Genomic DNA, 142,414 nt, shown 5'->3' on the forward strand with positions numbered 1-142,414 from the left:
GGCATGTTGAGGATTTTAGCCTTACGTGGCTTCTAAAAGAGGCCCCTCTGGCTCTTGTCGCCCTTGCCTCCCTGTCATGATGTCAACTCCCACTTTCTTCTATGACTCAGTTTTGTTCTGCTCACACATATGCAGGATTTCTCCACAAGCTGTGGCTCAACAGCAGAGCACTCGCTTTGCATACCGACGGCCCAGGTTCCATCCCCCATGTCTCCAGTGAAAAGACCGATGTAGTAGTGAATAGGAAGCCCATCAACTTGTTGGAATTTTGCAAGGGCTGCTGTCCAAGAACTCAGCACTTTAGATTGCCAGCCCCCTAGTGGCACCTGGAAATCTCCTGCTATTACAGTCGGGGCTGGCCCTAGACTGTCCGGCACCCCCCCCCCCCGCACTGATAACATCAAGAAGTAACATGGGGGAGGGGCAATTCGGCGCATCCAGAAGGCTGGTGCCCTAGGCAATCACCTAGTTTACCTAGTGGAAGAGCCAGCTGTGATTACAGCTGATCTCCAGACAATGAAGATCAGTTCCCCTGGAGAAAATGGCTGCTGTGGAGGGTGAACTTTAGGGTATTAGGGGAGGCTGCTGAGGTCCCTCCCCTCCCCAAGCCCTGCCCTACCCAGGCTTCTCTCCTCAGATCTTTAGGAATCTCCCTCCCCAGAGCTGGCAACCCTACCTGAGATGCTCAAGGGGGCAGTAAACACACATACAACAAGAAGAATAGCAGATTTATACCCCACCCTTCTCTCAAAGCGGCTTACAATCTCCTTTATCTTCTTCCCCCACAACAGTCACCCTGTGAAGTGGGTGGGGCTGAGAGGGCTCTCACAGCAGCTGCCCTTTCAACTGAAGATCCACCATGAACTTTCCACAAAATTTGATACAGTTTGTGGCAGTTCATGAAGAGCAGAACCCCCTGCTTTCTGCTCTTCGCACAAAAAATCTGAGTGGCGGGGAGCTCCCCGCTGCTCAACTGTTTAGTTTAAAGGCTTGAAAGGGAGCAAGAAAGTTGAGGTTGAAATAGTTCCAAGTCATTTAATCCCTTCCTTTCTGATTGCCACAGCTTTCAGCAGAGAGCAGAAAGCTGGGGGTGAAATGGCTGGGAGACATTTAACCCCCTGCTTTCTGCTTGCTGCCAAAAGTTGTGGCAAGCAGAAAGTAAGGGGTGAAATGGCTCAGAGCCATTTAAACCCTTGCTTTCTGCTCCCAAACACTTTTCACAGGGACCAGAAAGCAGGGGTTTAAACTTTAAATGGCTCACAAACCAATATGACCTGGTTTGGTTTGCAAACCGGCCTCTCAGTTTGTGGTTCTGCCATGATTGGATTAAACAATTGGATTTTTAAATTTAAATTGGATTTTTTAGTAAAATCTATGTAAATATAGTTTTCTATTCATCATGCAATAAGGATTAGTTTTTAATAATGTAGCATGAGGCCTTGTATTCATGCAATGTTCATTTTTTTTGGTACATGAATTGCATTAATCCATTCATAATGTCATGCTCTTCCAGAGGTTTCTGTAAAATTATTGGGCAATTATTTGACTAGAAGATATTACCACAGATGCTTGGTTTTACTTATCTCAAAACTGAATTTGTGTCTACAGAAATCACATGCCTCCTCTTTACAGCAAAAATGCTATAAGCAAACATACGGCGTTGAGGAAAAATCTCAATCCCATTGTTTCTCTACAAATCTATGTACAAAGACTCAACCCTTATCTTTTAAATGCTAAGTTTCAAGAAATTCAATGAATATAAGATTGTTTGGGGTAGAATAGGTCTGGATAAGGAGGAGATGTTAAAAGTTAAATATGAGGGCGGGGCAAGCTGTCCAAATGAAAATAAAAAGTCTTGAACAGAATATTCCAGAAATCTTGAGGTCTTTGTGAGTATATCCTTGTGGGTGTTTGAGCAAATTCAAGAATACATATGCTACATAATGGTTTAGTTATGAGACCCAGTTTGGTGTAATGGTTAAGTGCGTGTACTCTTACTTGGGAGAACCAGGTTTGATTCCTCACTCCTCGACCTGCACCTGCTGGAATGGTCTTGGGTTAGCCATAGCTATCGCAGAGGTTGTCCTTGAAAGGGCAGCTGCTGTGAGAGCCCTCTCAGCCCCACCCACCTCACAGGGTGTCTGTTGTGGGGGGAGAAGATGAAGGAGTTTGAAGCCGCTCTGAGTCTCTGATTCAAAGAGAAGGGCGGGGTATAAATTGGCAATTCTTCTTCTTAAATGAAATAATTTAAATGGTTATTGTCAGGGGTCGTTTTGTAGAAAAATAGGTGGTGGAGCTCATCCATGATTGTTACGTAGCTGCACCTGCTATTCAATGGACAAGGAGATGGAACTCTCAGAAGAAGAAGGTGGAACTCTCATAAAGGTTCAGGAGCTGTGCTCCTGTGAGCTTCTGCTGAATCTGAGGCCTGGTTATTGTTAATGATCATTTTTCTTCTTCCAATAAGGAGCAGCAGAAAAGTTTATGAATTATTAACCCTATGAATTATTAACCCATTAAACCAGAAATTGTTCACCTTACAACGATTCCATAATTATCTATTTCAAGTGATAAATAACCAAGCATTAATTTTCTATAACTAAAACGAACCTGAAAAGTTATGATGCTAAAATGAAACCTTCATCTGGATTGTAAATATTATAGCCAGGAAGAATAAACCTTTTATGTAGAAAACTATGATTTAAATTGAGTCTTACTGACTAGGGATTTAAATTGTGATTTAAATAACGATTTAAATCAATTTGATTTACATCAAATTCACCCTGCTACGAACCAAACCAAATCACAAAAATGTGGTTTGTGCCTATCCATAGACACAGGTCTGCATGGCAACCTAGAAGTTAAATGGTCAGTGATTGCATTAGGGTTCTCAACCTCCCACTGTGGTGGGTTTTCCCGATTTCAGGGCCTCCATCCCACTGGCACAGTGAGCTGAGTCTTTCTTGAAGCATAACTGATCTGTTTGGGTTTTTTACACATTTCAGTTGTGAGAAAGACCTCTCTGTTGTGCAGTTGGTGACCATTAATGTTAAAAATATTCTTAAGGCATTTCAACATTTGGAAAGGCACTCTCCAGTTTGTCTTCTGTAATTGTGTTGTAAAGTTCCATGTGAGTGAAAGATGTTTTCTTGGTTGTTTTAAACTTATGAAGAACATAAGAATGGAACTGCTGAAGCTCTGTAGACAAAGTGTTGTTCATGTCATCTGAATAAGCATCAATGAGTGTCTGACAAGTCAAGTTCAAGTTTAGTTTAATACGGTCAGAGACCTATCCAAAAAGAAAGAAAATAGGTAACAAGTGACATTAAAAAACAACAACCAAACCAAGGTATACAAACCAACAACCAAACCAAGGTATACAATTGAACTTGGGCACAATACAAAATATTATACATAAAAATTTCAGTTTCCATTTCTAGTTATAAAACATTTCTAGTCTGACAAGTCTTTGAGTACCTTTCACTTTCTGATAATTGGGAATTAGCACCTTGTTGGGTGGCATTAGGAACATCTGTCAGAAAAGAGAATCTGTCTGCTATTTCAGTGTACACCTTTCGTCTCCTCCTCATTTCCATTTCTAACTTTTCAACAATTACATAAAAAGTGAAGATATGGAATTTGTCTCTGGCACTGAAAATGACCTCTGGTGCATTTCCATCGTCGGGCATTATCTTCCTTATACACTTACATGTTTGAGTTGCTTTGTATTCTACATCAGGGAGCATGTCCTTTGCAAGTGATTCAAATCTCTCAGACTCATCTCTTGATGTATGCAACTAGTTTGCCAATGATGAATACAAATTTGCACATGTTTGCAAGATCACATTTTCACTTTGAAGAAGCTGACTTGTTCTATGAAACTTTCCTAAAGTTTCATTCCACAAATTCCAGTTCTTGCATCTTGTTTGCAATATTCTTTGCCTCCCTTCTAGTGTCACCTTTTTGCAACTGGTCATCTGATAAATCTTCCAAAGCTTCCAGAATCGTGAAGAAAGAGTTGATAATTTCTGCAGTTGCCACAGCATGTGCTTCCCATCTGGTGTCTGAAAGTGATTTCAACACTTTTTCGTTTCCAATGCGATCTTTGAGAATTCTCCACCGAGCAGTTGAGGCTGAAAAGAATGTGTAGAGCCTTTGTACAGTGGAAAAGAAATCTACTGCAACTTGACAGCAATCCATAGCACTTCGTCCAACTAAATTTAGTGAATGAACTGCACAGGGTACATAAATGGCAAACTGATTTGCATCCAAAAGTTTTTGCTGCATGCCATTGTAACGTCCAGACATGTTGGCAGCATTGTTGTATGACTGCCCTCTGCATTTAGCAAAATCCAATTTACAATCATCACATAAGTACTTCAACACATGCTGCGCCATAGCTTCACTAGTGTGGTTTTGTAATTCCAAAAATGTGATAAATCATTCAACTGGCTGTCCATCTTGCAAGTATCTGAGCACCCTGATCAGTTGGTCAACATGCATAAGATCAGGCGTTGAGTCCACAGACAGACTGAAGTACCCAGAAACATTAATTTCATCAATGATGACGGAGTGCACTTTCTTTGCCATTAACTCAATAAGTTCCTCACATATCGTTTTGGACACGTACAAAAGGTTGCCTTTTCCAGCATTGCCATACCGTGATATGTGAGCAGCCAAGAATGAGTCAAACCGACTTATCAATTTGAGTAGCCCCAAATAATTCCCATTATTGGGAGACCCAAATTTTTCCACTTTTCCTCGGAATGCCAATCCTCATTCAGCCAGTGTGCAAATGACTACTACAACATGCCGAAGCACATTCTCCCAGTAATTGTACTCCTCTTCAATTTGTTTTTCCAGTGGCTGTGTCAAGCATAAGCCTTGTTTCTGAGTTAAATATGTCAACATGGCATCTAGGTGAGTTGTACTTTTCCATGGTTGTCAATTACAGCAGTGTTTCGCCAGTCACTGAATCCCTAATTTCTAGCAAAATGTGTTGACCCTTAGGGCGCAAATAGTTTACAAACAAAACAGTAAACTGGTCCTTTTGAAGGAGAGTACAACAACCATTCTCTCTTGTAGTGTTCACCATTGGCTTTTATTCCAAACAATATCTTCTGTGAACAGTATCTCTTTGGCTTCCCACTGATGAAACTGCAACACGATTTGTCAAATGGCTCATTGCGGTGCTGACAGTCACTGGGTCTTCAAGCAACCCAATAAGTCACATCATCACCATAAAATTCATCCCACAACCCTGGGTCCTTAGCTTAGTTCATTTCATCCTTGGTCAGTTCTCTAAACTCCTTGGACAGTTCAAAAGCATTTACACATCTTGTTGTGGAAGTAGGTCCAGGTTGTGGCACTTCATCATGTGCAACATCGTCATGAATGAATGAATGAACTTTATTACAGTCATAGACCAATATAAAAACTATAACACATCATATAAAACCCTCCTAAAATACCTAAGATAGTATAAAATACCCTCCTAAAAAAACATAAAATACAATAAAATACATAAACATTTCCCCACCTATACAATCCAAGATAACTAAAATATAATTGAACCAATTTTAAAATTCAAGTCAGTTCCAATTTATATAAATCCTTTAAATCAGAATATATAAAAACATTTATAAACTAAAATTCCAAGAGATCATACAAGACATGCAGTTTCTTGTTTCTTAGTATGGAACTTCACAAGATAATGGCAAAATTTGGCTATCTGTCTAGAGATAGTTGGACTTGCATCCACCAAAAGTTTCTCCAAACATGCCTCGTCCGCGTCTGCCATTGGTTTAACTACAAACGGGGAAACAAACCTATCCCTCTGTACCTGGTGGAAAGGGCATCGAAAAAACATATGAGTCATCGACTCCACCTCTCCCATAGCACAAGGACAGCGTCGGTCTTCATACGGGACTTTTCTATATTTCCCTTCTAGCACCTTTGAGGGCATGGCTGCGCATCGAGCCAATGTAAAGGCTCTTCTGTGGGCTGGTACCTCCAAATAAAAAAAGTACTTGGCCGTCCTCATAACATATTTGGTCTCAGTAGCTGCTAAAAAAGAGGGGGCCTGTTCTAGATCTCTTTGTCTCTCTATATCGCAGATTCTTTGTTTGATAATACTTTTTGCTTTGGCATAGCTCTGCGCCAAGAGGTTTTCAAGTGAGAATCCTATACTTTCTAAGTTGCTTCTGACCAATTGCAGCCACCTTGGCCTATAGGGGTCTTGAGTTATTAAAGGGAAGAGGCCTTTTTTGTTTTTATGGATCCTTAGCCATTGACATGCCGAAGATAACATAATTCTGGCCTCAATTCTCATTTGCCCAGTTTCTAAACGCAAAAGGGCATTTGACACACCTGGCGGAAGCTGCAAAACGTTACGAAGAAATTTAGATTGCACTTTCTCGAGAGCCTTCAGTTTTTTAGCCGAAATGCCCAGGTTAATACCATAGAGCAATTGTGTTAACACTTTGTATTGGAACAGTTTCAGTGCTGCCGGAACATAGAAGGCCCCCTTAGAGCGAAAAAATCTCAGGATAGCGTACATTGTTTTCTCAGCTTTCTCCACCCTCATATTACAATGTTCAGTATAGGCACCTGTATTCTGAATTACCATTCCCAAATAAGTAAATTTTGTTACTTGTTCTATTTTCTTCCCTTTCATAGTCCAATACCTCTTCTTGGCTTTTTTGCCAAATGCCATCACTTTTGTTTTTTCAAAGTTTATTACCAACCGTTCATTTTCGCAGTACTTAACAAAGCTGTCTAATGCTCTCCGCAACCCAATAGGTGTTCTAGATAACAGTACCACATCGTCTGCATATAGCAGTACTGGAAGATGGCGAAGAGCCAGCTTTGGGGGGTGAAATTTAGTATCAGTCATATGTTCCACCATATCACTGATATAGTAGTTAAATAGGATGGGGGCCAAAAGGCAACCCTGTCTTACACCCTTCTGAGTTTTTATTGGTTCTGTAAGTAATCCCTGCATATTACATCTCACTCTAAGAAATGATTCTTCATGGAGTCCACGAATAAGAAATAGCAGCCTTTTATCAATATTAGAAGCCGCTAGTTTTTGCCACAATCGTTGCCTTGAAATGGAATCAAATGCTGCCTTTAAATCAATAAAAGCAGCATATAGAGCAGTTGTACCTCTGGCAGAGTACTTCCCAATTAGCTGTTGCAATATCAGGCAGTGCTCGATTGTCGACCTTTCTTTCCTAAATCCAGCCTGTTCCAGGGGAATAATTTCTTCTTGTTCCATCCATATTTCTAGTTTTTCTAAAAGATGTCTTGTATAGATCTTACTTATTATATTTAAAAGACTTATGGGCCTATAATTGGCGGGATTATTTCGATTGCCTTTTTTAAAAATAGGGACAACTATAGCTGTCCCCCACTGCTTTGGGATTCGGTCTGTTTGATTAACATAAGTGAAAAAAGATGCCAGAAATTGTGCCCACCAATTTACATTCTCTTTAAGCATCTCAGCTGGTATGCCATCTATACCTGGAGCCTTCCTATTTTCCAGTTGCATTATATGGGCTTTTATTTCTTGCGTACTAACTGGTGGCCACTGAGAGAAGTTCTCTATGTTACCTGGAAAAGAGGGTTGGACATTGTTATCATATAAATTCTGGAAGAAAACAGTCCATGTTTCCGCCGGAATAAACATGTCCAGGGGAGAGGCTATTTTAAACCCCCCAATCTTTGTTAATTTCCAAAAAAGCGCAGAATTTTTTAGTTTTACAGCCTGTAAAAACTACAACATGCTTTTTACAACATGCTTTCATTTTTGATGTTTACATGGGGCTGAAATTAAAAAGGGGAAGTGAGGGTCATTGAAATGACTGTCATGACTGAATTTGGCTCCATCATTTTACTTTTAAAAACACGCATTTTACTTTTAAGCATAGCCTATGACACTGCACCTCGCCAACAAAAAATGGAAGATAACCCTAGGGTGCACCATGATCAATTTGCACTAGTTTTATCAAGTTTTTTTTTTCTTTTCACCCTTTTCCCAACTTTGTGGTGCCCCCTTTGACTAAGCATGTGTTTAGTCTGCTTAATGGTTAATCCGCCCCTGGAGCCTCTTGGTATCCGTGCTTAAGTCAGGAAGTGTACGAACAAGGAAGTTGGAAACTAGATTGAAAATTGAAATCCAAGTCTTGACCATAGTCCAAAGGAGATTTAGTGATACTCATCTACGATCAGCCTTGATGGTCTGATAGCTCCTTCTCAAAAGCTTCCAGAAAAAGATTTGCCTATTTTTCCTTCTTTATATAGTTCTTTTTTTAAATATAGCCCAACAGCTGAGGAGTATTGTCCTATTAAAAACGGCTCTCATTTACCTTCTGTACCTCGTTAACAACAAGGGCTTTTTTTCCTGGCTGGGTGCCTGGGCCATAGCAGCTGCAAGACAAGGAGAAATTCACCTGGTGAAGGTTTTTCCAGCATCCTATTCCAGGAATGGGTTTATAGGCTGAATTTCTGCATACTGATAAAAGCAGTTTTTAAGACCACAAGCAGGGCCTGGTGGTAGAAGGGGAAACCATCTGAGAGTGTGAAGAGACACCTCATTTAGTTCACTTTACAAGGAAGGAGTTTGGGCGCAAAAGGCCTGAGCTTCTCCAGTTAAAAGGTCCCCAGTACTGGTTGAGTTGTCAGTTCTAAGCTGGAGAATTCCTGGAGGCTTTGGGGTGGAGCCTGAAGAGGCCAAAGTTTTTTTTGGGGGGGGGGGACGATCACATTGCAGGAGACTTCTGGAAACCCTGTAGGGCAGGAGTGGCCAACAGTAGCTCTCCAGATGTTTTTTGCCTACAACTCCCATCAGCCCCAGCCATTGGCCATGCTGGCTGGGGCTGATGGGAATTGTAGGCAAAAAAAACACCTGGAGAGCTACCGTTGGCCACCCCTGCTGTAGGGTTTTCAAGGCAAGTGACATTCAGAGGTGGTTGGTCATTGCCTGCCTCTGTATAGCGGCCCTGATATTCCAGCCTCGCTTAGCTTCTGAAATCTGATGAAAGGCTTTCTGGGTCAGGGAAGAAGTCAGCTGTTTGCTTCTATCCTAAACAGAATACAGGCACAACACAGAGTCCTATGGGATGCAGCCGACCCCAGTTCTGCCATAACCTGACTAGGTGGAGGGTTGCCAACTCCAGGTTAGGAAAATTGGGAGGTGGAGCCTGGGGAAGCCAGGGATTGGGGAGGGGAGGGGCCTCAGCAGGGTATAACAGCACACACTCCACCCCCCCCCCCCAAAGCAGGGGGAATTTATGTGTAATCTAGGGTTGTCAGGTCTGTGTTGGAAAATACCTGGAGACTTTGGGGGTGTATCCAGGAGGGGCAGGGTTTGTGGAGGAGAGGGCCTTCAGCGTGGTACAATGCCCTAGAGTCCACCCTCTAAAGCAGCCATTTCTCCAGGGGAGCTGATCTCTGCCAGCTGGAGATCAGCTGTAAAAGCGGGAGATCTCCAGTCCGTACCTGGAGGCTGGCAACCCTCTGTAGGTGGCCTCAAAGAAACCCACTTTCCCAACCTCAATGCCCCCTCTGCAATTAGGAGGAGGAAAATACTGTCCTGCCTCACGGGACTGTTGCAACGACTACCCCAGATAAAATGCACCCCAAAGCCCCATACAGCTGCCTAACCCGAACACATTGCTTCAGAAGCTGAGCAATCCAACAGGCAAGGCCCTGGATTCAAGCTCTGATTCTACCTTTGAGCTCCCTAGATCAGGGGTGTTGAACTCATTTGTTATGAGGGCCAGATCTGACATAAATTAGACCTTATTGGGCGGGACCATGTTGGGTTGGGCCCAGCCATGTGTGCACCTATTTAAGATTAGGTAGCAGAGATATAAATTTTATAAAGAACACAAACACACACATATATTTTAAAACTTAAAACATGCTGAAAATGTTAGCATTCATTAGTCATAAAGATGCTTTCTTTGTATTTCTCCCATGGGATCCAGGGAACTGGGCAAAGGAAGCTCTGTCTCTTTCCTTCCTTCTCCGGGGGAGGGGGGGGGAGAGGAGCCTCAGCCAACAGAAGGAAGAGAGGCTTGGCTCAGTAGCTCTGCTGTGCAACTGAGAGAGCCTGGCAAAGCAAGCTATTCCTCCCCAAGTGAGGAGCCTCAGCCAATGGAGAAAAGAGAGGTTTTGCTCTGTAGCTCCTGTGCAATTAAGCAAGCCTTGCAAAGCTAGCTGTGATGCAGAAGGAAGCAGGAGAGAGGGAGAAGGAAGCAGAGGACAGCCGGTTGTTCGCGGGCCTGATTCGGCTCCGGAACTGCATGTTCGACTCCACACCCCCTTGCCCGGCTAGATGGCCTTCGCCGAGCGCCACTCTCTCATCGCTCCAAGGGGCTGACTCCCTAAAGAAAGGCGCATACGCCCCCTGCCTAAGGAATAAGGGTGTCGTAAGCGCGCCCGGTTTAGCGGGGCCACCCCCTCCCAGGACCTGGTGGGGAAAGAGGCCCATTGCGCCAGAACAAAGAAGCTTTTCTTCCTTCCTCCCTTTTTCTCTCTCTCCCTCCTGCCTGCGCGGAGAGCACCGCTGGCGTGGCCAATGGCGAGGCGCCGCCCGCCCTTTGGATGGGGATTGGATCGATGGCGGGTGGGCGGAGGGCTCCTCCCGCGGCTTCTTCCGGGCTTGCGAGCGAACGAGCGGCTTCTCAGCTCGCCAGCAGCCCGGAGTCGGAGAGCAGGAGGCGGGGCGCACGGAGTGGATTCCCTCGCCTTTGCGCGCTCGCCTCTTTCGCGTTGCCCAGTTCGGCCACTTGCCTCAGCTGAGCAAGGAAGCCCCAGCCGGCCCGCTCCGCTCCCAGGATGGTCATCAAAGTCTACATCGCTTCTTCCTCCGGCTCGACGAAGGTAAAGAGCAGGCGGCAGAGGGGCGGCTTCCTCTCCCCTTTGTGCGCCAGCGGCAGCGCGGGGTCCTCGCCCAAGCGCCCGCGTTAGGGGCGGCGCTCAGAGTTTCCCCGGGAAAGTTCTGGCGAGGGGGCAGGGGGGTTGCCAGGTCCAGTTCAAAAACTAGCCGGGGACTTTGGGGGGTGGAGCCAGGAGACTTTGGGGGGTGGGGCCAGGAGCAAGGGTGTGGCAAGCATCATTGAACTCCAAAGGGAGGTCCGGCCATCACATTTCAAGGGACCTTCAAAGTGCCTTCCCTCCATTGGAAATAATGAAGGATAGGGGTGCCTTCTTTGGGGGCTCATAGAATTAGACTCCCCGGTCCCATCCTTTCGGAACTTGGGAAGTGTTTGGAGGAAAGGCACTGGATGCTAGGCTGAAAATTAGGTGCCTCTACCTCAAAAACCGGCCTTCCCTCCCGAGCCACAGATACCCATGGATCATTTTCTCCATCATGGGAATCGGTCTCCATAGGGAATAATGGAGTGCCCCGCAGACATTTCCTTCCCCTCCGCGCTTTCTGATGACCCTGAAGGTGGGGGGAGGGCCTCCAAACCGGGGGATCCCCTGCTCCCACCTGGGGATTGGCAACCCTAGCGGGATTGGCTGGGGTATCACTCACAGCGAAGACTTGGATGTGGGTCGCCGGGGTCTGTCTGTCTGCAGCAGCAGGAAAAAAAGTGCAAGAGTTCCAGGGGCGCCTGAAAGACGGACCCCAAGCTGGTGGCAGGGGAGGAGGTTTTCTGAGTCGCACCTCACAGCTAAAATTGGGACTGTTGCGTCTTTCAGATGCTACTGGACTCTTGTACTTTCTACTAATAAAGACTTGGGGGGTTGTGGAGGAAGGGAGGACGATGTCGTTTTGAGCCCCGGCTCAGCTCTGCAGTCTCTTTGCAAATGTTAATTGTGCATGTTGCGGGAGGGGGGAGAAGAGTATTGTTATTATTTTGCTCGCTAGGGGATTACACTGGTAAGTAAAATTTCCGCCCGCCTATGCATCAGCAGCTGCTGGTATTGGCTGCAGCCCTGTGTGCACTCACCTGTGAGACAAACCCATTAAATACCAATTGCATCACTCCAAAAGTTTTTACTGAGAGCTGGAAGGGGATTGAAAAAGGGGTTTGGGGCACTGGAGAAGCTGCCAAGCCTCAGCCGCTGACCCTCCTTTGCTGGAGCTCTGTGAATGGGACCTTGGTGGTATTGAGCATGTACAGAGTTCATTGCCTTACCTCTGAGTAATGTGGTTTTGGATTTAGGGGGAGAGGGCGTCTAGAGAAAAATGCAAATGCTGTATCATTCTCACTCTCTCAGAAAACGTGGTCAGTTTTAGTTATTTCAATTATCTTCTACCTTTCTCCTCCTTGGGGACCTAAAGCTGTTCAGTGTCAGAGGGCAGGTTTGTTGGTCTTTAGGGGAGCAGCTGGATTCGAATCCAGGGGAACCTTAAGAGACCAACAAGAGTTTGAGGGTCGAAACTTTTGAGAGTCAAAGCTCCCTTTGTCAGCTGCCAGCACCTCAGTTCATTCTCCTCTCCTCGGCTCCAATTCTCATAAGGGTGGAATTCTAGCAGGAGCTCCTGATGTAGCCAATCCTCCAAGAGCTTACAAGGTTCTTTTTTTGTAAACTCTTGGAGGATTGGCTACATCGGTGGGTGTGTGGCCTAATATGCAAAGGCTACCCTTTCTCATAACAATCCTGGGAGATAAGTCAGACTGAGGTAGGGACTGGCCCAAGATCACCCAGCGAACCTCCAGGGCAAAGTGGAGATTTGAACCTGTGTCTCCCCAGGTCCTAGTCCAGCACTCTGACCACTGTGCTACATGGGAATGCTCAGATTAAAAATACAGAAGTGCTTCTCCTTTTGAGAGCCAGTTTGGTGTAGTGGTTAAGTGCATGGACTCTTATCTGGGTGAACCCAGTTGGATTCCCTGCTCCTCCACTTACAGCTGTTGGAATGGCCAATTCCTCCTCCTCCTGGACTTTTGTCTTTCAGCTTCCAGATTCTTCCCCCTCCCGCCCCCTTTTTGCATATCTTTCTTAATGCTTGCTCATGCATCACCCCTCCTTCCAGTCCTGTGTTTGTGTGTGTATCTTAATGCTCGCTTGTGCATCACCCCTTCTTCCAGAGAGCTCAGAACTGCCTAGACTAAGTTCCCAGGCCATCTTCTGTTCTGGTGCTGCCTAGGCACAGGTCGGGGTAACTTCAGAAACAGAGTGATGTCATCTACGCCAGAGCATTGGCTGGCAGCCAGGTGTGGAATCAGTGAAAGCGCTGAAGTTTAGCTGGGGAGGAAATTGGACTGCTGGGAAGGGGAAGAAACCCGTTTTAGGGCCTGTTTGTAGCAGTCCTGTGCAAACTGGAGTAGGCAGCTTCTTGGAGTTGATAGGATGCCAGTTTTGATCCCGCTCAGAGTCCTGCTTGGACAGGAAGCCTAGAGGGCGGTCTTAGGAAAGGGGCGGGCTATTGCCTGGCCTCCCTTGCAGAGTTGTGTTAGGAGATTCAGAATGGACAAGAGGAAATGCTTCTTTACGTGGAGAGTGATTCAAATGTGAAATTCACTGGCACGATAGCCACAGGCGTAGACAGCCTGGCACGATAGCCACAGGCGTAGATTCATGGAGGATAGGTCTATCAGTGACTACTAGGCATGACAGCTAAAGGGAACCTCTTTGATCAGAACAAAGTTTGAGTCCAGTGGCACCGTTAAGACCCGCAAAGTTTAATGCTGGGTATAAGCTTTTGTGGAAGGTGCCACTGGACTCAAACTTTGTTCTGTTGCTTCAGAACAACAGAGCCCGTTTGGTGTAGTGGTTAAGTGTGCGGACTCTTAGCTGCGAGAACCGGATTTGATTCCATTTTTAGCTGCTGGAATGGCCTTGGGTCAGCCATAGCTCTGGCAGAGGCTGTCCTTGAAAGGGCAGCTGATGTGAGAGCCCTCTGAGCCCCACCTACCTCACAGGGTGTCTGTTGTGGGGGAGGAAGGTAAAGGAGATTGTGAGCCGCTCTGAGACTCTTGGGAGTGGAGGGTGGGATATAAATCCAATATCTTCATCTACCTCACAGGGTGTCTGTTGTGGGGGAGGAAGGTAAAGGAGATTGTGAGCCGCTCTGAGACTCTTCGGAGTGGAGGGCGGGATATAAATCCAATATCTTCTTCTTCAGACCAACATGGCTACTACTCACCTGAATCTGTCTCCACGTTCAGAGGCAGTCAGTGTCTGAATCGCAGTGCCAAGAGGCCACATAAGGGGGAAGGCCTCAGCTTTTATGCCATGTTGTTGGATCTCCAGGTTGGCTCCTGCATGAGACAGGAAGCTGAACCACTGGTCTGATCCAACAGGTCTGTTCTTTTGAGATCCCATGCAAGCCACCTTGCATGCCTTACAGGATGGCTGGAGTAGAAATGGAGCGATTCATAAAAACCCTTTAGGTCAGGGGTGTCAAACATGCAGCCCGGGGGCCGAACCAGGCCCCTGGAGAGCTCCTATCAGGCCCCCAAACAACTGGCTGTCATCTGCTTCCTTCTGCATAACAGCTTGCTTTGCTCAATCACATAGGAGCTACAGAACAAAACCTCTATTTTCTCCATTGGTTGAAGGTCCTCCCTTGGGAGGAAGGGGTGGGGGGGGGAGGGAGAGCGTGCATTGCCAGGCTCTCTCAGTCGCACAGCAGAGCTACCAAGCCAAGCCTCTCTTCCATTGGCTGAGGCTCCTCCCCCCCCTGGTCCCCTGGGGAAGGAAGGAAAGAGCCAGAGCTTTATTTGCCCAGTTCCGTGGATCCCATGGGAGAGATACAAAGAAAGTGCCTTTAAGACAAATGAGTGCTAATGTTTTAAGCGTTTTTTTTAAAACCTGATCTTAAAAAGGTACACATATGGCCCGGCTTGACTTGACAAGGTCTCATTTATGTCAGAGTTGGCCCTCATAGCAAATGAGTTTGACACCCCTGCTTTAGTCTTTTGCATATTTGCTTTTTTAATCTTCTCCTATAACTGTTTCACTGTAAGTGGGAACATGATTTTGCACGTCATCTGACACTCTTCATTGAAGCACAAGCAAGGATACATCAGTTGCCCTTTGCTTTTTTGGTTTCTTACGTTACCATTGGGAGTCTATTTTCATGCAGCCCTTTTACCTTTTTGATGTTCTTGAGGTGTTTGCTGTTCTCTCATCTGTTTTTAGGCTCCTGAGGTATTCCATGCCAATTTTTTGCAGTTGAGCAACCAGGTGTCTGTTTTAATAGTAATTTTCCTATCCAATGTTGCTTGTCGGGTGGGGAGGGAAACAAAGACAATAGCAGCTTCATCCTAAGTGGGGAGATATCCTGGCGCAGGCCAGAACTTTCCAATGGAAATGGTGTTGCACCAAACTTGAGGACAACCTTTATTGTATTAAAGAGACTCTAGCCTGCGGTGATCCAGAATCATAGAGGAACTTCCTAACTCTTGGGCCAGAGGCCTTTTAACTGGAAATGCTGAATATTTGTGATGGAGGAGGGGCTTAAACATGCAAAGCCTGGGCAGTATCACTGAGCTGGGGCCCAGTTCAGAAGCTGCGTTGAAGACTTAGCTGAATGTGGCAAATTTCAAGTTTTGAAAAGGGGGTGGGGCAAGTTCAGATTTCTTGCCCTCCCTGTTTGAAGGAAGTTCAGAGCAGTATGGGGAGGAGAGAGAATGTACAGAGATATGCAGACAGGTGCTTGCCTTTAGTATGGAAAAATGGGGAGCGGCACAGAGTGGTACAGCTGCAGTCGGAGCCCTCTGCTCACCACCTGAGCTCGATCCCAGCAGAAGCTGGTCCAGGTTGGCTCAGCCGTCCATCCTTCCGAGGTTTGTAAAATTAGTCCCCAGCTTGCTGGGGGGGAAGTGTAGATGACTGAGGAAGGCAATGGCAAACCACCCCATAAAAAGTCTGCCGTGAGAACGTTGTGAAAGCAACGTCACCCCCAGAGTCTAAAACGACTGGTGCTTGCACAGGGGACTATCTTTACCTTTTTTTACAGTTAAAAGATTTTTCTTCAGTTCTTCTTCCCCAGCTTGATATATTCTCTCTCTCTTTCTTTCCTTTGTTCTTTTTCTTTCACTCTTTCTGTCACTGCTTTGTGTGTTTTCTCTCTCTCTCTGCCCCCTCCCCCCCCCCTCTCTCTCTCTCACACACACACACACACACACACACACACACACACACACACACGGTCGCTTTCAATAAAGAGACAAAATCTGGATTTCAAATTGGCATTGAGTTAAAGTGTCTAATTTGAATCCAGACCACTGGATTTTGGATCTGGGCTGCTAAGACATACTCAGAGCCAATAAGGAGGAGTCATGCGTACAGTGGCTCTCAAGCAGCAGGAGTGGAGTCTGACTAGACTCTAGAGGAAGGCAACTTTCTGCAGTTGCTGCAGCCTTCCTTACCCCCTCCCCCATCATGCTCCCTTGGGCTGGTGGCCCCAAGGGGGCAGTGTTGTGAGGAAATGGAGCGGGTGGGGGGAAGCTGGCAAAAATGCCCACCACAGACAGGAAACGCCATTCCTGCAGAGAACCCACTGCCACACAGAAAGAAAGGCTTCATAAGTTCTTGCAAGACCTGCAGACATGGTCTGTGGTTTGCTTGGAGTATATTTTAAGTCCCTGCTTTTTTTAAAAAAAAAATGCACCTCCAAGCTGATCTGTGTGGTTTGTGGCATTTAAGCCAAACCAAACATGGATTAAATAGAAATGTACATCCTGGGTAAATGCTTGAGAAGTCCAAGTGAAGTCCTTGCTCCCCCCAAAAAAGACAGTGGGGTTGAAATGTGTTTCTTCCCTGGATGCTTTGCCCCTAGACTCAGGAAGCACAAATTTTGGGGTGGATACTCAAGGAGGAGGTATTCTGCACATGCTCAGAGGAGGAGGAAGATGATATTGTATTTATATCCCGCCCTCCACTCCGAATCTCAGAGCAGCTCACAATCTCCTTTCCCCTCCCCCCCCCCACAACAGGCACCCTGGGAGGTAGGTGGGGCTGAAAGAGCTCTCACAGAAGCTGCCCTTTCAAGGACAGCTCTGCGAGAGCTGTGACTGACCCAAGGCCATTCCAGCAGCTGAAAGTGAGGAGTGGGGAATCAAACCCGGTTCTCCCACATAAAAGTCTGCACACTTAACCACTGCCCCAAACTGCTACACTATCACACTGTCCCCCCCCCCCCCTTGTTTTTTTTGTTTCTTTCTCCTAAGCTAATAACAGTCTGTTTCAACTGGTGATACCATGTAAGGAGGGATAGAGAAAAATCAGGCCTCTGCTCTCCCCACACTGTACTCCTGATCCAAAATTGATCCCATGCAGCTGGTCTTACCCCTTTTTAAAAAAGGTGAACATTCTTCATGGCTCTCTCAACTGCTTTTCTGTAAAGGCTTTGGTTTTTCAACTGAAATGTGCCAGTGAATAAAAACCAAGATTTTTGGGGGGGCGAGGAGGGCAGAATAGGAGGACAGAATTGTGGCTCTTGGCGTTTCTGGTCAGTTATTTCGGGGGGGGGGGGGCAGAGGGTGTATTTTTCTCCTTGCCCCATGTAATTATCCCTGAGGAGCCCCTATATTTCACACTAGCTTACTGATTATACACAATGACTGGCTATTGTTAGTATAATTAAATGGACCTTATGTTTGGTATGTGTGCCAAAGGCATAAATTCCTTAGCTTAAGAAAAAAGAGAGAGAAAGAGTGACTGTTGTGTGGATAACCTTGCTGTAGTTTATAATGAGGTGCGAGAAAAGTAACCAAAGGGAAATGCTCTTAAATTGCACAGCCTTCTCTCTCTTTTGACAGAGCCAATTTATTCAAAAGCAGGCTGTTCGACTTTGCTCAGAATCTTCCTGTCTTTGCTGGTAGCCCTTTCTGAAAAAGCTGCATAGGAACTCCCATGTGTTTCAAAACTCTGCTGGGGTGTTCACTCACAGAGAGAAGTGGTTTCCGCTCATGCAATGAGCTGCCTTCTTCCCTTGCATAAATACACTTGCAGTTTTTGCAGTTTGAGCATCTTGCCAAAAGAGTGGTGATGTTGGAATACCATGTCTAAACTGATGTGTTTAAGATGATCCAGTTCCATGCGGATTGTGCTGCTTCGTAACCACAGAGAATATTGACCAATCCGTTTGGCAGGGAAGGATGTAAAGGAAACACCTCCGGGGGTGGGGAGAGAGCTGGGGTGGTTGTGTCTGTCATCCAAATAATTATGTGTGTGTGGGGGGTGGTGGTGGTATTCAAATGCTATATTATTCCACTGCAGCTGCCGAAATTTGCCAAATGGGCTGCACATCTCATTGTCTAAAAGAACTCATCCCACAGGCGCCTACTTGATGTTATTGAGAACCAGTTTGGTGTAGTGGTTAAGTGTGCAGACTCTTATCTGGGAGAACCAGGTTTGATTCCCCACTCCTCCACTTGCAGCTGCTGGAGTGGCCTTGGGTCAGCCATAGCTCTTGCAGAGTTGCCCTTAAAAGGTCAAAGGGAAGGGCGGGGTATAAATTTGCAGTCTTCTTTTTCTTCTTCTTCTTCTTCTCCTCCTCCTCTCAGCCCCACCCACCTCACAGGGTGTCTGTTGTGGGGAAGGAAGGTCAAGGAGATTGTGGGCCTCTCTGAGACTCCAAGAATCAGAGTAGAGGGAGGGATATAAATCCAATATCATCATCTTCTGCATCATCATCATCATCTTCATCCCAAATGCATGGGGCAACATGTGGGTGGAGCTCTGTCATAGAGGTCTCTTCTGTAGAATCGCCTTGGCAAAGGGGTGTGGATTCCAAACTATCTGCCTGCCACATGTAAAGTTGTGTGGGTGTGGAGGGATCATTTCAGCCAAGCAAACACTTTGTACAGATAGGACGCTCTGCTCACCCCACACACACTCATAGAACTGGGGTTGTGCATCTGAAGGGCTCCTGAATCTGTCACCTGACGGCTCTATTCAATAATGCATGCAGAAAACACGATAAAGCGGAAATCTGTGTCACGGTTGTTGCCGGAGGTGGTTGCTGGCAGGCTATTTTAACAGTTGGCTGCAGTGACAAACTTAGCCGGTGTCTGCGTTGAACAGAGGGTGCCACTTCAGGAGTGTCCTGAGGAAGTGACCTCCTCGGTCAAAATGTGGCTGTCTTTTCTCAGGACAAATAGCTCCTAATAAAAGGACAGGTAGAAATGGAGGAGGGAAAGGCTTCTTTCTGCACCTCTTCTTCCAAAAAAACGCACAAAACATCCACTCCAGCAAAGATTTTTGGCGAAAGGCCCTCAGTCCTGCCCCAGCTGAAACGAAGCTTAAGTGTGTGATTGCCCTTGCTGTAGCAGTCCCTCTCCTGTGCTTTCCTTGATGTCTTCATCTCCGCTTCCGTCACACCCAAATTGAGATGGATTTTCTCTGGGATCAGAATCCAGCTTTGCTTGGTTAATTCATAAAGTGTTGCCTGTATTGATGGCAACGCGTAAATAACTGTGAATGACCTCACCGAGGCTCGCACCGACTCAAAATCTTGGAGAGTTTCTTGCCGAATAAATAATGTTTTGGATGAATTCCCTGTTGTGTCATAAGATTACCCTTCTCCGTTTGGAAGTTCCCCAGGGAGGAGAGGCAGCCAGGTATCAAAAAACCCCAAAAATGTGCCACCTGAATTGTCTTCTCTTCTTTGGCTGTTGTCGTCCTTCTCTTGCTGCTCCTGACTTTCTGGAACAGGGGTGTCAAACGTGTGGCATGGGAGCCATATCAGGCCCCCGGAGAGTTCCTATCAGGCCCGCGAGCAAGTCTGCTTTCTTCTTCCTCTCTCTTGCTTCCTTCTATGTCACTGCTTGCTTTGCAGGCTTGCTCAATTGCACAGGAGCTACAGAGCAAAGCCTCTGTTTTTTCCCAATGACTGAGGCTCCTCCCTTGGGGAGGAGAGATCTTGTTTTGCCAGGTTCTCTCAGTCGTGCAGCAGAGCTACTGAGCCAAGCCTCTTTTCCTTCTGTTGGCTGAGGCTCTGCCCCCTCCCCATCCCCTGGGGAGGGAAAGAAAGAGCCAGAGCTTCCTTTGCCCAGTTCCCTCAATCACACAGGAGAGATACAAAATCTTTAATTGTGTATGTCTCTGTCCGTTTTAAAGTTTATATCCCTGCTTCCTGGCATTACGTTTTATGACACACATGGCCCAGCTTGTCAAGGTCTCATTTCTCTCAGATCTGGCCCTTATAACAAATGAGTTCTACACCCCTGCTTTGGAACATGTGACATGCAGTGTCGGAGTTCTACTGGAGCCTCTTTCCTTGTCCACTTCTGGTCAGGAAGTATTAGAAAGACCCTATCTCCCATCCCACCCACCTGCTGCAAACTTTTTGTATGTGTCAGCAGACTGTGGAATGGGTTTGGTGTCTGCAGTTAATCAGTGGCTGATTAGCTAAGTCAAAATTTGTAGACTGTCCCCCCACAAACCCCTCCTTCACAAGGGAATTGGTTTTTTAATAAATAAAATGTGTACCGTTCTGGTCACCATACCCCCAAAAGGGCATTTAAGAGCTGGAAAAAGTACCGAGGAGGGCAACCTAAGGGGAGAATATGATAGGGGTTTATAAAAACACAGATGGGGTGGAGTGGGTTGACAAGGAGAAATTTCTTTCCCTCTTCCAAATCCTGGAACTTGAGGTTGTCCAGTGAAGCTGATGGGCAGTAGGTTCAGGATGGACAAAAGAAAATACTATTTTACACTGACAGACTTATTCTCCATTAATCTGTCAGTAGCTACTAGCCACGGTGACTGAGGGGAAGTCTCCACGTGCAGAGGCACTAAGCCTCTGAATCCCAGAGCCAGGAGGCAACATCAGGGGCAGCCGGCCCTCCCATCAGTGTTGTTGGCCCTTTAGAGCAGAGGTTCCCAAACTTATTTGACCTAACGCCCCCTTTTCAGAAAAAAAATTACTCCGCGCCCCCTTGGAACTCTACCTTCAAGAAGTGGACTAAAAGATGCAGTGACATATTTGCACACAGGGTAAACAAAGATGTTGTAAAGAAGACACTTTGAAGCTTGAAATTCTAAAATTATTTTATAAAATCAACCATAGTAACATTTGCATACACAGAGAATTTTTGAAATTTCTTTATAATTATTATCCCACCATCCCTGCAAGTGGGCTCAGGGCAGGTAACAGCAATTGAAATGTAGTATACAATGCATCACTTACATTATATAGAACAATGCACAAAACCAATGAAGATAAAATATGCATGTAGCAGTAAACAGGAAAAGCAATAGGCAGTCTTGAGTTCAATTCACCAATTAGTTCTGGCTTGCAAAACGTTGTGGTCAGTTAAGTCCTGCTTCTCAGTCTTGCTCATCCACTTATCTTTCAAATAGATTCAGTTCCAACAAACTAGCAGCCCTGCAGTCTCTAACTTGAAAGAGAAACTGCAAGCAACCTTGAGAAGCTGCTAGCTGTAGCAAGTATTGGCTAGGATAGCTAGTAAGGTTTTTTGTTTCTGTGTTTCTTGTTTATCTGTACACCTCTATTTTTTTATTCTGTCTTGTAAATAAACTGCATCCTTCTTATATTTTAAGTGGAAGGAGTTCTGGTCCTCATTACCAGTCTAATTGGGTGAATTTGCATTAAGTAGCAGACAAAAAGGAACCCTCTATTTTTTTTAATGGGAATTTTCCTCTAAATTAGAAATTCTGGATACCTCCCAGAAACGTGATGTTTTGACACCTACCACCCTCTTCTCTTCTTCCTTTATGCTTCCACCGCCCCCTTATTTTTACTCACCACCCTCCAATTGCACCCAAGGATAATACCGCCCCCCTGGATTGTTCCAGCGCCCCCCCGGGGGGCAATATTGCCCACTTTGGGAAACACTGCTCTAGAGGAACTGGTTGGCTACTATGTGAGACAGGATGCCGGATTAGATATGCTCCAACAGGGTTCTTCTTATTTTCTTATGAGTAAAATTAATGGGACAGTTGGAACAGTGTGTGCCTTTAAAAATAGCTTTTGTTTTCCTGCTTCTCTGTTGATGTATTTATTAATGGTGAAATGAATTTCATACACAGATCACTTGGGCAGCTTAAGATTTTGTCCAGTCTGTTAGATAGCTGGGAAAAAGCAAAAAACCTCCATCATCTTTGGTTGCTTCAGATGCTGCCAACAAGTATGGCCAGCCACTTCCACGTTCAGCGAACAGGGCTTGTTTGAAATATCTGGAAAGGATCTTGCATGGGGCAGTTGCTCAGGCTGTGCTTTGCTGGCATTTAGAACAGATACCCTTTTCCTGCACTAGATACTTTTTTTTCCCTGACACTGCCCAACTAGAATGCTGCTGATGTTTGTATATAACCCTCAAAGTCTCTCTTTGAGCAGTGCAAAGTGCCATTCAGTGATTGAGCAAAGTGTACGGAAAACTACAGGGTGCAAACTAAACAACCCAGACTTAAAGCCATTGTGGCAACAAGTTTGTGTGCCCCTTTTCCCATGATTTTGCATTCTAATTCACTGCCCACTTTTCTCTCTGTTTAGGACTGTTGGCCATTCCATCCTATTGTCTGATGAAGTGTGCTTAGAGCACACGAAAGCTTACATTCTGAATAAAACTTTGTTGGTCTTAAAGGTGCAACTTGACTCCTGCTTTGCTCCCATTGCAGTTACGTTTAGGAATAGTCTTGGCCCATTTGAACTCTGCCCGCTACTAGCAATGTGCTTTTTAATTTTGATTTTTGTTCTTTGTGTTCCTGCGCAGTAGGCATGGACCTCTGGGGTATTTTGCTCTTTTTGGACGAGCATTCAGCACAATGAAATGGCATTAAAGGCTCCAAAATTCCAGCAAACAATGATTATATTAATATTGAATGTGCGGCTCAGGGAATTTGGCACACACTCTTGTCAATAAGCTTCTTGCCAAGGTCAGAATTTTTTCAGCGCTAAGGCTGCCTTTCTTTTTGACACTGGGTGGGGCATTGGTCACTTCTTGTTTTCGCAACACTTTTTAAGGCCAGACCTCATCCTGCCTGGAGCAGATTTCCTTTAAAGGTCAGACAGGTAAGGAGCTTTTGCTGTTTTAGAGAGTGCCTGTTACTGTACGAAGCATTCTTACTCCAAACCACAAGGCTGAGTCATCTCATTTGGTATTGTCTATTTGGATTAGTCTCAGGCAGAGAAAGATCTTTTCAGTGTTTTTTCAATAGATGTTGCTAAGAATTACATCCGCGGCCTTCTGTGTGTAACCTGCCATTGAGTTGTTGGCCCTCCCTTAACGATGGGCTCATTGTGAGGTTGTAGCGTTCCTCCATAATACTTCCTCTTCATCCTCTTCAGCTATTTCTGTAACTCAGTCATATAGCTAAACGTATGGGTTTGGTCAACACGGTACCATTATTACTGAAAGCATCCATTGCTCAGAAATTGGCAAACAACACGGAGAGGCGTAGCAACCAGCGTTGGGGGAGAAATCATTCTTTTCAGATGCCTGGTGGTTTTAAATTTGCCAAGAAATGAACTACTGCGGTGAAATCCAGTGTGCTTAAATGCCATCTCACAGATCTCTGTATCAATGCGATGGTAATTAAACTCAGGGCTGTGTAGAAACTGATACGGTTGCTCGCTGACCTGTGTAATGGATGTGGAGATTTTCAAAGGCTGATAATGTTTCTAGATCTCATGGTCAAAGTGTTATCTCTGCTTAAAACAAACAAAATCTTTAATAGGCCTCCTCTTAAAAGTCCTTCATCTTTCTCCCTTTGATAGCTGGTAGAACAGGTATAACCTGAACCTATTAAAGAGGAGGAAGAATCAGTCAAGGGTCCTAATAAGACCAGCTGTTATGAATCCAGCAAACAGTGGAAAGAAACAGAGAAAGAGAAAGCAACTTTCCCTACCTGCATCTTATGAAGATGCCCATGAAGATGCCCATCGGTCTACTAACTCCAAAACACCAGAGTACGGGCCTTTTCAGTTGCGGCACCTGCACTGTGGAACCAGCTTCCGGAGGAAGTGCGGGCCCTGCGGAACCTCGACCAGTTCCGCAGGGCCTGCAAGACCGCCCTTTTTAGACAAGCCTATAATGACACTGACTGCTGAGTTGCCTGGTACAAAGAACCGCCATCTATAAGATTATCTAAACTGGCAGAACCAGCGCCATAACAGTTTTATTGCTGCCAGATATATTTATATATATATAGTGTAACGTAAATTATGTATTTTAACTTAACTGACTGGTTTTTATATGTTTAATTTTAATTGTTAAATTCAAAGTTTTATTATTTATGTTAACATGTAAGTTGTTGTTAGCCGCCCTGAGCCGCCTAGGCGGGGAGGGCGAGATAGAAATAAAAGTTATTATTATTATTATTATTAACTGAGAGCAGTGTAGTGGTTAGAATTATGGAATCAGAATCATAGAGTTGGAAGGGACCTCCAGGGTCACTTAGTCCAACTCCCTGCACAATGCAGGAAACTCACAAATACCTCCCCCTAAATTCACAGGATCTGCATCATAGGATGGCCATCTAGCCTCTGTTTAAAAACCTCCAGGGAAGGAGAGCCCACCACAAGAGTGTTGGACTTGGGTGTGGGAGATTCAGGTTCAAATCACCGCTCTGCCATGGAAACTTGCTGGGTGACCTTGGACCAGTCACACGCTCTCAGCCTTATCTACCTCACAGGGTTGTTGTGAGGATAAGACGGAAGGCAGGGAAATGATGAATGCCACTCTGAGTTCCTTGGAAGGTGGATGGCATAAAATGTACCACATAATATTGTCAAATAGGCAAAGAAAGGCTCGCCTCACCAAGCCTGCTGCCAGAGATGCTACTGGTTGAACCTGGTGCTTTCTGCCATCAAGGCATAAAAAGGTAAAGGTAGTCCCCTGTGTAAGCACCAGTCATTTCTGACTCTGGGGTGACGTTGCTTTCACAATGTTTTCATGGCAAATTCTTTAAGGGGTGGTTTGCCATTGCCTAAGAGCCCCGTGCCACAGAGTGTTAAAGCTGCAGTACTGCAGTCCTAAGCTCTGCTTACGACTTGAGTTTGATCTCCGGCGGAAGCTGGGTTTTTAGGTAGCCGGCTTGAGATTGACTCAGCCTTCCATCCTTCCGAGGTCGGTAAAATGAGTACCCAGCTTGCTGGGGGGAAAGCGTAGATGACTGGGGAAGGCAATGGCAAACCACCCCGTAAAAAGTCTGCCATGAAAACGTTGTGAAAGCAACGTCACCCGAGTTGGAAACGTCTGATGCTTGCACAGGGGACCTTTCCTTTCCTTCCTATTGCCTTCCCCAGTCATCTACACTTACCCCCCCAGCAAGCTGGGTACTCATTTTACCAGGTCATGAGTAGAGCTTAGGACTGCAGTACTGCAGCTTTACCACTCTGCACCATGGGGCCCTTATGCCCTCAAGGCATAAGTTCTGCTCATTGAGATGCATCTCTCCCCATGGCTCAGCCCTTTAGTTGGACCAGGAAGTCAGAACTCCTTAGTTGTAGATTTTCTGGGCTGTATGGCCATGGTCTTGGCATAATAGTACCTGACGTTTCGCCAGCAGCTGTGACCGGCATCCTCAGAGGTATAACACAGAAAGGTAGAGTTCTCTCGGTGTCAAAGTGAGAACTCCATTGCTTTTTTTTTCTTACATCTGGAGGCAATAGAATTTCTCTTATCCTTTGGTTCGGCTAATATATAGTTCGAATACTTTTTCTGGCAACCTCCTCTTATTTGAATTCTCTCATGGGCATTTACGAGAACTGACTGGTTTTGCAGATGAGCGCACAGGGCTGGATACTGTGTGAGTGCGACAAAACATTTGGCCTGGATGAGGGAGATTCTTGACTTCCCGTTTGTCTTTGACAGCCTGCCAAGGTCTGGAAGCCATTGAATAATATTTCCCCTCCAAACAAGGTACGCTTGTTTTTCTGTCTCCTCCCCCCTCCCCCCAAACAATGCAGTCTGTGAGTTGCCGTCTCTCATTTGGATGGATTTGTGTAACTTTCTGTAGACAAAGAGGTGTGTGTATTGCACTTTTTAAAAATAGGGGAGGGGGACACAACTCGGTACCCTCCCCACAAATATGAATTCTGCTGTTTTATAAATTACGAACATTTGTTGGGATTTGTTCTGGCCGGTCATGGGCCAAGGTAGAATCAGCTTGCTTTAACAATAAATAAATACCCTCACCAGGGCTTTTTTTTTTGAGCAGGAATGCACAGGAATGGAGTTCCAGCTGGCTTGGCGCCAGGGGTGTGTGGCCTAATATGCAAATGAGCCCCCTGCTGGGCTTTTTCTACAAAAAAGCCCTGTGTGAAACAGAAGAAGACTTCAAGTTTATACCCTGCCCTTCTCTCTGAAACAGAGACTCAGAGCGGCTTACAATCTCCTATATCGCCCAACAACTTGTAAATTGGACCCATGCCCTTCCTGGCTTATTAAATCTTGCCAGGGGGATCTTAGATATCCTGTGCGGGATATCATAAATAGATCCCTAACGGAAGGGCACTTTCCAACGCCACTCAAAGAGGCTGTGGTCCGTCCCCTCCTAAAAAAACCATCTTTAGATCCGGCCCAATTGGCACATTATCGGCCGGTTTCTAATTTGCCCTTTTTGGGTAAACTTATTGAGAGGGCAGTGGCGATGCAATTACAGAATTTCCTGGAGGACGCTTCCATCCTTGACCCATTTCAGTCCGGCTTCCGCCCGGGACACGGGACGAAGACAGTGTTGGTCGCCCTAGTAGATGACCTTCAACGGCATCTGGATCGGGGTGGCTCGGCGGTGCTGATGTTGTTAGACCTGTCGGCGGCGTTCGACACGGTCGACCATCGGCTACTGACGTGCCGCCTCGCCGACGCGGGGATTCAGGGGTTGGCCTTACAGTGGCTTTCCTCTTTCCTGGAAGGTCGGGGACAAAAGGTCGCAGTAGGGGGGGAGCTATCCCAGAGGCGCACACTTGATTGTGGTGTGCCCCAGGGGGCGGTTCTCTCCCCGATGTTATTCAATATCTATATGCGGCCTCTTGCCCAGATAGCCCGAAGGTATGGGCTGGGGTGTCACCAGTATGCTGATGACACCCAGCTCTATCTGCTGATGGACGGCCGGCCGGTCTGCGCCCCGGAAAATCTGGACCGGGCATTACAGGCCGTGGCTGAGTGGCTCAGACTGAGTGGGCTGAAGCTAAATCCTACGAAGACAGAGGTCCTTTGCTTGGGTCGCCGCGGCCCGGGGGGGGGGATCCCCCTGCCAGCTTTTGACGGTGCGCCGCTGATGGCGGCGGACAGAGTCAGGAGCTTGGGGGTGCTGTTGGAGCCTTCCTTAAAGATGGAGGCTCAGATAGCAGCCGCTGCCAAGTCCGCATTTTTTCATCTTAGGCGGGCAAGGCAGCTGGCCCCCTTCCTGGAGCGCGACGACCTAGCAACAGTGATCCATGCTACGGTCACCTCGAGGTTGGACTACTGCAATGCCCTCTACATGGGGCTGCCCCTGTCCCGGACTCGAAAGCTGCAGCTGGTGCAGAATGCCGCGGCCCGGCTGTTATTGGGTCTCCCAAAGTGGGGACACATTCGGCCGGGTCTTCGGACTCTGCACTGGCTTCCAGTGATGTATCGAGTCCGGTACAAGGTGCTGGTTATTACCTTTAAAGCCCTATATGGCCTGGGACCTGCCTACCTGAGGGACCGTCTCTCCCCATACGTTCCCCAGAGAGCACTGAGGTCAGGAACACAAAATCTCCTCTCTATCCCCGGGCCAAAAGAAGCCCGCCTGAAAGTCACTCGAGATAGGGCTTTCTCCGTTATGGCCCCCACTTGGTGGAATCAGCTGCCGGAAGAGGTGAGGGCCCTGCGGGACTTGGCTCAATTCCGCAGGGCCTGTAAGACGACCCTCTTCCGGCTAGCTTACACCTAGCCGGGATGGAACTTGACGTAACTGGCCTGCCATCTGTTTATATAAAGTGATATGTTATTGGTTTTAAGCTGCACTGTTTTTATGAATTGAAATGTATTGGTTTTAATGTTTAAATGTGAAGTATTTAATTGTTTATATTTAAATTGTTAAATTGTTATTGTTGGAAGCCGCCCTGAGCCACTCCTGGGAAGGGCGGGATACAAATCCCGAATAAATAAATAAAATAAATATCGTCTCCCCTCACACCCTGTGAGGTGGGTGGGGCTGGAGAGGGCTCTCACAGCAGCTGCCCTTCCAAGGACAACCTCTGCCAGAGCTATGGCTGACCCAAGGCCACTCCAGCAGCTGCAAGTGGAGGAGTGGGGAATCAAACCCGGTTCTCCCAGATAAGAGTCCGCACACTTAACCACTACACCAAACTGTCTCTCAATGGTGATGTCAGGAGGTGTGGTCTGATATGCAAATGAGTCCCTGCTGGGCTTTTTCTACAATAAAAGCCCTGACCCTCACTATTCTCTTCCCATGTGTCTGGGAGCATCTGCTTAGAAGAATATTCCAGATCCATGAGAAAAAGCTGGGGGCCTTGAGGAGGAGAGTGTACCGAATGCATATGGCTGCCGAGAGTAAAGACACCGGGGGAGGGGGTGATTGTTGAGGTGGGCACACAAGCAATCGCACTTGTGGTCTGGAATCCTTGCCTGTTCTGAGGTTGATGTATCTGCTGGGGACAAAGCAGCTAGCGCATGAGTGGATGAGGTACAGACGGTACTGTGTGGTATTTTCTTTTTTCCCAATAATTTTTTATTGGACGTTTTGTTATGTAGCAATACAAACTTGTGCATTATTTAACAGTATTAACAAATAAATACTTTTCCAAGTCACTGGTGTCAGACTTATTTTTACAAGTAGATAACTGCATACATTTACCATAAACGAAGAGCTTCTATAACCGTAGGTGTCACAGATCTTTCTTGTAGGAATTCTAAAATTGGAAACCAGACAGCTGTGTTCTCTGGTCTAAAATTCAGTAGCTAAGCTTCTGGTGTCATAGGTACTGGGTAGTATTTTCATTGGGTTTTGCCATGTGGCCTACAATGAACATAAGAGAAGCCATGTTGGATCCAGCCAATGGCCCATCCAATCCAACACTCTGTCACACAGTGGCCAAAAAACCAAAGTGTCATCAGGAGGTTCACCACTGGGGCTAGAAGCCCTTCCACTGTGCCCCCCTACCTAAGCACAAGAATACAGAGCATCACTGCCCCAGACAGAGAGTTCCAACAATAAGCTGTGGCTAATAACCACTGATGGACCTCTGCTTATCCAATCCCCTCTTGAAGCTGTCTATGCTTGTAGCCGCCACCGCCTCCTGTGGCAGTGAATTCCACATGTTAATCACCCTTTGGGTGAAGAAATACTTCCTTTTATCAGTTGTAACCCGACTGCTCAGCAATTTCATTGAATGCCCCCGAGTTCTTGTATTGTGAGAAAGGGAGAAAAATACTTCTTTCTCTACCTTCTCTATCTCATGCATAATCTTGTAAACCTCTATCATGCCACCCCGCAGTCAACGTTTCTCCAAGCTAAAGATCCCCTAGAGTTTTAACCTTTCTTCATAGGGAAAGTGTTCCAACCCTTCAATCATTCTAGTTGCCCTTTTCTGTACTTTTTCCCAATGCTATAATATCTTTTTTGAGGTGTGGTGACCAGAATTGTACACAGTACACCAAATGAGGCTGCACCATCGATGAAACTTGGGGTTCTCAGGCTACTAAGGTCTGTGCTTACTCCAGGTTTTTGGACTCTTGTGTTACAGCCGCAGAATGGGTATAGTTTTGGACACTGCTGTGCATTTGGGCTTGAACATATGAAGCTGCCTTATACTGAATCAGACCCTTGGTCCATCAAAGTCAGTATTGTCTTCTCAGACTGGCAGCAGCTCTCCAGGGTCTCAAGCTGAGGTTTTACACACCTATTTGCCTGGACCCTTTTTTGGAGATGCCAGGGATTGAACCTGGGACCTTCTGCTTCCCAAGCAGATGCTCTACCACTGAGCCACTGTCCCTCCCTCCCTGGCTGCCTTCAAGCTTTAACCCCAGAGCTTTAGAGAGTGCCTTGGTTGCCATGACTGAGTGCTTTAAAAGCAAGAGGGAAATGAAGCATCTGGCAGGCAGAGTCCAAATTCCACGGTGGGGCTACCACTCAGCTAAGACAATATGTGGCTGTGTTCATCTCCCATTGCTGAACTGCAGCAGTTAATGGATAACCCCAGCTACAAGCCGGCCCTCCGGCCATTGGGGAGGCTTTGTCCATGTTTACTTTGGACCAGACAAATGCCGTTTTCATAGGCGTGTCAAAGTCAAACATTGTTTGCGCCTGATTTCAGAGGCTGCCAAGAGCTCTCTTTCTCCTGAAAGGCAGTAATTGGGGTTATGACTGTGATGATTTGGGTGGCGGTTTGTGCTTTAAAAAAAAAAAGCGTGGAAGGCCGCTGGAAGGCAGGGTTTTGAAATCTGATCGTGTTCCTGCACAGCAGACAGAAGCTGGTGGTTTGAGCCCAAGCGGATCTTCTTTGAGAGTCAGTTTCGTGTAGTGGTTAAATGCATGGACTCTTATCTGGGAGAACTGGGTTTGATTCCCCACTCCTTCACTTGCAGCTGCTGGAATGGCCTTGGGTCAGCCATGGCTATCGCAGGCATTGTCCTTGAAAGGGCAGCTGCTGTGAGAGCCCTCTCGGCCCCACCCACCTCACAGGGTGTCTGTTGTGGGGGAGGAAGATAACAGAGATTGTGAGCTGCTCTGAGACTCTGAGTGGAGAGCAGAATATAAATCCAATGTCCTCTTCTGTTTTGTAAAGGAAAGGAGAGGGCACCAATGCTGAGTTCCATTCATTTGAGATTAAAACCACTTGCTTTCCTCTCTCTGCACGGTACAATGATGTGCTTGATGCTAAATTTTGTAATCTCAGTTTACAAGCTACGAAATTTATATTTAGGCCTAGAATTCAGTGGGGTTTTTTGTTTTAATGGCCAGTTTCCCCCATTGAACTGAAGCTGCAGTTGGTTCTTGAAATTTCAGAATTACATGGAATTACATTGGGGCCAATGTTCCCTCTAAGCTGCAGAGTCTTGTGAGCAGAAATTCTGCTTTGTGAGCTACTGGCATGAAAGTTGTGAGCAATGTTCCCCAGTGTGAGCTAGCTCACAGATTTTTGGCCTTCGGCTCACACATTTTTGTCTTAAAAAGGTAAAGGTAGTCCCCTGTGCAAGCAGCAGTCATTTCCGACTCTGGAGTGACGTTGCTTTCACAACGTTTTCACGGCAGACTTTTTACGGGGTGGTTTCCCATTGCCTTCCCCAGTCCTCTACACTTTCTCCCCAGCAAGTTGAGTATTCATTTTACTGACCTCGGAAGGATGGAAGGCTGAGTCAACCTGGAGGTGGCCACCTGAACCAGCTTCAGCTGGGATCGAACTCAGGTCATGAGCAGAGGGCTCTGACTGCAGTACTGCAGCATTACCACTCTGTGCCACGGGGCTCTAGCTTGTCTTAGCTCAGGAAAAATAGCTCCAGAGCAACCTAATTTATGCAGTAGCTCACAACTTTAATCTCAGTAGCTCACAAAGTAGAATTTTTGCTCACAAGACTCCGTGCCTTAGAGGAAACATTGGTTGTGAGCTACTGCATAAATTAGTGTGCTCTGAGGTCATCCTTTCTGAGCCAAAACAGAAATGTGTGAGCTGGAGGCTAAAGATCAGTGAGCTAGCTCTCGCTAACTCAACTTAGAGGGAACACTGATTGGGGCATGTTCAAGTTTATTTATATCCCGCCCTTCCCACCGAAGTGGCATGATTTCCATTGGTCCCTTCAGCTCAATATTGTGTACTTGGGCAGCTCTCCCTCCTTGGGCAGGAGAGCCAGTTTGGTGTAGTGGTTAAGTGTGCAGACTCTTATCTGGGAGAACCGGGTTTGATTCCCCACTCCTCCACTTGCACCTGCTGGAATGGCCTTGGGTTAGCCATAGCTCTGGCAGAGGTTGTTCTTGAAAGGGCAGCTGCTGGGAGAGCCCTCTCCAGCCCCACCCACCTCACAGGGTGTCTGTTGTGGGGGAGGAAGGTAAAGGAGATTGTGAGCTGCTCTGAGACTTTTCGGAGTGGAGGGCGGGATATAAATCCAATATCTTCTATCTTCTTCTTCCTCCTAGGTTTTCTAGCAGAGAGTCTCCCTCCCACCTTGAACTTGCTACTTCAGATCTTTTAACTGGCGATGGCAAGGGTTGAACCTGGGACCTGTGCACGGAGCAGGTTCTATGTCCCTTACAGTTCCTGTGTTCTGGCAGTGGGTTAAAGGTGGGTTCTTGGTCTGGAAAGATTGCAGGCTGTTGCCTGGGAAGAAGCTGCAAATGCTCCTAGGGCAGCTGCAGTCAGCTTGCTTTGAGCATATGTCGCACTGGAAAGGGACCAGGAAGGATCTCTATTGGCTGCCACCACTCTGGTATGGGTTTTTCTGGGAGGTCCCAGAGCACTCACCCAAACCTGTCTTCCTTCTTAACAAAGCCTTTTCTTTCTGGGACTAAAGAGGCATGCAGACCCCAGGCACTTTAACAACAAGAAGGTCATTATAAATGCTCAAGAACAAACAAGTAAAACGTTTAGAGCACAGTGAATATAGAAAATAGTAAAGGTTAGTGTAAAGAAATAAAAGCCTTGACATGTTTAACTAGACCAGGGGTTGCCAAACTATGGCTCAGGAGCCACATATGGCTCTTTCAAACATATAATGCGGCTCTTGAAGAAGCCCCCACTGCCCCAGAGTGTCTGCTGGGCACTCTATTATTCCCTGTGGAGACCATTCCCATAGGGTAGAATGGAGAATTGGGTATCATGGGTATCTGGGGCTTTTGGGGGTGTGTGTTTTGTGAGGTAGACACACCAGATTTGCAGCATAGCATCCGGTGCCTCTCTCCAAAATACTCTCCAAGTTTCAAAAAATTTGGACCAGGGAGTCCAATTCTGTGAGCCCCCGAAAGAAGGTGCTCCTATCCTTCATTATTTCCAGTGGAGGGAAGGCCTTTAAAAAGTGTGTGGTTCCTTTAAATGTGATGGCCAGATCTCCCTTTGGAATTCAATCATGCTTGTCACAACTTTGTTCTTGGCTCCATCCCCCAAAGTCCCCAGATATATCTTGAATGGGACCTGGCAACCCTGTGGGGTGGTGGCGGCTGAGTGGTGTCTTGGCAGCAGCAGGGGGCAGTTTGACTTCGCTTGAGAGTTTGGGCGGGGGGTGGGGTGGTGGTGGTGGTGGTGGTGGCTCTGGTAGAATGCAAGAGCACCAAGGCAGCATGTGTTGATTTGCTGTGTCCCTTTAGAAATGGAAGCTGCCAGGCAGCTGGGTCAGGCGGTGGTAGAGTTGGCGAAAGGAGGGTGTGACGGCGACAAACTTCCTCCCATTTGGATCTGAGGCTATGGTGGGGGAAGGAAGCAGGAGGTGGGATGGTGGCTAAGACTGAGGAAAGCAGAGTGGGGAGAGTGACTCCCCCAACCCCTCGCAGTGATAATGGCAATGTAATTAGGGATCTCCATGGCTGCAGAAGCCACAGGTTAAACCTGCCAAAGCATGATGCTTATCGGGTTGACTAATGCGAGGGTTGTGTAATACAAAGCCATTTAAAAAAAAAAATCCTAATGAATTAAAACAGCTTGTCTATTTCCCTGGCATGCCTCGGTTCTTAGTCCTCTTAGATTTAAGCAAATGAGAGCTGTTGATTGTTCAGAAACCGTTTGGTTCATCCCCCTGGGAGAAGAGGAAGAAAAGCCAAAGTTGTTTTAGGAGCGCTTTTTAAATTGTTGTTGTTGTTGCGGTAGCGCTGGGATGTGGCGATGTCTGTGTGCTAGTTTCTAAAATAACGTGCATGGAAGTGTCTTGTGAGCGGTTTTGTCTCATGAATGATTTCCTCTTGGTTGGAGCGTTTTTAAAACAGAGCATAGCTGTCGGAACAGTACTGACAGCGTTGCCTTTACAATGGGCATTCCCAGTGTGGTACCCGCCAGCACCTTTCCTGGTGCCCACCAAGTGCTTTTAGAAAGTGGGAGGGGCTAGGTGGGTGTTTGCCCAGCAGGGCTTCTGATTGGATGGGCAGACTAAAAGGCATCCTGTTGAACTGAACTTCTGCTTGAAATGTTGAATTACTGTTAGTTAGATCCAGGTGGGCAGCATTTATTGTCTTTGCTGTTGTCCAATGCAGCAAATGGTATCTAAACCAAACTGGTTGTTCTTTCAATTTGTTAAGTATACTATTTTGGCATAGGTTCTGACTGGGTACTCTTTTGCACGCTTAATCACTGCCCACCAGCTATATGTAACTCAACTCACCGTACTCCATTTCATTGTCTGACGAAGTGTGCATGCGCATGAAAGCTTACATTCGGATTAAAACTTCGTTGATCTTAAAGGTGCTACCGGACTCCAACTTGGTTCAGTTACTATTAGAGTAATAGATAGCCTTGCTCCATGACGTTTTGGTGGACTCCACCTCCTGTGGCAGCCATTTTGTAATTGTGCCCACAGCCAGGTGTCAGAATTCCTAAGGTTCCCTTCAGGTTGAAAAATGTGGGGACTCCTGTTTTGTTATCAGGAAAGAAAAAGCTGGGGGCACTGCCCCAAGGAGCTTGCAGTAAAAATATTGTCAATACAGGGAGCTGGAAGAAGGCAAAGGGTAGCAAAGGCAGGGAGGAGAGTAGGAAGGAGATGGAGTGCGTATGAGCATTTGTCATTCTCTTCCATTTAACCCAAATGCTAAATTCTTTTGTTGGTTTTTAGCTTTTGGTAAGACATCAAGGTTTGTGTTTTTTTAAAAGCAGCCTTAAAAATGTTAATTAAATCAGGATGGTGCTGGAGGAAGCAGAGCTGCTTCATGGGACTCCGAGTTAGTTTTATTACAACGCATAGCAAGAGGCTGACGTAACTAGTGTAAAGGTCCCCGTGTGCTTCCTTGAGTTAGGATGAACAATTAGTCGAAAGATGCTAGTCATTGTTTCAATATATAGATGCCCTTTGCGATCAAGTATTTCGTAGCAAGCCAAAGTTTAGGATATTGAAATGCTGACCGAGGTAAACAACATGCCAAGTGCTCCCCCAAAAGATGCCTTGGCTATCTCCTTGCAATAGTCTTCAGAATGATCTCGAGTCCTCAGTGGTTGGTTCATTTTCTGAGGAGATGGGATAGTTTCTTCTCCCCCTTTTATATTCCACTTGGGCTTTTTCTTCTTTCTACACATCATAAATTCACCAGGATGCATGTTGCATGTTGCAGGATATGCTTTAGCCTGCCAAATTCCATTCTGGCTCCGACTCGTCCCAAGGAAAGCTGCCTTCTTTGTGTAAAACATACACGCAGTTTTGCAAGGATGTCACCTGGAGGACCTCTTTGACATTTCTGCCTCCCTGAAGAAAACCCAGCTGCCTTTCGTTTACCTTTCTGTCAAGTTATCGGAAGCAAAAGCCGTCTTGTGGGGTTTTCAGCCGAAGGAAAGCTGTGAGAAGCCAATGAAAAAGTTCTGCTTGGAATGTATTCAGCTCTTCCTTTTTTCTTTTTCTTTTTTTTTTTTAAAATTGCATTCAACAAATTATCTTAAATTGAAGAGCTCTCTGCTTTTCATCTAGTCTTCCAAACTTGTCTTGGAAACGTTAAACCGAGCGTGGCATTGAGCAAATGTAGGATTTAGAATAAAATAACAAGATTTTTCATAACTATTTGTTTATAGTATTAATGTGGCAGTTTCTTCCCGGTGCAGCAGGTTTTGGTGGGAAAATGTCTGACTCAGAAGGAAAGAATGAAATGGTTCTCTCTTCACCCCCTGCCTCCACCTCATGGATCTCCCCCTTCCAAACCACATTTCCCCTGACTGAAATCTTGTGAGAAATCGTTATGAAGCTCTAGATCAGGGGTCCCCAACCACTGGGCTGCAGACTGTGGCCTGCTAGCAACCGGGCTGCGGAGTGAGGCAGAGGCGACGCACCACCCCCACCTGCCCAGAACCCCGGGTGGACGAAAGAGGCAGTGCGGTCTTGCTCCAAGGCAGGGACACAGCCTCCGAGTGAGGCAGAACAGCCCCACTGCCCCTTCCATCTGCCCAGGAACCAATCAGCTGACTGATGGGGGTCTTTAAATGGGAGGGGGAGGCAGATTGGTCTCCTGGCCACCTAGCGAAGAGGCAGCAGAAACGGTCCCAGTCTCCCCTCCATTTAAAGACCCCCATGGGGGGCAGGGATGGGGCGCAGGCGGGGGGGGGGGCAGCCTGGGGTGGCAAAAACCCCAGCGCTGCCCCGCCCCCCATTGATCCATGGAAAAATTGTCTTCCATGAAACCAGTCCCTGGTGCTGAAAAGTTTGGAAGTCACTGCTCTCGATTATGTTTGGCGCTCCACCCTCGATTGTCTTTTGTGTACCTCGATGACATCAGGGTTGCAGGTTCGCTGGAGTCTTTTGCCTTAGTTGATGAAATTTGCAATCACTCTCCAGAGAACTATTGTGGGCCTTAATATCTTAAATGGGCCTGACTGTCTCCAGTTAGCTCAATATGGGTGGGTTTTATCACCTTCGTTTAATCCAAGAGCATCGTGGCTGGCTGGGTTGTACATTTTGAAGTTTATCCTGCCTTCGGGCTTTGGATTACTGACAGGGGAGCCTATTAAACAATGGACTAATCCAGACGAGTTGTTCTCTTTTTCTTCACCTCCTGACTCAGCTGTTCCTCTGTGAAGTTTTTCCCACACCTTTCGAAAACATTTCGTTAGCCTAGGAGAGAGCAGCAGCTTTGCCATGTTTGCACTCGTCGGTTCGGCTGTCAAGTTTTTGAAAAGCTTTACTTAACACGCATCCTCCTCCTCACGCCTTGATGTTCATTTTAATGCCAGTTTTATGGAACGAATGCTTGGTGGCAGGGTTAGGAAAGTCTGAACCACACAGGAGCTGCTAGGAGATGTAAAGTTCTCTGTACAGGGAATGGGGGGTGGGGGAGTTCCTCCCAAGATCTCTCCAAATGCTTTGTAAAAGAGTAAGGGTCAGTTTGGCCACACTAAATTATTGCATGTGAAAAGCAGGGGTCATTTTGTGGAAGAATAGGTGGCGGAGCTCATTAGCATAACTCATTAGCATATGCCATCACCATCCCCAGCCAAAAGCAACCCGATGCAAGAAAGGAGAGCCCCGGGGTGAGCGAGGCCTGATTGGACTGGCTAGAGATCCAGCCAGCCCAAGCAGACCTCACTCGCCAGGGGCTCTCCTGGGCCACCCCTCCTCCCAGTCAAAGGGCCAGCAAGCCACCCACCACCCAAAATTACATAAGTGGAGAAAGGGTGGCATGGTCTTCTCCAGTAGTTAATGAGGGCTGCTGGGGGTGTGGCAAAGCCCCTGGTGGCTGGCTGGCTGGTCTCCTAATCCAGGGATTGTTATGCAGCTGTACCTACTATTCAATGGACAAGGCAGATAGGTGGGGAGGAAGAGGGGGAACCTCAGAAAGGTTCAGGAGCTATGCTCCTGTGAGCTCCTGCTGAATCCGAGGTTAAATGTAAAATAATAATAACAATAATTTGACTTGGAAGCGCAGAAGGTTTTTGCAGTATCTCTGATCTAAATTGGGTTAACAGCTGTATGTAGGGGAAGTAAACTGAAACTTCCTACAATTACACAGGATTCTTTTACACATTTATCTCCTGTCTTGACATATTTATTACTTTAAGTATTGCTCTCCCTTAATTAAATCCATGCAGCTGTTGACCCTATACACTTAACTTTTTATTCCTGTTTTGTCTCCTCATGTCTTAAAATATCTTCTTCATCGTGTTATATGCCAATTTGTTGTTCAGCCTATATCTATAAGTTTGAACGGTTTTCTTCCACTTCATTTTATCCGAAGAAGTGTGCTTGCACATGAAAGCTCGTACCTGGAATAAACCATTGTTGGTCTTTGAGGTGCCACTGGACCCCAACTTTATTCTGTTGCTTCAAACCAATATGGCTGCCAACTCGGATCTACCTCACAGAGTTGTTATGAGGATAAAACAGAGGAGAAAATTGATGATGCAATTTACTTTGGGTCTCCATTTTGGAGACCAGCAGGATATCAAGCAAATGAAATAAAATGGTGCTCTTGACAGCATACTACAGACTAAAAAAAATTGCCAAGGGCAACTAGCATAATAAAACCAGCAGCAAAGAAGCACAGGGTAACAAAAGCGACCCTGAACAATTCAGGACAATCCAACCAGTCAAAACATTAGGAGAAAAGGAATCCCAAACCAGGCCAGCGATCAGTTGAAGACAATTCAAAAATTTGTTGGGAAATGCGTTTTAAAATTCAGAGGTGCGGAGGTTGCAATAACTGGAGATGAGACTTAAGACTTATCTAAACAAATAAAGTTTACTATAAAACATCAGGAAAAGGTACTTGGGATAAAAAGAAATCAACATTGCATTCTACATGCGGCATCTATGTCCTATCTGCTACATGGCTACTTTTACAACCCTTTGTTAGCTGGCTTTTTGTTCCCAGAGAACTTTGAGACAGGCGATTCACCTTGCTTATGAGATTCACACACAAGGCGCCAAGTGACCAATACAGGGTATACATTTTTCCCAGGCTTAGAAGAGACAGGACCTAATTGGGTTTAAGCTGCAATACATCCTCGTTTAGAGATCAACAACAACAGTTAACTCTGTAATGGCTGGAATAAATAATTTGTATCCCAACAGAATGTCAGCCTGGCACAGAACGGATATGGCCAAAAGCCTTCAGCAGCAGGAGAATCTTACCTGTGGCCCTGCCCCGTGTGGCTTACCCTGAAGCAGACATTGGTGAATGCATCAGTCAGGAGCCTTTCAGCTCCCTGCCACGAGAAATCCATGTTGTCCCCTCGCTCCTGGCTCCCCAGAGATCTGAGCTCTTCCAGTAATTCATATCCTCTGATGCATTGCTGGTCACATTAACATCCTTGCAGCATTCCAAAGTTTATATGTCAGGGGTAGATCCAAGTAGGCAGCCGTGTTGGTCTGAAGTAGTAGAACAAAATAGGAGTCAATAGCACCTTTAAGACCAACTTAGTTTTATTCAGAACGTAAGCACGCTTCCTCAGAGGCTAGGCAGTCTTTTTGGCCTAAGTGCCAAAAACAAACAACACCCCACTTTTACCTTTGAAGATATTGGTGTGCCAGTTGGTGCATGGTGGAGTGTATTCAGCCACGCACAAAATGGGAACTTTGGGGGCTCACTGTAGACCTGGCTAGCAGCTGTGCAGGCAGATCTGGGAGGCAGCAATGATGTGCATAAGTCATGCCTGACGCCCTCCTACACCAACTGCAGCCAACTAACTCACTGTAATTGCACTGTGCATGGAGAGAGAGTGTAGCTCCAAGCTACTTGATGCTGGTTTTGCCTTAAATGTGAACTGACAGTGAGCCATCTTCATCCACAAAGTCTTCTCCATTTTTCTTCCTCTTTGCATGCTGGCTAATGGAGGTGGGGGGGGGGGATGTCTCTGTCTTCAGATTTTGATATTCAGGGAAAGGCCTTTTTAGGTCTCCACCAAATGACTATGGGTGTCGATGCTCTTCTGGGTGGCTGAGCTTGTTGTGTTGCCAAGCTGGAGCTAGCCACAAAAGCTGCTGCAGGTGGCCTTGCTGAATTTTGTGTCTCTCTGTGTGTGCGTGTGGCCTTGCCTAAATGTGTGATTCTTGGCTCCAAAAAGCCACTGGCTGAGTACGAAGAAGAAGCTGTAAGAGCAGTAATTGCCCGTTTCTAAAAATAGCTGCCTTCTGCCCGACACTGTGCAATGCAGAGCAGCAAGGAAATGTCTGCAGCAAATATTTGGATGCTGCTGAACGCATGCACGCACCCCTCCGGGAAGGAAGCTCTCGGAAAATGTCAGCGCCTTTCAGAGGGGACTCAACACCCAATTAGCAGAATTGCTGGAAGTCCTTGAAAGATTAGGCGTGATCCATATGACTCCCCCCCCCCCCCCCCGCTCTTTAAAATGGTTAAGTTGGTATGGGCGTGTAGTTTTGCGGGCTTCCCACATAGGACAAATGCATCCTGGGAATGGAGGGAAAATCAGTTTTGTGCCAAATCTGGCTCCTCTATGGCCGGCAGCTGTCAGCTGTCATTTCTAAGCAGTTCATTTGACTGGCATCGGCCTTTAGCTTATTATACTGATTTTAATCTGTAGGTGGGGATACTTGTTCCATTTCTGAAATCTAGCTTGACTCTGGTTGTATTACTGAAATGTGGAATGCAGGTACCAAAGGTGATCTTTTGCTGGTTTCTCTTGCTCCCTCTTGCTTTGGAGGTTTGTGCAACCCGAGGCTCTGCAGAGATGGTGCAGGCAGAGAGAAAAGAATCGAGCTGGTCTTTCAGCATGCCTTTTTTTAGGAGGAAGAGGCAAGTTTGTTATGGGGTGTGGGGGGCATTATGGGGCTTTTAAGAAAGACAAGTGGACATCTTCAACAGGAGACGGGATAAACATATGGAGCAGAGGTTCATTAGTGGCTATTAGCTGCAACGCATAGATGGAACTCGCTCATTTGGGGCAAGTGATGTTCTGACTGTATTCCTGGCGCTGGGGGGGAGGCAACAGTGGGAGGGCTTCTAGTGTCCTGGCCCCACTGGTAGACCTCCTGATGGCACTTGGGTTTTTTGGCCACTGTGTGACACAGAGTGTTGAACTGGCTGGGCCATTGGCCTGATCCAACGTGGCATTTCTTATGTTCTTCAACTGCAAAGTCTTACAGCATTTGAGCTGTTGTATTTATATTGCGGCATAAGCACTGTTAAATTGCCAGGGGATGTTGGCTTTGACTTACAGAAGAATCTTTAAAATCAGTAGTTTAGATGTTTAAACATTAATTAGAAATAGGCTTGGGCATGAGGAGGAGGGAGGGTCAGCCCTCTTGGGGCTCTCAGTAACAGACTCTCCTGTTCATGGTTTGTCTTATTCTATAAGCATTTACAGAAGCAAAGGGATGGTAAGTGCATCCTTATTGTTTAATCATTTACTAATTTACTTCTCTGTAAGTTTCAGCCTGTTTTTGCAGCTGTATTACGGAACAGTAGTTAAGTGCTATCCCTCTTCCTGCAAAATGTGCATTGTGATCCTTTTTAGCATTACAGTGGGGTTAGTATGTCTCAGCAAGCAGGCCCCATGAGTTTGCACTTAAATTAAGCTGGGATTTTTTTGTTCTTTACACTTGCTGACAATGGATCCTCTGCCACTATGTTGCCTGCTTATGCACCCAGTTTGTGGAGCTCTTCTGGAGCTCTTCACAGCCAGCCTCGGTTTTCACCAGCTTGAATCATTTTGCAAACTTGGCCACTGTACTACCCCGCCCTTCTCTCTGAATCAGAGACTCAGAGCGGCTTACAATCTCCCATATCTTCTCCCCCCACAACAGACACCCTGTGAGGTGGGTGGGACTGAGAGGGCTCTCACAAAAGCTGCCCTTTCAAGGACAACCTCTGCCAGAGCTATGGCTGACCCAAGGCCATTCCAGCAGCTGCAAGTGGAGGAGTGGGGAATCAAACCCGATTCTCCCAGATAAGAGTCCACGCACTTAACCACTACACCAAACTGGCTCTCCAGTTCGTTGTTGTAGCACGGACTGCTTTGCATATTAGGTCACACACCCCTGATGTAGCCAATCCTCCAAGAGCTTACAGGACTCTTTGTACTGTAAACTCCAGGATGATTGGCTACATCAGGGGTGTGTGGCCTAATATGCAAAGGAGTTCCTGCTACAAAAAAAAGCCCTGCCTCCTCAATTGCAAGACGTAGCCATTGATTCCTACTCTTTGTAACAGACCAAGAGCCTGACTCAACATAAGGTAGTTTCATGTGTATTCAGCGTGCCATTACGTTGGATTTAAATGGTGGATTCCACACTGCGAATGCCTCCTGCCTGGGAAAAATGGAGCAGAAGTATAACCAATACATTGGAATCCATTCCAACCAAGGGTGTGTCCCGGGTCCTGTCTTTGTAAGGAGAACACGTCGGAGACCTGCACTGCTTTGCAGTATCTCTTTGCTAATCTGTATACTAGCAAGACTGGAGCGGCTGTGGGCAATCAGGCAAGCAACCAGACCACGTAGTTTTGAAATGGCGTCAGTTCCCCCACCCCCTTTCCCAGCTCCCCAAGGCTGCTTTTGGAAAAACCTCTTTCAAAACCTGATTTTTTTCTGGCCGCAGGTTCTTCCAGCCACACCCTCTGCCCAGGAAAACGGGATGCCTCCCAAATTCCAGTGGTTTGGAGTCATCCAAGGCTGTTTAGTAAGCACCCTGGCCTACCAAGGAATGTTATATAATGACATCTAAGTCATACTTTTGTGTTTTTTGCTTTGGATAAGGTTTGAAGGCCGGACTGTTGCTGGTGGGGATCAGGGTTTGCGTTTCTTGTGTTTAGGTGTGGTGTGGGCCATTTCAGGGCCATGGGATAGAGGGGCAAGGGGCATTAATATTGATAGAAACCTTCCATGAATTGCTGGTAGGGAAAAAATGGAGGTATGGATAGCCTAGGCTTGCCTGGTCTCATCAGATCTCAGAAGCTAAATCGGGTCAGGCCAGATTACTACTTGGATAGGAGCAGAGACCAATACGCCCTCTAAGCCAGGGGTGGCCAAACTTGCTTAATGTCAGAGCCACACAGAAGAAACGTCAGATGTTTGAGAGCCACAAGACATGAACATCAGATGTTTGAGGCAAGGAAGGAAGGAGAATAGATGGGGAGAGGTGGAAAGAAACCAACTTTAACTTTAAACATGTTCTCCAAACTGTTGGTTGGCTTGGCTCGGATAAGTGATTTAAAGAGACAAATGCCTTCTCCAAGCCAGCCGCTGGGGTGGTGGGGATCTTGAGAGCCACAAAGTATGTGTGAAAGAGCCACATGTGGCTCGTGAGCCACAGTTTTGGCCACCCCTGCTCTAAGCTATGGAGTCTTGTGAGCAAAAATTTTGCTTTGTGAGCTGCTGGCATTAAAGTTGTGAGCTACTGCATACATTAGCTTGCCCTGGGGCCATTTTCCCTGAGCTAAGACAAAAATGTGTGAGCCAGGGGCTAAAAAATTGTGAGCTAGCTCACGCTAACTGAGCTCAGAGGCAACACTGGCAGAGACTACTCAGAAAGCCTAGGGTTGCTATGTGGAGACAGGCGACAGGAAATCACCTCTGTTTGTCTCTTGGAAGTTGGTGTGACTTGATGGCACTTCCTACCACATGATGTAGAAATTACTCCCCCCCCCACCAGGGCTTTTTTTGTAGCAGGAATTCCTTTGCATATTTGGCCACACCCACCCGGTATAGCCAATCCTCCTGGAGCTTACAGTAGGCCCTGTACTAAGAGCCCTCTAAGCTCTTGGAGGATTGGCTACGTCAGGAGTGTGTGGCCTAATATGCAAAGGAGTTCCTGCTACAAAAAATAAAGCCCTGGGTTAACCCTTACATCATATCCTTGACCCAAATCCCCTTTCTCCATGGCTGCTCTTTAAAACTTAACTACATGTCCAGAACTCCAGTTGGGAGAGCTCCAAAATCATGAATGGTCTGGCATGGATTATTCATTATCCTCGAAATATTGCGGGAAGAGGGATAGAGCAACTCGAATGCAGAATCTCTGGATAGATTCAGGTTGTCTTTTAGGCCCCCTGGCTGTAGGGGATTTCTTTCTGCTTCAGAGAGAGCCAGATCTGCCGCACAGTTGCCAGGGCTGCTAGTAAAATCGGTGCCCTTTTGAAACAAAAAAGGCTTTAGAGTCTGTTTATCTGGGGCACGTTGGCTAGTTTCTTGGCTGGCTTAATAGGCCCTTTGTTTTAGCCTCCAAAGCACAACAGTCCTACTCAGCTGGGTGCTTTGCGGCCACGCTCTTTGAGACTTGGAACAGCAAGAGCATTCCGACTGTTCTCTGGAATGTCAGGCCCAGCAAAACACGCTGCCAGGACCTGGACTGGCTGTGTTCCCCGCAGAGAAATTAATTTGCCTTGGCGGCTGTCCGGCATTCCTCCTTATTGCCCGTTGAAATGGGGGCCTTTTCTGAGTGCTATCAACGGTAGTTCCATCCTTTCGGAATGAACAAATGCTGCGGGTGGTACCAAGGGTGCCCCCGTCTAACTGAGTAATGTGCCAGGAATTAAATACAGTCTTGTTTTTAAGAGCGGCTGGATGCACCCCATAGGGCACCCTGAGAGCCAGTTTGGTGTAGTGGTTAAGTGTGTGGACTCTTATCCGGCAGAACCCAGACACTGCCAGTCTGAGTAGACAATACTGACTTTGATGGACCAAGGGTCTGATTCAGTATAAGGCAGCTTCATATGTTCATATATATGTTCAACCGGGTTTGATTCTCCACTCCTCCACTTGCAGCTGCTGGAATGGCTTTGGGTCAGCCATAGCTCTCTCAGCATTGTCCTTGAAAGGGGAGCTGATGTAAGAGCTCTCTCAGTCCCACCTACCTCACAGGGTGTCTGTTGTGGGGGTGGGGGAGGTAAAGGAGATTGTGACTGCTCTGAGATTCAGAGAACTCTAAGGTTCAGAGTATAGAGAGGGATATAAATCCAATATCCAGTTTGGTGTAGTGGTTAAGTGTGCGGACTCTTATCTGGGAGAACTGAGTTTGACTCCCCACTCCTCCACTTACAGCTGCTGGAATGGCCTTTGATTAGCCATAGCTCTCTCAGGAGTTGTCCTTGAAAGAGCAGCTGCTGTGAGAGCCCTCTCAGCCCCACCCACATTACAGGGTGTCTGTTGTGGGGGGAGAAGATATAGGAGATTGTAAGCCGCTCTGAGTCTGATTCATAGAGGGGGGCGTGGTATAAATCTGCAGTCGTCGTCTTCTCCTCCTCTCCAGTTGTTTTTTACCTATTGAACTGCCAAGATCCTTCAAAGGAATCCTGGGAATTGGAGTTTTGCGAGGAACTCGTGGTGCTCATCATTTTCTTGTGTGGTTGAAGGCCTCTTCACCCATTATGTGTGTCCCTTATGGGTCTTGGGGAAGTCTGAGCTTGGGACCATGTTTCAACTGGGACCATGGCAGATGGGAAGACAGAGGTTTTCCCAACTGTTTTCCCAACATGGAACAGCTCTAAGGGCTCCATGGGAGTCTCAGATGTACTGTTTCAGAGGGCAGCCATGATGGTCTGCGGTAGAACAGCTGGATTTAAATCCAGTAGCACCTCAGAAACCAATGAAAGTCTCAGGGAAGCTTTCAAGATTCAGATCTCTTTTTGTCAGACACAGATGGTACAAGGGGTGGAATTCTAGTAGGAGCTTCTTTGGATATTACGCCACACACCCCTGATGTAGCCAATCCTCCAAGAGCTTAACAAGGCTCTTTTTTGTAAGCTCTTGGAGGATTGGCTACATCATGGGGGCGTGGCCTAATATGCAACGGAGCTCCTGCAAGATTTCCACCCCTGGATGGTACTGATGGGAATTGTAGGGCTGCACCATTATTTTAATGGCTATCAACTATTTCACTGACACAGTCCTCTGGACTTGAATTTAGGGGGCACCCACTTCCCCCTGACATGACTGCCCATTCCAGGAGAAGATGGGTGTTGGCAAGGAGATTTTCAGGGAAGCTTGTCTGTATTGTCTGATCTGGTCTCTAAGGAAGCCTTGATAAGTTTCCAAGGAACTCCAGAAGGGCTTTTCTGTAGCAGGAGCTCCTTTGCATATTAGGCCACACCTGACTGATGCAGCCAATCCTCCTAGAGCTTATAGTAGGCCATGTTCTAAGAGTCCTATAAGCTCTTGAAGGATTGGCTACATCAGGGGGTGTGGCCTAATATGCAAAGGAGTTCCTGCTAAAAAAAAAGCCCTGAACCCCAGTATTCTTCAGAACTCTGAAAAATGGGAACTGCATTTCACTAGGCTGGGGGACAATAATAGAATCATAGAGTTGGAAGGGAACTCCAGGGTCATCTAGTCCAACCCCCTGCACAATGTGGAATTTGGGTTCAGATCTCTGCTGAGCTGTAAAATTCACTGTGACACTTCAACCAGTCGACGACTTCTGCGGCTTAACCTATTGCACAAGGTTATTAAGTTTGAGTCTAGTGGCACTTTAAAAATCAACAAAGTTTTAGTCAAGATATAAGCTTTTGCGTGCACAATTCTCTAGATACAGTGAAACAGAATTTTCTCAGCCATTACATATAGAAAGGGAGTGGAGTTAGTTTCCAGGAAGGGTCAATTACAGTCAAGATGGAGCCAAACAAAATTGGAAGTTACCAGTCCATACGTATAGGCAGAGGGTGAGCAGTAAATTATCATGCAGCATAATGAAGATGTTAAATGGATTCAGGGATAATAAGCCATTTGTTTGGGTTCAGTTCTGGGGCAAAAGCAATGAAGGAAATAAATGTGTCAACATCAGAGATTGATGTATCCTTAATTGTAGAATGCAGAGAGCAACTGAGACCTCGCTATCCATTTCCTCTCAACTATAGTAGCATATTCTATAGTAGAAATTGGAATGTGGTCTGGTGAGAGGGGAGATCTGCACAACCAGTCACTCCACTTCAAAGAAGATATTGTAAACTCTCTCCTTTCTATATGTAATGGCTGAGGAAATTCTGTTTCGCTGTATCTGAAGAAGTGTGCTTGGACACGAAAGCTTATACCTTGAAGCAAACTTTATTGATCTTAAAGGTACCACTGGACTCAAACTTTGTCATGCTACTTGAGACCAACACAGCTACCCACCTGAATCTACCACAAGGTTGACAATCAGACAGCCCACATTATTGGCTTAGTTTGTGGTCTGTCTTCTTGGACTTGCAAGATGACAGGTGGGATGCAAGGATACAAAGATCCACACAGCCATCCCGCTTCTGAATTCTGTGTGGCTGTTTGCTTCCCCCTACCCAGCCTTTCTGAGCACAGAGCCAAGGCGTGCATCGTCTTGGTGGTTTACCGTCTCTCAAGATTCCAGCCTGTAACATTTAGGATTGCGGTTCAAATTCTGCTTATTTAATTACATCAGTTATCTATGATGAAGGGAGCAAATTTGTCTCTTGGCTTCTGAGGGTGTCCTGTGAAATGAGACGCCCAATATTAAGAGCAAAAAGTACGAGGGTGAAGCAAACTGAATCCTGCCATCGCATCTCTCACCAGGACTTTTTTTTTTGTAGAAAAAGCCCAGCAGGAGCTCATTTGCATATTAGGTCACACCCTCTGACATCGCCATGGTTTCACACAGGGTTTTTTTTTGTTGATAAAGCTCAGCAGGGACTCATTTGCATATTAGGCCACACCTTCTGATGCCAAGCCATCTGGAACGGCGTTCCTGCTCAAAAAAAGCCCTCCCTCTCACTCACCTCTCTGAACTGCATTGTTTAAACGCTTTCTTTTTCTGCTCATCTGGACTTCAATACCAGAAGTGAGCCTGGGAGGAAAATGCTGGCGGAGGCAGGAAGAGAAATCTGGGGAAAGATTCAGCACCCCTTTAGCTCTGCAAGTGAGATCTGGCCCACTACTAGAAATATACGGGCCCTTGTGTTCCCTTCCTTTTGTGACGGGGGACCCTTTGCTACCTTCTCTAGAATGGTATGAGGGACGTGTGATCTGCCAATAGCGCCATCATATTTTGAGCACGCCCCACAATCGCTGGGCAGGAGCAGGGTGGAACCCCTCACATTGGGCCTGAACCTGATGGGGAGGGGGGGAGGTTGATGTACATTCTAAAGCAGGGGTGGAATTCTAGCAGGAGTTCCTTTGCATATTAGGCCACACCCCCTGATGTAGCCAATCCTCCCAACAGCTTACAAAAAAGAGCCTTGTAAGCTCTTGGAGGATTGGCTATATCAGGGGTATGTGGCGTAATATGCAAAGGAGCTCCTGCTAGAATTCCATCCCTGTTCTAAAGTATGGTCTCAAAATCTGCTGAGCCGTAACATTCACCGTGAGACTCTCAGTTGTCTTCTGCAGTTTAACCTATCTCACAAGGTTATTGAATGAAGTTTGAGACCAAGGGTGGCCAAATTTGCTTAATGTAAGAGCCACATAGAATGAACATCAGATGTTTGAGAGCTTCAAGACAGAAAGGGAGGGAGGCAAATAGATAGGGGAGGGAGAAAGAAGGCAACTTTAACTTCAAATGCCATCTCCAAGCATTGGGGTGGTGGGGGCTTCAAGAACCACATGATATCGATGAAGAAGCCACATGTGGTTCCTGAGCTGCAGTTCAGCCACTTTTGTTTAAGATCAACCAAGTTTTATCCAAAGTAAAAGCTTTCGCGGTCTGAAAAAACACCACAGGATTTAGTAAGCAGAGGTATGAAATGCTTCCAACTGCACATCAGAATGTCTTCCTGTTTGCAGAGCTACACTATATATAATTCTTTAATCTTTTTTTTTTTCCTTTTTAAACCCTTCTGTTTATTTTTCAAATGCAGCCGGCTTTTTGGAAGGGGAGGAACAGTGCGGGGATGGGCTAGAGATATGTTTTTAAAAGCCCTTTTCTCCCCTGCTGTTTTCTTCCTGAAGAACGCCACACCAAAATGCTTTTACCCATCTTTTTTCCGGGGGTGGGGGGGACACACAGGCTCCTGTAAAATTCTCCCAGCTGGGGCAAAGAAGAGCTGGGAGGGTAACATTTCCATTAAGCAAAATGGCAGGCCAAGAAAAGGTTAAAGAGTCCCTTTCCCTAACCCCCCCTCCATCCCTCCCAAGAACTGAGCCGTTGCATTTGGCAGAGAAAAGAGAGCCTCTTAAAGTGACCACAGAAAGGTTGCTGTCCCTGAGATCCCCCAGGCTCCACTGCTAGCAGCCCAGACCCGAGAATCAGCTTGCCTGCGTGCGGCTCTGACTTCCTCTTCCTGCAACTCCTGCTTATTGGGGAACTCGCCTACCATATTTGGAGCTCTCTGTGCCAGTCTGCTGACCTCACATCTGTTTGGGGGAAGGATTTGGGGTGTTTTTGACTTGCCCATATAAGGGAAAGCTGCTCGAGGCCGGTTGGTTATCTGGCCCGCATCAGCGCCGGAAGCTCCGGAGAGCTGCTTTTCTGGCAGTGAACAGCAGCCTCCTCTTCGCCAGTCTCCTAGCGACCGGAGCGTGTTTGAGGAGGGCAGGTGTGCCGTCTGCATCCGGGAACCACCTGGGTCCTTTATTTATTTCTGCGGATTTATATTCTGCCCTTCCCGCTAGGGGGCTCAGGGCAGATTACAACATATAAAAATACGTGGCTGCGATCACACACGCACACTCAATAATGCACTTTCAATCCACTTTCTGTGCACTTTCCAACTGGATTTGACTGGGTGGACTGTGGAAAGTGCATTGAAAGTGCATTATTTGGTGTGTGTGATTGCAGCCCATAATTAGAACATACAATTAGTTATAATTAAAGGTAGTCCCCTGTGCAAGCACCAGTCATTTACGACTCTGGGGTGACGTCGCATCATGACATTTTCACGGCAGACTTTTTAACGGGGTGGTTTGCCATTGCTTTCCCCAGTCATCTACCACTCTGCACCACAGGGCTACTATATAATTAGAACGTATAAGAATTACAGCAGACAGCTGCCAGGTAGGAATACACAGAATCAGAGACCAGAGCCACTGAGTAACAGGAACTTCTAAAAAACGGGGCCAATGCAGAAAAGGCTGCAGCAGGGAGGCCAGCTTAATGGGACTGTCTGCGAAATGGGAGTAATACGTTTGTGGTTAACATGCCTTTTGCCTGGTTGTGGCTTTCAGGATAGTTATCTGAACGCAGGTTGAGTCCAGTGGCACCTTTAAGACCAGGGGTGGCCAAACTTGCTTAATGCAAGAGTCACACAGAGTCAGATGTTTGAGAGCCACAAGACTAGGAAAGAAGGAAGGAAAATAGATGGGGGAGGGAAAGGTGGAAAGAAAGCAACTTTAAATGCATAATCCAAACTGCCAGCTAACTTGGCTTGGAGAAGTAATTTAAAGAGTTAAATGCCTTCTCCAAGCTGGCCAATGGGGCAGTGGGGCCATTTCCGACTCTGAGAGCCACACATCATGCGCGAAAGAGCCACATGCGGCTCCTGAGCCACAGTTTGGCCACTTCTGTTTAAGACCAACAAAGTTTTATTCAAGGTATAAGCTTTTGTGTGCAAGCACACTTCTTCCAGATACAGTGAAACAATTTCCTCAGGAAAACAGTCCATGAAAACGCTTATATGGTTATTTTTTTCCCCACACAGCAAAAATAATAAATTAATATGTGAGTTTAGAAAAATGCAGAAAGGAGATTCTACTGTAAATTACCACCTTCCTTCTCAAGCTCCCCTACCACCGACAAACAAAAAAGGGATAATTATCTGTTATTTTCTGATAAAGAAAGGCAATGTATGTTGGATAGTCCTGTAGGGTAGAGCTGTGTAGTATTTGCTCTTAAACAGAAGAAGAAGAAATCCGCAGGAAAATCCTGTAACGCATGCCTCATGCATATAAAGATTAGATTATGCAAACCTACATAAGACATAAGGGGCCCTGTGGTGCAGAATAGTAAGCTGCGGTACTGCAGTCCGAACTCACGACCCGAGTTCAGTCCCGGCGGAAGCTGGGTTTAGGTAGCCGGCTCGAGGTTGACTCAGCCTTCCATCCTTCCGAGGTCAGTAAAAGGAGTACCCAAGTTGCTGGGGGGGGAAGTGTAGATGACTGGGGAAGGCAATGGCAAACCACTCCATTAAAAAAGGCTGCCGTGAAACATTGTGATGTGACGTCTCCCCAGAGTCGGAAATGACTGGTGCTTGCACAGGGGGCTGCCTTCACCTTTTTATATAAGACATAGTAGCTCCAAGTCTGAGCTTTGAAACGGAGTCTTCCCAATTCAATCTTTCTTCTGCCGTGAACTCATTTGGAGGTCTTAGGCATGATCTGCCCTTTATAATATAGGCACGAGCATGATTATACCATGATTATGGGCAAGGATTGCAACAAGGTAATATGGGACACTTTTCAACCATCATTATTTTTCCATTCAAGTGCTGTGGAGGGGGGAGAAAGAGGAATGCAGAATGCTGAACTTCCTCCTCTTGGCTAACAGCTGTGCACATCTGGCCTTTATCTTGGGTTTGGGGGTGCTGGCTTCTTTCTCAGCATAGGGTTTTTTTGTCTTGTTCTGTCGTGAAGGAGATGTTTACATAGTTAGAGGTCCTCTTCTGCCTGAAAATTTCCAGACGGTGTGCAGCTGTTGACTGAGTAAAGCGTGGAGAGCTGTGATTCTTCAGTGGAAGAGGAGAGTCTGAAAGTGTGAGTGTGCATACATCCTAAAGGAAAGCACAGTGCTGTGCTGCGGGGACATGCACCCCCAGGTGGGCACCCAAATGGGGAGCATGTGCTTAACATACAGTACATGCACCCCCGCACCCTCCCAAATGCAACAGCCACCGCTGGCGCAATTCTAAACTTAGGAGATCCCTCAGGCTTCTACCGCATCGGTGGCTTTGCAGATTTCATCGTGTCTCCGCTCATTTGCAAGTCTAGCTTCCCAGGCTTACGAAGAAGTGTGCACGCACACGAAAGCTTATACCTAGAATTAAACTTCGTTGGTCTTAAAGGTGCCACTGGACTCAAACTTTGTTATGAAGGGCCAAGCGGGCTCAAACGAAGGTACTTGGGGGTGCTGTTTTGGAATCCTTTCCCACATGCTCTGTTCTTTTTGCACATGCATGGCGTTGCTGAACACACATGACCCTGTTGTTGGGCTTGCGTGGAAGGGCCAGCCTGACCTTTCTGCTGTCCTTATAGAGACATGTGATGCAATAAAGGTGTGCTATTGCTTGCTATAGAGACACACGCTTTTCATCCCTTCCCTACAAATATTCCAAGAAGTTTTCTTCCAACCTAAGAGGCTCTTCCATTGGAGAAAGTCACCGAGGACTGAAGGGAAGCATCCAGCTTTACGCAGCGGAGTGGTAGGATACAGGTCTGTGTTAGTGAAATAGCAGCTTCTGTAGGGAAGGGCACCATCAGAAGACAGCCTGTGACCAATGCTCCCTCTAAGCCAGGGGCGTCAAACTCATTTGTTATGAGGGCCGGATCTGATATAAATGAGACTTTGTTGAGCTGAGCCATGTCAGGTTGGGCCAGGCTGAGCCATGTCGGGCCAAGCCGTGTTTTGTATTTTCTGATTAGATGGAAACATTTCTCTGTAGCACACGATGTATGGGTCGATAGCTCAAATGTGAGAGCATCAGAGCTGATTAAAAAATCCTATGCGACACATCCTCACAAACCCTGGAGAAAGCCTTGGGGGGGGGGGCAGTACGTCAAGCATGCATATTTCTAAGTGCCATGATGGTTTCTTAGACAGAGAGCAGGCCGCTAGTATCCACTGCCCCCCTCCTTTTTACAACATTTGGGCAAGCAGTAAATCTATCTAGCCCAAGGATGTTTACGCTGCAGCCTGGCCTCTCCTTCCTCTCTTCCAGATTCACACAGACAGTTCTTATCAGGTCTGGAAGAAGTGTGAGAAAGGGAGATGTTTTTAATAGCCAAAATTCCTTTGTAATAAAAGAGATACTATGTAGTAACCTTTGAACCTGTGACTCAAATTGCATCTGTATACTATCCTTTGAAGTAATCCTATATAGTAACTATGTACCCATGTATACCTCATTACTTCCAAGGATTCTGTCCTTGGTAAAGCTTCTGAGTTTCTACAATAAAGCAACTTTTGATTCAACAACAAAAGACTAATTATTGAGAAATATCGATGCTTGACATTGTGTATCTATTTAAGATTAGGTAGCAGAGATATAAACTTTATAAAGGACACAGACAAACACAATTATTTTTTAAAAAAACCCTTAAAACATGCTTAAAACATTAGCACTTGGTTTTAAAGGGGCTTTCTTTGTATATCTCCCATGAGATCCAGGGAACTAGGCAAAGGGAGCTCTGGCTCTTTCCTTCCTTCTCCAGGGGACCAGGAGGGGGAGGAGACTCAGCCAATGGAAGAAAGAGAGGTTTGGCTCAGTAGCTCTGCTATGTGATTGAGAGAGCCTGGAAAAACACGCTTTGCCTTCCCCCCTTCCTCCCCAAAGGAGAAGCCTTAGCCAATGAAGAAAACAGAGGTTTTGCTTTGTAGCTCCTGTGTGATTGGGCAAGCCTGGCAAAGCAAGCTGTGATACGGAAGGAAGCAAGAGAGAGGGAAAAGGAAGCAGATGACAGCCAGTTGCTCAGGGGCCTGACGGGAGCCCTCTGGGGGCTTGACTCAGCCCCCGGGTTGCATGTTTGACACCCCTGCTCTAAGCTTTGGGGGCTTGTGAGCAAAAATTCATGAGCTACTGGCGTTAAAGCTGTGAGCGAGCAGTTTGGCTACTGCACAAGTCAATGTGGTCTGGGGCCATCCTTTCTGAGCTAAGACCAAAATGTATGAACCGAAGGCTAAAAAAACACGTGAGCTAGCTCACACAAACTCCGCTTAGAGGGAACACTGCCTGTGACCCGGTCCTACTTGTGACCTTTCCAGAGGTTTATGGGAAATAGGGTGGTAGGTTAAGTGGGCCACTGATCTGATTCAGTAGGGAGTGTTCTCAAACTGAAGCGTAGCAAAGTTTCCTTCCTGAACAGAAGGGCGATATAGATGACCAACTAGTCCTCCTTTCCCCAGCAGACCGCTGGATAGTTTGCTCGTCCATGCAGGTGGGCTCTTCTGCATTTGCACATGTTCGCTTTTGGCTGTTTAAAAAAAACACTCTTGCATTCTCATTGTTTTAAATTGAGCATGTGTCCCCTTTCATACACTTGTCATTTGGCACAACACGCAGCAGGCTTAGCCTAGTTTGCTTTTCACTGCAGTCAAGAGACTGATACGTTGTGCTGCCACCTTTGACTTGTGCTTACACACCTTGGATCTCCCACTTCTGAAGGCCACCAAGGAGTGAGCTCTGGGATTGGTAGCAGTCCGGTAATCTTCCATCTTAGCTCATAGGCATACAGTGGATGGTATGAGCTTCTAGGCCAGAAGTCTCCACAAACTCACTTGTTACAAGGGGTGGATCTGACATAAAGGTTGCTTTGTCGGGCTGGGCTATAGGTGCCATAAAATGTAATGCCAAGTACCGGAAACATACACTTTATAAAGGATGTGGGCAACCCCCAATGAGCAGTATTATTTTACAAAATGCAGTTGATTCCGAGCAGTGAAAGCAACTGATTTACTGGGGAGCCCGCAAAAGCCCCAATAAATGTATTTAATCATTCGCAAGACTAGGTTTTATCAGGCTCCCCCCCCCGAGTACTCAATAAACAGTCTGTTCTATTTCATAAGGTTCCATTTATTAAGAATTTCCGGTAAGATGTGCCTCAGGCTGGGATCTGAGTCAGAACGGAATACATTCAACAGGTTAAACAACATTATAGGTTCAATGCATGGCATAGTAAGCTGAGGTAAGCCCTCCCCGCCTTTACTCTCCCCCATAGCATTGCTTTGAGAACTCTGGTTTCTATTCCCACCGTCCCCAAGGTTGTGCTTTTGATAGGATGTGTTACCAAGTGTTGGCCTTAGACATAACATCCTGGGCCACTAGCATTAAGCAGGTGTGCGCGAGAGCCTGGGAAAGGAACAGCAGATAACATTCATAGAGTTCAACGTAGTGCAAAAGCAAGTACAGTCAGACAGTAACCCTTTCACGGCAAGGTCCTTGACAGGCGTTTCCCAAGGGATATCATAAAAGGGGAGCGCCTTATATTTCCATATTGAGAGCCAGTTTGGTGTAGTGGCTAAGTTCGCGGACCCTTATCTGGGAGGACCGGGTTTCATTCCCCACTCCTCCACTTGCACCTGCTAGCATGGCCTTGGGTCAGCCAGGTTGTCCTTGAAAGGGCAGCTGCTGCTGTGAGAGCCCTCTCAGCCCCACCCAGCTCACAGGGTGTCTGTTGTGGGGGAGGAAGATAAAGGAGATTGTGAGCCATTCTGAGACTTTGAGTGGAGGGCAGGATACAAATCCAATATCATCATCATCATCTTCATATGTACCAGTTGCTTGAAGACTGGGTAAGAGCCCTGAATTGGCTGGTTCTGACCCCAGGCGTTATGTTTGGCACCCCTTTTCTAGGCAAACATCCATTTCCCCCCTTACTAATTGGGAGTTCTCTGTGTGGGTGGGGATTTGTTCTTCCTGGAAGCCACAGTGTGTGCCTGTTTTTTTGCACTGTTCAGATTTTTGTATTTCAATGCTTATTTCATTTGGGGTATGTATGCTGTCCATTTTTAACAGTGATCTGTGGTCTTGATGGCGGAAGGCATTTTGTTGCAAACTCAGGTGAATCCAGTTCTGGAAGATTTTCTTCCCAGTATTCCTGACCAATGTTCCCTCTAAGCTGCAGAGTCTTGTGAGCAAAAATTCTAAGTTGTGAGCTACTGGCATTAAAGTTGTGAGGTACTGCATCAATTAGTGTGCTCTGGGGTCATCCTTCTTGAGCTAAGACAAAAATGTTTCCGTAGCTGGAGGCTCAGGAACTGTGAGCTAGCTCATGCTAACTCAGCTTGGAGGGAACACTGTTCCTGATTATTACGTATGTTCTTCTGACTTTCTCTTGATTCCCTTGGATTGTGAAGGGGTTGGAGTAAAATCCTGCAGAAACAAGAACTGGGAATGAGCCTCATGCTGTGCCAACCCTGTTGCCTTGAACTTCATTCTGGGGTGGGATCATATACCATCCTTTGCGTTCACAAAGCAGTAGGTCATTTCTTCCATCACTGGAATTCCTGCTACAAAGAACCTAGAACTTGTAGCTGTTCACTCACATGGAGCCAAAGGCTGGAAATGGGTTGGAGCTCGTTTTTTGGAACACAGAGCCTGTGGGCTGTTGGCTGGGGCACAAAAATGACTTGTTGAGGATATTGGAGATCTTGGGATGTGGAGAACTGGGCTTGAGAATGAGGTGTCTGATGGGCAGAGCCCAGTAGTCACAGCTGGGAACCAAAGAGGACATCTGGTTCTTCAGAAGAGGAACCTGGCAATGTTTCTGGTATGTGGCTTTCAAGACAAGCAGAAAATTGCCGCCTCCTCTGGTTCTGATAATCCAGCCCCAGATTTTCCTCTTTTCATTGTGGAAATCGTGAGGTTTCCCTGGAAATTCTATGATCCGGTAGTCCCGGTTGCAAAGGAGAATCAGAAGTGTGTGTGTGTGTTTGAGGGTGGGAGAACACTAAATAACGCAGGGGTGTCACTCATTTGGTACGACAAAGGACACAAACAAACACAATTAAAGATTTTTTTCTTAAAAAACCCCTTAAAACATGCTTAAAACATTAGCACTCACTGGTCTTAAAGATGCTTTCTCCCATGTGATCCAGAGAACTGGGCAAAGGAAGCTCTGGCTCTTCCCTTCCTTCCCGGGGGGCCAGAATGGGGAGGAGCCTCAGCCAATAGAAGGAAGAGAGGCTTGGCTCAGTAGCTCTGCTGTGCAATTGAGAGAGCCCCACAAAGCAAGCTCTCCCTCCCCTTTTCGTCCCCAAGAGAGGAGCCTCAGCCAATGGAGAAAATAGAGACTTTGCTCTGTACCTCCTGTTCCATTGAGCAAGCCTTGCAAAGCAAGCTGTGATGCAGAAGGAAGCAAGAGAGAGGGAGAAGGAAGTAGATGACAGCCAGTTGCTTGGGGGCCTGATAGGAGCCCTCCAAGGGCCTGATTTGGCCCCCGGGCTTGACACCCTTGAAATAATGCTTTGCTTTGGAATTCTGCTGACAGCAAATAAGCCTTCTGGTATCTGATTCATCTTTCTCTTTTCCTCCTTTCCTTTCCGTGTTCTAGATTAAAAAGCAGCAGCAAGACGTGCTGGGCTTCTTGGAAGCCAACAAGATTGAATACGAGGAGAAGGATATTGCAGCCAATGAAGAGAACCGCAAGTGGATGAGGGAAAATGTCCCTGAAGAGAGCCGGCCGACCAGCGGGAATCCATTACCCCCTCGACTCTTTAACGACTGCCGATACCTCGGGGTGAGAGCCGGGCCTCCCATTTTGTCCCTTTTTGCCTCAATTACTGTGTGAATCTTGTAGATACAAGTCACAGAAACACCATCCTGTACAATGGCCCTGTTCATCTTAGTGCATAGATAGGGTGGCCAGCTCCAGTTTGGGGAAACACTTGGAGATTTAGGGGGTGGAGCCTGGGAAATACCTGGAGATTTGGGGGGGGGGGTGGAGCCTGAGGAGGATACGGCTAGGGGAGGGGAGGGACTTCAGTGGGGTAGGATGCCACAGAGTCCACCTAGAGAGCCAGTCTGGTGTAGTGGTTAAGTGCGGACTCTTATCTGAGAGAACTGGGTTTGATTCCCCACTCCTGCACTTGCAGCTGCTGGAATGGCCTTGGGTCAGCCTCGGCCTTTGTGTCCTGTTGTTGGCCCTCCAGCAGAAGTGGTTGGCCAACAATCAACTTCATACCTGCTGTAAGGATGAAGGGCTGCCTGGGGCAGAGATTTCCTACCTAAGGTAATGAATAGGGGTGGAGGGGTTCAATTCAGAATATCTTAATAGGCAAGTTGGGCCTATGGAACAGGCATCTATAATCCATCCTCACCCTCCCTTTCAGTGAAACCCAGGCCTCATTTTGTGCAGGAGCTCACAGGAGTGGAGCTCCGGAACCTCTAAATTTTATTGTGCTCTTTCTTTCTCTCCCACCCCCTGATACTTGCTTCTGGGCTCCATTGTTCAAACCCTCTGTGAGAATTTTGCTGAACTCTTAAGATCTGACAAACTTTCTAATATCCACCCCCCCCCCCCGCAAAAAATGGAAAAATAACCAAAACATATAAAGCAGACATCATGCCACTGTGGCCACATTGGAGAAAGTCATTAAAAAAGTATGATGGGAGTAAGGTTTTATTATGGCCATTCTAATTCAAGAAGCATTTTAATGGTAGATGCTGAGCTGATGTAATTTAGTACACCTTCCGGTGATGTCAGAGGTGTGTGGCATATGCAAAGGTAAAAAAAGGTAAAAGGCAACGGTGGAAGCACCAGTCGTTTCCAACTCTGGGGTGATGTTGCTTTCACAACATTTTCACAGCAGACTTTTTACGGGGTGGTTTGCCATTGCCTTCCCCAGTCATCTACACTTCCCCCCAGCAAGCTGGGTACTCATTTTACCGACCTTGGAAGAATGGAAAGCTGAGTCAACCTGAGCCGGCTGCCTGAAACCAGCTTCTGCCGGGATTGAACTCAGGTCGTGAGCAGAGAGTTCAGACTGCAGTACTACAGCTTTACCACTCTGCACTACGGGGCTCTATATGCAAAAGAGTTGTGCTAAGAGACCAACCTTTAAGACCAACAAGGTTTTATTGGTCTTAAGAGTGGTACTGGACTTTAACTTTATTCTTTTGCTTCAGACCAACACGGCTACCTGCCTGGATTGCAACTGAAACAGCAACCCATGTGATGTCTGACCTTAAGAAATTCCAGGGGTGACCTCCCCCCTCCCCACATTCCATTCTCCTCGGCCAGTCTTGCGACTTTGCAGAATGTCCCTCTTGCTGTTTTGTAAGGCAGGATTCTGCTTAGCTGCCTCCAGTGGGACGCAGGCGATCTGTGAAATTCTGTGCCCTTAATGGCTGCTCCCTCCCTGACTTCGCCTCCTGTCTCAGTAAGAGCCATGCAGTGAGCCTTGTGCTGTTGCCTGAGGTCTTTATCTTAAGATTGTCCCCGCCCCCCCTTCCCCCCCCCAGGGCCAATGGATTGCATCATGCAGAACTGCTGGGAAATTGGCTGGAGAAGGGGAAGTTAAAAAAAGAAACCTTTCTCACAGTTGGATTTGCGCAAAAAATAAAAATAAAATTCTGCTTCCTTGAGCTGCATTTAGAGGCCGTGTTGCAAATACAGAGTCTGGATTTAGCATGGAAATGTATGTGGTTAAAATGTACAGTGTGTATTTATTGGCAACAGGGTGTATGCACTGTGTGGTATCTTCTTGTCCTGCGTTTCCCTCCAGGATATCATTAGGTGTTTAGATTATCAGCTGTCTCTTATATTTCTTTTTTTCTGTGCCCCCAAATGCATTCTGTTTGCATTCACAGTGTACACGCTTGCGCTTTCTATGAGGCAGTTCAGAAGTGGGCATCCAGTGGAGACTAAACACACATTTACCTTTACGTTTGACATTCTTATTCAGTGAGCTCACTTTTTATCGGTTACGTAGAGAACTTTGTTATTTATATAGTCTTACATTTAAAAAAAGAGCCCCATGGCGCAGAGTGGTAAAGCTGCAGTACTGCAGTTGGAGCCCTCTGCTCACGACCTGAGTTCGATCCCAGCAGAGGCAACGTCACCCCAGAGTCGAAAACGACTGGTGCTTGCACAGGGGACTGCCTTTACCTTTACATTTTAAAAAGCTGCAGGATAATTAAGTCCAAAATACAGGACGCTTGCATATGCAGTGTGTGATCTTAAGCCAGGGGTGGCCAAACTGTGGCTTGGAAGCCACATGTGGCTCTTTTACACATTGTGTGGCACTTGAAGTCCCCACCACCCAGTCAGCTGGCTTAGAGAAGGCATTCATTCTTTAAATCACTTCTTTAAGTCAAACCAGGCCAACCAGCAGCTTGGAGAATGCATTTAAAGGTAAAGTTGCTTTCTTTCCACCTCTCCCTCCTTCCTCCATCTTTTTGCTTCCCTTGCTTCCTTGTCTTTTGGCTCTCAAACAGCTGACATTTATGTCTTGCAGCTCTCAAACATCTGACGTTTATTCTATGTGGCTCTTGCATTAAGCAAGTCTGGCCACCCCTGTCTTAAGCTTGAATGGCCTTCCTGCAGCTTCAAAATAAATTCAGGCATGCTACAGCCTTGGTGGCTGAGTGGGTGCTGTGCTGTTTCCAGAAGGCCAGTGCTGAAGTGCTCCTGGACTCCCTGAGGAAGAGCTCCACTCCAGATAGAGTTGCCGGGTCTTACCTTCTCAGCGGTGGGGGTGGAAGGGAGCTTCTCGAGGGTGTTGGGGTGACATCACCCCACGTGAACGCCCCATGATGATGACACGTGGAAGTGATGTGATCACACTGGGGATGCTGTAGGCCAGGGTGGCCAAACTTGCTTAACATAAGAGCCACATAGAATAAACGTCAGATGTTTGAGAGCCGCAAGACATGAACGGCAGAGGTTTGAGAGCAGGAAGGAAGGAAGGGAGGGAGGGAGGGAGGGAGGGAGGGAGGAAAATTGAGGAGGGAAGGAGAAATGGAAAGAAAGCAACTTTAAATGCATTCTCTAAGCCATTATCTGGCTTGGCTTGGAGAAATGATTTAAAGAGACAAATGCCTTCTCCAAGCTGGCTGATGGGATGGTGAGGGTTTCAAGAGCCACACAATATGTGTGAAAGAGCCACATGTGGCTCCTGAGCCACAGTTTGGCCATCCCTGCTGTAGGCTCTCCTTCCACTTCAGGGTTATCAGAAAGCAGGGTGGGGGTGGGATTGAATGTCTTCTTGTAACAGGACCAATGTATGACAGCAGGAGAGCTTGTGCAATAAACTAATAAGACATAGCAGTAACAGCGGCTCTAAGACCAACATAGCATAGGCCAGGGGTGTCGAACTCATTTGTTATTAGGGCCGGATTTGACATAAATGAGACCTTGTCAGGCCAGGCCATGTGGATCATAATATGTCCGCTCAGGTAGCGGACATATAAACTTTACAAAGGGCACAGACACACAAAGATTTTTTTTTTGCTTAAAATAAAACATGCTTAAAATATTAGCCTGCTTGCAATATTTTGTTTTACAGTCTCTGTTAAATGTCACCTCTTGCTATGAATTATTGCATCAAAAACTGCAGACAATGTCTGTGCTGTACCAGTCTTGAATATGTGCTGTTCAGGTGTGCACATCTGTAAGTTGCAAACCTGCTTTTGATTCATTGACATTCATTACAGACATCTCATGAACATATGAAGCTGCCTTATACTGAATCAGACCCTCAGTCCATCGACGTCTACTCAGACTGGCAGTGGCTCTCCAGGGTCTCAAGCTGAGGTTTTTCACGCCTATTTGCTTGGACCCCTTTTTTTTTTAGTGGAGATGCCAGGGATTGAACCTGGGACCTTCTGCTTCCCAAGCAGATGCTCTGCCACTGAGCCACTGTCCCTCCCTCATGGTCAATGCTTTGAGCCTAGGACCCAGAGGAACATGAAGCAGCTGGCCTTGTGAGCTTTTGTACAGAAGTTGCTTCAAGTACTAATCAAGAGCATGTGAAGGCACCATGGCACAGACTGAGGGCTATGTGCTTGTCTACAAAACTATCATTTCCCCCAGAAAATTGACTACAACTAAAAAAAAAATACAACTTCCCCCCCAAAAACAACTACAAGAACAGAGACAGCCATGTACAGTGGTCAGTGTCAGCCCACTATCTGGGAAGTCTAAATTAAAGATCCCCAATCAAAGGAAAATGTGAAAAAATAATAATGAAAATTTGCTGGGTAAACCTGGGGTGGAACACACTCTCAGCCTAATGCTGATATTTCTCTTCTAAATAGTTCACATGCTTTCCTGTTGCGAAAGACTGGAGGGCATGAGTACAGTGAAAAAGAGGTGGGGAACCCAGTGACTCCCATAACAAGCCCAACAAAACTCTCTCTCTGTAGCAAGGCAAAAAGCTCATACCTTCACTAAAATGCTAGTCTTAAAAGCACTCTTTGTAGCTCTCCTGATGGTGGGGACTGGGCAAAGGAAGCTCTGGCTCTTTCTTTCCTTCCCCAGGGCAGGAGGGGAGGAGCCTCAGCTATTCATTAGAAGGAAGAGAGGCTTGTCTCAGTAGCTCTGCAGAGTGATTAATTGAGCCTGGCAAACATAATCATCCAGCAGAGGTATAGAGTCAAGCTCCCTCATTGGTTAAGGCTGCTCCTGCATCCTCCTCCCTTTGGGAAAAGGGAGGAGAGAGAGGGAAAGGCTGCTTTGCTGCTCTGGCTTATCTGGGGAGAAACACAAAATGGCAACCGAAAAAAGCAGGCAAGGGAAAATGAAGCAGAGGACAGCCAGTTGCTGGAGGAGGGCCTGATTGGAGCCCTCTGCGGGCCTGATCCGGTCCACGGGCAACATGTTTGACACCCCTGGCATAGACAGATCCAGGTGGGCAGCCATGTTGGTCTGAAGCAGTTGAACAAAGCAGAAGTCCCGTAGCACCTTTAAGACCAACCAAGTTTTATTCAGAATGTAAGCTTTCGTGTGCTAACAGCACACTTCTTCATACGAGGGGATCAGGCACAGTGGGCTGAATTACCCTCTTAACCCACCAACTGCATGTATTTCAGCTCACTGTGCCTGATCCCCTCGTCTGAAGAAGTGTGCTTTTAGCACACGGAAGCTTACGTTCTGAATAAAACTTGGTTGGTCATAAAGGTGCCACTTGACTCCTGCTTTGTTCAATAGCGTAGACAATGCTTCTTGGTTCCTCCCCCCCCCCCCAAAAAAAAACACCCAGCTCCCTTCCCTCCCCCACTGACACTTTCCAGATTCCAGGACATTGCACTGGAGAGATTTATGTAAAGTTTTGTGCTTTCTGTCTGTCTCAAAGGATTACGAAGCCTTCTTTGAAGCTCGAGAAAACAATGCCGTCTACGCTTTCTTAGGCCTGACTGCCCCCCCTGGCTCAAAGGTACGTGCTGTTGTCATTGGGTATTTAGTTCTCATGACTCTTAGTCAGATGCTCATCGTCATTTGCTGGCAGTTGGGAGGTAGCCGAACTTTGCTGGCAGACCTCGATGACTGTAAGCGTACGGGATGGTAGGATGGTTCAAAAGGCGGAACCCCCACTGGCGTGCAGGGCTCAGAGTGATGGTTAAATTTGTATCAGGGAAAAAAATAGAAGAAGATGAAGATGAAGATATTGGATTTATATCCCGCCCTCCACTCCGAAGAGTCTCAGAGCGGCTCACAATCTCCTTTACCTTCCTCCCCCACAACAGACACCCTGTGAGGTAGAGGAAGATATTGGATTTATATCCCGCCCTCCACTCCGAAGAGTCTCAGAGCGGCTCACAATCTCCTTTACCTTCCTCCCCCACAACAGACACCCTGTGAGGTAGAGGAAGATATTGGATTTATATCCCGCCCTCCACTCCGAAGAGTCTCAGAGCGGCTCACAATCTCCTTTATCTTTCTCCCCCACAACAAACACCCTGTGAGGTGGGTGGGGCTGAGAGGACTCTCACAGCAGCTGCCCTTTCAAGGACAACCTCTGCCAGAGCTCTGGCTGACCCAAGGCCATTCCAGCAGGTGCAAGTGGAGGAGTGGGGAATCAAACCCGGTTCTCCCAGATAAGAGTTCGCACACTTAACCACTACACCAAACTGGCTCTCCAGTGGATAGGAGGCTCGAGGGTGGTTTTTTTTCCTTTTTGCAACTTGAAAGGGTTTATTTTATTTTAAAGATGTACCTTTTGCAAAGAAAATCTGTTCTTCCCCTTTGAAGGCAGAAGACTGTGCTTGTCTTTTGTGATAAACGCTGCCTTAGGTTAGACCTGTTCTATAGAACTGTCTAGGCCGGTTAAGTATTGGGTTGCTGGGGAAACTCTGATTTGATTTTGATTGGATGAGACAAGACTTGCTCTCTAGTCAGGCGTTCACCTAAAACAGACATGTTAGCATTTTGGAGTCACTGGATTCTCCCCCACATCACGCCAAATTCCAGAACCTGATAATTCTTTCTCTGTCATCGGACCTTCAGAGGAGAAATTCATCAGCCAAATATTTTTGGGTTTTTTTGTATTTTTTTGTGTGTGTGTGTCTGCACCTGTAAGTCATGTCAACCTCTGGTGACTGGCACCTACTGGGGGTCTGGAGGATATTCAGGGTGGTGGCTGAATAAGCCTGCCCTTGCCTTCCATCTGGGTATTTCAAGAACAGTTTCCCATCCAAGTACTAATCACAGTTGACCCTGCTCAGCTTTTGAGATCTGACAAGATCAGGCTTGCCTGGGCTATCCAGGTCAGGGTCACCAACCGAATTCTGAAATGTTCAGGATCCTAAAAGATTGGAATATAAGTCCTGAAGCAGTGCTGAATTATTTTTGAACGTGCTCATAATCAGCACTGAGGCATCTTCCCACCAGCCCGATGAGCTAGGAGATGTTTTTCACAAGACACATTCAAGGGAGATAGGTTTTTGTCCATGGCGATTTACAGTAATGGCGAAATAGGACCTCCATATTCTGAGGCAGTTCATTGAGTTTCTGCAGGACAACAATGGGGTGCTTAGACCCCTCTGCCCAAAGGTGGCTAGTTGGCCAACCTGGGGAACAGGAGTGCAAGGGCTGGAGCAGGGGTGTCAAACATGCAGCCTGGGGGCTGAATCAGGCCCCCAAAGGGCTCCTATCAAGCCCCCAAGCAACTGGTTGTCACCTGCTTCTGCATAACAGCTAGCTTGGCAAGGCTTGCTCAATTGCACAGGAGATAGAGCAAAATCTCTATTTTCTCCATTGGCTGAGGCTCCTCCCTTGGGGAGGAAGGGGAGGAAAGCAGAGCCTGTTTTTCCAGGCTTTCTCAGTCGCACAACAGAGCTACTGGAAGGTGCTTCCTTTGCCCAGTTCCCTGGATCCCAGGGGAGAAATATAAAGAAAACACCTTTAAGACCTCGTGTTCACGTTTTAAGCATGTTTTAATTTTTTTTTAAAAAAATATTTAATTGTGTTTGTCCGTGTCCTTTATAAAGTTTATATCTCTGCAACCTAATTTAAATAAGTACACACATGGCCCAGCCTGACCCAACATGGCCCGGCCCAACCAAGTCTCATTAATGTCAGATACGGCCCTCGTAACAAATGAGTTCGACACCCCTGGGCTAGAGGGATCTGTAATCTGTTCCTGCAAGGACTGCTTTATGTCAGCTACCTTTTTGAGTTCCCTTCCAAGCCTTCTGAGTCAAAGCTGCTTTTGTCAAGATACCTGGTATCTGGCGAAAGCAGCTTTGACTCTCTGAAGCAGGGGAGTCAAACTTTGGCCTGGATGAAACCGGCCCATCCAGGGTTCTTATCCAGCCCCCGAGTGACTGGTGTGAGTGAGGGAAGGCGAGAGGCTGCGGGGGGGCGGGGTTGGCATAGGCACACATGGTGAGGTTTGTGTGGTCAAAGCTGTCAAAAAATGAAAGGAAATGGCTAGGGCAGAGATGGGGAAGAGTGGCTCTCCAGATGTTTTTTTTCCCCCTACAACTCCCATCAGCCCCAGCCAGCATGGCCAATGCCTGGGACTGATGGGAGTTGTAGGCAAAAAAAAAATCTGAGAGCCACTGTTCCCCACCCCTGGGCTAGGGGGTGGGTATGGTATCTTTTGGGGAAAAAACTAGTTTTGCATATGATTAAATACATTTATCGGGTCTTTTGTGGATTCCCCAGTAAAACAGTTGTTGAGAGCCAGTTTGGTGTAGTGGTTAAGTTCACGGACTTTTATCTGGGAGAACCGGGTTTGATTCCCCACTCCCCCACTTACACCTGCTGGAAAGGCCTTGGGTCAGCGATAGCTCTCGCAGAGCTGTCCTTGAAAGGGGCAGCTTCTGGGAGAGGTCTCTCAGCCCACCTACCTCACAGGGTGCCTGTTGCGGGGGATGAAGGTAAAGGAGATTGTGAACCGCTCTGACACTCTGAAATTCAGAGTGAAGGGCGGGGTATAAATCCAATATCATCATCATCTCCTCCTCCTAGGAATCGAATTGCTTTTTGTTTGTATTTTGAGTAAAAAAACCAACAATATTGTTAACTGGATTTGCCTGTGTCATTTATGAAGTTTGTATCTTTGGTACCAGGCATTACATTTTCTGGCAGACATGGCCCGGCCTGAGAAAGTAACATTTATGTCAGATCTGGTCCTCGTAACATATGAATTTGACCCCTGCACTCTAAAGCTCATACTTTGGATGTTTAGCTTGTCTTTAAGGTCCTAATGGATGCAAATCTTGTATTCAGCCCAACTTTCCCCTTGTACACAATATCTCCAAGGGTCTTTTCATAATAATGGAGATTGCTAGAAGCTATATGAACATAGGAAGCTGCCTTATACTTAATCAGACCCTTGGTCAATCAAAGTCAGTGTTGTCTACTCAGACTGGCAGCGGCGCTCCAGGGTCTCAAGCTGAGGTTTTTCACGCCTCCGGCATCTTTTTAGTTGGAGATGCTGGGGATTGATTCTGGAACCTTCTGCTTACCAAGCAGATGCTCTACCACTGAGCCACCATCCCTCCCCAAACATGAACATATGAAGCTGCCTTCTACTGAATCAGACCCTCGGTCCATCAAAGTCAGTATTGTCTACTCAGACTGGCAGCGGCTCTCCAGGGTCTCAAGTGGAGGTTTTTCAGGCCTATTTGCCTGGACCTTTTTTAGTTGGAGATGCCGGGGATCGAACCTGGGACCTTGTGCTTACCAAGCAGATGCTCTACTACTGAGCCACCGTCCCTCCCCAAGTTCTGCCTGGGAGACTTTGTCGTTCGATTGGTTTTTGCCCCAGTTTTCCCCTTCTTCTCCAGCAGCAAGCGTCCAAGATGTTAACATTTTGCTCCAAGGATTTTATCGGTTGATGATGTTGATGATGTTGTTTTTTTCCAGGAGGCGGAAGCCCTTGCAAAGCAAGAAGCATGATTTCCCCGCTCCCTGCCCCCCTCCCTGCATAGAGCCTTAAATATTCTGCAAAGGGAAACTTCCACAGCTTTTTCTACAATGGCAAAATTGTCAGTGCTTCAAAAAAACAGGAAAGGTTTCCTTGGTTTTTCCTCAAATAGCGATTGCTGTGCACAGCATCAAATACAGCGCCAGGACAAAAATTGCAAGACAAAAATCACACGAGCTGAAGACGGTGGGACCAATAGTAAATCTTTTGATTTTTTTTTTCTAGCCCGTATAACATATTTTGGCAATTGCATTGTTTTTTGTAAACTCTTTGAAATACCACATTTTGCTATTAATAATGCCAATTTGTAACCAGAGATCCAGCTGTTTAAAGGGAGAGGGGAGGGAATTTCTGCGAAGAAGCCCCAGTGCCTGAATTGCCTCAGAGATGATTGGGGGTGGGGTGGGAAATAATGTTTATGTCTTTTAAAATTTTGACTTTTTCTGCGTAAGAAAACCCTTGTGTAACATAGTAATGATCATAACTGCTCACTGAAATTAGGGTGTTTCTGGGGGCTTTTTCCTGTATTGCAATTTTGTGGTTCACAGCATAGGTTTCCAAAAAACGAAAAGAAAAGAAATGTTATGAGATTTTCTCTGAATTGAACCATGTGGGGGAATGTCACAGACAACAGGTCCCTGCTTTAATTGACTGTCTTTGCAGGACCCAAACGCACCAATCTGCATAAGGTTTTACTGCTGAATTGATGAAATTGGCATCAGTGACGAGATGGTGGTATAACCAGTGCTTTTTTTGTAGCAGGAACTCCTTTGCATATTAGGCCGCACACCCCTGATGTGACCAATCTTCCTGCAGTTTACAGTAGACCCTGTACTAAGAGCTCTGTAAGCTCTTGGAGGATTGGCTGCATTAGGGGTGTGTGGCCTAATATGCAAAGGAGTTCCTGCTACAGAAAAAGCCCTGGGTATAACTCCCCCCCCCCCCAAATCCCCCCCCCCAGCGGTAGTCGTTATTTCTGCAAGTCGTAAAACTTTCCATGTAACAATATGCACACGTTCCATTCCATCGTACAAAGTCTTGTCTTTGCAAAGCAGGATGAAATCAGAGGTTGAGTCATTCCAAAGAACGAAACTTGTACAATTTGGCTGCTGTATGGGAACAGAGAGATTGAGAACAGGGGCCATGGTCTGAGAATCGTCGAGACAGATCCACGACACTGCGCTCAGCGCTTGATTATCTTGTAAAATATCGTATTGTTTCAGTACGTTAAGGCTTCTAATTAAAAAGCGATATCAAAGGCTGCAGTCCTCTTGAAATAGTGTCTTAATGTCATGTCGATTGGGGGTGGCAGCAAGAATGGGGCCGAACCCAAGGGGTGATGCCCTTCCAAACTATTTGTTTGCCTGCTGGCAAAAACCCTCACAACTGACTTTCTGCATATGGGCTAGAAAGGGTCTCTAATATCTATTATAGAGTGTATTTGATATTTGCTACCAGTTTATTAAATTTTCCTTTCTTTTTTTTTTAAAAAAGTGTATTTTGACTCAGATTAATTCCAGTTCATGGGACTCTGACCAGAATTTTTGAAAAAGCACTTTTGGGAGCTGGGCTTTCTTTCAGAAACTTATGTGATCTGTGGTCTTCTTAGCAGTGCTTTTTCTTAACTGATAAGTTTGAGCAAGTCATTACCTATACTTTAAAAAGAGGAAAAGCTAGAGGAGTAACTTTTCCAGTTGATCTGTGCTTTCTGCCAGAGATTTTGTATAATCATTTTCACTTTAAAAAAAAAAAAAAAACCCAGTAGTTGACTACCCTAGTTTACAAGTGCTTTAATCGACCAGAACTGGAAACAGAATGATCTCTGGGCCAGTTTGTGCTACACAGTTTCTGTATATATGGATCTTGAAATCTATGAAGACATGCTTAAGCGCACTCCGTTTGGATCCGATCACGTACTCCCTTGTCTTCTATTGGCTACATAAAATTCTTGTCCATTTCCTGTTTGCAACACCTTTCTGCAACATCTAAATTGGGCTACTGTGGCTACTGCTTGCCTCTCAACCAAAGCCTGGCAAACCAGATCAAAATAGAGGGTGGGGGAAGGGCCATGCTAAATTTTGAATGAAAACCCCTCTTTGTGTTTTTTGTATCTGCTGTGTAAGATTAAAATCTTAAATTAAGTGCACTGTCTAGACGTTCCTCCTGAGATAATATGGCTTCCCCCAAAATAATAAGTCAGAGGCAGGGGAACAAGTCAGAAGCCCAAAAATGCTCCCAGTTGACAGCCGTTCTGACACAGGCAGCTAACCGCCCCAAAGGAAGAAACTCAGAAAGGGAGTGATTTGGTAATTTCCAGGACAGCAACATGGAAGGAATTTGCTAATTTCTCTCCTCGCTGTCCCGCTTTATAACAAAAAAATAAGGTAAGACTGCCATATGCTAACTTTTGTTGTACTGTTAGAATAAAGCAGCTTAAATATTGTTGGCCAATATGATTCCTGCTTGCCTTTTCTATTTTTGTTTCCTTTCGTTTTGAAAATGGTTTTTAATTTCAAATAGAAGTGTTATCTTAACAACCCAAAGCAGCAGCCCTGTGTTGAGTAGAATTATTTTTGAAACCTTGAACCCCATTCCAGACGGGGTAGCTGCATTAGTCTGTATAATTTCCTCAGTGCCTGAATTGCCTCAGAAATGACTGAAAAAAATAAGCTGCATTAGTCGGTATAATTTCAGCTGTAAAACATGATTACATATGAACATACGAAGCTGCCTTCTACTGAATCAGACCCTCGGTCCATCAGAGTCAGTATTGTCTACTCAGGCAGCCGCTCTCCAGGGTCTCAAGCTGTGGTTTTTCATGCCTATTTGCCTGGACCCTTTTTAGTTGGAGATGCCAGGGATTGAACCTGGGACCTTCTGCTCACCAAGCAGATGCTCTACCACCGAGCCACCATCCCTGCTTAATTAATTAATCCCTGATTAGGATCTATAATATAGTGGGTTCTATGGATCGATGAGTCTTAGAGAGCACACGAAAGCTTTCTGAATAAAACTTGGCTGGTCTTAAAGGTGCCACTTGACTCCTGCTTTGTTCAACTACTTCAGACCAAGGCGGCTGCCTGCTTGGCTCTACCGTATAATATGTGTCACTCATTCCTGCCTCTGCTGGATTCTTAGTTGCCCGTGCCTGTCTATGTAGCAAATAGGGGCGATCCTAATGGGAAATGCACAAGGATCTTGATGGGACATTCTTTCAGTAGAGCAGGAAATGGATGCTTGAGCCGCTTGTTTATGTGCTTCTTGCTATGTCAAATAATGCATGAAGTTCTTTGCCGATTGGTTTCCCCAGGGAGTGCCCAATTCTCATCACCGGGGCCAGTCTATATATTCGGGTATGCCTCTGGTAAAACGCTGTCCCTATTTGGGGAGATCTTTTTTAAAAGATGCGATAGTATGCACAAGCTTCCAACCTGGATGCCGTGTAAACTCCCTCTCTCTATAATGCAAGTTGCTGAATATGTCTTGAATTGTAAATTACAAAGTGTCTACGAAGCCATTTTAAATTAGCCGGGATACTAAAAACACAACCTTCAGAAGCTGGTGCAGAACAGGCTAAGCTGTTTTAGGACAAATGTACAGCCGGCAGAGAAGAGGCTTCAGGACTGTGTAATAACAGGGAGGGAAGAAAATACATCCCTCTTCTGTTTGAGAACTAGCACGTTAGTGTATCTTTGACTCTTTTCATCCCCCACCCCAGCTGAAAGACCCTAATGCTTATAGAACTGCATTTTACAATTTTCTGTTGGAAACTCCCTCACAGAACAGCAGCTTCTTGGGCTGAGAGAATCATTAAGCTAGTTTGTTTAGTGGGATAAAGTATTCCCTCTGCTTTTTTGCGATTCATGGAAGGAAGCCAGATTTTCTTTTCCCAAGAGCTGAATTTGGATGTCAGCTGAAATCCAAATGGCGTGTAGATCCGAGTATGGAGTGATGATTCTGCTGCACCCTGAAAATCCTTGGGAAGTGATAAAATGGTAAAGTGGATCTGCCTGAGAACATAAGAGAAAATTTGTTGGATCAGGCCAATAACCCATCCATGCCAACACTCTGTGTGACTCTGTTTCACACGGTGGCCAAAACCCAGGGGCCGTCAGGAGGCGTGTTATTTTTGAGAGTTGCCAAATTAATTGTCTTCAGAGGCTTTGGGTGTCAAACCCCAAGGACAGAATTTGGCCTTTCTTTAAGTCCTGTTTCTGTTTTTAAGAACTGATATAAGTCTTCTAAAAGTCTTAAGTTGTTTCTATTTTTATAGCCTTAATTGTTGCTCTTAATGGTTGGCTGCCTATTTAAAAATAAATAAATAAATAAATTCCCAGTGATCCTTCTTGGTTCCGGATTGCTAAATCCCTAATCACAAGATGTTTGGTTTCCCCCATTTTTACATAAACATTTTGCTAGCATCTCAAGATTTATTTCAGGTTGTTGCTTTTGGTCTTTCTGTTTAAGTTAGACGGAATCTTGAAAATCAAACGAAACCACGCAACCCAAATTTTCATCCTTCTGTAACACAAGCTGCACATCTGCCTCTAATGTCCATTCTGTTCTTTCATGTGGTATGCAAATAAAAGTTTCCACTTGGCATGCACCCAAGCTTGATTTGTGTTCTGTTTCCTGTTTGCAACCTGCAGTGCTTCTGTGCTTTTCTAGGGCAGTGGTCATCAGTCTTTCCAAACTTTAGCCTGATAGCTTTATACCAAGTCAGACCGTTGGTTTTTCCTGATCAGTATTGCCTACTCTGATTGGCAGGAGGTCTCAAGAAGAGAAAGATCTTCCCAAACATCTGCTGAGATAGTTTAGAGATGGCCAGATGTTGAACCTGGGAACTTCTTCAGGCAAAGCTGGGTCACACCTCCAAAATAAGATACATGTGAGACTATAAGGAAGTGATATACTATGTGTGTCAAAGCAGGTCTAGTACTTTATTAGAATATCCCAGCTTTGTCATATGATATACCAGAGCTTTGCTCGCACTTACGGTGCATCTTTTACCCTGGCCCTTCTTTAATACTAAATGGTTTATTGACAAAATGAGCAGATGGCAAAGCCTAATTACTTCCTATCTGTTTAAGTCTTCCTAGATTGGTCTTCCCTGTAACCCAAGATGGCGGTGGAATTCCTTGACCCACTATATGTCTGCACCAATGTTCCCTTTAAGCTGCAGAGTCTTGTGAGCAAAAATTCTACTTCGTGAGCTACCGGCATTAAAGTTGCGAGCTACTGCAAAAATTAGTGTGCTCTGGGGTCATCCTTCCTGAGCTAAGACAAAAATGCGTGAGCTGGAGGTTAAAAATCTGTGAGTTAGCTCATGCTAACTCAGCTTAGAGGGAACACTGGTCCATGCATAGCCCAGTTGTAGGTTGTGACTGAAGAGTTGAAGAGCAATGATCCGGTTTTTTTCCAGTATGCAAAAAATCTGCAATATTGGCTACAGTTTCAACTTTAGGACTGGACCAGACGCCCCAGTCTGATGCATGCATGAAAGCCATTCCATTCACTTCACCGCACGTAACATCTACTCCTCCAGCACACATTTGGTTGGGGCAAATGCGTGTTGCCCAATCGTTAATTGTACATCCCATTAAAATATGAATCTTCTCCCATTTTCTGATCATGAGAGTTAACAAATAGAACTAATTTATACACAACTTCTGTTCCGAGTGAAAATACAAGCTGGGGTTGCTGGGAGTGGGCACACTTCATGAGATGGCGAAGGAGGTAGGTAGAATGCATGAATATATGTACATTTGCCACTCTTTGTAATGCATGAAGTCACTGATGCTTTTCTGTTTTTGCATACCCTCTGTTTTGGTCAGGCAAGATCGTATTTTCAAAATTGCTGTTCAGACTCTAAAGGAGAGGAAATACATTTCAGGTGAAAAACAAAGCCAAAGTTCACAACTCTCATGAGTTAGTCTCATTTTTTAAAAAACAAATAAACAACAGACTGGCTCAAGAAGAAAGCACTTTCTGCATAATCTTGTTGCCGATGGATCTGCTGGTTACATGAAAGAGAAAAAAGGGAAGGAAAAGTGTAGAAACCCTTTAATAGCTGCAGAATTTATTCCTTCTTGTATGTTTGTAATGTACTGGGAGACGAGCCGTGGTGAAGGCATAGGTCTTTATTGGCTAGTACATCACACGCAACTGAGAACACGCGGCCGGGTCCGCTAATATATACATGCCTCCCGGAACATCCCCTTCGCTGGCCAGCCCAATCCTGGCCAGTCAAACTTCCCGCCCTTGGTCAGGATTGGCAGTGGCTTTTCCCGCGCTGCGCACGGCGACCCGAGGGTGGCTCGGGTCGCGCGGCGCTTGCGCTGAGTCCGATACACTACACTCCTCCCCTCCTAGTTTAAACTACATAGTCCTGTAGGTACGCTGGCGTCCTGCGTTCCCGTGTTGATCTCCTCGGGGTTGCCGTTGGTGTGGGGCCCGATCCCAACGTGGGTGGCGCCGTTTCTGGCTGTTGCCGGCCCGGGTCGGGTGCTGGCTCCGGTTCTGGTCTCGCGGCTGCCGGGGCCTCGTACGTGGGTAGCTCCTGTATTGGCGGGGCCCCTTCTGGCGGTTCCGTTGCTGGCGGTTCCCTACTCTCTGCCTCTTCTGCCTCCTCGGGTAGGGTGCGGCGGCGCAGCTGGTCGATGTGCCGCCTCAGCACCTGGCCTCCGGCGGTGGTTACCTCGTATGACCGGGAGCCTGTTACCCTCAGAACCCTTCCCGCCAACCACTCGGGGCCGCTTGCGAAGTTTTTCGCATACACTGGGTCGCCCGGAAAGAATCCTCTCACTGCTTCCCGGACCTCGGGGGACCCGCGGACATCCGGCGCCCGGTCCGGGTGTAGCCTATCAAGACGAGTGGTCAGTTTCCTCCCCATGAGCAGTTCTGCGGGGCTGAAACCGGTTACAGGGTTTGGGGTGATCCTGTTGTGGAACAGGAATGCTGAGAGGCGGTGGTCCCAATCCCCATGTACTATACGGCCAAGGGCCTCTTTGGTGGTCCGCACCATGCGCTCCGCCTGGCCGTTGGTGGCTGGATGGAATGGGGCGGACCTTATGTGCCTTATGAGGTACCGGTCGGTGAACTCCCGGAATTCCCGGGAGGTGAATGCCGTGCCGTTGTCCGTCACCAGGGTGTCAGGGATCCCGTGTGTGCAGAGGACCCTTCTGAGCGCCCTGACTGCTGCTGCGGTGGAGGTCGAGGCCACCGGGATTACCTCTAGCCATTTTGTATATGCGTCCACAAGTATAAAGAAGATCTGGCCCTGATACGGCCCCGCGAAATCCACATGGAGGCGGGACCACGGCCGCCCGTTCGACTCCCACCTGTGGACCGGGGCGGACGGCGGATTGGGTCTGGACTCCTGGCATGGTTGGCACCTTCTTACCCACCCCTCTATTTCCTCATCCATGCCCGGCCACCACACGTAGCTCCGGGCCAGGGCTTTCATTCTCACGATGCCCGGGTGGGTCTCGTGGAGATCCTCCAATACCTGTCTGCGCAGGGGGGGGGGGCACCACCACCCGGCTCCCCCAGAGTATGCACCCCTTGTGTGTCGATAGCTCGTCCTTCCTGGACGCGAACGGCCGAAATGCTTCTTCCACCTTGCCCGAGGGCCACCCCCTTCCCACCCAGTCCCTGACCCGTGCGAGGATGCGGTCTCTCCCAGTCGCCCGAGCCACCTCGTCCGCGTGCAGTGGGCGCTCGGGGAGCGACTCAATGAGCATCACCCCGTGTGCCGGGGCGGGATCTGGGTCTGTTGTGGGTAGCGGCAGGCGGCTGAGGGCATCTGCGTGACCCATTGCTTTACCGGGGCGGTGTATCAGAGCGTAAGTGTATGAATTCAGGAACTGGTTCCACCTTAAAACCCTCTGAGACAGAATCTGGGGGGTCTGACGATCGGGGGCTAGGAGGCCGAGGAGCGGCTTGTGGTCAGTGGCGATGGTGAAACGCCTACCGTAGAGGTAGTCATTGAACTTTTGCACCCCCGCCACGATCGCCAGGGCCTCCTTATCGATCTGGGCGTAGTTCCGCTCGGCAGGGGACAGAGTCCGGGAGTAGTAAGCGATCGGCGCCTCTCTCCCGTCCGGGAGTTGGTGCCCTAAGACCGCTCCTACTCCGTAGGGGGAGGCGTCGCAAGCCAGGATCAGGGGTAGGTTTTCATCGTAGTGATGAAGTACCGCGTTAGAGACCAAGAGGTCTTTCACTGCCTGGAACGCCGCGGCTTGGCGTTTACCCCAGACCCACGGGGCCTGTTTATCTAACAAGCGGTGCAACGGTTCCGCCACGGCGGCTTTGTGTGGCAGGAATGCATGATAAAAGTTCAATAATCCTAAAAAACTCTGTAGTTCTGCCTTGCATTTGGGGGCAGGGGCCTGGACTATGGCCCTGGTCTTGTCCGCCGTCGGGTGAATTCCAGCCGCGTCCACGGCGAACCCCAGGAACTCCACTCGCGGAACACCCAACAAACATTTCTCCTTTTTGACTCGCAGCCCCGCCGCTTGGAACCGTCTGAGGACCTCTCGCAGGCGGCAGCTGAACTCTCCTTCGGTGGGGGCGGCGATTAAAACGTCGTCAAAGAAGGGTTGAACTCCGGGGATCCCTTTCAAGAGAGAGTCCATTATGCTCTGGAATATCCCCGGAGCTACACTGACCCCGAACTGCAGCCGTTTAACCCTGAACGCGCCCCTGTGGGTCACGATCGTCTGCGCCTCCGCTGTCTTAGCGTCGACCGGCAGTTGCTGGTATGCTTGTGCTAAGTCCAGCTTTCCAAAAACCCTCGCCCCGGCTAGTGCTGCTAGGACGTGGCTAACCACCGGGACTGGGTAGGGGTTGTCTTGCAGCGCCTTATTGATCGTGCACTTGTAGTCGGCGCAGATCCTAACCTCCCCGTTGGGTTTGACTGGCGTTACTATGGGGGTCTCCCATTCCGCATACGTTACAGGTTCTAGGACGCCCTGGGCTGTTAGGCGGTCCAGTTCTGCCTCTATTTTAGGCTTAAGGGCGAACGGGACGCGCCTCGCTTTAAGCCTTATGGGCCTGACCATTGGGTCTATCGGTAAGGTGATGGGCGGACCCTTGTAGCTCCCCAAGGACCCGTCGAAGACCTCGGGGAACTCCCGGCAGACCCCGTCGAAATTGCTGGCCTGCAATTGGTCCACCCCCACCAGCTGGATCCCCAGTGGGTTGAACCACGCCAACCCGAGAAGTGTGGTCAGTTGGCGCTTGACCACTAGGATGTCTAGGGGCCCCCTAAAACCCCCTCTTTCTACATGCACCCGGGCCCACCCCACGATGTGTACTGGGTTCTTCTGAAAGTCCCTCAGTACGAAGTCCGCTGGCCTCGTTTGGATGCGGCGGCGGGGACATAGTTTCTTGAGGGTTTCCTCCGAAATGATAGAGATGGAGGAACCCGAGTCTACTTCCATGATGCAGGGGGCGCCCTCGATTAGGACCGACATTTTGACCTTGTCTGGGGCCGAGAGGGGCAAGTTCAATACCTGCAGACTGGTGGATGCCGTCGTGTGTGTGTCCAGGGAGTCGTGATGCGCTGACGGTTGGCGGCGGCTGTTCTTGGCCCGGCAAGCCCGGGCGATGTGGCCTGTCTTTCCGCAGCTGCGGCAGTCCAGGTTGCGGTACGGGCAGTCCCGTCGCTCGTGGGGGTCGCCGCAGCTGGCGCACCTGGAACCGGTGGTGGCGGTGGCCCTCTCCGTCGCTCGTTGTCTCGCGGGGGCCCGTGTGTCCGTTCTCTGAGGCCTCCGGAGCTGAAACGCTTCTTCCTCTGCTCGGTCTTCCAGCTCTGTTTCCCCTTGGTGGACTGCTTCGCCGCGTGGCTGGCCGAACGCCTTGGTGGCCCTCTCGAACGCCGTCGCCTCGTTGAAGGCTTGTTGTAGCGTGAGCTCCTCCTTAGCGAAGAGCTTCTGCTGCAGTCGTTCGTCTCGGAGGCCCCAGACGAAACGGTCCCTCAGGGCTTCGTCCCTTTTGTCAAAATTGCAGTTCCCGGCGATCTGTCGCAGGGCCGCCAGGTAGACCGCCGCTGTCTCCCCCGACTTTTGGTCCCTCTTGTGGAAGAGGAATCGGCGGGCGACGATGGACGGTTGGGGCGAAAAGTGGCCCGTGAGGAGTCTCACGACTTCCCGGTAGGTCCTCTCGGTCAGCTTAGCTGGAGCGGAGAGGCCTCTTGCGATCTCGAACGTTTCTTCTCCACAGACGCTCAGCAGGACGTCTCTCTTCCTGTCGTCATCTTCGATCAGGTTCGCCCGCAGGTAGCACTCGACCCTTTCTGTGTAGGTCTCCCATCTCTCGGGGTGCTCCGGGTTGAATTCCGCAAGATGGCCCGTCGTTACTGTAGAGTTCGCCATGGTGGCGGCGGGCTGTGCGATCCTGCGGTCTCACGCCTTCCTCGTCTCCGGCCCGGTCAGGTTCCCCTCGGGGCGGCCGGACCTATCTAGATCCCATCCTCGTCGCCAGTGTAATGTACTGGGAGACGAGCCGTGGTGAAGGCATAGGTCTTTATTGGCTAGTACATCACACGCAACTGAGAACACGCGGCCGGGTCCGCTAATATATACATGCCTCCCGGAACATCCCCTTCGCTGGCCAGCCCAATCCTGGCCAGTCAAACTTCCCGCCCTTGGTCAGGATTGGCAGTGGCTTTTCCCGCGCTGCGCACGGCGACCCGAGGGTGGCTCGGGTCGCGCGGCGCTTGCGCTGAGTCCGATACACTACAATGTTCATGCCTCATCATTGAGCAACATGCAGGAGCCAGTTGGGCACAATTCAGGCGTCTTGCCAAACCATGCTCTGCTCTAGCCATAATTTCATTGGTTCAGAGCCGCTTGTCTGCTTTTGTTTTGGATCCACTGGGAATTCCTGTTTCTCTGGGGCAGGGACTTTGGGAGTGGCCATAACTATGATTCCTCAGTTCAAGCATCTCAAACAGCGGTTCACAAACTTTCTTCAAACCTTGGTCTTTGATTAGTGAGCCAGTTTCAGACTTTGGCTTGTCAGCACATAGTTTAAGCTAAGCTTCCTTAACCATGGTTTAGCATGAAGTCTGAACGGGAGCGAGGCTGCCTCTTGGTGTCCTGAAATAGGACCACCTAATATGAAATACTTGTGTATGTTGTGTATGAAGCTCAAATCCTTTGGCCACCAAATAAGGGAGCACTCACTGGAGAAGATCCTGATGCTGGGAAAGACAGAAGGCAAAAGAAGATGGGGACGGCAAAAGATGAGATGGCTGGACAGCATTACTGATGTGACTAACACAAATTTGAGCAGACTTCGGAGGATGGTGGAAAACAGGAGGGCCTGGCGTGACTTGGTCCATGGGGCTGCAAAGAGTTGGACTCGACTGTGCGACTGAACAACAACAATATGAAGTACCAAAGAAAACCCTTCTGTTTCATCTTTTGTGGCTGTTTGGTTGGTCCTCTATTAGACTATCTAGCATCCAAATTTTTTTTTTCTACAATTGAAGCCATTAATGCTATATATTGATTTTATTTTTGGTGTCATAGGTTTTTTTTCTTTTGCCTTTTTAGAGTCCATAGAGGAAGGAATATCTTTTCCTCCCTTTTTAAGTAGTCAACTAATTTGAGAGTTTAATATACTATACCAGGGTGGCCAAACTTGCTTAATGTAAGACCCACATAGAATAAACATCAGATGTTTGAGGGCCCCAAGACATGAGTGCAGATGTTTGAAAGCAGGAAGGAAGGAAGGAAAACAGAGGGAGAGCTTGAAAGAAAGCAACTTTAACTTTAAATGCATCCTCCAAGCCACCAGTTGACTTGACTTGGATAAAAAGACAGCGCCTTCTCCAAGCTGGCAGTGGGGGCTTCAAGAGCCACACATTATGTGTGAAAGAGTTACGTGTAGCTCCCAAGCCACAGTTTGGCCACCTCCTGTACTATACTAATAGATACGTTATTGAATGTTCTTATTTAAGTTTTGGAAACTTTATTAGTTTTCAATAAATATAAAAAGTTTAAAAATACAAAAAGAAACAGCTCTGAAGGCACTTAGCAGGGCTCTCATCTAGAAGTCCGAACTCCACACAACCCTAAGCCCTTTTTTGCTTTACCTGAAAATATCTGATGCTGGATCAAATTTTGTGTCCCTTTTCATAAAATAACACTTCTGCTTTTCTGAACCCTTTTTATGTTCTGTCCTTTTGAATGGATGACAAACTATTACCTGTGAGCAACTATACCATTTATAACTATAGTTTTGGGTTAAACTCACTGGCTTTTTATTAATATTTTACAAGAGCAAAATTTCCCCATCTTCACTGTTTTCTGTTTTTTAAAAAAATAGTTCAGTGCAGCAACCTCCCAGTAAGCTGTTGAAGAAGACGGTGCTGAACCTCATTTTATGGAAAGGATTTTTGAAAGCAGCACCCCATTTGGTGCCAAATGCTGCACAGCTCATGGGGTGATTTGGAAGGTTGTTTGTGTGTTTTTTTCTTTTGTGCTTGATGTGACTCACTTCCACGTGCAAGATCTTTATCTGAGGCAGTGGGGACAAGTAATATGACACGACTGGCAGAAGCAAGCTGGTGTCCCCTCTTCAAATTGCGATCTGTCCCCTTGCTGTCTTCTCTATGGTTGCCATCTTCAGAAACTTCCTAACCTCTTCGTTCTCAGTGGCTTCGTACAGCATCTGGGAGTCCTAAAACATGTTAATGACATATTACTTGGAACCAACCCTTCTCTCCTCCCCCCCTCCTGCCATGGGCTGTGTTTTATTCATGGAGCTAGATTTCCAAATTGGGCCTTGGAAGCTCAGGTACCACATGTTGCCAGGCTGACATTTTTTTTATTTTGCCACCCCTCCAGAGCCAGTTTGGTGTAGACTCTTATCTGAGAGAACAGGGTTTGATTCCCCACTCCTCCACTTGCACCTGCTGGAATGGCCTTGGGTCAGCCATAGCTCTTGTAGGAGTTGTCCTTGAAAGGGCAGTTTCTGTGAGAGCTCTCAGCCCCATCTACCTCACAAGGTGTCTATTGTGGGGAGGAAGGTAAAGGAGATTGTGTGAGCCGCTCTGAGACAGAGATTTGGAGTGGAGGGTGGGGTATAGATCCAATATTGTCATCTTCTTCCACTCTAGCCCAGACCCTGCTGTTGTGATCCACACACAATGGTCACCTCAGGACTGGATTATTATAACTCGCTCTACATAGGGGCTACATTTGAGACCGATCTGGAAATTACAGCTTGCCCAGAACAGCAGCACAGGTACTTACGGGTACCCCAATGACTGCACATATTTGACTTGTGCTTCACTAGCTGCACTGACTCCAAGATGAGTTTCGGATCCCTTTCAAGGTTTTGGTTTTGACCTTCAAAGCTCTTAATGGTTTGGGACCAACGTACTTGCAGGACCGCCTCTCCCAGTTATGCCCCCCGAAGAGCTTTATGCTCAGGAGATCAAAACTTACTGGTGATCCCAGGCCCAAAAGGCTGCCCGGAACTACAGCCAGGGCTTTTTCAGTCCTGGCTCTGGCTTGGTGGAACTCTCTACCTAGTAACATCCACGCCTTGCAGGACCTTGCTCAGTTTCACAAGCTGTGTAAAACGGAGATGTTCTACCAGGTCTACAGTTAAGGACAGCCATGGTTCCTGCCTTGGCCCCCACCTTGACCTTTACCAACCCCAGTCTGTGATCAACCCTGTAGTGGGAGCAAAGTTATATCGACATCATCGATTATTTGTAGGATGTATATTGCTATGCCAATTCTATTATTGTTTTTAACTTCTTTATGTCTGATTACGATGCATACTAATGTATAATAATAATCCACAGTGAGGATTCTCCAGTTTGCATTTATCATCAATGCCACTGTGAATGCAGAGGGAGGGGGCTGGCAATGGAGATCCAGTGTACTTTCTTTTATCAGCTACTGTTTTCCCTTCTGTCGGTTTGGTGTAGCAGTTAAGTGTGCGGACTCTTATCTGGGAGAACCGGGTTTGATTCCCCGCTCCTCCACTTGCACCTGCTGGAACGGCCTTGCATCAGCCACAGCTTTTGTAGGAGTTGTCCTTGAAAGGGCAGCTGCTGTAAAAGCTCTCTCAGCCCCACCTACCTCACAGGGTGTTTGTTGTGGGGGGGAGGAGGTAAAGGAGATTGTGACTGCTCTGAGATTTAGAGTATAAGGCAGAATATAAATCCAATATCATCATCATCATCTTCTGGGCCACCAGAAGTCTTTTTGGTGGGGAGCAGTGTTTCCTCTAAGCTGAGTTAGCGTGAGCTAGCTCACAGACTTTTAACCTCCAGCTCACAGATTTTTGTCTTAGCTCAGGAAGGATGACCCCAGAGCACACAAATTGATGCAGTAGCTCACAACTTTAATGCCAGTAGCTCACAAAGTAGAATTTTTGCTCATAAGACTCTGCAGCTTAGAGGGAACATTGGTGGGGAGGGTGGATTAGTAATTGTGATGATTGCCATTTATTTATTTAGCTTTCCCAAAGCTGCCCAAGGGTGTGTGGCAGTTAAAATGGCCCTGAGATGGCTGGGACTTTGGCCAATGCATAATTTCCCATCCAGATGGTGTGACCTTATGCTTGAGTCTCATTCTTCTTGAAAAGCAGAGCAGGCTTGGGACAGAGTGAGCAAATTAGCATTATAGAGAATGGGGAAAGAAAGTCCGGAACACAACTAGAGAATGATGTGGAGTGGAGCCCCCCCTCCCCCCCCAAAAAAAATAGATCCAGTTAGAAAATGAAAGCAGAGATAAACCGGGTTCTTTGAGAACCACGCAAGGCTTTTTTTGGTAGCAGGAACTCCATTGCATATTAGGCCACACACCCCCTGATGTAGTCAATCCTCCTGGAGCTTACAGGGCTCTTAGTACAGGGCCTACTGTAAACTGTAGGATTGGCTACACCAGGGGTGTGTGGCCTAATATGCAAAGGAGGTCCTGCTACAAAAAAAAATCCCTGACCAGTATGGGGCTAGATAGCATCTCATACTTGGGACATGGGAGTCCTATGTTCAAATTGCTAGGTAACCTTGGGTCAGTCTCAGTCAGCCTAGCCTGCCTCTCATATATCACACATAAAACATCATCACGATGTTTTAGAAAAACCTCTGCTTCACCATGAGCAGTTCATCTAATTTGGTGCTCTCATAGGTCTTCCATTGACCGATGGTAGCTCCTATCCTACAGTAGCAGTGCCATCTAGCTAGCTGATGGGAACTGATGTGGCCAAGGTTGACGTGGCACATGGGCCTTTGGCTTAACCTGATACATCCAGGCAGATTGCTCCGCTACTAGGAGATCTCATCCTTCTAAAAGCAACGGACTTCTTACCCCACAGTACTGCTCCCCGTTGAAGATCTGCGGTGGTATCGCATCAGGCTTGCCGGCTTTGTCCCTCATTTCTTGAAGCAAACTTTCGCTGATGGACACGTCAACCAACTCGTACTTCATGTGGTTTCCATCCAGAATGCGAAGGACTTCCAGCTGCCTCTTCTTCACCTGGGCAAAGAAATGCTCCTCTTGGAGAGAAGGCCTCCCAGGCAGGTTTGAAAAGCATTTCACATCACCCCTCTTTATATACAAAAGGAAACAAACAAACAAAACCCCTGGGTGCATCCTGCAGCCTCATAACGTTGATGTTTTGTTGAGAGTAGTTGGTAATTTTTTCACCCTCCTGAGGCTCTGGATATTTATTTTCCTCACTCAGGGCAGATTTCCCTCTCTGTGTATCAAAGTTGTTTTTTTCTCTTTCTATGGCTTTTGGTGGAGTTTCTTTGGGTCGATGCCAGGTGGAGGAAAGAGAAAAGCAGGCTTCCTTGAGAAGGAACCAGTCTTTTCGCTATCAAATGAAGAACTTAATAATAATAATAATAGCTTTTATTTCTATCCCGCCCTTCCCGCCTAGGCGGCTCAGGGCGGCTAACAACAACTCATATGTTAACATAAATAATAAAACTTTGGATTTAACAATTAAAATTAGACATATAAAAACCAGTTAGTTAAATTAAAAATGCATAATTTAAGTTACACTATATGTATATATATATCTGGCAGCAATAAGACTGTTCTGCTGCTGATTCTGCCAGTTTAAATAATATTATAGATGGCGGTTCTTTGTACCAGGCAACTCAGCAGTCGATGTCATTATAGGCTTGTCTAAAAAGGGCGGTCTTGCAGGCCCTGTGGAACTGGTCAAGGTTCCGCAGGGCCCGCACTTCCTCCGGAAGCTGGTTCCACAGTGCAGGTGCCGCAACTGAAAAGGCCCGTGCTCTGGTGTTTTGGAGTTTGACCTCTCTCGGTCCAGGGATGGTCATTTTGTTTTTACCCACTGACCTCAGTGCTCTCTGGGGTTCATATGGGGAGAGACGGTCCCTTAGGTAGGCTGGTCCTCGGCCATATAGGGCTTTAAAGGTAATAACCAACACTTTGTACTGGACTCGGTAGGTAATTGGCAGCCAGTGCAGTCCGCGCAGCCCCGGCCGTATGTGCTCCCATTTCGAGAGCCCCAATAGTAGCCTTCACTTAGTGAAAAGCTTCCAAAAAATCCAAAGTTAAAATGTCTGGGAGCATTGTGAAGTATGGGTCTGCCTTCAAAGGTTTATTCCAAGGTTTCAATACACAGAAACAGCAGCTGGTTGTAACTTCGTGGCAGAGCCTATGCCAGGGGTAGCCAAACTTGGTTAACGTAAGAGCCACAGAGAATAAAGGTCAGATGTTTGAGAGCCGCGAGACATGAACTTCAGGTGTTTGAGAGAGGAAGAAAAAAAAGGGGGAAGGAGAGATGGAAAGAAAGCAACTTTAACCAAATGCATGCTCCAAGCTGCAGGCTGGCCTGGAGAAGTGATTTAAAGAGCCTTCTCCAAGCTGGCCAAAAGGGCAGTGGGGGCTTTGAGAGCCACACAATATGTGTGAAAGAGACACATGTGGCTCCCCAAGCTGCAGTTTGGCCAACCCTGGCCTATGCTTTGCACACAAAGGTTTGTTTGCTAGCACGAAAAGAGCTAACTGCCACCTAGGAAAGGTGTCTCTGGATGAGACCCGAGAGAGATTCTGGTAGTCCGAGCAGGCAATGTTATACAGACCACTGGTCTGGTACTGGGCAGCTTCAGGTGCTCATACAGCCAAGTTGGGCATCAAAGCCATAAAACAGAAAGGTCCAGTCTGGGATATTTCTATGTTAACCTCTAACGTATACAGTGTACACAGTTACCACTTACAACAGCAGTGCCCAGAGAAAACACAGCCTCTCTAATGCTAATGTCTATTTTACCGCCTGAAGGAAGAAACTGGAGCTGCATCCACACATCGGTGGATATTGCACTCTGGGCTATAGCATCCAGGTGGGAAACCATGTTGGTCGGAAGCAAAAGCAAAAGAATAAAGTGCTGTGGCACCTTTAAAGCCAACAAAGTTTTATTTGAGGTATGAGCTTCTGTGTGCACGCATATCTGAAGTGTGTGTGTGCACAAAAGCTCATACCTTGACTAAAAAGAAAAGGGTTCCAGTAGCACTTTTAAGACGAACATTTATGGCAGCAGAGTTAATGCCACTGGAGAGGTTGTTAGTGCCACGGGAGAGGTTTTATTTTGCTGCTATGGACTAACACAGTTACTTTGGTGATTTGTGGATGTGTGCTCTCTCTCTTTGTGGGTAAGCAACAAGTCCTATTTAGTGAGGCTTGTTTTTTTTTAAATGCATAAAATAGCAGGGCACATCCGTATCTTTAAAGTGCCACTGAAGTCTGTCTCTTTCCCCTTGTCCTGTTACTGTATCCCCAATCTTATGTGAATGTGTGAATAGTTAATAGGGGGCGAATTATAGTGAGCCTATAGCAGTGGTGGCGAAACTATGGCTTGGGTGCCAGAGGCGGCACTCGGAGCCCTCTCTGTGGGCACGCTCCCTCCCCCCCCCCACACCCTGCGCACGAGGTTCTGGAGTCGTATCTCATTGGAGCTCCTCCTCTCCCCAAGCTCAGGCTCCTTCCCCTAAATCTCCAGGTATTTCCCAACCCAAACCTGGCAACCCTAACTGGGCCTCCTTCAGAGAGACAACAGGGCACTCCAACCTTTTTGAGCTTGTGGGCCCCTTTGGAATTCTGACGTGGGGGGTGCAACCACAATGCAGCCCCCAAGCACAACACACAGAGGACAATTCCTTGCAGGTGTTCCTGCAGTTTTAGGGAGGGGGTTAGATGGGACTCACTAGGGCAGGGGTGGCCAAACTTACTTAACATAAGAGCCATATAGAATAAATGTCAGATGCGTGAGAGCCACCAGACCTGAACGTCAGATGTTTGAGAGAAGGAAAGAAAATAGGTGGTGAGGGAGAGAGGTGAAAAGAAAGCAACTTGAACTTTAAATGCATTCTCCAAGCCACTGGCTGGCTTGGCTTGAAGAAGTGGTTTAAAGAGACAAATGCCTTCTCTGGTGGGAGCTTCAAGAGCCACACGATGTGTTTGAAAAAGCCACATGTGGCTCCTGAGCCACAGTTTGGCCACCCCTGCACTAGAGAGATGGGTATAAAGCAGCGTCACGTTTTCATGTGGCCAAGACCTGGTTGTGCTTCATATTTCAAAACCGCTGTGGCACGGTCCAAGCCAAAGGGAAGAAGAGAGCATGGGTGTGTGAGGTTGGGGGCGGGGGGAGGAGAGATCAGGACCTTGAATCAAGCACTTTTTTTTTAAGGGATGTGGGTTTATTACAGGAAATGTTGAATCCCACTAATCTGGCAGAAACAGCGGCCGGGATTGCCTCTGGAGGAGTGGAAAGGGAGGAACTGCAGGCTTCCTTGCTTTCAAATACAATGCTTCTGAAAGCAGTATCTGAGTAGAGCTCTTTCAAGCTACAGGGACCATGAGGCAAATTGTTGATAAGCTGTTTTTGAACTGTTGCACTGCTGCTCTGGTTTCCCAGAGAATCCCTGACAAGTGTTTGTCCAGCCACTGCTTAAAGACTGCCAGTGAGGGGTTGATTGCACTGTTGAACAACTCTTACTGTTAAAAAGTTTTTCCTTTGCCAGTCCTCTCCTCTGCTGCCAGCAGGAACAGCTCCCTGCCCTCCTCTAAGTGGCAGCCCTTCTAATACTTCAAAAGAGCAATCATGTCTTCCGCCTCAGCCTCCTCTTCTCAAGACTGAATATCCCCAAGTCCCTTAGCCTTTCCTCATTGGGCTTGCTCTCCATGGTTACTTGGAAGTAATCTACAGTGAGCACTGTGGCACCTACTCTTTACATATGCACAGGATTGCAGTTTTAGTTTAAATAAAGAAGATGGTATTGGATTTATATCCCGCCCTTCACTCTGAATCTCAGGGTCTCAGAGCAGCTCACAGTCTCCTTTATCTTCCTCTCCCACAACAGATACCCTGTAAGGTAGGTGGGGCTGAGAGAAGCTCTCCCAGAAGCTGCCCTTTCAAGGACAGCTCTGTGATAGCTATGGCTGACCCAAGGCCATTTCAGCAGCTAAAAGTGGAGGAGTGGGGAATCAAACCCGGTTCTCCCAGGTAAGAGTCCATGCACTTAACCTCTACACCAAACTGGCCCTACTTTAACACATCAGACTTTTTAGTTAATACAGTTCAGACCATCCCTGAACTTTTCAAGGGTAGCCATGCTGGTCCATAGTAGATTCAAGCCCAGGAACACCTTAGAGACCAACAAGATTTGGGGGAGGGGGCACAAGCTTTTCAGCATTCGAGCTCCCTTGATTAGATAAAAGGAGCTTTGACTCTCAAAAATCTTGTTCTCTAAGGTGCTGCTGGACTCAGATTTAGCCATATAAATCAGTGGACTCCTTTCATCAACTTTATTTATTAACTAACATCATGTATCCCCTGCCTTCTTCCCCCAAAAGGACACTGAAGTGGTTTGACACACTCTTCCCCTTCTCTTTTATCTTCACAACGAATCTATGAGGCGGGTTAACTCAGAGTATATTACCAGTCCAAGGTTTCCCAGCAAGCTGCCAGGGCAGAGTGGGCATATGAATCAGGACCTCCCAGGTCTGATTTGGACACCCTAACCACCAGCTCCTTCTAAACACACTATATTTTAATGTAGTTTTTTTTCCTAATGGCAAACTAGAATAATTTTTATAATGCATGTTACATGTTCAAAAGTAAATTAGGTGGACAGGAACACCTCTGGGAAAGGCATGTTCTCAGTTTAAGCCAGACTTGCAAGCGACAGAGCAATGAACAGCCTCCATTTATTGCCTTATCACACTCTCACCATCATTCTCCCATTCTGACATGTTACTATTTTGTGGTTTCCTAAGCAAATGCTATCCAGACCAAATGTGCTTTCAGTTTGTTAATTTCACTATGAGTTGTTTTTTCTAAACTAAAACCTCAGTATTCAGGTTAAATTGCCTTGTTGGCACATTGCAATAAATAAGTGGGTTTTGGGTTGCAGTTTGGGCACTCGGTCTCTAAAAGATTCGCCATCACTGGCCTATAGCATCATATCAATCTCTCCCCCAAAATGTCCCACATTCTCCTGTCCTCCATTTGATTCTCACACAGGATTTCCAGTTCTGGCTTGGAAAATTTGAGGGTGGTGCTGGGGTGGGGAGAGGCAAAGTCTGAGGAAGGAAGGGAGGCTGGAGAAGCTGATGTGATGCCATGGAACCTGCATATTAGATCTGTCATTTCTTCCAGGGGGGGGGGGGGTGGGTCTGAGAACCCTGTTGTAGGGTTGCCAACTTTCCAGGTAGTGGCTGGAGACCTCCCACCATTACAACTGCGCAACAGAGATAAGTTCACCTGGAGAAAATGGCTGCCTTGGAAGGTGGATTCTATGGTATTGTTTCCCGTTGAAGTCTCTCCTCTCTTCAAACCCCACCCTCAGGCTCCACCCCCCCCCCCCCCAAATCTCCAGGTATTTCCCACCCCAGAGCTGACAACCCTAGTCTACAAGTCACTTAAATTGTGGGAGAACTTGAAGCTGGCACCACTATCCTCACAACAACCCACTATGCTGAGGTGTGCCTGGCCCAGAGGCTGTCCCTGAGTAAAACAGGGCTCTGCCCCCCAATTTTCGGATTGCCAACTCCCACTTGGGACCAATGTTCCCTCCAAGCTGCACTTATGAGCAAAAATTCTACTTTGTGAGCTACTGGCATGAAAGCTGTGAGCTCCTGCATAAATTATCGTGCTCTGAGGTTATCCTTCCTGAGCTAAGGCAAATATCTGTGAGTTGGAGGCTAAGCATTCCCAACAAGGCTAAACTTCCCAACAAGTGGCTCAGCCGCCCTGAGCCACTTGTTGGGAAGGGCGGGATATAAATCATAAAATAAATAAATAAATTAAATTTGTGAGCTAGTTCAGGTTAACTCAGTTTAGAGGGAACACTGCATGGGACATACCTGGAGATTTGGGGGGGGGGGGGAGCTGGAGGGGGAGGTTTGAGAAGGGGAAGTATAGTTTATAGTGCCATAGAATCAATTCTCTAAAGTACCCATTTTCTCCAGGGGAACTGATCTTGGCCATCTGGAGAGGCAATATAATAACAGGGGATCTCCACGTTCCACCACCTGGAGGTTGGCAACCCTAACTCCCCATCCCAAAATCCCTTGCGTCTGCATTTGGCTGCGGGTAACTTTCCTCTTCTTCCGCGAGAAAGGACATAACTGAGAAGGAGAAGTCCCCCCGCCATCTTACGTTGCCGCCCTCACCTCTCTAGACCCCGTAACGCTGGTGTAATAGACCCGGATGCCGGCCATCTTGGCGCCCGCCCCGACCCCGCCGCTTCCCTTCTCCCCGCAACAACAAAAAATCCGCCCGCCCGAGCCACTTTCCCCCCTCGGGGTTGCCATGGAAACGCAACAGCAGTTGCGGGTCGGAGGCACCGCCTCATCGCCTTGCCTACCCATTGGCCAGTTCAGTGATCAGTCAAAGGCAAGATGCTCGCCCCGGGCCCTGGTTCTTTTCTGTCTTTGCTCTTGGGCGCCCCCAGGCCGGCGGGAACGGGCTGCAAATACGGCACGGGAGGGCGCAGAACAAAACGCTCCGCTCTAGATTTTTTTTTTTTTTTAAATTATTGCATTTTCGCGCGTTCTGCTGTGGGTTTTCGAAGCAAACGAACAAGGCCATCCCCGCATTTGGGATATGATTATTGTAAGGGACGTTTATTATTTAGCTTGTGGGAAAGAAAGTGGGTTTTAAAAAAAACCCCAAAAAACTGTTCGGTCCTTGTTCCAGATAGTCATCAGGTGCAGCTTCTCCATCACTTTTTTTCAGGCTGGGAGGAATCATAGAGTTGGAAGGGACCTCCAGGGTCACCCAGTCCAACCCCTTGTACAATGCAGGAAACTCACAAATACCTCCCCCTAAATTCACAGAATCTTCATTGCTGTCAGATGGCCATCCATCCAGCCTCTGCTTAAAACCCTCCAAGGAAGGAAAGCCCACCAGAGTGACACCTGTACGCTTTCTGCCATTTGCTGTGTTAAATACTGGGTTCGATGCATAAGGAGGCTCTTGCGTAGTGATTAAAGCTGTTTATTAGTGATTCAGCATCTCTACTAAGTGACTACAAACTACGGTAACTTTCCTCTTCTTCCATGAGGAAGAACATAACAGAGAAGGAGAAGTCGAAGCACCAGAACATGTGGCGATATATACAGCTGGGGGCAGGAGAAACCCAGCTCCCAAGAAGCAGAACTCTTCTGTGATTGTGCCCTTTTTGGATTCTTCATTAGAATATGCATCCTCATTGGCAGATCCTAGGATCCTCTGATACTGCCCCCCCCCCCCCCGATTGGCCAGTTTGAATTATATAGCCAACAGAGATGCAGATCTTTGGACCCTCTCAGTCTATCGTGTTGCGCCTCAAGCTTAGGATGCAATACCAAACGCGTCTAGGCATCCCTTCACATACATAACACCCTGTTTGCGTATGGCATCTGGTGTAAGACAATGGTGTGTATTACACTGTTGGACCAGCAAAGAGGAGATACGAGTTCAGTAGGGTTGTTAGCCTCCAAGCAGGACCTGGGGATCTCCCGAAATTACAGAACTCCAGACTATAGTGATCACTTGCCTTGGAGAAAATGGAGGGTTTGGAGGGTGGACTGTACAGCATTGCACCCCACTGAGGACCCTGTCAACTCTAGACTCCATCCCCAAATCTCCAGGAGGGACGGTGGCTCAGTGGTAGAGCATCTGCTTGGGAAGCAGAAGGTCCCAGGTTCAATCCCTGGCATCTCCAAAAAAGGGTCCAGGCAAATAGGTGTGAAAAACCTCAGCTTGACACCCTGGAGAGCCGCTGCCAGTCTGAGAAGAGAATACTGACTTTGATGGACCTAGGGTCTGATTCAGTATAAGGCAGCTTCATATGTTCATATGTTCAGGAGTTTCCTAACCTGGTTCTGACAACCCTATCCCCCCATCTCCCGGCAGTGGACAGAGAGGACCTGGGAACCTTAGTGCTTAGCCACGTATAGGATTGCTAACAGGCCAGGGGGGAAAGCATTTTGTCTCTTTAACAGGTTCTCAATGGGATGTTATTGACCTCCATCATGCGGTTCCCCCAGTTTGGAGGCCCTTCCCCCACTTCAGGGTCATCAGAAAGTGGGGGGAGGGATGTCTGCTGGTCTTTCCATTATTCCTTATAGAGACCGATTCCTATAGGGTATAATGGAGAATTGATTCATGGGTATCTGGGGCTTGGGGGGGGGGGCTGTTTTTTGAGGTAGAGACACCAAATTTGCAGCACTCTTCCCAGAATGCCCTCCAAGTTTCAAAAAGATTGGACCAGGATGTCCAATTCTGTGAGCCCCAAAAGAAGGTGGTGCCCTATCCTTCATTATTCCCAACGGAAGGAAGTCATTTAAAAAGTGTACAGTCCCTTTAAATGTGATAGTCAGAACTCCTTCTGGAGTTCAATTATGCTTGTCACACCCTTGCTCCTGTCTCCACCCCCGTATCTCCTGACTCCACCCATAGAGTCTCCTGGCTCCACCTCCAAAGTCCCCAGATATTTCTTGAATTGGACTTGGCAACCCTACTCCATCATGCCATGATTGCTGGCACACATTAAGCCTCTATTTAAAAAAAAAAAGCCTCTATTAAAAGGATAGAACATGCTTAACCTGCTCTGTTGGCACCCTGAGCCCACAGAATTTCTTATGCTGGGTGCCCTTAAACTAGTGGTTTTGTCTTAGCCTAATCTACCCTACAGGAACAGTGTGAGGATAACATGGAGGTGAGGGACCACCAGGTTTGTGGCCTGAGGTGCCCAAGTGGGATGGCGATAGAGATTTTGAGCAGAGGCTCTTTTCTTGTAGGGTTGCCAGCCTCCAGGTGGGGCCTGGAGTGCTGATGCTTTTACTGATCTCCAGCTGGCAGAGATCAGCTCCCCTGGAGAAAATGGCTGCTTGGAAGGGTGGACTCTATGGCATTGTGCCATGCTGAGGCCCCTCCCCTCCCCAAACCCCGCCCTCTCTTGGATCCACCCCCAAAGTCTCCAGGTATTTTCCAACACAGACCTGTAAACCCTATCTCTTAGTGCTTCAGCATTCATTGACAGACTGCTGCTGGCGTATCCTGATTTCAGTGGAACAGAATGGTATTTTGAAATGGCACGAACAATTTCTCTGCTATGTTTCATTAGTGTATTTAACATGCTTGCTTTGCAGAGAGGCAAAACCAAATCCAGGAGTCACATGATGTGTGTTAAGCCAGGAGTGGTGCATTTGTTTCATAGGGTGTAGTGAAATGCAATAGCCTTGTGTTTTGGACTTGTGGTACATTTTACCTCCCCCCCCCCCCCCACACAAGTTGGCTACTGCTGAACTAGAATCTACACCAGGGGTGGCCGAACTGTGGCTTGGGAACCATGTGTGGCTCTTTCACACATATTGTGTGGCTCTCGAGATCCCCACTGCCAGTACCTTGGGGAATGCATTTAAAGTTAAAGTTGCTTTCTTTCCACCTCTCTCTCTCCCTCCCTCCCTCTCTCCCTCCCTCCCTCCCTCCCTCCCTTCCTTCCTTCCTTCCTTCCTTCCTTCCTTCCTTCCTTCCTTCCTTCCTTCCTTCCTTCCTTCCTTCCTTCCTTCCTTCCTTCCTTCGCAGCTCTCAAGGATCTGATGTATGATGTTCATGTTCTTATGACCTTTATTCTCTGTGGCTTTTACATTAAGCAACTTTGGCCACTCCTGATCTGTGCTGTTTGGAATGAGGAAGAAGTAAAACTGAAGATGGTGAACCCAGTGATCTGCGTCTCCCGCTCCGCTGCTCTACACGGGGAAAGGAAGGAACCATGGCTCAGCGACAGAGCTTTGCATGCAGAATATCCCAGATTCAATTCCCATTCAAAGGATCAAATAGTAAGTGATGTGAAAGATCACTACAGAGACCCTGGAGAACCGCTGCCGGTCCGAGTTAGGCCCGTAGCTAACCAGGGGCCCATGGGGCCTGGGCCCCTGATAGTTTGGGGGGGCCCCTCACCCCCAGGCTGCTGCCTCCCTTCCGCATGATTTAAATCACATGCGAGGGGCATCCAGGAACACCTGCTGCCCCTCCCATGCCATTTATAGGGCCCAGAAATCAGCTGATTGGTGGGGTCTAAATTATGCAGGAGGGGTGGCAGGAGCAGTCCCTGCACAATTTAAAGGGCTTGCACAATTTAAAGGGCCCCTTCCCCCATGGTCCTCTCCCCCTGCAGCCCATAGCTACGGGGCTTGTCCGAGTAGACAGTACTGACCTTGATAAAACAATGTTCTGACCCCAGGGCCGGCCCTGCCTCTAAGTAAACTAGGCGATTGTCTAGGGCACTGGCCTTCTGGGGGCATCGAATAGGGCTCCCCTCACGTGACTTGGTGATCATACCAGTATGGGGGGGGGGGGGCAACAGAATTGCCTAGGGTGCCAGACTGTAGGGCTGGCCGTGTCTAGGCTTCCCAATCCCCAGGTCCCAGCGGGGGATCCCCTGGTTTTACAGGCTTCCCCCCTCCCCCAGCCAGCTGGCCGGCGGGGGAAGCTCCACCCCCACAGCCATTATGCACCTCCAGGAACGATTCCCATAGGGAATGATGGGGAATTGATCCACGGGTGTCAGGGGCTCTGGGAAGGCTGTTTTCTGAGGTAGAGGTGCCAAATTTTCCGTATAGCATCTAGTGCCTCTCCCCAAAATACCTCCCAAGTTTCAAAAGGATTGGACCAGGGGGTCCAATTCTATGAGCCCCAAAAGAAGGTGCCCCTATCCTTCATTATTTTCTATGGAAGGAAGGCATTCTAAAAGGTGTGCTGTCCCTTTAAATGTGATGGCCAGAACTCCCTTGGAGTTCAATTATGCTTGTCACACCCTTGCTCCTGGCTCCGCCCCCAATGTCTCCTGGCTCCACCCCCAAAGTCTCCTGGCTCCACCCCCAAAGTCCCCAGATATTTCTTGAATTGGACTTGGCAACCCTAGCCGTGTCTGACCCTGCATAAGCCAGCTTTGTGCATACATGAGGAAATATGGCAATACCAGGAGGCTAGCATCTCGAGAGCCAGTTTGGTGTAGTAGTTACATGCGCAGACTCTTATCTGGGAGAACCGGGTTTGATTCCCCACTCCTCCACTTGCAGCTGCTGGAACGGCCTTGGGTCAGCCATAGCTGTCATAGGAGTTGTCCTTGAAAGGGCAGCTGCTGTAAGAGCTCTCTCAGCCCCACCTACCTCACAGGGTGTCTGTTGTGGGAAAGTAAAGGAGATTGTGAACCTCTCTGAGACTCTGAGATTCAGAGTGTAGGGTGGAATATAAATCCAATTTCTTCTTCTTTTTCTTCTTCTTCTTCATTTTTTTTTAGGAGCATGGATGACCAGGCACTGGAATTTCCCCTGTTGAACTACAGGGATAAACAGTTAGCTGGTTTGGTAACTGCTCTCTGTGTGACTTGGAGTCGATCTCAGAGCTGCCAACTCTGTGTCTATGTGCATGGCTCACCACTTCCATGGCAGAAGCTTTTAGAGGGCAGGGGTGGTTAATTGTTCTGACTTTCCCTGAATCTGTCATGTGAGAGCAGGACTTTCTTTTATGAGGAAACAACATGGATATTAAAGAACTCCTGAAACGAATGGCCCCTCTTCTAAAGAGCCATCTTGGCACGAGGAAGGAATGAGGTCGATGTTTGTTAGCGTTCATTTAGCGCAACATTAAGCGTTTCGTGAATAATCATGATTTAAAATGTGCTGTGAGCCAAAGAGTACCAATGACCGTTTATGCTCGACTATAAGCAAATTTAATAATCCACTAAAAGGGAATTTAATAACCCGCAAGGGAAATGCGGGAGGCATCAGCAATGGAGTGAAGAATCCAAATTAGCAAAGAGGAGGAAATAATACGTTACGTGAATCTACAAGGAGCAGGAAGGGGGAAGCGGCAGAATCAACTAACCAAGGGACGTGGCATCGTTGGGTTCACACATAGGTTGTGGCCTGGCAAATTCCGAGAGCCGCACACCCAGCTGAGCCATGCATTAAAGATACAGTGTAGGAGCAACTCAGCTGCTAAGAGAAGAACGCCTGACATGGTGTCAGAAATGGCGGGAAAATGGGGAACTTGGTTCTCCTCATCCCTACTGCCTCAAGCATACAGGCTGCAGGTGGACCTTCAATCTGAAGAAGAAGATTTCCATCTCTCTGCTTTAATATGTTTTGGTTATTTTCTCATTTTTTTGTGGGGGAAAATATTAGAAAGTTTGTCAACTCTTACAGTTCAGCAAAATACAGGGGGTTGAACAACGGAGCCCAGAAGCAACGGATTTCTTTGTAACAAAGAAAGAGAAGAGCCCCGTGGCACAGAGTGGTAAAGCTGCAGTACTGCAGTCAAACTCTCTGCTCACGACCTGAGTTCAATCCTTGCGGAAGCTGGGTTCAGGTAGCTGGCTCTAGGTTGACTCAGCCTTCCATCCTTCCGAGGTCGATAAAATTAGTACCCAGCTTGCTGGGGGGAAGTGTAGATGACTGGGGAAGGCAATGGCAAACCACCCCATAAAAAAGTCTGCCGTGAAAACGTTGTGAAAGCAACGTCACTCCAAAGTCGGAAACGACTGGTGCTTGCACAGGGGACTACCTTTACCTTTCTTTAAAGAAAGAAAGAGCACAATAAAATGTAGAAGTTCCAGAGCTTCACTGCTGTGAGCTCCTGCCCAAAATGAGGCCTGACCACAAGTAACTAGTCCACAAGCCTAGATCTCAAGTTCTTCTGAAGGGTCATCTGAGCAGATACCAAGGAGTCACAGCTCGTCAGTAGCTCTGCCAAATAAGCTGCTTCATGGTGACCCCAGCAAGGGGCTTTTGCGGCAAGTGATTATACAGAGGTGGTTTGCCATTGTCTTCCTCTGCAGGGTACTTCTTTGGTGGTCTCCCTTCCAAGCACTGACCCTTCTTAGCTTCCGAGATCTGATGAAGCCAGGCTATACATGCTGCCTTCTCCCTGCTAGCTTGTCAGTAGCTCCGCCAAATATCAGCAGGCCAGGATCTGGATTCTGGCTGTCTCTTAGGCAGAGAAAGGCAGCTCACAAGGTGGAGCCAGGAGACATTGTGGGTGGAGCCAGGAGCAAGGTTGTGACAAGCATCATTGAACTCCAAAGGGAGTTCTGGTCATCACATTTAAAGGGACCGCACACCTTGTAAATGCATTCCCTCCACTGGAAATAATGAAGGATTGGGGCACTTCCTTTGGGGGCTCATGGACCCCCTGGTCCAATACCTTTGAAATTTGGAGGGTGTTTCTAAGAGAGGCACCAGATGCTATGCTGAAAATTGGGTGTCTCTACTTAAAAAAAAAAGCCCCCTCCCCCAAGCCCCAGATACCCACAGATCAATTCACCATTATTCCCTGTGAGAATCGGTCTTCATAGGGAATAATGGAGTGCCCAGCAGACATTTCCTCCCCCCCCCCTGCTTTCTGGTGACCCTGAAGTGGGGGGAGGGCCTCCAAACCGGGGGATCCCCTGCCCACACCTGGGAATTGGCAACTCTATCCCACCCACATACATTGAACCCTGTGTTATGTCTGGAATTGCTGTATAAAGCAAAGCTCCCAGTCTTGCAACAGAACCTGGGGAACAGCCAGCAAAAGTTAAGCACTTACATACGTCCTGTTGAGTTTACCGCAGGAGATCCAAGCACACACTTAAGTATCCTTCTGTAACCAGTGGATCTTACAAAGGCTCTACTTGAGTTGGTTCATGTTTGTTATGTGTGTAGGGTTGGGGCGGCAGGCCTCACTTTGGGCAGGAGCTCACAGAAGCGGAACTCCGGAACCTCTACATCTTGTATATACTATACTAAGCTGCCTTCTACTAAATCAGAGGCTTGGTCCATCAAAGTCAGTATTGTCTACTCAGACTGGCAGCAGCTCTCCAGGGTCTCAAGCTGAGGTTTTTCACGGCTATTTGCCTGGACCCTTTTGAGTTGGAGATGCCGGGGATTGAACCTGGGACCTTCTGCTTACAAAGCAGATGCTCTAGCCACCGAGCCACCACCTCTCCCTTATTTTTTATTTTATTTTATTGTGCTCTTTCTTCATTCTCTCTCCCCTCCCCAAATACTTGCAGATGGGAATCTTCCTCATGCCACTGTAGCCTTGTGGGAGAAAGTAATGTAAAAAGTATGATGGGAGTAAGGTTTTCTTATGACAATTCTAATTCAAGAAGCATTTTAAGAGAGATGCTGATCTGGTGACGTCGGGGTGTGTGTGGCAGATGCAAATAGGTTGTGCTAATGAGCTCTGGCACCTCTTTTTTCTACGAAATGACCCCTGGTTGAGAGTATCTACTTACTATCATGATTTTACTCTTTGTTGCTGGACAGATCAGCTCTTCCATGGCCTGCAGCCACATGCAAACTCCAAGTGTCTGTTTGTGAGAAGGCCTTTCCAGATACTCTGGAGAGCCGGACAGAACTGAATGTAGTTCCTTAGCTTATTTTATTCAGTTGCTGCCTTTATACTACAACGCTGCTATAATATTCTCAGTCTGGCAGTTCTAGCAACCTCCAGGTGAGGCCTGGAGTTCTCCAGGAACTATAACTGATCTCCAGACCACAACCGTTCTTGGGGATGCCAGCCTCCAGGCAGGACCTGGGAATATCCCAGAATTACAGCTCATCTCCAGACTACAAAGACCAGTCCCCCTGGAGAAAATGGCTACTTTGGGAGGTGGATTCTGTGGCCTCGTGCCCCACTGAGGTTCCTGTTCTCCCCAGGCTTCACCCTCAAAACTTCAAGAATTTCCCAGCCTGGATCTTGAAATCCTACCTCTCCATCCTCCCAGTGGCCTGGGGAGAGCTGGCAGCCCTGTCAGTTCCCCTGGAGGGCGGACCCTCTGGCATCAAATCATGCTTCGAGCTCCCTTCTCTCCTGGCAACCCTAGCAATAGCTGGGCTTGCAGGTAGGGTGGCCAAGTCCAATTCAAGAAATATCTGGGAACGTTGGGGGTGGAGCCAGGAGACTTTGGGGGTGGAGCCAGGAGACATTAGGGGTGGAGCCAAGATCAAGGCTGTGACAAGCATAATGGAACTCCAAAGGGAGTTCTGGCCATCCCATTTAAAGGGACCGCACACCTTTTCAATTCCTTCCTTCCATAGGAAATAATGAAGGATAGGGGCACCTTCTTTTGGGGCTCATAGAATTGGACCCCCTGGTCCAATCTTTTTGAAACTTGGGAGGTATTTTAGGGAGAGGCACTAGATGCTATACTGAAAATTTGGTGCCTCTACCCCAAAAAACAGCCCCCCCAGAGCCCCAGATACCCGCAGATCAATTCTTCATGATTTTCTATGGGAATAAATCTCCATAGGGAATAACAGAGTTCCCAGCAGACATTTCCCTCCCCTCCCCGCCCCCCCCCTGCTTTCTGATGACCCTGAAGCGGGGGGAGGGTCTCCAAACTGGGGGATCCCCTGCCCCCACCTGGGGATTGGCAACCCTACTTGCAAGGGGTCTGCCCCTTCAAAGAGCTGCTGGCAGAAGGACTGAAGGGGACATGCAACCAACGTTCCCTCTAAGCTGCAGAGCCTTGCGCACAAAAATTCTACTGTGAGAGCTACTGCATACGTTATGGTGCTCTGGGGCCATTTTTCCTGAGCTAAGGCAAAAATGTCAGCTGGAAGCTAAAAATCTGTGAGCTAGCTCACGCTAACTCAGCTTAGAACGTAAGAACACAAGAGAAGCTATGTTGGATCAGGCCAATGGCCCATCCAGTCCAACACTCTGTGTCACACAGTGGCCAAAAAAACCCAGGTGCCATCAGGAGGTCCATCAATGGGGCCAGGACACCAGAAGACTTCACCCTGTTGTCCCTCCCAAGCACCAAGAATACAGAGCATCACTTGCCCTAGAGAGAGAGTTCCAACAATACGCTGTGGCTAATAGCCACTGATGGACCTCTGCTCCATATGTTTATCCAATCCCTTCTTGAAGCTGGCTATGCTTGTAGCCGCCACCACCTCCTGTGGCAGTGAATTCCACGTGTTAATCACCCTTTGGATGAAGAACGACTTCCTTAGAAGTGTCCCTTAGAGGGAACACTGTATGAAACAGCATCCCATGCACCCCCCCCGACACAAATGCACAGCCCCACCCCCAGCTTTTGACCTAGCAATCCGCGAGATCTGCAGAGCTTCCCCAGCATTCACTTTCATTACCATGCGCTTCCCATTTTCCACAGTGATGTGGAAAATATTGTCATTTGCATCACTTGTTGCTTAATGTTTCTAAAATGTCATATCCTCTTTTCAAGTTGGCTGTCAGTGGAAAACAAACTGTGTTGCTTCTGCATTGATGGTATAAAAGTCTTTGCTGGCTAGGCGATGCATGGTTGGAAGTCCTGAATGAACAGGGTGACGAAGGAGTCGTCTGCTTCAGCTGGGTCTGCAGCTGTTTTCATAGCAGATTTATGGAGTATGTGTCCGCTGGGCCATTTGCAAAGGTAGGTCTTGGCTTGGGTATATTTCTCATAACTTCTTGCAAAAACCTCTACATAACTTTTATTTTCTCTAAAATACACAGGCTGGGATCCACAGATGAAAGCGTCAGGTCCACAGGCTTGTACATGCCTCGGGAAATAGAATTTCAGATACTTAAATGCCTTAAGAGGCCTAGTTTGGTGCAGTGGTTTGTGTGGACTCTTATCTGGGAGAACTGGGTTTGATTCCCCACTCCTCCACTTGTACCTGCTGGAATGGCCTTGGGTCAGCCATAGCTCTTGTAGGAGTTGTCCTTGAGAGCCCCACCCATCTCACAGGGTGTCTGTTGTGAGGGAGGAAGATAAAGGAGATTGTGAACCACTCTTGAGATTCGGAATGGAGGGCGGGATATAAAGCCAATATAGTTTAGTTTAGTTTATTTATGATTTATATCCCGCTCTTCCCACCAAGTGGCTCAGGGCGGCTCACAGCTTAAAATCCAACATAAAATTCAGTTTAAGCATTTAACACAGTTAAAACATTTAAAACATTAAAACATTAGGAATAACAGAGGTCTAATAGAACCACACTTGGTTTCTTGTGCCCGTTAGTTATAGGCCATCTTCATCTTCAATCTCTTGTTCCCGCTGAGCAGGTTTTTTTCAAGTCAGGTTGCCAACCTCCAGGTAGGGCCTGGAGAACTCGAGAAATGACAACTGATCTTTACACTATAGAGATCAGTTCCCCTGGGGAAAATGGCAGTTTTGGAGGGCAAATTCTATGGCATTATACACTGCTGAGGTTCCTCCCTGCCCGAAACCCTAGCCTCCCTAGGCTCCACCCCCAAATCTCCCAGAATTTCCCAACCTGGAGCTGGCAACTGTAGGTATTTGAGCCTGGAAAGAGTACAGTGCTGTGTGGAGGTTTCCCTCCCTAAATGGGCAAACCGTGTTCCCCCCCGGAGGAATATCCTTGTGGGGGACATCAAGTCCTAGTCAATACTCCCTCTAAGCTGTGTTGTGAGCAAAAATTCTACTTTGTGAGCTACTGGCATTAAAATTGTGAGCGACTGCATAAATTAGTTTCCTCTGGGGCCATTTTTCCTGAGCTAAGACAAAAACCTGTGAGCCGGAGGCTAAAAAACTGTGAGCTAGCTCACACTAACTCAGCTTGGAAGGAACACTGGTCCTAGCCTGTTGTTCTTTTTTTATTCTGTTCCTAGAATAGTTGGCATGTCATTCTGCTGGGCTGTAACTTCCTGTCCTCCTAGAAATAAGAAGTGGTGTATCATCCAGACTGACTTAAGCAATGCAAGAGGCAAAATCAGCAACTGCCTATTCATGGCCTTTCTTTATGGTATCGCCCATCTTGTGGAACAGCCTTCTTTCCAGAGTTCAGGAAGTACAGAAAAACATAAGAGAAGCTATGTTGGAACAGGGCAATGGTCCATCCAGTCCAACACTCTGTGTCACACAGTGGCCAAAAACCCAGGTGCCATTAAGAGGTCTACCATTCAAACTCAGACAATGATAATTCGAAATTCACAGAGAAATGGTTTCCTTTTATTGCGTTCTTTACAGCAAATGACATTCAACCACACAAACCAGAATCTCTCTCTCTTTTTTACCTTCTTTACCTCTCTTTTTTACCTTCTTTTTCTTTTTCTTTGCTAGTCATGGATCGCACTTAATTGTAATTCCCCGATAGTAATTTTTGGAATAACCTGTAGTAGTTTGCATAGAGAATTTTTAGGCAGTTAAGAATTCAGAGCAATGCATAATTAATAGTTTAATGATAATATGGGTTCAATTAGATTGACTGTATTTTGATACAGGAATTATTGCCTTAATTTTAATTTTGTTTTCATCTTGACCTCTCTCCTTGGATAGAAAATGGTCTACATATCTAGATACATCTATATAATTTAAAATCCTTACTCAATATTTTATTGTAGGTATGTATTTTTGCTTGTTTATAACCTGATTCCATAAGATTAATTCTATATGAATATTAACATTGATACTAATTTGTATGTTTTCAAAAATTCAATAAAATATATAAAGAGAAAGAGAAGAAGAAGAAGATATTGGATTTATATCCCGCCTTCCACTCCGAAGAGTCTTAGAGCGGCTCACAATCTCCTTTACCTTCCTCCCCCACAACAGACACCCTGTGAGGTGAGTGGGGCTGGAGAGGGCTCTCACAGCAGCTGCCCTTTCAAGGACAACCTCTGCCAGAGCTATGGCTGACCCAAGGCCATGCTAGCAGGTGCAAGTGGAGGAGTGGGGAATCAAACCCGGTTCTCCCAGATAAGAGTCCGCACACTTAACCACTACACCAGAAAGAGGTCTACCATCAGGGCCAGAACTCCAGAAGCCCTCCCACTATTGCCCCTCCCCCCAAGCACCAGGAATACAGAGCATCACAGCCCCAGATGGAGTCCTCCATCAATAACTTGTGGCTAATAGTACCAAGCCCTGTGGTACCCCACTGTTTACCAGCTTCCACTGTGAAAACTGCCATTTATACTCACCATTTATCACAATTAACCATTTATACTCAGAACCGCTATTTTTTACTCACCATTTATATTCACAATTAACCAGTTTTTAATCCACAAGAGGACTTGCCTTCTTATTTTATGACTGCTGAGTTTACTTAGGAGCCTTTGATGAGGAAGTTTGTCAGAAGCTTTCTGGAAGGCTAGGTAAACAACATCTACTGGCTCACCCTTGTTTGTTCATCCCTTCGAAGGACTCCAAAAGGTTTTCAACAATTCCTTCTTTCAGTAATACTGATCTTCAGTTATCAGTATTGAAACGTCTTGAAATCTAGAAGGGACGTCTTATGAAGGCTGTAAGGATTTCCTGGTCCTTTCGACTTGAAAGAAATTCAGAATTTTTCATGGACTGTATTGTGAACTTTATTTATCGGAGGAAGGAATTGTTGAAGACGACTAATTGAAAATCGTGGAAGCAAATGATTTGTATGTATTGCAAATTGCAAATTTTTTTTGGGAGGGAAGGTATGATGACATTGTTTATACTGGTATAAATTATAATAGAATTGAAACAATCGTATCGTTTTTCAGTGGTACTGTTTGTAGCAGTATTGATCTTTTGCTTGTATTCAAGCTGAAACCCCTTCTTCTGTGGTAATTGCAAAAAAAGCCCCTGCTGTATGCATTATCCTACTGTCACTGCATTGTCTTTTAAAGTATAAAATGTGATTTTCTTCATGGGTTAATATAACACTTTATGCTTTGTTTCAGACTGCTGTAATCCTAGTCCCATCACATCGCTTATTAGAGGTCTCATCCTACCGAGTGCATTGATTTATCCTGGGTCCCTACAGAAGCAAAACACTACTGTTTGGAATACTGGGGACAAAACCGGAAGTAAGGATTGTCTTCTCTTTCCTGAAATGATGTTTGGAATTTTTCCCAGGAATCTCCTGTCCAGTAGCAGTTAGATAGTCTCCTTCCTCCAGTAGCGATGCTGGCAGAAAGTCTCTTAACTGGCATCGCCTACCGAGATGAAATATACAAATCCCACAAATGCCAGATAGTGAAAAGAGCTGGAGAAGGTGACTGGCAGAACCAGCTCACGGATGCCAATAGCAACATCCATACCAAGTTTGAGAAGAAGAACCAGGAGATCTGTGAAATGGCCATTGATAAAGAAGTTCCCCTGGGGAGTTCTGCAGAAAAGTCCCCTGCGGAAGAATATGGCGATAATCCTCGTTTGGTTTCTCAGTCAGCCCCTCTGTGTATACCCAGAAGGGAGCCCCACTGTGAAAAAGAGCTGGATTTGTATAGGTCTTGGTCGAATCAGAGTCTTTATCAGCAGTATCCTGATCTGTATATCGGAGGAGACCACGTTGCTGACCATATGTGCGATTCAGGTTGCATCGTGGACCAAAGCGATGATGAACGCACTGTCGGACCCATCTTGTTCTCAGAAGACATCCCGTCAGGCCGGTCGCCTCTCACAGAGCCTCTGCACAAATGCAAGGCTGCAAAACTCTGGACTGTCCCCAGCGAGGAAATTGGGGAGCGGAGCATAACTCTCCCCCGGCAGCCCCTTTCCAACTCTATGATCAACGACTACATGGAAAGAAAGGTCCAGGAGCTCTATAAACAGTTTCTGGATGAGAAGCTGACCAGGTGCAATTCCATCACGCACGTCTTGACGTCCAACCTGCTGAGTCACCTTGGCGAGGTGAATGATCAGCTACCCTGGGAACGACAGGGGGAAGCAACGAATGCCAGAAAAACTCTCTTCCGCTCACTAGGTCTGCTCGGCTTGCAAGACGCCAGCAATGGGAACAGCTGTGAATGTAGCACTCCTAATTTACAAATCTCTGGACTGCCTTGAAAAATGAATCTCTCTGCGATACAGCATACACCAGGGCTGAAATACTGGCTTATACAAAGACTAAAACGAGTCAACGATTAGTGTAATGCTCTAGAGCAGGGGTGTAGAACTCATTCGTTATGAGGGCCGGATCTGACATAAATGGGACCTTGTCGGGCCGGGCCGTGTGTGTCATAAAACGTAATGCCAGGTAGTGGAGATTTAAACTTTATAAAGGACACAGACAAACAAAAAGATTTTTAAGAACTTAAAATAAAATATGCTTAAAACATTAACTCTCGTTGGTCTTAAAGGTGCTTTGTTTGTATTTCTCCTGCGCAATCCAGGCTCTCTCAATTGCCAATAAAGGCATTTGGATTGGATTGGAGCAAACTTGGCAAAGCAAGTTGTGATGCAGAAAGACGTCAAACAATGCCGGGACCATGGAGGTTCAGCAATCAGGAAATGAGAAAAAAATACTCTCCGTGTTACAAAACAATATCAAAATATAATTGCAATACTTTCCATTCACAACATTGTGTTCCAATGTCAATTGCAGTGACAAATACCATCCGAAGCACACAATTTCACTACTGTCCATAAGATGATATCAGGTTCTTTCCAAACAATACAGTCCGATGATGCAAAAACCGGTCCGTTCTTGTTTCGGATCCTTATGATCCTTCCTCTGGGACCGTCGTATTGATTTTGAATGCAGTAGTCTGATGGCGCCTTATTTCTTTGCTATAGACTGTTTTCCAGGCTTTCTCTAATTTATTTCCTTACTAGAACGCCGCTGTTCTTTCTCCATCTCTCAGCATTTCGTTGAGGATTGCTACAGCCCGAAATGGGGGACCCTCAGAAAGCCAGAGGCCTACAGCGGGAGGGAGGAATTGGCAAACATACCCTCCCTTATATGAGCAGGATCCAACCCCATGACTCTGAGGGCCAGACTGCATGCTATGTTGGGAAGGTTGCCAGCTCTGAATTGGGAGATACCTGGAGATTCTGGGGGTGAAGCCTGGAGAGGGTGGGGCTTGCATGTGGGGGAGTGGGGAATCAAACCTAGCCATTGTAGAGTCCACCCTCCAAAGCAACCACATTCTGCGGGGGAAATGATTTCTGTTGCCTGGAGAGCAGCTGTAAAAGTGGGAGATCTGCAGCTCCCCCCCCCCCGGGAAGTCGGCAATCCTATTTGGCATTCTTTGATTGAAATATCAGAAGTGTTCTTTGTCCCTAAAAAGAGGCCGAGAAAGTGAGGGCTATCTGGATCAAGGCCATGGTGCTGGGGAAGAGGGCTTCTGCTCCCTCCCCTGTGCCTCCATATTGCTTTAAACCCTGGTAGGGCAAAATTTGGTTGCATCCTGCCACTCCTCTCCACAAGACTGAAGTCCATTCTCTAACTCACGCGACCCTTTCTCGGGCAAAAGAGCTACTTTGAGAGCCAGTTTGGTGTGGTGGTTAAGTGTGCAGACTCTTATCCGGGAGAACTAGGTTTGATTCTCCACTCCTCCACTTGCAGCTGCTGGAATGGCCTTGGGTCAGCCATAGCTGTGGCAGAAGTTGTCCTTGAAAGGGCAGCTGCTATGAGAGCCCTCTCAGCCCCACCCACCTCACAAGGTGTCTGTTGTGGAGGGAGATTGTAAGCCACTCTGCGTCTCTGATTCAGAGAGAAGGGTGGGGTATAAATCTGCATTCTTCTTCTTCTCAAGCAGGATCAAACCAATGGTCCACCCTCAAGCTAGAGGAAGGCTTCCAATTTTGCTCAGTGAAGGCCAAGATGGTGCCTCTACCTGCCCCCAACCTGGGGGTGGTCTTTTTGATTGGGGAAATCACAAGGGGGGGGGAGGAGGATTTATTTATTTCAAACACGTCTGTGTTGCTTTCGCACCCAAATAGGGTCCACAAGGCCTTAAAGGTCAAAACAGTAAACAGTTAAAATATGAAAAGGGCATTGAAAACGAATCTGTAAAGTATTGAATACGTATATGTAAGTAGTGAACAACACAATAAAAATCTAAAGATCTACAAACACAACCTGGGAGGAGGGCCAGTAAGAGCTTACTGTAGTTATGCCAAATGAAATAAATAAAAGAAATCTTTGCCTGCTGGCAGAGGAAAGGAAAGGTCCCCTGTGCAAGCACCAGTCCTTTCCGACTCCGGGGTGACGTTGCTTTCACAACGTTTTCACAGCAGACTTTTTACGGGGTGGTTTGCCATTGCCTTCCTCAGTCATCTACACTTTGCCCCCTGCAAGCTGGGTACTCATTTTACCGACCTCGGAAGGATGGAAGGCTGAGTCAACCTTGGGCCGGCTACCTGAATCCATCTTCCACTGGAATCAAACTCAGGTCATGAGCAGAGAGTTCAGACCACAGTACTGCAGTACTGCTGCTTTACCACTCTGCGCCACGAGCCGATTGTGGAGGGCATAGCTAATGAAAATACAAGCCCTGCAGGCTACCGATGGACACCCCCCCCCCCAAAAAAATCAATGGCCCGCTTTTGCTCTGTCTTTCTGACCTCGGAAGGATGGAAGGCTGAGTCAACCTCGAGTCAGCTACCTGAAAACCCAGCTTCCACCGGGGATCAAACTCAGGTTGTGAGCAGAGCTTAGGGCTGCAGGACTGCAGCTTTTACATTCTGCACCACGATGAAAAAAGAAGAGAGAGAAGTCTCCCAGGGAGAGGAGGAGGAGGAGAGATTGGAATTAAACCCGCCCTTCACTCAAAGTCTTAGGGCGGCTTACACTCTCCTTTCCCTTCCCCTCCCCACAACAGACACCCTGTGAGGTAGGTGGGGCTGAGAGAGCTCTTTCTAGAACGGCTCTTTCCAGAACAGCTTCTGACAGGGTTATGACTGACCCAAGGTCACTCCAGCAGTTGCCTGTGGAGGAATGGGGAATCAAACTGGGTTTCCCAGATTAGAGTCCTCCCTTTTCACCACTAAACCAAACTGGAGGGAGTTCTGAATTTTGGGCATCACAAAGGCCCTCCTCAGGTTGCCACCTGTCTAGCCTCAGATGGCTGGGGCGCCCGAAGTAGTGCCTACAAAGATGACCAGCGTAAATGGGTAGATCCATATCAGGGAAGGCCGTCCTTATGGTATGCCGACTCTAAGATCTATGCAGCTTTAAAGTTCAAAACCAGCACCTTCAAATTGTGCCTGGTACCAAACCAGGAGCCAGTGCAGATGGAAAGAGCCTGGAGTGATACGATCCCTGTGACCCGCTTGAGACAACATTCTAGCTGTAGCATTATGCACCAATGATAGCTTCTGGACAGTCTGCAAGGGCAGCCCTCCGTAAAGTGTATTGCAGTAATCTAGCCTCGAAGTTACCAATGCATGCACCACAGTGGCAAGTTCTTTCACAACCCTTGTCTGTATCCAGACCTAGTGTCAAGAGCCAAATAACATATCCCACTCAGTGAAATGGAGGAATTCTAAGATGTGCTCTTTTATTTGGGGAAGAAGCAAATAAGCATCAGGAAACACACCCTGGCAGGCACCATGGCAACCACTAGGGTGGGGACCACTGGTTAGGCAATCCCGACCTTGATAAACCAATGGTCTGATTCTGACTCAGTATAATGATGTACAGGGGTGTTGAACTCATGAGGGTCGGATCTGGCATAAATAGGACCTTGTCGGACCGGACCACGTGGGTCATAAAATGTAATTATAATATAAATTTTATAAAGCACACAGACAAACACAAAGATTTTTTTTTTAAAAAAAAAAACTTAAAACATGCTTAAAACATTAGAACTCGTTGGTCTTAAAGGTGCTTTCTTTGTATCTCTCCTATGCAATCCAGGGAACTGGGCAAAGGAAGCTCTGGCTCTTTCCTTCCTTCTCCAGGGGACCAGGAGGGGGAGGAGCCTCAGCCAACAGAAGGAAGAGAGGTTTGCCTCAGTAGCTCTCCTGTGTGATTAAGAGAGCCTGGCAAAGCAAGCTCTCCACCCCCCCCCCCCTTCCTCCCCAAGGTAGGAGCCTCAGTCAATGGAGAAAACAGAGACTTTGCTCTGCAGCTCCTGCGCAACTGAGAAAGCCTGGCAAAGCAAGTTGAGACACAGGAGGAAGCAAAAGGGGGGGGGGGGAAGAAAGCAGATGACAGCCAGTTGCTTGGGAGCCTGATTTGGCCCCCAGGCCACATGTTTGACACCCCTGACTTAAGTGACTAGTCTCCTGGAATCCAGTGGGAATCTATATGGCTACTCTAGAGTAAGAGGCCAGGAAATGGCAGCCTGAAGGTATTTTGATGCAATGATTTTATTCAACTTTATCTCAGAACCGACTCCACTTCTGCATAGATTTCCTGGCAGTTTCAGGGAATCTAACAGGAGACGCTCAAGCTATCTAAGAGAAGCGAAACTGTTCCACATTATTAGAAACCCTTTCCTTGGACGCCTTGCTGATTATAACAATGAAGAAACAGCATCTCTGATTTGTATCAGTATATGAAAGGGAAAAGGTTTTCAAAAAGGAGAAATGGGCCCTGGGGCAACTGTGGGAAAAGAAAGGTCTCATTAACAGCAAAACTGGAAAAGAAGAGGCCTTCCTTTCTATGCTAAATTAACTTTTTATAATGGAAAGATTTTAGCTTCTGACTAAAAATAACAAGCAACAAAGGACTGATCTCAGGGGAACAAGTCAGAGAAATGAAACTATCTGGTCAAACGACGGCACCGGCAGGCTCACGAAAAGGCCTTTTGCAGTGCTGCAGATGTGCATGAAGCAGGGTTGCCATGTCTGTGCTGGAAAATACCTGAAGACTTTGGGGGTGGATCCAGGAGAGGGCGGGGTTTGGGGAGGGGAGGGGCCTCAGCATGGTAGGTACAAGACCATAGAGCCCACCCTTTGAAACAGCCATTTTCTCCAGGGGAGCTGAACTCTGCTCTCTGGAGCTCAGTTATAAAAGCAAGGGATCTCCAGGCCCCACTGGGAGGTTGGCAACCCTAACGTGAAGGCCTGGCTAGGTCATTAAGCAAAGATAAGTAGGAAAGAGGCGGTAGAGTCCTGAGGTAGTAGAAGGGACTTCCGTAGGGTTGCCAAGTCTAATTCACGAAACATCTGGGGACTTTGGGGGTGGAGCCAGGAGACATTGGGGATGGAGCCAGAAGCAAGGTTGTGACAAGCATCATTGAACTCCAAAGGGAGTTCTGGCCATCACATTTAAAGGGACTGCACATCTTTCAAATGCCTTCCCTCTATTGGAAACAATGAAGGATAGGGGCACCTTCTTTTGGGGCTCATAGAATTGGACCCCCTGGTCCAATCTTTTTGAAACTTGGTGGATATTTTGGGGAGAGGCACTGAATGCTTTGCTGCAAATTTGGTGCCTCTATCACAAAACACAGTCCCCTCCCCCGAGACCCAGATACCTGCAGATCAATTCTCCATTATACCCTATGGGAATTGGTCTCCATAGGGAATAATGGAGTGCCCAGCAGACATTTTCCTTGCCCTTGCTCGCTTTCTGATGACCCTGAAATTTGGCGAGGGCCTCCAAACCGGGGGATCCCCTGCCCCCACCTGGAGACTGGCAACCCTAGACTTCTGAGTGTGAGTGAGGGAAGGGCATTTTGGCATGCTTTTCTACAGGATCTCCTTAAGTTGGCTGTAACTTGATGGACTTTCCACCCCCCCTCCACTACACTGGGCTTAGGGTTGCCAACTTTCGGTGGGGAAATTCCAGGAGAATTGGAGGAGTGCAGCCTGTGGAAGGTGGGGTACAGAAAGGAAAGAGGGCTCAGGAGGGTATAATGTTGTAGGATGCACTCTCCAAAGCAGCCATTTTCTCCAGGGAAAGCACTTGCCTGAAGAAGAGTTGCAATTCTGGGAGTTCTCCAGCCCCTACCTGGAGAATGGCAACCCTAGGTGGACATCACTACATTACACTAACAGGGTGATCCAACAGGGCGATCCTAAGTTTTATATGAACATTGTTTGTAACCACCTCAGTTTCACTTCTTCTGTGGAGGTTTATCATGGAACATTGCTAAGAACACATTCAAAGAATTAAGACCATACGAGAAGCCATGTTAGAGCTGGCCACCACTTCCTGAGCCAGTGAATGTTAATTAGTCTTTGGGTGAAGAACGACTTCCTTTGATCTTTTCTAAGCCTACCGCTCATTAATTTCATTGAGTGCCCACTAGTTCTTGTGTTGGGTGAGCGAAAAGTCCTTTCTCTACCTTCTCTATCCCATGCATACTTTTGCAAACCTCTTTCATGTAGTCCCTCAATTGTCATCTCTCCAAGCTAAAGAGCCTGAACCTCTTTTTAACTGTTCTTCATAGGGAAGGTGTTCTATCCTCTTAACCATTTTTGTTGCCCTTTTTTGTACTTTTCCCAATGCTATAATCTTTTTTGAGGTGCAGTGACCAGACCTCTACACAGTATTTCAAATGAGGCCACACCATAGATTCATACAAGAAGAACAATGCAGATTAATACCCCACCCTTCTCTCTGAACTCAGAAACTCAGAGTGGCTTACAATCTCCTATATCTTCTCTCCCCACAACAGACACCCTGTGAGGTGGGTGAGGCTGAGAGGGCTCTCACAGCAGCTGCCCTTTCAAGGACAACTTCTGCGATAGCTATGGCTGACCCAAGGCCATTCCAGCAGCTGCAAATGGAGGAGTGGGGAATCAAACCCAGTTCTCCCAGATAAAAGTCTGCACACTTAACTACTACACCAAACTGGTTCCAGACCTCTGCTCCTGTGAGCTCCTGCCCAAAATGAGGTCTGGTTTCTGTGACTATCTGCTCCATGGCACAGTCTCTGAGAGTATCCAGAAACCCAATCTCTTTCTCCTGACTTGATTATTGACCCAATCAATGTGTGGGTAGTTAAAAACCACCTATTATGACGTGGTTCTAAAGAATGCCTTGAACTCCCCATTTGCCACAAGCTAAAAATACGTTTGTCAGACAATAGGATTATTTTTAGACCCAAGATGATGTTTCCAGGCCAAAAGAAGGGAACAGAAACAAACCTGTTCTTTTGGTTTCTTTTACTGGTTTTGACACTGCCAAACTGTCAGCCGTGATTAATCCAGTACACATCTCTCCTGCTCTCTAAAATGCTACCTTGCAAAGAGATTTTTCTCTCCGGCAATTGCCTAGCCTAGGCAAATGAAGCTGATGGGTAGTAGATTCAGGACAGGCGAAAGAAAGCATTGCTTTACAGCTTTTTAAAACAACAAAAGCTTATGGAATTCCCTGCCACAAGAGATAGTCACCAGATGAAATGGCTTTAAATGGGGAACAGAAAAATTCATGAAAGTACATTGTACGTGTGTGAGCGTAAAGAAGCTGCAGCTGACTTCTGATGATCCCAGCAAGGGGTCAAGGCAAGTGAAAAGCTGAGGTGGCTTCTTGCCCTTTGTCTTCTTCCACAAAGTCCTCTTGTGGGTCAAAAACTGGCTAATTAATAGGAAACAGAGTGTGTATAAATGGGCAATTTTCTCAGTGGAGGGTGGTAAGCAGTGGGGTGCCGCAGGGCTCAGTACTGGATCCCATGCTTTTTAACTTGAGAACCAGAGAGGATTGTGAGGCACTCCAAAGGGATCTGTCGAGGCTGGGCAGGTGGGCGTCAACATGGCAAATGAGGTTCAACGTGGCCAAGTGCAAAATAATGCACGTTGGGATCAGAAATCCTAACTATAAATACAAGTTGATGGGGTGTGAACTGGCAGAGACTGACCAAGAGAGAGATCTTGGGGTCGTGGTAGATAATTCACTGAAAATGTCGATACAGTGTGCACCTGCAATAAAAAATGCCAATGCTATGTTGGGAATTATTAGGAAGGGAATTGAAAACAAATCAGCCAGTATCATAATGCCCCTGTATAAATTGATGGTGCGGCCGCATTTGGAATACTGTGTACAATTCTGGTCACCGCACCTCAAAAAAGATATTGTCAAGCATGCGATTTCCAAAAGAATGAGTCAAGTGAATACAAAACTACGTTTATTGCTAAATCGGTATGCTCTCTTGGTGCAGGACCTTGAGAGTGATGCCAACAATACATTGATACACTTCTTTTAAGACATACATCAAAGGGTTCTCATGGGAAGGGGTGAGGAATGCCAGCCAGCACATAAACTATCATAAAAGTCTACATTCTCACTACGTTATCAGTATCTTGTCCTTGCTTTCCCCAGATGGTCTACACTCCCATGTAGGAACGTATGGGAAGGTGTCACTCCTTCTCTTCTCTACTAGTTTCCTTTCCTAATTCACTACAAAAGCCATAAAGCAGGAAGGGGGGGGGGGAAGATTTAACAGAGCCATGTTACCTCGGCCCTCCATGATGTTTCACAGACCAGCTTTATGGAGGGCCCTAAAACTATAGATCACCATCTGCATTTTACCATGCTTGACATACTGCCCCCCCCTTTAATCAACGTTGGGGTTTCTGAGGGAACGCCTTATAAAATTTAGCAATTAGATCTGGGGCTAGGAAATTTTGTTCTGCCACCCATTCATTTTCGCTGGCTGGAAAGTGTTTCCACCTGATCAAATAATGCAACACACCACGTTTGATTTTGGCATCTAAAATTTTTTCACTTCATGATGAATCTGATTCCCAATCTGGATAGGTTGTGGAGCTGGTGGTCGAGGGTGCCAAGGCGTACCACCCGGGTCTCGGCACAAAAGACTGCAATGAAAGACAGGGTGTATTTTACTAAACAGGTTGGGCAACTCCAGCTCTACCGTTACTTTATTGATTACCCGTTTAATTATAAATGGTCCTAAGTACCGGTAGGCCAATTTTTTGGAGGATTAATTCAGTGGTAGTTTTTTTGTTGACACAAACACGGTATCCCCCATCTTAAAATCCCAAACTGGAATGTGTGCTTTGTCATACTGCTTCTTATAAGTTTCCTTGGCCACCTCCAAGTTCTCCTGTATGAGCTTCCAGATTTTCTCTAACTTTCCCCACCATTGCTCAAAAGTCGTGGGAGCTCCCGATCCCTCTCCCCCCAGCAACGATGGGACAGGCTTGCCTTCGTACCCATTTACTACCTGGAAGGGCGAAGCCTTAGTCGAGCTGTGAACACCGTTGTTATACCTATACTCAGCAAACGGCAGCAAATCCACCCAGTTGGATTGTTGGTAGTTCACATAAATACTGCTCTAGAAGCGCATTTACTCGTTCTGTCTGGCCATCTGTTCGGGGGTGATAGGCCTAACTCAAGCCCTGTTCTATCCCCATTAGCTTTCAAAACTCCCGCCTAGGGTGGCCATAATGTCTGAAGGCCAGCCAGGGACACCTTGGGGGGGGGAAGGCAGGAGTGCGCGCGCGCGAAGCGCGCGCGCCGCCGGAAACAGGAAGTGACGTCACTTCCGGCGACGTCACTTCCGGCGACGTCATACCACCGCCGGAAACAGGAAGTGACACCACTTCCTGTGACATCATTTCCCCCGCGCCACCTGCCGGAAACGGGAAGTGACATCACTTCCTGTGACATCATTTCCCCCGCGCCACCTGCCGGAAGCAGGAAGTGACATCACTTCCTGTGACATCATTTCCCCCAAATGGCATCATTTCCCCCAAATGCCACTGCCGGAAACAGGAAGTGACTTCACAGCACTTCCTGTGACGTCCCCAAAAATCCCCCAAATATCACCGCCGGAAACAATTTTGTTCTCAAATCCTGTATATACTTCATCAGTATATGGGATAAGGCACTTTCTCAACTGTGCTGCATAATGCAGCCTATTTATTTTGTCCTGTTGGCTCTGTTGGCTCTATCTGCGCCACCTTCATCACTTTCGGGGTGTGGATCCCCCAGTGGGGTGGGCTCCCGACTCCCTCCGCCGGCTGTTTCTGATAGCCCTGCGCCCCCTCTTTCATTTGATATGTGTCCCGTGCGGGTGCCACCCTCCTGCCGGGAGATGCCGCAAAATGAGCCCCCTTGAGGCTTATGGCGGCAGGGCTCGGGGGAAGCAAGCTAGACTGCTGTTCTTTTGAGGGGTTATAGAGTGTTTCGAGCCCCTCCCTGTGGCATTGGTCCCATCGTCGTGGGACCCAGGGGGCCGGCGCAGCAGCCTGCCGAAGCAGCCTGTCACTAATAACACAGGTCGAGATGCGGAAGTGACGGACAGGCTGCTTCAGCGGGCCGCTGCGCCGGCCCCCTGGGTCCCACAACGATGGGACCGATGCCACAGGGAGGGGCTCGAAACACTCTATAACCCCTCAAAAGAACAGCAGTCTAGCTTGCTTCCCCCGAGCCCTGCCGCCATAAGCCTCAAGGGGGCTCATTTTGCGGCATCTCCCGGCAGGAGGGTGGCACCCGCACGGGACACATATCAAATGAAAGAGGGGGCGCAGGGCTATCAGAAACAGCCGGCAGAGGGAGTCGGGAGCCCACCCCACTGGGGGATCCACACCCCGAAAGTGATGAAGGTGGCGCAGATAGAGCCAACAGAGCCAACAGGACAAAATAAATAGGCTGCATTATGCAGCACAGTTGAGAAAGTGCCTTATCCCATATACTGATGAAGTAAATACAGGATCTGAGAACAAAATTGCACCAGAAGACACAAACACAAAGCTCCCTTACACTGAATCAGTGCTTGGGTCCACCAAAGTCAGTATTGTCCACTCCAGTCACAAACACAAAGCTCCCTTACACTGAATCAGTGCTTGGGTCCACCAAAGTCAGTATTGTCACATAAGAACATAACAGAAGCCCTGTTGGATCAGGCCAGTGGCCCATCCAGTCCAACACTCTGCGTCACATAAGAACATAAGAGAAGCCCTGTTGGATCAGGCCAGTGGCCCATCCAGTCCAACACTCTGCGTCACATAAGAACATAAGAGAAGCCCTGTTGGATCAGGCCAGTGGCCCATCCAGTCCAACACTCTGCGTCACATAAGAACATAACAGAAGCCCTGTTGGATCAGGCCAGTGGCCCATCCAGTCCAACACTCTGCGTCACATAAGAACATAACAGAAGCCCTGTTGGATCAGGCCAGTGGCCCATCCAGTCCAACACTCTGTGTCACATAAGAGAAGCCCTGTTGCATCAGGCCAGTGGCCCCTCCAGTCCAACACTCTGCGCCACATAAGAACATAAGGAGGGAAGGAAGGGAGGAGGGAAGGGAGGAGGGAATGGAAGGGAAGGGAAGGGAAGGGAAGGGAAGGGAAGGGAAGGGAGGAAGGAAGGAAGGAAGGAAGGAAGGAAGGAAGGAAGGAAGGAAGGAAGGAAGGAAGGAAGGAAGGAAGGAAGGAAGGAAGGAAGGAAGGGAAGGGAGGGAAGGAAGAAAGAAAGGAAGGGAGGGAGGAGGGAGGGGAGGAGGGAGGGAAGGAAGGGAGGAGGGAAGGGAGGAGGGAAGGGAAGGGAAGGGAGGAGGGAAGGGAGGAGGGAAGGGAAGGGAAGGGAAGGGAAGGGAGGAAGGAAGGAAGGAAGGAAGGAAGGAAGGAAGGAAGGAAGGAAGGGAGGGAGGGAAGGAAGAAAGAAAGGAAGGAAGGGGGGAGGGAGGGAGGGAAGGAAGGGGGGAGGGAGGGAGGGAAGGAAGGAAGGGAAGGGAGGGAGGGAAGGAAGGGAGGGAAGGAAGGGAGGAAGAAAGGAAAGAAGGGAAGAGGGAGGGAAGAAAGGAAGGCCGCCCCCCCCCGCTTTCGGCCCCCTTACCTGCGGTGGCGGTCGGCGGCGAGTCGGGCGGCGGCGGCGGGTCGGGCGGCGGCGGCGGGTCGGGCGGCGGGGGCGGCGGCGAGGCCAGGGAGGCGTCGGAGAGGCCTTCCTTGGCCGGCGCTGGCCCGGGAAGGCCTTCCAGAGGCTCTGGAAGGCCTTCCCGGACCAGCGCCGGGTGCTCCGCGGCCTCCCCGCGGCCTCCGCTGGTCGCTGGGGGCCTTCCAGACACTCTGGAAGGCCCCCAGCGACCAGCGGAGGCCGCGGGGAGGCCTTCGCTGGCCGGCGCTGGCCCGGGAAGGCCTTCCAGAGCCTCTGGAAGGCCTTCCCGGACCAGCGCCGGGTGCTCCGCGGCCTCCCCGCGGCCTCCGCTGGTCGCTGGGGGCCTTCCAGACACTCTGGAAGGCCCCCAGCGACCAGCGGAGGCCGCGGGGAGGCCTTCGCTGGCCGGCGCTGGCCCGGGAAGGCCTTCCAGAGGCTCTGGAAGGCCTTCCCGGACCAGCGCCGGGTGCTCCGCGGCCTCCGCTGGTCGCTGGGGGCCTTCCAGACACTCTGGAAGGCCCCCAGCGACCAGCGGAGGCCGCGGGGAGGCCTTCGCTGGCCGGCGCTGGCCCGGGAAGGCCTTCCAGAGGCTCTGGAAGGCCTTCCCGGACCAGCGCCGGGTGCTCCGCGGCCTCCCCGCGGCCTCCGCTGGTCGCTGGGGGCCTTCCAGACACTCTGGAAGGCCCCCAGCGACCAGCGGAGGCCGCGGGGAGGCCTTCGCTGGCCGGCGCTGGCCCGGGAAGGCCTTCCAGAGGCTCTGGAAGACCTTCCCGGACCAGCGCCGGGTGCTCCGCGGCCTCCCCGCGGCCTCCGCTGGTCGCTGGGGGCCTTCCAGACACTCTGGAAGGCCCCCAGCGACCAGCGGAGGCCGCGGGGAGGCCTTCGCTGGCCGGCGCTGGCCCGGGAAGGCCTTCCAGAGGCTCTGGAAGGCCTTCCCGGACCAGCGCCGGGTGCTCCGCGGCCTCCCCGCGGCCTCCGCTGGTCGCTGGGGGCCTTCCAGACACTCTGGAAGGCCCCCAGCGACCAGCGGAGGCCGCGGGGAGGCCTTCGCTGGCCGGCGCTGGCCCGGGAAGGCCTTCCAGAGGCTCTGGAAGGCCTTCCCGGACCAGCGCCGGGTGCTCCGCGGCCTCCCCGCGGCCTCCGCTGGTCGCTGGGGGCCTTCCAGACACTCTGGAAGGCCCCCAGCGACCAGCGGAGGCCGCGGGGAGGCCTTCGCTGGCCGGCGCTGGCCCGGGAAGGCCTTCCAGAGCCTCTGGAAGGCCTTCCCGGACCAGCGCCGGGTGCTCCGCGGCCTCCCCGCGGCCTCCGCTGGTCGCTGGGGGCCTTCCAGACACTCTGGAAGGCCCCCAGCGACCAGTGGAGGCCGCGGAGAGGCCTCCCCCACCGCTGCCGGCCCCGCGCGCGGGCGGGGAAGGCGGGGAGTGAGGGAGGGAGCGTCCCTGCGCATGCGCAGGGGCCCTGCGCAGGCGCAGGGACGCTCCCTCCCTCACTCCCCGCCTTCCCCGCCCGCGCCCGCGGCCCACCGGCTCCTGGGCTGCCTAAACCGGGACCTTTAATGGTCCCGGTATAGGCAGCCCGGGATCCGGGATTGGGTGGCCAGATCCGGGAATGTCCCGGGAGACCGGGACGGTCTGGCCACCCTACTCCCGCCAGAAGTTGGCAACGAATTGCGGGCCGTGGTTGCTAATTATCTTGTCGGGGAATTAGTGGATTTTCACAATGTGGTGGAAAAACAAGTATGCAAGCTTTTTGGCTGTAGGCAGTTGCTTACATGGAATAAAATGTGCTTGCTTTGCAAAGGTATCCACTACTACCAGAATTACAGTTTTCCCCTGGTAGCTCTACTATGAAATCCATAGACACCACTGACCATGGGCGGGTCTCTGTTTCCAGAGGTTTTAACAGACCACGGGGCTTCCCCCCTTCTTTTGGCCATTAAGCATATGGGCAGGAGGCTACAAACTCTGATATATCCTTTTTCATTGAGGGCCACCAGAATTGTCTATTGATCAAATGCATAGTTTTCATGTACCCAAAATGCCCTGCCAGTTTATTTGAGTGGCAAAACTGTAACACTTCTGCCTGTAGGCTTTTTGGAACATACAGTTTGCCATCCTTGTACCAGTACCCATCCTCCCTTTCTGTACTTCGCCTGGCCAGTCTTCCCCCTCGTTCTCAGTTCCCTCCCCACTTCTCGGTGTGAAGGTTCTGTTTGGACCTAGCCCGGGTGGTTACCATGCCGGCCACTTGGTTAGGGGAGATTAACGAATCAACCACCTCCTCCCTTTGGCTGTTGTGTTGGGGAAGTCATGAAAGGGCGTCCGCCAAAAGGTTTTTAGTCCCAGGGATGTGTTTCAAACTGAAATTGAACTTCGAAAAAAAATCTCGCCCATCTGATCTGCATTTCAGTTAATTTGCAGCGCCCTGTGAGTGCCTCTAAATTCTTGTGATCCGTCCAAATTTCAAAGGGTGTTTTGGCGCCTTCTAACCAGGACCGCCAAGTCTTTAGCGCATACATTACTGAGAACGCCTTTTTGTCCCACACGGACTAATTTCATTGCTCGGGGGAAAATTTTTTCGAAATATAAGCACAGGGTCTCAGTCGCCCCTCATCGTCTTTCTGCATAAGAATGGCTCCTACGGCGACGTCGGAAGCGTCACATTGTACGACGAAGGGTTTTAGTTCATTTGGGTGACTCAGGACGGGTTCACTTGTGAATAGCCTCTTGAGCTTGGTGAACGCCTCCTGAGTCATCCAAAGAAACTATAGCATTGAAAAAAGTGCAGAAAAGGGCAACTAGAATGATTAAAGGGTTGGAACACTTTTCCTACAAAGAAAGGTTAAAATGGTTGGGGCTCTTTAGCTTGGAGAAACAACGACTGCGGGGTGACATGATAGAGGTTTACAAGATTATGCATGGGATAGAGAAGGTAGAGAAAGAAGTATTTTTCTCCCTTTCTCATAATAGGAGAACTTGTGGACATTCAATGAAATTGCTGAGCAGTCGGGTTAGAACGGATACAAGGAAGTACTTCTTCACCCAAAGGGTGATTAACAGTGGAATTCACTGCCACATGAAGTGGTGACGGCTGCCAGCATAGACAAGAGGGGATTAGATAAACATATGGAGCAGAGGTCCATCAGTGGCTATTAGCCACAAGGTATAGAAGGAACTCTCTGTCTAGGGCAGTGTTGCTCTGTATTCTTGGGGAGGCACAGTGGGAGGGCTTCTAGTGTCCTGGCCCAACTGATGGACCTCCTGATGGCACCTGGTTTTTTTTTTACCACTGTGTGACACAGAGTGTTGGACTGGATGGACCATTGGCCTGATCCAACATGCCTTCTCTTATGTTCTTGTGTTCTCTTAAAGTCTTCCTTGGTGATCTGCCACCCAAGTACTGACCCTACTTAGCTTCCAAGGCCTGACAGGATTGGGCTATACTACAACATTCCACCACAACACATCAGTTGATCAGAGGCTCTTTGAACCTTTGAATGCCAACAGGGCTTAAATTCAGCAGGAGCTCACAGGAGCGCAGCCAGGGTCTGCATGCAGTGGGGAGTTCTCGCCCCGCTTCACACAGTTCCCTTGGCATATGCAAATGATATGATACTGAACTCCTGCACCTTTTTTCTACAAAACCCCTGCCAGTAGCTAGGGAAAAAACCATGTAGCAGTGCATTTACTCTTATGCCCCAACATCTGGTCGGCCCCTCTGAGAAACACATTTAGCGGGTGTTTTTGTATTCTTTCTTTTTTTTGGGGGGGGGGGAGAATGTTTTTGTCTTCTTATGGACATGGAGAAAACTGTTGGGGCTCATCCTTTGCATCCAGGCCTCAGGTGTCTGTCTGGGGGAAACCCCTCCCTGCCTGTTATGCTTCCTTGGTGACTAAAATCCTTGGTACAAAGTTACTGTAGAAAGCCGAGGGAGACTGCTCCAAGGTCACTAGTGAGCTTCATGATAGAGTGGGGATTTACACCTGTGCCTCTTGAAACCTCGGCCAACAATCGAACCACCATGCTAGAGAACTTATTAAGAGAATGGAGATCTTATTTAAGGTTCATTAAGGGCATAGTAAAAACATGGGCGCACAAAAAAAGAAATAGGATTGCCAGCTATGAGTTGGGAAAAACCTGAAGATTTTGGGGTGGACCCTGAAGAGGGCAGAGTTTGGAGAGGGGAAGTCTTCAGTGGGTAGAATGCCATAGAGTCCACCTTCCAAAGCAGCCACTTTCTCCAGGGGAACTGATCTGTCTCTTGGAGATCAGCTGTGATCCCATGAGATCTTCAGCCACCACCTGCATGCTGCAAAATAACACAAAGACACCATGTTAGAGTTTGTTGTTGCTCAGTTGCACAGTTGAGTCCGACTCTTTGTGACCCCATGGACCAAGTCACGCCAGGCCCTCCTGTCTTCCACCATCTGAAGTCTGCTCAAATTCGTGTTAGTTACATCAGTAATGCTGTCCAGCCATCTCATCTTTTGCCGTCCCCTTCTTCTTTTGTCTTCTGTCTTTCCCAGCATCAGGATCTTCTCCAGGGAGTGCTCCCTTCTCATTTGGTGGCCAAAGTATTTGAGCTTCAGCATCTGACCTTCCAGGGAACAGTCAGGGTTGATTTCCCTTAGGACTGACTGAATTGATCTTCTTGCAGTCCAAGGGACTCTCAAGAGTCTTCTCCAGCACCACAATTCAAAAGCATCTATCCTTCTGCGCTTGGCCTTCCTTATGGTCCAACTCTCACAACCATACGTTACTACTGGGAATACCATTGCTTTGACTATATGGACGTTTGTTAGAGTAGGCTGATGTAAATCCTCTTGATGGCAAATAATGAACTATAAAGAAATGACTAAATCTGACTTATGTAAAAAAAAGGAATTGTTATTTTAAAGGAAAAAGGAAAGGTCCCCTGTGCAAGCACCAGTCGTTTCTGACTCTGGGGTGACGCTGCTTTCACAACGTTTTCATGGCAGACCTTTTTAAACAATATAATAAACTTCTACTCGTTGACAGTTCTTATCCCAGATGCTAATAAGCCATGATATGCAAACACCACTCCAAACCAGCAAGCTTTCTAATAATATAGCATATACAAAATCACATATGTAGACCTGATTCACACAACTAATGTGAACAATCACAAAGACTGACGTAATTGACAAGACCGAGATGGGTAGCTGGTTGTCTTTCCGGTTCAAATTGAGATCTTCATAGCTTAATTAGTAGTTGGTGGATGGGTCAGCGCCTATATAATTACAATAGGAAAAGGCAAGCAAAGCATATATTTGTAAATCAGATAATTCTCAGCAATGAACAATTCAAATCAAATTAAATGGAATTGCCACTCAGTGATAAATAAGCCTTTACAGAATTCAAAGTGTTGGCATCAATACTCCCTTCTAAGCTGTGGAGTCTTGTGAGCAAAAATTCTACTTCGTGAGCTACTGGCATTGAAGTTGTGAGCTACTGCATAAATTAGTTAGCTCTGGCCTGGGGCTATCCTTCCTGAACTAAGACAAAAATATGTGAGCCTGAGGCTAAAAAACAGCTTAGAGGGAACTATGGTTGGCAGGACTTTTGTTGAGCAGGAATGCACAGGAACACAGAGAGCCAGTTTGGTGTAGTGGTTAAGTGCATGGACTCTTACCTGGGAGAACCGAGTTTGATTCCCCAGAAAGCTGGAGGGTACAACAGTGATTCAAATACATGAACAGAAAGGGCGGCACCCTTTTCAATGGAAAATAGGTGGGGTGGGTTTATCATTTTTCTTCAAAGGGAGGCAGCTGCAGGCATTGTTGAGGACATGGTGAATACCTGGAAAAATGAAACATCTCAGCTAGACATGTGAGAAAGTTCGTTGTGAAGGGCTGGCCGGAGTCCCAAGGTAATGTCATTTCTAGCCTCTCTCTCAGGCGCATCTCATAACTTATAATGTGTCTTTTCTGTGCTGATATTATGAGATTGCCTAGGCATTTGCAAACCCACCTCTCTAATTCCGGCTTTCAGATATGCTCCCCCACCTAAGGATGCCAGACTCCAGGTGGGATCTGGAGATCCCCTGGAATTACAGTACATCTCCAGATGACAGAGATCAGCTCCCTGGAGAAAATGGATGCCTTGGATGGTGGGCTCTATGGCACTTTACCCCACTGAGGTCCCTATTTTCCTTAGGTTCCACTCCCAAATCTACAGGAGTTTCAGCCTCAATCTACCAACCCCACCCCAGTGTTGGTGGGGGGCTAGCAACCCTTCCCTCCCCCCACAGTGACTTTGTAAGCAAAATAAAATAGCTCTGTTCAAGGTCACTGTTGACACAAACGAACTGTAATCCGGCATTTTCACAATTATTTGAATAGCTACGGGGAGCCAGAGGAAGGAGGTGGCATGGAATTGCTCGATCTTGTCAGGTCTCAGAAGCTAAGCAGGGTTGGTACTTGGAAGGGAGACTATGCAGGAAGACTCTGCGGAGGAAGGCAATGGCAAACCACCTCACTTGCCTTGAAAGCCCCTTGCTGGGGTCACCATAAATTGGCCGTGACTTGAAGCATTGGCGGAGGGGGAGGCTGAAGCCCCTTGAAATCCAGTGTGTGTAGTGATTACCGTGTAGTGTGTGTAGTGATTTCAGAGACCCAGGGCAGTGTATGGGCTAGACCAGATTCTGTATGATCTAGATTCAGTTCCCTCTGACATGAAACTTTTTGAACAACCTTGGGTATGTCACCCTCTCCCAGCCTACCTCACAGGATTGGTGTAAAGATAAAACAGACGAGGGTGAGGCAGCCAAGTACACCATTTTCATCTCCCTGGAGGAAGAGAGAAATACAGACAGTAGACTGAACAGCAGTGATTCAGCACAAGAAAACTGTAACTCCAAGAGCCAAATAGTGAAGTCAGTGGTACCAAAGTATATAGCAAGATCTTTGCTATTTCCCCGTTGGGCCTGAACCACTATAGATTTGCAGGACCATTTGTCATGGGTGCTGGGGACCCTGCAGAAGAAGCTGAGCCTGCAGAAGAAACTGTGCCCCTGTCACCTGCACCAGTGCCCCTGCCTCCTGCTGGAGAAGATCCAAGCCCCCCTGCCTCGCCCTCTCGGGTGGCTCATGTGCATGACCGCCTTCGTCAGGACCTCAGGGATCGGAGGAGGGCGGCACGCTCACGAGCAAGACGCTCCCTGAGCCCTGAGTTTTGAAAGGATTCTGGCCCTTCTAGGAGTGAGGATGCTTGAGTCTCAGCAGGATCCTGGCTGCCTCTCTGAGCCAGCAATTAGCCCAAATGGGCAACAGACAGCAGAGGGCTATATAGCTGTGGGCTTTGGGAGGAGGCTTTGTGGAAGCAACTAGTCACTTACCTGACGTTCTAGCATCCATTTTGGCTTTTGACTTTGGCTTCTGGACCTCCTGACTTTGGCTTCTGAACCTCTGACCTGCGATACCTGGACTGTGATTCGGTTTTGGCGCCTTGGACCCTCCTTGCTACCCAGCTACAGACCTTGGACTGCCCCTGGACTTTGCCTGACCCGGCCCCAGCCCGTGACACCATTGCACATCAAGTGCTTAGCAGCTATATGTGATTGCAATGAGTGCACCTATGGGGGTCCAACTTCTATCTGCTCTGCAGCAAGTGTGATAGGAGCTGTATAAAATGTAAAGGGGGAGAACTCCCTCATTCAAATCTTAAATCTTCTATGAATCCACTAATGTCACTTCTGGGTTTTCCCTGGAAGTGACATCACAACAGAATCAACAGCTCTTCCCCCACACCAACCTTCCCACCAGTTGCCAGGCCAAGCCTAGTTTTTGGTAACATTTTCTTGTGTTGTTCTCCTGGAAGCCCAACATTCCCAAAATGTCTCCATCTGACACTGAGGCGTCAAATCAAATGCTAGTACATTACTGTAGTGGTTAGGATGGGGAACTGGGGAGATCCAGGTACAAATCCCTACTGGGCTCATAGATGGGTGACCTTAGGCCACTCTGCACTCTCATGCACTCTGGCTAACCTACTGCTCTGTTTTTTTGCAAGGATAAAATGGAGAAGAAGAGAATGATGCAAGCCACTTTGGGTCTCAAATCTTAAATCTTCTATGAATCCACTAAGAGGCCTGGGTTAAATCACTGCCTCTTCATTCCATCCCCACCTCTGTTCTGGTCTGTGCTGATAATGCTACAGGCCCACTTCGCGTGAATTTTGTATAGAAAATGGAAAGTAAAGTGGATGAGGCACTTTGAACACATACCAAAGCACTCTATCAGTGTTTAGGATGATGATCTGGGATCTCTTCCCAGTCTTCAGCTTTCTCCTGTGTGTGAAATTTTAATCCCAGCCAAACTGACAACCTCCCAGTCTCTGGAAGAAGCTGGACTACAAACTCCTTGTTCTTCTGAGCAACAGGACATTCCAAACTCCTACAGCAACTCAGTGCTGATTCACATGGTGCAAACACCTCATGACTTGGTGAGGGGTCTGGAATGGTGGAACAAGGAGTCTGGAGACCAAGTCCTATGAGGAAAAGTTGAAGGAGCCGAGTATGATTAGCCTGAGAGGTGATATGATCACCATCTTCAAGTACCTGAAGGGCTGTCATCTATCTAGAGGATGGTGTGAAGTTGTTTTCTGTTGCCTCAGAAGGCTGGACCAGAACCAATGGGTTGAAATTAAATCGAAAGAGTTTTCAACTAAACTTTAGGAAGAACTTCCTGATAGAGTGGTTCCTCAGTGGAACAGGATTCCTTGGGAGGTGGTGGGCTCTGGAGGTTTTTAAACAAAACGGCCATCTGACAGCAATCCTGATTCTGTGAACTTAGACAGATCATGAGAAGGAGGGGAGGAATGGTTACATCAGTGCTTAGCCCTTTCTTACACATCCAGGGAAAATCCCCACTCCTCCACTTGCACCTGCTGGAATGGCCTTGGGTCAGCCATAGCTCTCACAGGAGTTATCCTTGAAAGGGCGGCTGCTGTAAAAAGCTGTCTCAACCCCACCCACCTCATAGGGTGTCTGTTGTGGGGGGGGGAGGAAGGTAGAGGCAATTGTGACTGCTCTGAGACTCTGAGATTCAGAGTATAGGGCAGGATATAAATCCAATATCATCTTCTTCTAATGGCTGGTGTCAGGGAGTGTCGCCTAATATGCAAACGAGGTCCTGCTGTGGGGTTTCTACAAAAAGGCCTATGCGAAACAATGGTGACAGCAGGAGGTGTGGCCTAATATGTGAATGAGTTCCTGCTGGATTTTTCCTACCAAATAAGCCCTGGTGGTGAGCGTGCAGATTCTCCATTTCAGTTTCTTTCCCCGATTTTCTCAGCAAAATATTAACAGCATGGATTTCAGCAGCTTCAGTGTACAGATCCTATTTTCATGTTTCCAAGTTTCTTGTGGTGTTTAAGCTAGGGTTGCGAGGTTCGTGTTGGAAAATACCTGGAGACTTTGGGGGTGGATCTGGGAGAGGGAAGGGTTTGAGGAGGGGAGGGGCCTCAGCATGGCACAATGCCCTAGAGTCCGCCCTTCCAAGCAGCCATTTTCTCCAGGGGAGCTGATCTCTGTCAGCTGGAGATCAGTTGCAAAAGCACAAGATCTCTGGGCCCCATCTGGAGGCTGGAAACCCTACTCTCTATGTAGGACTGGCTTTCCATTCCATCCGGTTTTCTTGCACAAACTTATTGTGGTTTTGAACCACAAGAGGGCAGCAGACAACAGGCAGGAATGGCTGCTGAGTAGATTTTGATTTTCATGTAGTTGCTTCTGTTGATTTTAGAAGACAAGACGTCATGGAAAGCCTCTCTCTCTCTCTCTCTCTCTCTCTCTCACACACACACACACACACACTTTGACATAAATACACAGTTTCATCAGAGATGGTACACTCCCAGTCTAACTAGGGTTGCCAGGGTTGCTCTGGCCATTAGGGAGTTTAATGTTGCCAGATTCAACTTGGGAAACCTCTGAAGATTTGAGAATGGAACCTGGGGAGGGGAGGGACCTCAGTGGGGCACAAGGCCACAGAACCCACCCTCCACAGCATCCCTTTTCTTGAGGGGAACTGATCTCTGCTGTAATTCCAGGGGGGTGGGTCTCCAGGTCCCTCCTAATGGCTGGCATCCCTAACCCTAACCTACCTCACAGGGCTGTTGTGAGAATAAAATGCTGTAGGGAGAAACACAGGGCTGGGTGCAGGGCTTCTTGGAGGAAGGGTGGGATCCCAGTGTGCTCAAGAGGCAGCCCCCAAGCTTTCTGGGCATCGTGAAGCCCATCCAGACTGTTTGCCTGCCAGCAGATTGTATTCTGTGATACACTGCCTTTGGGCATGGAGGTTAAATTTTGCTAATAACCTTTATTGCGATCCCTTCTCCATGAATTTCTTTCACCTTCTTTTAATACCGCCCAGCTCAGCAGGAACTCATTTGCATATTAGGCCACACCTCCCAATGCCACCATTGTTTCACACAGGGCTTTTTAAAAAGAGAAAGCCCAGCAGGGACTCATTTGCATATTAGGCCACACCCCTGGCATCACCATTGTTTCACACTGTGTTTTTATTGTAGAAAAAGCCCAGCATATCATTTGCATATTAGGCCACACCCCTGACATCACCATTTTTTCACACAGTGCTTTTTTTGTAGAAAAAGCCCAGTAGGGACTCATTTGCATATCAGGCCACACTCCCTGGGATCACCATTGTTTCACACAAGGCTTTTGTGTGTGTGGAAAAAGCCCAGCAGGGACTCATTTGCATATTAGGCCACACCTCCCAATGCCACCATTGTCTCACACAGTGCTTTTTTAAAAGAAAAAGCCCAGCAGGGACTCATTTGCATGTTAGGCCACACCCCTGGCATCATCATTGCTTCACACAGTACTTTTATTATAGAAAAAGCCCAGGGACTCATTTGCATATTAGGCCACACTTCCCAATGCCACCATTGTTTCACACAGTGCTTTTTAAAAAGAAAAAGCCCAGCAGGGACTCATTTGCATATTAGGCCACACCCCTTGGCATTGTTTCACACAAGGCTTTTTTTGTGGAAAAAGCCCAGCAGGAATTCATTTGTATCTTAGGCCACACCCCCTGATGCCAAGCCAGCTGGAACTGCCTCCCTGTGCATTTCTGTTCAAAAAAAGCCTTGATACTGCTTGAGCCCAAGTGGCCAATCCGAGGGCAGCAAATTCGGCATGCTAATTATGCAGAGGGTGAAACACCCCCCTGCCCTGCCCCGATCTCCCCTGCCCCTGCCAGCAGCGGGACGCAGCTGGTTAATCCTGCCAATGGCTGAGCTGTCACAGCAGCAGCAGCAGCAGCGCTATAAAATAGATGGCGAGATGGAAGCGACAGCCCGATTTGCATCCATAATGATATTTATGTTAAACAGACCGATTGAGTGCACGAACGTCGGCAAACAATGCGGGAAACGAGGCATCTGATTAAAATTACATGGTGCGGTATGGAATGTTTACATCTGTGGAGTCTATGTATATGTTTGGGGATAACAGCTCGGAAGAAGGGATGCAAATCAGGCTGCTTGTCTTGCTTATTATGGTTTGTGGAGGCAGGAGGTTACATTAGAGGCTGTCTGGCAGCCCAAAGAAGACCCAAAAAGGAAAGAACAAAACCCAACGTAGGGCCAGACAGGGTGAAGGCAAAGACCTGAACATTCAGGGTTGTAAGGGGCAAATGCTCAAGGTTGCCAGATCTGTGTTGGAAAACATCTGGAGACTTTGGGGGGTGGAGCCAGGAGAAGGAGGGGAGGGGCTTCAGCATGGAGTCTACCTTCCAAGCAGCCGTTATCTCCAGGGGAGCTGATCTCTGCCGACTGGAGATCAGTTGTAAAAATGGGAAATCTCCAGGCCCCACCTGGAGGCTGGCAACCCTATGGGGCTCAGGAAAGGTGGATTTTTTTAAAAAGAAAACTTTGCTAGATCACACAGTCTTAGGGTTGTTCAACCTCCATGTGGTCAATTACAAAGAAACCGTGAAATACTAAGGAAGAAATGTACTGTCGAAAGCTGTCCTTTTTGGAAAGTGCCATGGATGTTTTGCCCCTTAGAGGCAGAAACAATGGAGGTCAGGGGGTGTGCCCTAATATGCAAATAAGTTCCTGCTGGGCTTTCTCTACAAAAAAAAGCCCTGGAGGAAGCATTGGGAGGAAACAGTTAGACATGTCGACATGCCTATCAGAGGCTTTACAAAATCCATGTTTAGAAAACAACAATTTGGAACCAACTGAAGACACTAATACAAAAATTTGAAAGCACTTTCCTGGAAGCTATAAAGACTAGCACACACACTTTACATTTGCTGTATGGAGCGGGTGAGAAGATCTGATGATTTTCTACATAGATACGAACTTGTGAATTTTTTCTGCATAGATGAGATGAACTTCTGAATGATTTCTGTGTGCCTTGGAAGCTTTGGACTTTATTAGCTTATAAATAGATGGTTGGAATTTGTACAAGTTGCGGTTCATTATTATTTCACAGCAGCCCCGTAGTTAGGGGCCATGAGAGGAGGGGGCCACGGGGGGTGCAGGGGGAGGAGGCTATTTAAATAATTCAGGAGGCTGGTGATTGGTCCTGCCAACCCTCCAGTGCTATTTGAACCCCACCAATCAGCTGATTTGTGGGCCCCTTAAATGGCATGGAAGGGGCAGCAGCTGCTCCTGGGTGCCCCTCCCACCCAATTTAAATTGCACAGAAGAGAGGGGCAGCCTGGGGGTGAGGGGACTCTCCAAACTGTCAGGGGGCCAGGCCCCATGGGCCCCTGGTTAGCTACGGGCCTGTTTCATGGTTTCTTTGTAATTGACCTTATCCTGTTCCATGAAACACTCTGTGTCACAACCTCCCGGTGGTGGCTGAAGATCTCCTAGGAGGAGATGAGAGCTTTCCTGGAGAAAATGGCTGCTTTGGAGGGTGGACTCTGGCATTCCAGCCCACCGAAGTCCCTCCCCTCTTCAAATTTCACCCTCCCAAGACTCCACCCCCGAAAGCTTCAGGAATTTCCCAACTTGGAGCTGGCAATCCTACTCCAGCACCATATTTAGGAGTTAGACAAGTGATTAACAGAGCATCTTTAATGCAGGTACGGTGTACCTTTAATTGCCAGATGCTGGGGGCAAAAGCTGGGATCCCTCTTATCTTCATACTCCGCTGGCACATCCCGGAATCTTATGGGTGGTCGTCGCCAGAAACAGAACGGTGCTTGAGATTTTGACATTTTGGGTCTGATCCAGCAAAGGAGTTCTTAGATGGCATTTTGAGACTTTCCAAACCTATGATCCCAAATTAATTTTAAAGGGTGGGGCATAAAGGAAGAAAAATCTGTAATGCCCCTTTATTGGGATGGTTGATAAACTAATACTGGGGTCAAGAACTCATCTCTGCACAGCTTCCTGGATTGATTTTTTTTTATATGTCCCATTGATTCAGAAGTTATTGACTGAGCTGCTCAAAACAAATACGTAATCACACAGCTTTAACTGTATTTCCCCCCATCCTCTCTCTCTGCAGTTCTCCATCCCACTATAAATCTAAAGGTAGCACAGATAGATAGATTAGGGAAGGCAATGGCAAACTACCCCGTAAAAAGTCTGCCTTGCAAACATCGTGATGTCACCCCAGAGTTGGAAACGATTGGTGCTTGCACCTTTACCTAGCACAGATAGGCAGGGAAGTCTGTTAAGTGAAGAAATAAAAATTGCATCCTGCATCTAGCTGTTTTACTTATTCAATAACCACTCCACAGTAGGGTTGCCAAGTCCAATTAAAGAAAAATCTGGGGACTTTGGGGGCGGAGCCAGGAGACTTTGGGGGTGGAGCCAGGAACAAGGATGTGACAAGCATAATTGAGCTCCAAGGGAGTTCTGGCCATCACATTTAAAGGGACAACACACCTTTTAGAATGCCTTCCTTCCATAGAAAATAATGGATAGGGGCACCATCTTTTGGGGCTCACAGAATTGGACCCTCTGGTCCAATCGTTTTGAAACTTGGGGGGAGGGTATTTTGGGGAGAGGCACTAGATGCTATACTAAAAGTTTGGTGCCTCTACCTCAAAAAATAGCCCCCCCCCGAGCCCCCAATACCCACGGATCAATTTCCTATTATTCCCTATGGGAATCATTCTCCATAGGGAATAATAGAGTGCCCAGTATACATTTCCCTCCCCCCCACGCTTTCTAAAGGGGGGGAGGGCCTCCAAACCAGGGAAGCCCCTGCCCCCTCCCTCTCTCACACGCACAAATACTTACTTGGTTTTCTTCCAGCAGAACTTTGCTTGCTGTGAAAACGAAAGCAAAAGAAAGGGAGGGACCATTCTCCATGGAAACTGTTACTGACCCTTTCCCATGAAGCCCTTCTTGTTTCCTGTGCAGCCTTAAAGGGGCACACATTTTAAAAACTCCTTGCAGGTTTCTAAACCTGCAGGAGCTCTACAACAACATGATGCCTACATGTATGTTCTCTCTCCCCCCACCTCCGCTTCCGGATTTTTGGAAAGCAGGGGAGGAGGCCGCAAATTCAGGGGTCCCCCACCAGGGCCGGGGGGGGGGGGGGGTTGGGAAGCCTACTCTACAGCACTGTCTCTCAATCAAAAATCTCATCCTCCAAAAAACAAATCCCTGGGCTCCCTTTGGCCACCCAGCTGCAGAATTTGAACCCACAAAGCTGCCTTGTAGGGTCAGATCAAGGTTCATCTGGTCTGCTCTGACTGGGAGCAGCAATCCAAGGATTTAGGCAGAGGTCTTTCACATGACCTGTGACCAGGTACTTTCAGCCTGAAATGCCAAGAGAGTGATGTGGGGTGGGGATTAAGAGCAGCGGACTCTAATCTGGTTTGATTCCCCTCTGCATGCAGCCAGCTGGGTGACCTTGGGCCAGCCACAGTTCTCTCAGAGCTCTCTCAGCCCCACCTGCCTCACAAGGCGTCTGTTGTAGGGAGAGGAAGGGAAGGAGATTGTGGGTGTGTTCACACTACACTTACTAATGCATTTTGCAACTGGATTTTTGCTGTGTAAGAATAGCAAAAATCCAGTTACAAAACCCGTTATTTATTGTAGTGTGAATGCACCCTGTAAGCCACTTTGAGCCTCCTTAAAGGTAGAGAAAAGTGGGGTATAAAAACCAACTCTTCTTCTTGAACTTGGGATAGGGTTGCCTCCGGCAGGGGACTGTTTTCGCATGCGTGGCTCAATGATGTCACCTGCGAATGACGTCATCCTGCCGGCAATGTCATGCAGTGGCCACTCTAGGCTTTTCTGGGAAAACTCTATGGTTTCCCTGGACGCTGTAGCATTTTGGGAGGTAAAACTCTGTGGTACCTATTGTACCATAAAGTTTTACCTCCCAAAATGCTAGAGCGTCCGGGAAAACCATAGAGTTTTCCTGAAAATGCCTAGCGTGGCGGGCATGCGGTGTCACCGGTGCGATGACGTCACTTGTGGGTGACATCATCTGTTGGTGATGTTGGGGGCTGGCAGGTTAGGAACCTCCTAGGCGGGAGAACCCCCGGCCTGGGAGTTTGGCAGTCCTAACTTGGGACTTCCCGCATGCACAGCTGATACTCTACCATGCAGCCATGATCCCTCCTAAAGCCCTGGGCCCATGCATCTTCCCTTCATCGGCTCCATTTAAACTACACTCCCTCTCCTACCTAAGCAGCTGTGTGTCTCTGGTTACTCGCTAGTAGCTGCTGGCTGCCCAAGCTCATTCCATGAAGTGCATTCTAGCTATCAGCTCCCATTGTTAGGCATTAGCAAGTTAAAAGCTGAGCAGAAACAAAACTGCAAAGAGAGGCTGTTGCTTAATAAGGACTTTTGATTGTTTATCTGCCGTATTCTAAAATTAGAAAGGGGTTGTGCCTTTGCTGGTGACGAACGGGAGCGAGTTGGGAGTCTTCATTTGATTTAGAGAAGAAAAACAGATGCCCAGTTTGCCCTTCACTTGTGTTTGGCGTCACATAGAAAGGCAGAGCAAAAGCGGGCTATTGATTTTTTTTTTTAGTGTGTCTGTCCATCGGTAGCCTGCAGGGCTTGTATTTTCATTAGCTGTGCTCTCCACAATCGGCTCGTGGCGCAGAGTGGTAAAGCAGCAGTACTACAGTACTGTGGTCTGAACTCTCTGCTCATGACCTGAGTTTGATTCCAGTGGAAGATGGATTCAGGTAGCCGACCCAAGGTTGACTCAATCTTCCATTCTTCCGAGGTTGGTAAAATGAGTACCCAGCTTGCTGGGGGGAAAGTGTAAAAGACTGGGGAAGGCAATGGCAAACCACCCCATAAAAAGTCTGCCGTGAAAACGTTGTGAAAGCAACATCACCCCAGAGTCGGAAACGACTGGTACTTGCACAGGGGACCTTTCCTTTCCTTTCCACAATCTCTAAAAAGATCCCAGTGGCGCAGAGTGTTAAAGCTGCAGTACTGCAATCCTAAACTCTGCTCACGACCTGAGTTCATTCCCCAGCAGAAGCTGGGTTTTCAGGTAGCCGGCTCAGGTTGACACAGACTTCCATCCTTCCGAGGTCAGTAAAATGAGTCCGCAGCTTGCTGGGGGGAAAGTGTGGATGACTGGGGAAGGCAATGGCAAACCACCCCGTAAAAAGTCTGCTGTGAAAACGTTGTGAAAGCAATGCCACCTCAGAGGCAGAAACGACTGGTGCTTGCACAGGGGACCTTTCCTTTTCCTTTCCACAATCTCTGGCCTCACCTTACTGACTTCACAGAGGAGACTGTGGCTGCTGGGCATGAGGTCTCTGTGTTGTGAACGCATGTGCTATTGCTAGCAAACATTACCTCTGCCTCCTGAACTGTGGAGTACACGGTGCAATGACTTTAAATCAGCAGATTCAAAACTGTTGGTGGCTTGGTGGAGCAAACCTCTTTGTGAGTGATGTTAGAAATTAGACATTAAAAGGACAGCATGTGCTCATGTCCTGCTTTTTGTGAGTCATGGAATACACGTTGAGGGATCCCATCTCTTTTCCTGGATACACCTGGACGTGCTTAGCATCACCAAAGCTTTGCGATTCTTTGATGAACCTTTCCTGGTCTGCCTATGGAAAGAGTAATTGGCGCAAGTGACATTCCACGTGGTGGTGGTGACGTCACAGATGGCTTATGGCAGGGGTTTCAAACTCATTTTATTATGAGGGCCGAATCTGACATAAAACAGACCTTGTCGAGCTGGGCCATGTCGGGCCGGGCCTGGTGTGTTCCTATTTAAAATTAGGTATTAGAGATATAAACTTTATAAAGGACACAGACAAATAAAATTAAAGATATAAAAAAACTTAAAACATGCTTAAAACATTAGCACTCATTGGTCTTAAAGGTGGTTTCTTTGTATTTCTCCCATGGGATCCAGGGAAATGAGCAAAGGAAGCTCTGGCTCTTTCCTTCCTTCCCCAGGGGACCAAGAGGGGAAGGAGCCTCAGCCAATACAAGAAAGAAACGCTTGGTTCAGTAGCTTTGCTGTGTGACTGAGACAGCCTAGCAAAGCAAGCTCTCCCTCCGCCCTTCCTCCCCAACGGAGGAGCCTCAGCCAATGGAGAAAACAGAGGTTTTGCTCTGTAGTTCCTGTTTTAGATTTAGCAAGCCTTGCAAAGCAAGCGGTGATGCAGAAGGAAGCAAGAGAGAGGGAGAAGAAAGCAGATGACAGCCAGTTGCTTGGGGGCCTCGTTCGGCCCCCGGGCGGCATGTTTGACACCCTGATTTATGGAAACCCCTCCTGGGGTTTTCAAGGCAAGTCCTTTCCCATCGCCTGCCTCTGCGTAGCAACCCCTTGACTTCCTTGGTGGCCCCTCATCCAAGTATTCACCAGGACTGACCCTGATTAACTTTCGGGATCTGATGAACTTGGACTAGCCTGGGCCATCCAGGTCTGGCTGCATTCCACCATAAAAATGGCGACAGCATCAGGGCTTCATTCTCAGGTTGCAATCACGCACACTCAAGAATGCACTTTCAATCCTCTTTCAATGCACTTTCCAATGGGATTTCACTGTGCAAACTGGCCAATTCCAGCTGGAAAGTGCATTGAGAGTGGATTGAAAGTGCATTCTTGAGTGTGCGTGATCGCAGCCTCAGCGAAGAAAAATGCAGCAAGAGGGGATGTGACCCAGTTTATAAAATTGTGGGAAGATGAACAGAGAGCCACAATGCTCCCAAAGTGCTTGATGAAACTGACTGCCATGAGATTCAGGTTGGCAACCAAACTGAGAGCCAGTTTGGTGTAGTGGTTAAGTGCATGGACTCTTATCTGGGAGAACCGGGTTTGAATCCCCACTCCTCCACTTGCACCTGCTGGAATGGCCTTGGGTCAGCCATAGCTCTCGCAGGAGTTGTCCTTGAATGGGCAGCTTCTGTGAGAACTCTCTCAGCCCCAGCTGCCTCACAGGGTGTCTGTTGTGGAGGGGTGTGGGGGGGAAGGGTTGTGACCACTCTGAGACTCTGAGCATAAGATGGGATATAAATCCAATATCATCATCATCATCATCATCATCATCATCATCATCATCATCATCATCATCATCATCATCAATCTTCTTCTCCTTCTGCTTCTCGTCTCCCCTTGTTGGCCTGCAGAAGAATGGTGAATGGTGATCCAGAGAGTCCTTGAAGGGGGCTGACCCATCACTGGGTTTTATTGCTTCGCTCAGTCCAGTGATCCACATTGTTGCTGTTTCCACTTAGTCTATTTTTTAATTTGGTGGACTGGGCGTGCTGGTCATTTGAGTGCCGGGACTGCATTTTTGTGTCTCTTGGATTGTGTAGTTTAGTTGGGACTTTATAGTGGTATATTTAGGTTTCTCCTCCAGTATTTTTCTATTTAGCATCTTGCATTTTCACTCTACTTAAGGGAAACTTTGCAAGCCGAGACACTACATCTTGGTGTCAGATGATGGAACCTCAAATCAACCAGACTTCATTGGATACAAAGTTTAAGGCTTTATTTGATAGTTCATAGTTTCCGAGCGTAGGTCTTTTATTCACGAATAATAGATAATGATGAGGTTCCTATCAGTTCCAAAATGTCGTCTGACATTTGGATGCACCGGTTGCTCCGGACAAACAGTGGGTTGCCAAATCTGCACTGGGAAATTCCTGGAGCTTTGGGAATGGGCCCTGGGGAGGATGGAGTTTGGGGAGAGGAGGGAGCTCAGTGGAGATGGGATGCCATGCATGCCCCCTCCCCACCCACCCCGAACTGTCATTTTCTCCAGGGGAACTGATTTCTGTTGTCTGGAGATCAGTTGTAATTCTTGGAGCAACCTGGAGATTGGCAACCCTAAGTGAAGGACATGGGCCTTTTTTTTTTTTAAGTAGGAACTTCTTTGCATATTGGGCCACACACCCTTGATGTAGCCAATCTGCCTGGAGCTTACAGGGCTCTTAGTACAGGGCCTACTGTAAGCTCCAGGAGGACTGGCTACATCAGGAGTGTGTGGCCTAATATGCAAAGGAGTTCCTGCTACAAAAGAAAAAGCCCTGTGAATATTCCCAGAAGCACCTCCAGCAGAGCCTGTCTCTCTAGCATTTGTAAAGTCCGTGCGTCTTTTCACGGAAGGCACGCCATGCCTAGGATACAAGGGGAGCTGGTTTGGATGTGGACTGTTTTTAGAATATTTATTTACTTACAGAATTGATGCCCTGCCTTTCTGCCCTTATATGGCCTGCCGTGGGAACAGGCCACGAGCGGATATCCTACACTGCTGCGGTAATCCATTAGCTCAGCTTTGATGGTTGGCACTGAATGTCTGAATGGGAAAGCCTTGCAGGCAGGGTTCCCTCTAAGCTGCAGAGTCTTGTGAGCAAAAATTCTACTTTGTGAGCTCCTGGCATTCAAGTTGTGGGGTACGGCATCAATTATTGTGCTCTGGGGGTCATCCTTCCTGAGCAAAGACAAAAATGTGTGAGCTGGAGGCTAAAAATCTGTGAGCTAGCTAGCCCATGCTAACTCAGCTTAGAGGGGACACTGCTTGCAATTGAAGTGATGCCAGAGGATATTAACAGTCTATCCTGGAAGGCACTTGTGTTCACGCACACAGGCATGTTGCGCCTGGATGCTGCTGCAGTCATGAGGTGTTGCTGGCCAGACAGGTGTGAACTGGCCACTGGCTTCCTCCTTGAACAAGCACTTGAATCTCAACTGGAGCTTGGAACGTGTTATGTATGTGGACTCAAGGGAAGACTTTGGTGTTTCTGCCTGGCTCACTGAAGCCATACGGACTGAGCTTGGGGACTTGGGAACAAAGGGCTGTAGGATTCAAACCCCCGCAGCCCAGGACCAATCACAAACCCCTGGCGGTTTGAATGACCCAATAATGTGCTTGCGCGGGAATCCAGAGATGTATATAAGTTAGGCCCGTGGGCCCTTTTACTATGTGACTCCTATTAAAGAGCTTGTTATCACTTACTCCGAGACTCTGCCATGCATGGAACCCACTATATTATAGAACGGTTATTGAGACGAGTTGAATTCCTTTAAAGGCTTTTGGGATGGAGCCTGCAAAGTGCTCTCATCTTCACTGGCCTCCTACTAAGCCTCCAACTAAGTTAAGGAGGCTTCGTTGAAAATGAGAATAATGGTATCGGATGATGGGCATTAATCTCTGGAACAAATGCCTAGATTGCTGGGACTGGGTTTGTTTAGAATGCAGGGTCTGGAGCAGTGTTCCCTCTAAGCTGAGTTATCATGGGCTAGCTCACAGATTTTTAGCCTTCAGCTCACACATTTTTGTCTTCGCTCAGGAAGGATGACCCCAGAGCACACTCATTGATGCAATAGCTCACACCTTCGGTGCCAGCAACTCACAACTTTCACGGCAGTAACTCACAAAGTAGAATTTTTGTTCAAAAGACTCTGCAGCTTAGAGGGAGCGTTGGTCTGGAGCTGAATCAGGGGTGCATTTTCAATCCAGTGGAGAGTCAGCCCATGGTCCCTTGTGGTGGCTTTTGACCTCACACCCAACGTGCAGCGTGCAATTGACAGCATCCCTTAGAGCAGGCGGGCGGCAGGGTGCATTAACCACCGCAGCCTCCGCAACACAGAGGGACACAGCAGAAGCAACTAAAAGCCGGGCAGTGGCCAGCCACAAACTTCCCCAGGCAGAGAGAGAGAGAGAGAGCTGCTGCAACAGGCAAATGGAGAGACCGAGCCTTGGCAGGGAGGCTGCTGGGAGAGCTTCTGCTTCCCTTCTCCTCACTCTGCCAGTAGCGGCTGCCTTCCAGGACTCTGTGATGCTGGAGTCTTTTGAGGATTTCGACCTGGACCAAGGCCAATGGAACGAGTCCACAGCTCACCCGCTCTTCTTCTCCCTGGACTACCAGCATGTCCAGGTGCCCTTTGAGATCACCTTGTGGATCATGCTGGCTTCTCTGGCCAAAATAGGTATGCGCCAGTCTTTGCTGTTCTGGGCAGAGGGACTCTTTGAGCCAGGGAAAGTAACTCCAGCAGATGGTGCAGTTGCTAAATGGTGGCTTGGGGCAATGTGCCTTTCGTTGACAGCGAGTCCCCATCTGCCGCTTCCTTTTCGCTTTTTATTCCACGGCTTTTACAGTTGTTGCCAGCTGTATTTTAGTTTTTAGATCGGGGTTGGGAGGTTGGGAGCCATATTCAGCATTTTTTCATGAATGGGTGAGGCAATAAATATTTTAAATAAATGTCTACGATTGTGGAGAATAGGTCTACAACAGGGGTGGCCAAAATTACTTAATGTAAGAATAAACGTCAGATGTTGGAGAGCAGCAAGACATGAACGTCAGATGTCGGAGAGCAGGAAGGAAGGAGGATGGGGAGAAGGGGGGAGAGGTGGAAAGAAAACAACTTCAATTTTAAATGCCTTCTCCAAGCCAGCTGGTGATTTAAAGAGAGGAATGTGATTTAAAGAGAGGAATGCCTTCTCCAAGCTGGTCATCAGGGCAATGGGGGCTTCGAGAGCCACACAATACGTGTGAAGGAGCCACATCTGGTTTCTAAGCAGCACTTTGGCCACCTCTATAATAATGATGATGATTTGTTCTAATTGCCTCTATTATTTCTAAAACACTTGGAAAGCAAAAAAACAACAACTGTACAATAAATAAAATTAAAGCCATGATAGCTAAATGTTCTGAGACAGTATGTTCTGAGCAGGGCTTTTTTTATGAACGCACAGGAACACAATTTCGGCTGGCTTGGTGTCAGGGGGTGTAGCCTAATATGCAAATGAGTTCCTGCTGGGCTTTTTGTAGAAAAAAGCCCGGGTTCTGAGACAGTATAACTCTAAATATTGGAGACAATTTGTGCTGTGTTTCAAAGCTTTCCTAAAGCATCTTTTACTTTGGAAGCAGGAAGCTGGGCTGGGCTGGACCTTTGGTCTGATCCAGCCACACCCTTCTTACGTTCTTGTGGACTTTCTGGCTGGAAGTAGGATGGCTTGGTTGGTCTAAATGAAATATCTGGTTCCATGAATGGCTGGATATCCTTTCATCTCAGATCAGCCAGACTTAACTTTGGAGTTAGTTTCAAAGTTAGGCTGTATCCCTATATTATGTGAATAAGTATGAAACAGAATCATATACTAGTATCTCTACTGCTGCTACTTTAATTCACTGCCACAGGAGGTGGTGGCAGCTACAAGCATAGCCAGCTTCAAGAGGGAACTGGATAAACATATGGAGCAGAGGTCCATCAGTGGCTATTAGCCACAGTGTATTGTTGGAACTCTTTGTCCGGGGCAAGTGTTTCTCTGTATTCTTGGTGCTTGGTGGGGGCACAGTGGGAGGGCTTCTAGCCCCACTGGTGGACCTCTAGATGGCACTTGGGGTTTTTTTGGTCACTGTGTGACACAGAGTGTTGGATTGGATGGACCATTGGCCTGATCCAACATGGCTTCTCTTATGTTCCTATGTTCTTAAATTGTGTGGCTTCCCCCCCCCCCCCCCAATTATTAGAGTTGCTAAATCTGGATTAGTAAATCCCTGAAGATTTGGGGCAGAGCCTGGGGAGGGTGTGGTTTGGGGCATGGAGGGACCTCAGTGGGGCAGAATGCCATAGAGCAGGGGTGGCCAACGATAGCTTTCCAGATGTTTTTTGCCTACAACTCCCATCAGCCCCAGCCAGCAAGGCCAATGACTGGGGCTGATGAAAGTTTTAGGCAAAAAACATCTGGAGAGCTACCGTTGGCCACCCCTGCAATAGAGCTCACCTTCTAAAGCAGCCATTTTCTCCAAGGGAACGAATCTATATAACCTGGAGACCCATTGTAATTCTGGGAAATCTCTAGCCACCACTTGGAGACTGGCAACCCTAGAATACTCTTATGGATCCATAGGGTTTCCAGTTCCAGCTTGAGAAATTCTGGAGATTTAGGGGCATTGTCTGCAGAGGGTGGAATTTGGGGAAGGATTTGATCATGGATCTGTGGTATACCACAGAGTTCCCCCTCTGAAACTGCTATTTCTGCCCAGGGACACCAGGCGCCCCAGCACCCTCCTCGGTGCCCTCTGCCACCCATCTCCCACCATGACCGCCTGCTGCTCACTACTGCCCCACTACAGCAACTCCAGGGCCATGCGAGTGAATGCAGCAGTGAGGGTGAGAGCTGTGGTGGTGAGGGCGGTAGCAGCAAGAGGGGCGGTGAGATTGGCAGTGGCAAGATTGGCAGCAATAGCAGTGGCAGCGTGCAGGAGTTCATACACAAGCACAGGAGCTGGCTGGTCTGACTGGCTGCCCTGTGCTTGCGTACCGCGCTGCTTCAACACCCGGGCGCTTTAGATTCCCCAGGAACAAGGGTGGGTGGGAAGACCCAAATGGTGCCCTGGCTGTGGCTTCACCCTAGGCAAATGCTTAATTTGCCTAATGGGTGGGCCAGCCCTGTTTCTACCATGGGGACTGTTCTCTGTAGCCCTCTGGAGGCCAGCGGTAATTCCAGAACTCCAAGCCCCATCAAAAGGTTGGCAACTCGAATTTGTTGTTACATGTTAAAGATCTTTTGAATCTTAAAGATTTTTGGAATCTACGGGCAGATTATAATCTAAAACAGGGGTGGGGAACCTTTTTTCTGCCAAAGGCCATATGGATATTTATAATATCATTCGCGGGCCATAAAAATTATCAACTTAAAAACAGTGCTCCACCGAGGGAGAATGATTCAGGTCAGCAAAATTAATGCAAATAATTGTGTTTCTATTTGAAGTAATGTGGGGAGTGCCTAATCTGGCACACACACACACACCTGGCCCACCGCCCTAGGCAAATGCATAGGTCCAGGAACTCAGTAGCATATTAGACCACATCCCCTAATATTAGCATATTAGGTCGCACATTCATTAGCATATTAGGCCACACCATCTGGGATAGTCAAGTGCAAACCAAACTGTGAGAGTACCTTTTCCAGGCCCTGCATCAATTCTGGCCAGCCAGCCAGGCGGGCCCCATGGAGGCTGCTGCACAGTACATCTGGGCCCTTTGATCCTTGCCTGGCCCTGGGGAGGCTGCTGCACAGCACAGCTGGGCTCCATGATCCTTGTTGGCCAGTCAGGCCCCAGGGAGGCTGCCACATGGCTCGGTTCGGTCCAGCAATCCCAGAGGGCCACACCAAGTGACCTCGAGGGCTGCATACGCCCCTCGGGATGGAGGTTCCCCACCCCGATCTAAAACCCCCCAACTGTTTCCATAGCATATTTTGTTAAACTCTGAAAGCATTTGACACATATTTTTCCACAATCCTTGCAAAAAAGCTGGCACCGTAGGGTGTTGTTAGGGGTGCTAAAGAAGGGGTACAACATCCTACGGGGCTGTGTGAATCATCTGTGTTGGTTTACAACGGCCAACAATACTGCCTGTTGTGAAAAGGAGCCATTTTATTGCCACTGCTGAGAAAGTCTACTAGCCTATGAATCCCCCAGGAAAGTGAAAAAGGGTCTAATTATGGATTTCAAAACCAAGATGGTGTTTGTTTTTTAGGTTAAAGATAACATAACAAAATTCTAGCAGTCTGACAATTGGCTCAGAAATGCTTATTTGTTTCTGGGGCTCTCCAGTCTCAATATTGACCTAGTCAAGAATTGGTTAGGAACAGCAGCTGCGCTTTATTAAAATGACAGACTCTACACCCCATACTGTCCGAGAACATCCATCCCCTATTCATCTCTTCCCGGACGATCTCTTCTAGCTCAGACTAACAACATTTTTAAAAAGGCATCTCAAGAAATACAAACCAAAAAGGGACATAGTTTCAATCTAGGGTTGCCAGGTCTGACACAAGAAACATCTGGGGACTTTAGGGGTGGAGCCAGGAGCAAGGGTGTGACAAGCATCATTGAACTCTGAAGGGAGTTCTGGCTATTACATTTAAAGGGACCACACTCCTTTTAAATGCCTTCCCTCCATTTGGAATAATGAAGGATAGGGCACCTTGTTTCGGGCCTCATGGAATTGGACCACCTGGTCTAAGCTTTTTGAAACTTTGGGGGGGGGAGGGGTTGAGGAGAGGCACCAGATGCTATGCTGAAAATATGGTGCCTCTACCTCAAAAACAGCCCCCCAGAGCTCCAGAGACCCACAGATAAATTTTCCATTATACCCTATGGGAATTAGTCTCCATAGGGAATAATGGAGTGCCCAGCAGAAATCCCCCCCCCCCTTTCTGATTTTCCTGAAGCAGGGGGAGGGTCTCCAAACCAGGGGATCCCCTGCCCCCATCTGGGGAATAAACACAACGAGAAACCACAGCGTACAGATAATTTGAAACAACAACAACCACTGTGTATAAAGCATTTCAAATAATCATGCTATGAGATTTCTGTATGCTGGCTTTTTCGTGTTATGGCGCCTTGCGCTCAGGGGGGTCCGCGGATCGACCTCCTGCAGCCCCTGCGAATCAGGCGGTTGAAGGGGGTGCCGCAGACGCAACACCCCCGTAAGGAAACCCTGGAGGGGTTTCTTTTCGGCATGGGACTTTTGCAGGAAGCCAGGGCTTAGCGGAGGCTGTTCCTATCCTTCTTGCATGCCCCAAAGCTTCACCGCCACGATAGCTATTACAGCAGGAAAAGATGAACGCCCGAACGCTTTCTTTCTTTCCCTTCAATAAGCTTCTGATGTATCGCTTCCCTACCCCAAGTACGGCAATTCTACTTGACAAGTAAGTGTGCTTTCAATACACATCGTTTTACATATCAACAAACGGGTCAGTGCAAAGGAAGGGAAAGAGGTCGATTACACTCCTACTTTTCCGGTGAATGAGGCTTCTAAAAGTTAAAGAGCAACTTTAAGCATTGGCAACACTTTGAATTAGATGGAATACAGATACTCAAATCGACCCAGATTATAATTGGACATGTGTTAAAGAGGCTATTATTTGGCTGCAATATGGTCTGAACAAAAACAAGATATATTCTAGAGAGAGCTGTCTCCGTCGTCTGACTGCAATAGGAATGATAATATTCAAAATCACAGCTGGAGGAGATTTGGAGGGACGGACTAACTGGATCTTTGAGCTACTTTTCAACTTGGATTAATAGACTGAGTTTGCTGACAAAGAAAAATAGCATTGCCAAGCGAAATGTTTTATAAAAAAGACATATTATGTAATACAAGTTCTCTGAAGCAGGAACTTGGTTCATTAACAGAGTTGATTAAAAAACAAATGGGAGCGTCGATGCTGAAAGCTAGCGAAATCTCAAATCTACATGAGCAGAGTGTTAAAGAGATCCTGGTGACGTCTGTTGAATTGGAAGGGGAGAGTGATCCGCTGGGAAATGAACAAAAGAAAACCAAAATGGAACCTTATGGCGCAGTTAAAAAGCAAGACCGGAAATCGAGACTGATTGAAGTTCTGCTGAGAGGAACAAATGGCGTGGAATTCTTTCTACTGTTACTGAGAGGCAGGATTGCATTAAGGAGCGAGAAGGTGCGTTTTAGCCAAAGAATCAAGATGCGGAAATTCTTCAGGAAGAAGGATTTTTGAACTCTCTCTCTCTCTGTGGATAGTCAGATATGGAACTTTCAACAAGAATTGATATGCGATTTTAAAACCGACATGCGATTTTAAAAGGCAAAGTGAATTTTTTGGGTTACATTAAGCTGTTTCCTCTAGTGTAATATGGATATAAAAGCTAAAGGAATGAAAAGTTTTGAAAAGAATTTTAAGTAAATAAATAGTTAATTTGGATTAAATTTTAAGAAGGCAGACAATGTAATTAACTTGTAACTGGGCAGTTCTTGTGGGCAGTCGGATATGGAATTTCCAATAAGAACTGATATATGATTTTAAAAGGCTAAGTGAGATTTTTGGACTATATTTCTAAGAAGGTAGACAACATAATTATCTTACAACTAGGTAGATCTGCACTTAATAGATAAAAATATTTGCCTCCTATGCTTATTTTAATGATGATATTGTAAACTAATAAGCTAGTTTGCATTTTCAATATGATTGAGTTAAGCAGCAAAATCAAGACGTAAAAATTTTTCAGGAATAATGGTCTTTGAATTGTTGTTTCCTCTGTGGGTATCTAAATATGGAATTTTTAATAAGAACTGATATGTGTTTTTAAAAGGTCAAGTGAGATTCTAAGGATGGAAAAGTTTTGCAAAAATGTTAGAAAAATAAACAGTTAATTTTGGATCAATTGTTAAGAGGGCAGACAACACAACTATTTTTTAATCTGTTAGATCTGCTCTTAGTAGGTTTGTCTGGAGAAACTGTCAATATTGAGATGGTCAAGTTAGTATATTTTATTCTTAGCTTGTTAAGGATAAAGATATTGGTTGCATATGTTTATTTTAATGATGATATTGCTGAACTAACAAGTTAGTCTGTGCCTTCATGATATTGCATATGTTTATTCTAATGATGATATTGATAAACTAACAAGTTAGTCTGTGCTTGCAATATGGTTAAGCGTAGCCAGCCAGTTTTGTGTTGAGACTTGCTCAGTTTTTTGTTTGTTTGTTTGTTTTACATCTATATGTGCTGAAGAAAAATTGTTTGGACTTGTATTTTAAGCTATAGTTTAGTTAAAAAGCTATAATGAAAGATAAAGTTGGTAAAATATATGGGGAGAATTTTATACTTGCGGGGAGAAAGAACGG

At 47.5% G+C, this 142,414-nt stretch overlaps 4 protein-coding genes across 4 annotated transcripts in view; 3 read left to right on the plus strand and 1 right to left on the minus strand.

Moving 5' to 3' along the window:
• Positions 1-10,612: 10,612 nt before the first annotated feature.
• Positions 10,613-68,849, plus strand: SH3BGRL (SH3 domain binding glutamate rich protein like). Its single transcript, XM_060249938.1, has 4 exons — positions 10,613-10,890; positions 56,576-56,761; positions 62,319-62,399; positions 66,338-68,849. Exons 1-4 carry the CDS (start codon positions 10,846-10,848, stop codon positions 66,368-66,370), a joined length of 345 nt encoding a protein of 114 aa, XP_060105921.1. The 5' UTR covers positions 10,613-10,845; the 3' UTR covers positions 66,371-68,849.
• A 9,803-nt stretch (positions 68,850-78,652) lies between these two features.
• Positions 78,653-88,147, minus strand: LOC132579390 (SH3 domain-binding glutamic acid-rich-like protein 3). The gene is made up of 3 exons (XM_060249704.1): positions 88,077-88,147; positions 81,737-81,904; positions 78,653-79,088 (listed from the first exon to the last, which is right to left on the minus strand). The coding sequence occupies exons 1-3, from the start codon at positions 88,122-88,124 to the stop codon at positions 78,987-78,989; spliced, it is 318 nt and encodes a 105-aa protein (XP_060105687.1). The 5' UTR covers positions 88,125-88,147; the 3' UTR covers positions 78,653-78,986.
• A 13,797-nt stretch (positions 88,148-101,944) lies between these two features.
• LOC132579405 (TLR adapter interacting with SLC15A4 on the lysosome-like) lies at positions 101,945-102,714 on the plus strand. Its single transcript, XM_060249727.1, has one exon. The coding sequence runs from the start codon at positions 101,963-101,965 to the stop codon at positions 102,671-102,673; it is 711 nt and encodes a 236-aa protein (XP_060105710.1). The 5' UTR covers positions 101,945-101,962; the 3' UTR covers positions 102,674-102,714.
• Positions 102,715-135,382: 32,668 nt separating this feature from the next.
• LOC132578958 (sodium/hydrogen exchanger 2-like) overlaps positions 135,383-142,414 on the plus strand; it is a 53,920-nt gene continuing 46,888 nt past the window's right edge. The window contains exon 1 of the mRNA XM_060249116.1: positions 135,383-135,727. Coding sequence (XP_060105099.1) covers positions 135,481-135,727 — 247 coding nt within the window. The 5' untranslated portion in view covers positions 135,383-135,480. The remainder of the gene's footprint in view (positions 135,728-142,414) is intronic.

The sequence above is a fragment of the Heteronotia binoei genome, chromosome 11 (assembly GCF_032191835.1).
Source record: "Heteronotia binoei isolate CCM8104 ecotype False Entrance Well chromosome 11, APGP_CSIRO_Hbin_v1, whole genome shotgun sequence".
NCBI classification, from domain to species: domain Eukaryota; kingdom Metazoa; phylum Chordata; class Lepidosauria; order Squamata; family Gekkonidae; genus Heteronotia; species Heteronotia binoei.

What these genes read in the sequence shown, in the direction of transcription:
- LOC132579390 (XM_060249704.1), bottom strand. Translation starts at nt 88,124, where the DNA reads ATGGCCGGCATCCGGGTCTATTACACCAGCGTTACGGGGTCTAGAGAG. An exon ending in GCGTTACGGGGTCTAGAGAG is followed by an intron (nt 81,905 to 88,076) that starts GTGAGGGCGGCA and finishes TTCTTTGCCCAG; the next exon opens with GTGAAGAAGAGGCAGCTGGA. An exon ending in ACGGGGAGCAGTACTGTGGG is followed by an intron (nt 79,089 to 81,736) that starts GTAAGAAGTCCG and finishes AACATGTTTTAG; the next exon opens with GACTCCCAGATGCTGTACGA.
- LOC132579405 (XM_060249727.1), top strand. Translation starts at nt 101,963, where the DNA reads ATGGCCATTGATAAAGAAGTTCCCCTGGGGAGTTCTGCAGAAAAGTCC.
- SH3BGRL (XM_060249938.1), top strand. Translation starts at nt 10,846, where the DNA reads ATGGTCATCAAAGTCTACATCGCTTCTTCCTCCGGCTCGACGAAG. An exon ending in CTTCCTCCGGCTCGACGAAG is followed by an intron (nt 10,891 to 56,575) that starts GTAAAGAGCAGG and finishes TCCGTGTTCTAG; the next exon opens with ATTAAAAAGCAGCAGCAAGA. An exon ending in CTGCCCCCCCTGGCTCAAAG is followed by an intron (nt 62,400 to 66,337) that starts GTACGTGCTGTT and finishes GTTTTTTTCCAG; the next exon opens with GAGGCGGAAGCCCTTGCAAA.